Raw genomic sequence first — 144,179 nt, 5'->3', positions numbered from 1 at the left:
TTTTGCATTTGTCACCCCGAGTGGAAAGGGTATGCCCAGACGTGGGTCCCTTGCTCTCCATGCCACTGGAAATCAAGCAAGCCTGGCTGAAGACGGCTGAAATGCCAGAAACCGGTCCTAGGATGCTTGTTTCCAGTACAGGGAGGACCTGGCTTGGCAGTTCGGTCTGGACTGTTCCCATGAGGCACAGGGTCAAGACTGATTTGCATATGGCTGGGTTCAAACTGGAACGGCATGGTGAGCAAAAAAACGATGGATTTGGGCCCAGATCTCTGTACTGGGGTGAATGTATGACATTGTTCTGCATTCTGTCCATCAATTGTTGTTTTTGCATTTGTCACCCCGAGTGGAAAGGGTATGCCCAGACGTGGGTCCCTTGCTCTCCATGCCACTGGAAATCAAGCAAGCCTGGCTGAAGACGGCTGAAATGCCAGAAACCGGTCCTAGGATGCTTGTTTCCAGTCCAGGGAGGACCTGGCTTGGCAGTTCGGTCTGGACTGTTCCCATGAGGCACAGGGTCAAGACTGATTTGCATATGGCTGGGTTCAAACTGGAACGGCATGGTGAGCAAAAAAACGATGGATTTGGGCCCAGATCTCTGTACTGGGGTGAATGTATGACATTGTTCTGCATTCTTTCCATCAATTGTTGTTTTTGCATACATCATGAGGCGTAGCAGGGTGCCTGAAATGATGACGCAGCTGCGCAACGAACGAGCATGTGTTGTTGGTGGGTACACTCTGTCTGTCCTGTATTTTGCGTAGACTTCCAGCACGACCGCTTCTCCTGTCCTACTTATGTCCATGTGCTTTCCATGTAGGGGACGCTGGCTATCCAAACATGCCATGGCTGATCACACCTCTCCGCAACCCCATCACGCCAGCCCAGCTCCGCTACAACACCGCCCATGGCCGGACAAGGTGAGTGATAGAGAGGACATTTGGCCTCCTGAAGAGCCGATTCCGATGCCTCCACAAGACCGGCGGCGCCCTCCCATATGCCCCGGCGAAGGTCTGCAAAATCTTCATGGTCTGCTGCATGCTGCACAACATGGCAGTTGAGAAAGCTGTGCCACTCATCCTGGATCAAGATGATCAGGACCATCCACTCGTGGAGGACGAAGGGCTTGGCAATGGGGCTAGTGATGTGGAGGATGTGGAGCTGCAAGAGGACATCCGGACTCGGCTCATACGCGACTTCTTTGCTTAGTGGTGAGTACCAGTGTCTGAGTGTGCACGCATTGGTCCCCGTGTGGCATGTTTTGCGATGTGTGTGTCCATCTGCATGTATGGCACGTGAGTCAGAGGTGTGTGTGGATGTGTCACTGGAGTGATGGTGCCAGTGATGAGTGTATTTCCCCAGTCATAATTGTGACCTAGCATGTTGTCATCCATACATGTGTCGAGTACATGCACATGCAAGTGGCTGTGCTTTTTGTGGCTGACTTCTTGTGTGTCTCTCTTTCCCTGGTACTTGTGCATGCCGTCTGCTGGTTGCATTGTTGTGGCACTGCTATTCCTCATGGACACGTCATCGTGTGCTGACTCAGCGTTACACGCACGGACAAGTTTGGAAGTCTCCTTAGGGTAAGGGATGCATCAGGGGTGTATTGGGTGTGGCAGTTGTTCACGATGTATGCACACTGCCCCTGTCGATGTTTGGTTCCTCTGCAGACATGTCGCATCACCATGGTACACATGACATGCAGCTGGGTACACCTGAATAGATGGTCAGACTTGTTGACAGTCATCAGTGATGGGATTGTGGAATGTGATGATGGCATCAATGTGTGTTACACTGCCCTCGGACACATACGGCTTGCATTGGCTTGACATGGTGTGGGACTTCCACATCAGCGGTTCTATGGTGTATGGCAGGCTCTCCATGAGCAGCAGGGGGTGTTTAGCTGTTAGCCGACACTTGTGTGCCAGTTCCATGGATATCACGCATTTGTGGTGCAGAAGGGGGGTGCCAGTGTTGGACCCACATGTTACTCCACATGACCTGTTCATGTGTACTCCGAGTTGCCTCTGCAATCCCGAATACATGACTAATAAAGGTGTCCCTATGCCTCCAAGGTGCCTCTTCTCAGTCAATGCTGGTGTGTTGCCATGGGGCATCCGGCATGTCTGGCATGGTTTACCGTGATAGTGGCTATGTGTCTATGTGTAGAGTAGCAAGATGCAAGCTGTTTGTGTGTGATTAGACTGTGTATTGTGCATGATGTCCATGACTGTGTGGGTATTGTGACATGTGCCATCCCCATGCATCCAACGTTGGCCAGGCCACCATTCTCTGCATCCACCTGACTCAAGCTTGCAGGACATGGTTCTGCCACCTGTCCACACATACCTGGGTGCCCCCCAGGACACTCCACATGATCCCTGACCTCTGCGCATGGCTGTCGCTGTACTCAATATGTCTGTCGGCACGGTTGTGCGGCCACCCCCTCAGATGGTTGGGCCCATCACGGGTGTGTATGGTGCTCCATGTCTGTCTTGCCTAATACACTGTGACCCGTGTGTCCTGTGCCAGACTCAGGCCCCAGGGTGTGGATGGTTGAAGTCAAATGAGAACTCAGGCATGGTTAGACTTTACAAGACACATGTAAGGTAATAATGCAACCAGTAGGCATCTTCTCTTCATGGTGTGACTTTTTATTTTAGTGGGGGGGGGGGGGGGGTTTGACATGAGGGGCTTTCCGGGTGTGTGGAATCCAAAGTTCACTAGGGGAGTTGGTGTCCTTGCCATTTGAAATCCTCAGAGTCCATGCCACAGTCTTTGTCAACATTGGTCAGACAGTGACCAGCAAGGCCATGTGGCAGAGAATGTCTTTTGATGCTGTGCTGCTGTTGGTCCAGTGGGCCAGGTGCCAGGCCAGGTGTCCTGGGAGATGGTGCTGTAGCGCCGACCCTCACGGTCTTTTACGTGGACGACCCGCCCTCCTGCGGGGACCCTCAGAAGCAGGCCGTGACGATGTTTGGGATGCTCCATCGGATGTTTCCTCCTCCTCCTCCTGATCCCTCCCTGTGGGTGGTGATGTTCTACGCCTGCTGGCACAGGGAGGGTTGCCCATGTTGTCGGCCTTCCGACGGAGTGTTCTGTGAATTCCCGTGAACACCATCACGAGCTCAGCCTGTCTGTCCTCCATCCGCCGTTGGTGTTGCTGTAGACAGGCATGTTGCTCCGCATGTTGCTGGGCCTGCTGGGTCTTGATCTCCTTGAGGATGGACACAACCTGGGCCATGCCTGTGGTGTCCTGCCGGTATGTGTCCAGGATGTTTCGGACATGGGAATATACCGGTTCCCCAGCCAACTGGTCAGGCTGGTGCCTCCGCCGTCCTCCACTCCCACCACCCCTGCCCACTTGCACCTGGCATGCCCTTGTGGGCACATCGGGTCTCCGGGACCCCTGAGGGGTGGCATTGGCGTTGTCGCCTGCCTCATCCTGGGTGCCCGGGACACCGTGTCCCTCCTGGCCAGCCTGGCTGCTTTGTGGTGGTGGGGCAGGGATCCTGGGTGTCTCCTGGAATGTGGCAGGAGTGGCGGTGGTGGTTGGCCCGGTTGTACCTGACGCAGGTGCTGCAGGTCGTTGGACACCAGAGGGGCCAGGTTGGTCGGGGTCGGGTTCGTCCACAGAGTGGTGAGAGTCGTCGCTGCCGGTGGCTCCTTCATCCCGCTGAGCCGGGTCCTGTGAGTCTTCCCCCCCAGTGTTGGGGGGTGATCCACGACGTTGACCTGTGTGTGAGAGAGACAATGTTAATTTTGTTCCATGCAACATCCATGTTTCATTCGTTTCAAAGTTGGAACATTTCATCTGGGAATTTGGTTATGTCTTGCATTCCACTCACAGTGCACTTGTGCATGGGTATGTCCCTTGGGCACAGCTTTGGCGACTTTACCTATGTGTGGCACAGTCTTACTTGCTGCGTCAAGTGTGACTGCAGTCAGCAGTGGAGTGGGCAGGTGTGGCGAGCCATGCATTGGCGCCTTCCGTGTAGCACTGTACGTGGGCACATGGAGTTGTTCCACACACTTATATGATGCAGGTAGCTGTCGTTGTGCTCGTGCACAGGTTGTGACATGGCCTGTGTTTTGCCATGGAGAAGAGGGGGGGTTCTGGCACTGGCCACCCTTGTCTACATGCACGCAGTCCACCTGCTGATGAGCAGAAATTCCCACACACCACAAGGCTGATTTGCTCTCCCTGTGTGTCCCTTTCTCGCTCCCTCTCTGTCCCCCTCTCCCTCCCTCTGTGTGTCAGCCTCCTCCCTCTGTCCGTCTCCCTGTGTCTCCCTCCCTCTCTGTCCCCCTCTCCCTCCCACTGTGTGTCGGCCTCCTCCCTCTGTCCGTCTCCCTGTGTCTCCCTCCCTCTCTGTCCCCCTCTCCCTCCCTCTGTGTGTCAGCCTCCTCCCTCTGTCCGTCTCCCTGTGTCTCCCTCCCTCTCTGTCCCCCTCTCCCTCCCTCTGTGTGTCAGCCTCCTCCCTCTGTCCGTCTCCCTGTGTCTCCCTCCCTCTCTGTCCCCCTCTCCCTCCCTCTCTGTGTCAGCCTCCTCCCTCTGTCCGTCTCCCTGTGTCTCCCTGCCTCTCTGTCCCCCTCTCCCTCCCTCTGTGTGTCAGCCTCCTCCCTCCGTCTGTCTCCCTGTGTCTCCCTCCCTCTCTGTCCCCCTCTCCCTCCCTCTGTGTGTCAGCCTCCTCCCTCTGTCCGTCTCCCTGTGTCTCCCTCCCTCTCTGTCCCCCTCTCCCTCCCTCTGTGTGTCGGCCTACTCCCTCTGTCCGTCTCCCTGTGTCTCCCTCCCTCTCTGTCCCCCTCTCCCTCCCTCTGTGTGTCGGCCTACTCCCTCTGTCCGTCTCCCTGTGTCTCCCTCCCTCTCTGTCCCCCTCTCCCTCCCTCTGTGTGTCAGCCTCCTCCCTCTGTCCGTCTCCCTGTGTCTCCCTCCCTCTCTGTCCCCCTCTCCCTCCCTCTGTGTGTCGGCCTCCTCCCTCTGTCCGTCTCCTTGTGTCTCCCTCCCTCTCTGTCCCCCTCTCCCTCCCTCTGTGTGTCGGCCTCCTCCCTCTGTCCGTCTCCCTGTGTCTCCCTCCCTCTCTGTCCCCCTCTCCCTCCCTCTGTGTGTCGGCCTCCTCCCTCTGTCTGTCTCCCTGTGTCTCCCTCCCTCTCTGTCCCCCTCTCCCTCCCTCTGTGTGTCGGCCTCCTCCCTCTGTCCGTCTCCCTGTGTCTCCCTCCCTCTCTGTCCCCCTCTCCCTCCCTCTGTGTGTCAGCCTCCTCCCTCTGTCCGTCTCCCTGTGTCTCCCTCCCTCTCTGTCCCCCTCTCCCTCCCTCTGTGTGTCACCCTCTGTCACCTCAGCCCAGCTTACTGTGCACACACTGTTAGCAGATCTTTGAATGGACCTTGGATTGTTGATGTGAGTTTGTTTCTGATCTCCAGGCACCCATTGGGTGTAGTGTGTGTGTCTGCACTGCTGCTGTGGCGGTGTGTGCTGCCACTCTTTCACAATGTTGGCTGTTCATTAGCTGCTGTCATGTGCAAAACAGTGCCTTCACCCCCATGTGTTAATGCAAGGCGTCCGCCATTTGCTGGCGAGTCTTTCCTGTGTGGGGACACACTGTTTGTCTGGCTGTGACCTAGGCCATATGGGCAGAGGGCATTGTTGTCTGCTTCTGAGTTGCACTATGTGATTTTTTGGGCCCACCCTCCCGCCATCCGGCTTACCGTGTCATGTGTTGGTGTCTTCTGTGGCCTGTGACTTGACATTGTCCAGCTGGGTGCATGGGGCATGGTGGCGCCAGTGGCATGTACGTGTTCATGGAGTGTGGTTGAGTCATGCGATAGCTTGGGGTGGTTGCGTGCCTGTTTGTGGGTTTGGTTGTGGATGACGTTCCCCCCATGTGAGGTGAGTTGTTTGTGTACTCACCCGGCTCTCGGAGTCCATCTACTCCGTCCACTGCCACCACCGGCAGTATGGCCATCACCCTCTCCTCCCAGGGATGGTAGTGTACGGGTCTGCGGACCGGCCCTCCTCCAGTGACGTTGGCCTGGTTGTGTTCATCGGTCATCTTGGCTCGGACCCTCCTCCGCAGATCGTACCACCTGGCTTGGCATTCCTGCTTGTTCCTTCTGGTGTCCGCAACAGCATTCACAGCATCGACGATGGTCTGCCACATGGCTGTTTTTGCTGAAGTGCTGGTCTGTCTGACCAATGTTCCAAAGAGGTGTGGCTCGACTCTGAGGATTTCATCGGCAAGGACCTCCAACTCTCGGCTAGTGAACTTTGGATTATTGTTAGTGGGCATGGTGAGGGGTGTGGGTGTGGATGGTGGGGGGGGGTGTGGATGGTTGTGGGTGTGTGGGTGTGGTTGTGCAGGTGTGTGTGTGAATGTGATGAGGGGGTGTTTGTGAAGGTGTGTGTGTGAAGGTGTGCAAGTGTAAGGTGTGGTAAAGCTTCTAGTATGGTGCTGTAGGTTGTCTGTGGGGTCTGGCAGCAGTGAGTCTGTTGCAAAGGCTCATGGTTTGTGTGTGTGGGCCCTTTTTATTGGTCCATTGGTGGGTGTGGCTGTGTTTGAACTTTGGGTGGGTGTGTTATAAGGAGTGGTTGTGTTTTGGGCCTCTGTTTTGGTTTTTGGCAGTTGCAGGTCAGTGAATGTGTTGTTTTAGTGGTTGTTGGACATGTTTTGTGGCTTTGTGCCATTCGAATGGTGTATTCTTGTGTCGTTTTGGTTTGTCCTGGTTGTGTACGTGCGTTTTTTGCGTGTGTACGGTGTGTACATGGGCCATTTTGTTGTACAGTGCTGTCCTTGTGTGTGGCTTGGTACGACTCGTACATGCGCGATGTTGTGTGAAGGTGGTGATGTTGGGGCCTGGGGTGCGCTCCATACTTAGAATGTTGGGGTGGGGGTACGCTCCATGCATACGCGGGTGGGGGTACGACTCTAACGTACACGGGTGTACATACACGGGGGTACGACATGTACACGGGTGTACATACAGGGGGGTACGACTCTAACGTAAACGGGTGTACATACACGGGGGTACGACACGTACACGGGTGTACATACACGGGGGGGTACGACACGAACGTACACGGGTGTAAATACCGGGGGTACGACACGAACGTACACGGGGGTACGACACGTACACGGGTGTACATACAGGGGGGGTACGACACGTACATGGGTGTACATACACGGGGGGTACGACACGTACACGGGTGTACATACAGGGGGGGGTACGACACGTACACGGGTGTACATACAGGGGGTACGACACAAACGTACACGGGGGGTACGAAACGTACACGGGTGTACATACAGGGGGGGGTACGACACGTACACGGGTGTACATACACGGGGGGGTACGACACGAACGTACACGGGTGTAAATACCGGGGGTACGACATGAACGTACATGGGGGGGTACGACACGTACACGGGTGTGCATACAGGGGGGGTACGTCACGTACACGGGTGTACATACACGGGGGTACGACACGTACACGGGTGCACATACAGGGGGGGTACGACACGTACACGGGTGTACATACAGGGGGGGGGTACGACACGTACACGGGTGTACATACAGGGGGGTATGACACGAACGTACACGGGGGTACGAAACGTACACGGGTGTACATACAGGGGGGGGTACGACACGTACACGGGTGTACATACACGGGGGGGTACGACACGAACGTACACGGGTGTAAATACCGGGGGTACGACACGAACGTACACAGGGGGGTACGACACGTACACGGGTGTACATACACGGGGGGTACGACACGTACATGGGGGTACATACACGGGGGGTACGACACGTACACGGGTGTACATACACGGGTGGGTACTACTCTAACGTACACGGGTGTACATGCACGGGGGTACGACACGTACACGGCTGTACATACCAGGGGGTACGACACAAACGTACACGGGTGTAAATACGGGGGGGGTACGACACGAACGTACACGGGGGGGTACGACACGTACACGGGTGTACATACACGGGTGGGGGTGTACATACATGGGGGGGTACGACTCGAACGTACGGGGGCTGGGGGGAGTGTTGGGCGCGTATGCGGGCACATGTCTCCATGGTTGCTATGGGAGTTCGGTGCGGACAGTGTTTTTTCCATACGGTTGTAACATCGGACGCACGGGATGGATCGTGATTCCGCATTCGGACTTCACTTTTCACATTTGTACGGTGATTCGTCCGAGGACGTGTCGGACACATTTTCCGACACGAGGACGTGTGGGGATTAATTTCCAATTCGATTCGTATGGTCTTTTTCCCATGCGAATCGTAATTGGCAGTTTGTACGGCACTTGTACGATTCGTACGGTAAAAAGACCGGATACGAGTCGTACGGGGAAAATTTTTACCGGATCGTAATCGGCACCATTGTGTGTCAGTACCTCAATGGATGATTGGCAGTGTGTGAGTGTCTATATATGTGTATAAATGCATATGATAGTCTTGTACGGAGTGACTGTAAGTGTGAGTGACTGTACAGGTGAGTGAGTGGAAGTGCATGTAGACCTAAGAGTCAATGAGTGGGTATGTAGTTATTGGTATTGGAGTATCTATGGTTTTCAAAATGGCCGTCTGAAATTTTGAGTTTGTGTATCAAAAGTTATATTAGGGTTTGAGAAGGTGTACTAATTTATCACATAGATGATGTCATCAGTGATGTCATTTGAGATGTCATCAGTGATGTCATCAGTGATGTCACTGACCATGTCATGAGTGATGTAATATGTGACGTCATCAGCAGTGCATTGCAGAGGCGCGAGTTATAGTTAGCTGAACTAACTATAACAGGGGAATTTCTAGGGTTTTGTACGAGGGAAATGTCCAGCTAACTATAACGCCCCTGAAACCTATGGTTTTTTCAGTGAATTTCTAAGGTTTTTTAAATGCCAATTCCTAACTATAACATGCATGAAACCTATGTTTTTTTCAGTGAATTTCAAAGGTTTTTTAAATGCCAATTCCTAACTATAACGCCCCTGAAACCTTTGGCTTTTTGAGTGAATTTCAAAGGTTTTTTAAAAGTCAATTCCTAACTAAACCGTGCATAAAACCTATGGTTTTTTCAGTGAATTTTAAAGGTTTTTTAAATGTTAATTCCTATCTATAACTTATCTCTAAAGATATAATGTTTAATGATTTTCATTGGATTTCGATATTTTCAAATTCAGTGTCAATTTCATAATTTTTTTTTTTTTTAAATACTTTTTTATCACCATTTTTTAAACATATTTTTCCAATTAATTCTTTTAAAAATAAAAAAATATTATTTGAACTTAATGGGTTTTTCAAACATATTTTTTTATATTTTTCAAAATATTTTTTTAACTATATGCACAAAACTTTATTTTAGCTATTTTTTTTTTAATGTTTTTGGATCCGTGCACCCTAAGCGCACCGTTCACGATCCGTACGCGATAGCATCCGCACATGGTATGCGTTGGGTACGTGTTTAGTGTGCAATCGCTATGCGACCGGTACGCGACTCCCAGCCTATACACGACATGTTCGATGTACGTAACGTGATGTTTACGCGCTTCCGCGATGCGCCATCTGCGTCTATGACGCGGTAGGTGCGCGGATCCCGCGAAGTATTTAACACTTAAAAAAACAAATCTATGTATTGCATGTGAATAGTAATTGAAGACAAACTCTAAACTAGTCTTAAAACTAATATGTTTTTACATCTAATCCTATATTTCTTTTAAATTCAATTTCGCGGATGCGTGCTGGGTGCGTGCTGCGTAAGCGCACGGTGCGCGGATCCCATGTGACCTGCAAAAAAAGAGATTTGATTGGTTCATTACACTTCCTGTTCTAACTACTGAAAGACCCCACCCATTTCAATCATTCTTTTTTGAGCTTCTTTGGAGAACCATCTCTTTGGAGAGAAGAAGATTTTTTAAGACTAAGTATACACTTAGCGCTAACTTTTTGCAACCAAAAATGGCTTCAGGGCAGCAGGCATCACCTGCATCACCTCAAACCTCTGAGGATGAATTTTTGCCAGAGGAACCATACAAAAAACGTTTTGCTTCAGTGGTGTGGAAATTTGTTACTTTTCCCGAAGGACAGAATAAGACCAATGCCACCTTGGTCACATGTAAGATTTGCAAAAGAGTCTTATCGAGAGGGGATCCTAACAAAAAAAAAATACTCTTGTGGCACGGCAAGTATGATGAAGCACATGAGGAGTCTTCATCCAAACAATCTTGCACGTGAAGAGTGCCGACGGATGAGAGACACTCCTGCTCCTGTGCCATCCACCTCATCGCAGCTGAGCACGTCAAGAGTGCATCCATCAGACCAAACCTTGGACATCCGTCCTCAATTTCAATTTTTAAAAGTGCTCTGCACTAAGTTCAATAAGACTTTGTGCAATGGTGAGCAGTCGATCGATCTGATCTGCCGCCTGTTGAAAGTCTTATTTGCTAGTTTTTTATTTTTTATTTTTACTGTTCTCTAAAGTTCATTGTTTGGTTTCTCCTGATTTGTTGTTTGATTGTTTTTTCAGAAAAACCAAAAAAATCACAAAATTGTTCAGAAAACCCCCCAAAAATTATAAAAGAAGAAAGAAGAAAAAAAAAGTTCTTGTAAGAACTAACTTTCCTGGTTTAAAAAAAGAGCTAAATTTCTTTGTTAGTGTGTGAAAGTTTAGATGAATGTATGTGTAGTACGTAATTGGCTGAATGAATGCATTAGTAGCATATGGTGAATGTATAAGTGCAGTACTATAAGGAAGTGCTGCAGCATCACACAGTAACCTCTTTAATTGTAGTGTGCTGTAGTACTTCCGAAGCAGAGGGATGCAACATATGTACATAAATATGTTGCAAATCTATGCTTCTCTCTGCACGGCTGCTTAAACTGCAGCCATGTGGTGACACAGGCACCCTTGTACAATAGTGCAAGGATATCTGTGTCATGTGCTGTTTGTTTTTCTACAGGAAGACACACCTTCCTGTACAAAAACAATGAGAAAATGCATTTTTCTCCTTCAATGTATTCTGAACATTTCAGCATGCATTGAAGATATAAAAATGTGGAGAAATTAAAACAATTCTCTTTGTTGTGCTTTCCTACACCAATTGTAGAATGGTGCACCATTCACACACATATCGAGATTTACTATTTCTAATAAATCTAGACATGTGTCTTGTTCTATGAGTATTAAGTGCAATCATGCACAACAACACTTATAGAACACCCTTTCAACCGAAAGTTGTCTGCATGATGAGGTTATATTTTCATGGAGTATAAAAAGTGCACAAAGTGCCTTTTCCTCTCTTTGAAAATATGAAAGAGTATCTTACACAATAACTATGTTACAAAAAGTGACATATTTCCGTTTTTAAATTTCCTTGTGAATGACAGAAGGTAAGCACAGAATTTTGACTGCAAAGATGTTCAAAGAAGAATGATTGAAATGATTGCGGTCCTTCAACAGCTAAAAAGATGAAATATTATGAACCCCTCAAATCTCTTTTTTTTGCAGGTCACTTGATATCTGATTATGGTCAGATAAACAAAGTGTTTTAGACTCTTGCAGGCCTCTTCATTCTGCATATTGAGACTTAGTTAAACTTACCTTCACAGTAATGGGAATAAAAAATGTTATTCATTTTTGCGTATTTTTCATTCCAATCTAAATTCTTAAAAACTGCTCATTTTAAAATTTGGATCTGTGAAAGAAAATAAAATAAAAATGATAACATATAATAATACATTTTTTAAAACACAACATAATTTCCACAAAGTAATTTGTTTGCCTTTTTTGCTGTTCTCAGAATATACTGAATTTCACTCGAAATAGTGATTTTAATGGTACTCATCACTTAACAGCTGGCAAAAAAAAACCAATCAGAAAGATTGTTAAAAAAAACCAACATACTATTCTCAGTAAAATACCAGAAAATAAAAATCATACATATATGAAATGCTTACAGATTACAAAATTTCATAACTTTAACTTATAAAAACTGTAAATGTTGCCACATTAAAATAATCACCGAATAAATGACCACCAAAAAGTCCATAATTCAAAAATATACCTTTCCTGGAGGCCAAATGGTATTTTTGCACTTCTTCTTTATGTAAACTGTCCAATGGTAGTTCTATTAAATTATAATAATAAATTCCTCAGAGAGTGAATTAGCTTCCTAAAACTTTGGCTTCAAAAATATTAGGTAGGAATTTTGTAATTCCCTAGGCAAACGTTGTTTGAAAACCAACTGGGCATCATTACAAAGTGTCCAGCCTTTGTCACATTCTAGATAGGCAGTGTAATGTCCAGATGTGGTGGAAGGACCATCATGGAAAATTATTGCAATTGCTACAAAAGTCCTTCCTGATATTGATATTTGTGCTGCTACAAATTGTTTTATTAAAGTATCCAATTTTCTTCCATCAGCTGTACAACGTTGCATCATTAAAATTATGTACTTTCCATATTTTGTTAACACTAATGTGGATAACATTTCTGATTTACATTGGCTACACTCCATATTTTGAATTGCACCCTTCACTAATTTATTGAAAGCCACTGATTTACAGTCTGGTAATGTTAAATACAGAAATCGCTCAGTGTCTACATTGGTGCTACATGTATACATGCAATTTTCACAATAATGTTCCCATTTGTAAGAAAGGCCAAAAATATTTTCTATTTCTACACCTTCATTTTCAAAAATTGTAAGTATATACATTAAAAATTCCTGAGCATCTTGTTGGATATTTTGTGTAAATTGTGTAGAACCAGAACACACATCCAAAAGATTACGAACATCTGAAACAGATTGTATTTTACTTCTATCTGTTGTCAATTTTTCATAAACAGAATGCAACAGAGAACAAAATCTTTTTTTGCCGATTCTGCATAATTTGTGCTTGCAAACCTTCCAGATAAAAAACAACATTGACCACTACATTAGCACAGCAGTTGACACCAGAACTATTTTCAAAATGATACCCAACAATCTCTTCAACAGTGTCCAATTTCTTTTTACTTGCAATCTTGTTCTTTTCTTTTCTTGATACCTTCAGAACAGATATTCTCTAACCTTCTTTTTCGACCAACCACACGCTTCTCAAATACAGGATATTGACCTAAATTTGGAGCATACACCCTTCTTAACCTATTATACTCTTTTACACAGTTTGCATCTGCAGTAACCTTTGTCTCATCAAAATCAATCAAAAACAAACCAGATAATGTTCTGACTCGCGACAAAGCAACATATGCCATACCCTCTTTAAATACAGTAGATCCAATGTTCACCAATGCACTGTCTACACTTAATCCTTGAGATTTATGAATAGTCACTGCATATGCCAGAGAAAATGGAAATTGTTTCATACGGACATATAAATCTTTAACAAGCAAAAAACGAACTGAACAACGACCAATTTCTTTAACTTCATCAATCTGATCAAATTTAATTTTTAAAAGTTCAATTCCTTCTTTTTTCTGATAATTCACAAAATCCACCACTTTGCCCATTGCACCATTAACTAAACCTTTCTCTACATCCAAATTACGCCTTAAAATTACCCGACAGTTTACACACACATACAGTGTCTTTTCCAAACCAGCAGTTTTAGATATTTTTTTTTCTAAACAATCTAGTTTTGATCTCAACTTACCCATTAAAATAATAGTGATTCCTTCATGTAGTATTTTATCAATGGCTTCCATTTTGACAATTTCTTCATTTTCCAATTTTAATAATTCTTCATTGAATATTGAACACTCACGCAGTGTCGGCATTAAGCAAATCACAGACTTATTTTTAGCAATTTCCACGTACACTTTTGCAGCAACTGCATTTTCATTTGGAAAGACATTGCAAAGTAATCGACTCTCCAAAGCTTCTTTCCCTTTTTTTGAAAGAATTCCAATTCTTATATCTTGAAGAATACTTCCATATTCAGCATCATTTGCCTGTCGCATATTTGTTGTCAGTTCTTTGTATTCAGAATTAGTCCAAATGTTCACATTACCAACACTGCCAAGAGACTTTCTAGTATCTTCATGGGCAAGTGTTTTAAATACCGGTTGTCCTTTTACCGGTGTCAGTTGCAGTAGATCTCCAAAAACTATGACGTGTTTTCCTCCAAATAACACATCATACTCTGTTTTAAGAATTTGCTGCATTCTTAAATGCACAAAGGCAAGCATCAAGTTTGAAACCATGCTCACCTCATCAATAATGAGAAGTTTCATTTTCTTCAGCACTCCTGAAACTTCACAACAAGCTTCTCCCGATTGCTTGTGGTATTCCAATTTGTTCTCATGCTCTACTGGCAGCATTAGTAAACGATGTAAAGCAAGCAAGCAAGCAAATAGGCTTTATTTTGACAAAGAGCATGTCTTAAAAAGTAGTACATAAATACACACATTTTTTTTTTTTAAAGATAAAAGGAGCCAGTTCATAGCAAAAAATGCATACAATTCATAATATGAAGGCGCCAATAAATTACATAAAAAGATACATTGTAAAACCAAAATTAAACAAGATACAAAAGCCTATTTGATCAGCCATGCCCAGCTTAAAAACTTCGCCAAGCCACAGGCAAAAAGGGGCCGTGAATCTGTTTTCAAAATTCGCAAGGCCTCCCTATGGTGTCTGGTGCCTAACTCTCTACAAAGAGGTTTCAACCACCTACGACGTGGAGCTTCATAAGCAGGGCATTCGAATAGGAGGTGGGGAACTGACTCTATCCTTGTCATACAATGCGGACAAAAAGGAATTGTCTGGGCCGTGGCCTTCCACCTAGCAGTTAGTTCACCCACGGGAAGTGTTCCTACTCTAAATTCAAAATACAATGCCCTGTCTCTAGGTTTTGATATAATATCAAGATAGGGCTCGCAAAATGGGACCTCCTTCACTAAAAGAAATTCAGCAGTGGACCTACATTGTTTGGGATTAGTGTTTCGCCCGTCTGACACCCATCTCCAGTACAGTTTTTTCAAAACAGACTTAGGGGAGCAGTCCTTAACTGCCAAGCTTCTTCTAGACCCAATTCTACCAGAAGTCGCTTGACTTCCCTCAACCAGCTAATTTTGGGCCAACCAGGCATCGATAAGACCTCTTTCAAACCGTCTCCAAATGCGAGCCCAAAGAAGGAGAGGACGCAACCTTGCCTGATCACTAATGGGACAACTACCCATGTCAAGCAGTAGTGGTAAGGTTGGAGTACTGTATGGAAGCCCCATTAAGTCCTTGAGAAATTTATTTTCTGAGCAAGACAACTGGTCCACATTCTGCGCACCCCAAAGTTCCGCCCCATAAAGCGCCGCACTCACGCCTCTTGCCCTATAAATAACAAGTACCGGAGCAATTGGTTTAAGGGAGGAGGCCCGTTGTTCTTTAAGTAGTGCTCCCGCCACCCTCTTATGGCTCAACAGCATCTTATGGAGGTGGCAATTCCATCTCATAGTGTCACAGAGACGAATTCCTAGATAGTCAAATTCTTTGACCCTTTCTAGGGGGACTGATTTTAGTGTGGGTGGCCTACCAGTCTTCTTTGGGGGATTCAGGACCAAATACTTGGTCTTTCCAGTATTAATTTCAAATCCCCTCGAATCACAGAAAGACTGGAAGCTAGTTAAAAGGCTCTGTAGCCCTGCCGGGGTCTTGGAAATCAGGAGGGTATCGTCTGCAAACAGAAGGGTGGGTTCCCTCCTGCCTGCCAACGATGGGGCATCTGAAGGGATTTGTAAAAGGTGGTCCACCACTCCGTTAACATATAATGAAAACAGAGTGGGGGCTAAAACGCATCCCTGACGGACACCTCTGTTTACAGGTATTCGTGATGTCTTTTGACCCTGGTTTCCCCACCTGATCTGCGCAAAATTTTCAGCGTGCAACTTGATTAGCAGGGACAGTATCTATGGGGGCAAACCCAGCCCAGATAACACCCTCCAGAGATGGCTACGGGGTCCAGGTCAAAGGCAGTCTGCAAATCTATAAATGCAAGATACAGACTGCCTTTGCCCAGTATAAGCACTTTCCAGTAAAGCATCATCAACCGGAATGTTTGCTCAATGGTCCCAGTATCTGTTCTAAAAACTGCCTGGAAATCGGACAGGATACCCTTCTCCTCTGCCCACTGCAAGACCCTCCCCAGGACCACCTTTCCTGCCACCTTCTGTGTGGAGTCTAATAAACTTATAGGGCGATAATTTGCTGGGTCGTCCCGACACCCTTTCTTGAAAATCGGGACGACCTCAGCACCCCTCCAGGATTCTGGAAGAGCTGCGTCTGCAAAACAAGCATTTAATAATGAGGCAATAAGTTTCCCCCATTCTATCGGGTTGATGCGTAACAGGTCCCCTGGTAGGCCATCCGGCCCCGCAGCTTTGTTGGGGACAAGACACTTAATTGCGTCCACCACTTCCTTAATCGTAAACAAAGAGTCTGCACTCAACTCAAGGTGGTCTCATAAAAGGGCATCAATGGAAACTTCCCCATTATCCGTTGCCACATTATATAGATGGGAAAAGTGGTCGAACCACGAGGCCTCAGGGATATTGTTCCCAAAAGCCCTTCGAGTCCCTAGCGGAGCTTGCCAGCTTCAGATCACACCAAAACTGGTTCTCCCACGCTAACTTTGCCCTAGAGATGGCACCTCTATAACTTTTCCTAGCAATACTAATCAAACCACCGTCTTTAAGTTTAACTGCATTAATTAGGTCCCTTTTGGCGTTACGACAGGCAGGCGAATACCAACCAGGATTGCCCTTAAGGTGACATCTGTTGTTGGCCCTAGTGCTTGCATTGCGAACTGAAAAGAGATCGCCTAAGGCTTTAGTAGTTTGAACAAACAGCGTGGAGATCTCGTGGGCGCTAATTGTGGCAAGGTCCAAACTGGACAGGACATTTGCCATGGTTGATCTTACTTCCAGCATCTTGTCCTCATTGCCAACAATATTCCTCCATTTTAGCCGCCTCCCACAGTTTGAAGGACATACTTCGCGTGTTGACTTCCAATCGTGTGGAATTTGTTCATTAGTCCCTGCCGTCCACAAAGGGGACAGTGACAAGGACAGGGGATTGTGGTCACTATCAGTAGAAGGGAGAACCACCATATCCAGCAAGTGACCCCAAAGTTTATAGTTCAACAGGATATAATCAATTCTGGAGGAATGACCTACCCTGTTGAACGTATGTGCCCCGCAAGAATCTGACTTTGTCCTGCCATTTGCAGCCCTTACTCCATGTTCCAAGGAGCGGGCATTAAGATCAATGGCGCTTTGGGTCCATCTCTTAATTGGTGATACTGAGAGATGGGGGATGCCTCTCCTAGCGTCGTCCTCCTGAGTGTCCAGTACATCTTCCACTGCTAGGGGTTCAAAGGTACAATTAAAACCCCCAGCGAGCATGACAAACGAGTCAGCACCACAAGATCTAAGCTCGTCATCAACGCCCGTAAGGGACAATGTCGGCATACCACCCCTAGTACCTCTAACATAAATGTTAAAAATCCCCCCACGTGGTCCTCTAACTGTTAGTCTCTGCAAATCCAGGGACGTATCTATGCACCGAATGGAATAGCCCAAGGAGATGTTTACCCAGATTAGTAGGCCGCCAGAGGGGCGACCTCTCCCTCCGGGCGATGGGATAGCCGGTACAAAGTAACTAGTATAGCTCAATTTGTGTCGGGGCTTCAAGCACCAGGTTTCCTGGAACATACATATCGCGAATGATTCAATAAAAGAGTTCCATTCGGGTATGTTGATATTACGTGCCAAACCAGCTATGTTCCAGCTCACAACCTTCAAGGCCCTGTTGCCATCTACAGCCTGCCCCGGTGAGGACCCTTTTACAAAAGAGCTATCCCGAGTGCCAGAGTTAGATGTCACTCCTGTAACTAGGCCCTCCCCGCTAGGGACCACCAAGATGGGCAACGCAGGCACAGGATGTTCAGTACACTCCCAATCTGAAAGGCCAACATTAATAGGAGGAGGTGAAAGATGGTAAGTAGATGGCCTCACTACTTCCATTCTTGTAACTAGACTACCGCAATCGTCCTCCCCAAGCACTGCGATTGACTTCGCTGTTGATTGGCTGACAGCGTGTCAGTAGCCATGCCATGACCAATTGGGCAGTGGACATGGATTTTTATGAAACAGGCTAAATTGTGACAGATTTTGGTGGACTTGTCTACCGGTCCATCCCTCCCAAATGGGGGTTTTGGCTGGCCTAACGAAGGTTTTTCGGGGATTAAAGTAGCTGAGGTCATACATGCCAATACCTCAGCTATCTCCAATTAAACTGCCCTCTCTAGTGGAAAAACTACACACATAGCTGGCAACCCTAGGATCATCAAAGTTAATTATAATACAATCCCCCCTTATATCTTTCGGCCTAGTGCCAATCCAGCTGCCCCTCCTTACGTGGATGACCCGGCCACCCATCGAGCTAGGCAAGGGTCTATTTTCCTTTAGCCAGAAAACTGTTTTGTTCTTAAGTTCGGCATAAGTCTCATGTTTACCTGGCTTAAGGACTGGCACCCCGGTAAGAACTGCCACAAAAGGCTGGCAGTCAGGGGGTAAATTGACAGTAAGGGCCGGCCCTGCGTCAGAATCCGTTCCTGGCTGAAGGATAGGGACTGTCATCAGATTGTCTATACTAGCGTTATTCGTCTCAGGGCCATTACTATTTCCATAATTCTTTGAGTTGGCTGGACAACTGCTACCAGAGTCCTTAGGCCGTGCAGACCTTTTAGTAGGGACAGTACTAGCCTTAGGTGTCTTGGGTCGCACTATGCCATCTGTTTTGGCCAACCCTGATTTCCGGGCGGCCCCAGAGGATGCTACAGGATGTACAACAGGAGCATTTGCCACGACCACCCCGGGTACTGGTGCGGCTCCAGTGGTGGGGCCTTGTGGGGATGTAGGTGTCACCCGGGATACAGATTCCCCCCCTAGACCATCTTCCCTAATTCTTGAATGTAATTTAATAAGGGATTTTATGGAGAAAAAATTGTCCAGGGTTACCTGTTCAAACCTATCGAACCGCTCTGTGAGCCCCTTAACTCTCTCCAGAACCGGAATCAATAATGAATTCATCCTTTTCTCTAAGTTGGCAATGGAGAGAGATTCATGAGATGGAGCCTCAACGGGAACAGCCGTCAGGTCAACACAGGTATTCTCTACTATAACACCTTGGGGTTCCTCCCCCTTCTCCCCCTAGGGGCAACTAACACCCTGCCCTACTCTCTTAAGGGTCCCTCCCCCCCTAGCACTTGACCTCCTAGGCTTCTTGTAGGGTTTGGCATGACTTCCTTTACGTGGGCTAGCAGTTCTTTTTCTTTTACTAAGGGCTGGATTGTTTGCTGCCAGCGATGCCAATACTAGCTGAGGGAGGGAAATCCCATTGCTAGAAGGAATAACAAGAGGGAGCATTGGGACTAGAGTCTCACTAGGGGGTGGGTCTAATGCAGCATTATCATCGTTAAGCTGTACTATAGCTGTTAAATTCTCCAGCCTGTCCAAACTGGCCCTTAGGGCTGCAACCCGTAGGTGGTCTAAAGGGGGTAAAGCAGCCACCAAGGGATCAAGTGGACGTACTGGGGATGGCACTAGAGCCAGCGGACCCAGCGATGACCGTTTGTCAGCAAGGTGTTCCCGAGAAAGACGCCGCTCTGTCATGGCGATTTCCTTCGCGATGACTGTGACAACACGGGTGATAAACTGGTCCATGGTACCCGTTACAGAACCAGGGCCTCCCCCACCACCCCCTCTCAAACTCTTACCCGAGCGGGTAGACATTAGCTTGGCCACTCTAAGCAGTATGTATGGAAAGTACCTATAGTAAGGACCTCCTAGCTAGAAGACAACAAAGCAAATAAATCACTAACTGTACATACAACCGCAGGCGACTTATCAGGGGGGTGGCCCAGCCCAGCCTTGGCCAGCCCCGGACGGCCACAGATGGCCCGCCCTTTGCCCGGGCTTCGCCTGGCTCGTCCCGCGCGTGTCCCGCGACGCGGAGGAAGCCCTTCTTATTTGGCGCCTCCGGGCGCGGAAGTACGAGTGTGTGGGGGCGGTACAACCAGCGGGAATTCTGGGCAACGTGGTCCTTTCCCTCCACTCGGCAAGCGCTGCAAACACCAACTGCAGCGGCAGCGGGAGGGAAAGCGACTAGCAGCGGCAGGACTGTCCAGCCCAAGTCTCCCAGCAATGTACCCCAGGTAAGGTGTGCTCCACAATTCAAAACACAAGCAGAAAAGTCTCCCGCTCCACCGAGGGAGCCCTTCGTATTTGGCGCCTCCGGGCGCGGAAGTACGGGTGTGTGGGGGTGGTACAACCAGCGGGAATTCTGGGCAACGTGGTCCTTTCCCTCCGCTCGGCAAGCGCTGCAAACACCAACTGCAGCGGCAGCGGGAGGGAAAGCGACTAGCAGCGGCAGGACTGTCCAGCCCAAGTCTCCCAGCAATGTACCCCAGGTAAGGTGTGCTCCACAATTCAAAACACAAGCAGAAAAGTCTCCCGCTCCACCGAGGGAGCCCTTCGTATTTGGCGCCTCCGGGCACGGAAGTACGAGTGTGTGGGGGTGGTACAACCAGCTTGACCACTCACATACATTCAGATAGGTTGAAATGATGTACATGAGCACACTCTCTTTTCATGAAGTAATCCATGGTCAATCTGCTCTTTCACTTGCTGATATATTTGTTTCTGTTCAACATTTAGTTGCTCTTCCAAGTTTCCTAACTGTATTGCATCTTCTTGTGCTTGATACATTGCTGTTTCCACCTCATTCATGGCAATCGTTGCTTCATTTTCAACAATTGGTTGTCCTAGTGGATCTTGACTCAGTGCAGCAGAACTTTGACTGTCTTGAGAACTGTCTCTAGCAATCTCAGCTGCAATTGTAGCTTCTTGATCAATTTCGTCATTCAACATTTTCACATAATTTGCGAAAGCACTGCATTGTATGCTATCTTTACAAGCATTAAATGAATCTTCATAGCTGGGAAAATCTCCAAGTAATTCCAGTTCAGAACGCCATGGTTTGAACATTTGCAAAAGGGCTAAATAGTAAAATTCCCTTTTGTCAGCAGTGTCGCAACTCAGTTTTCTGTGATTAATTAAATTTCCTTTCCTTTGTTTCACCAGACATCCTTCAGAACCAATCACTCCATATTTTCCATCGTTGATGTTCTCTGTAATATTCCGTTTAAAAGTGTAGTTTTGCAACACTTCATAGAGACACATGTTCTCAAGATGATGACTTCTCTTTGGATAGTATGTGTCCAACATATTGGTTTTCAAAATATCTGTACTTTCAGGGTCATTTTCTGCTAAATATTCAATTTCTTGAACAGATTTCAGTACCTGATTTCGCATTCCCGCAAGACCTAGAATCACCCAAATGATTCTTCTACTTTTGGAATATAGACTTGCAGATGATAACCGATCTGAACATTCATATGCTCCAATTTCACGATGCGATAACATTTTCAAACTGAAACTGTATAATTTCTTACTTAGAGTCTTCTCGTGAGAAATCTCTTCCCACATTTCTTTCAATTCAGTCTTTTCTGATTTAGTAATGTAAGACGTTACATATCGAGCAACAGCAATAGAATTGTCTGCAACATACTGAATATCCATGTTAGGATTCCACATGGATAAAATAACTGGGTTGTAGTCATTTATGTATTTTGATTCTTCGCTTCTTCTTAAGTTGTAGGTGTTTTTCGGAGACTTTCTTGTGATGGTATGTCGTACAGCTGACATGAAACTGTTCACTCTTCCTTTCGCTAATACAGGACGTGGAAATCCAAAACGACATTTGGTATAGAACTTATCCTTTGACTTGTACTTTCGTCGACAGTATTTTCCACACGTATGGCTTTGAAATCGTAAGACTTGTTCTTTTAAGTTTTTGTCTTCTCTGCTATTTGGTACAGCACATGTAGCATAATCTTCAATGAAAGACAAAACACTTTCATCTGAATCTGTTCCAAATTTGGGGGCATCCTTGACCCATAACAACATATGTATGTGAGGAGCACCTCTTACTTGATACTCCTTTCTCCAAAAGAAATCCACAACTTCTCCAAGAGGAGGATTCTTTTTATTGCAGATGAAAGCATCATAGCTTCAAATCTATGATTGAAATATCTGCATACATTGACAGGATCCAAAGAGCACAATTCGCCAGGTGTCTTGTATTCAATATTATTTATATTAGAATTTGCCTCTCGAAGAAATTCAAGTAAATCATCCCAAGCATACTCAGCACTGCTTAGTGTAACAAACCATGTAGGAGTTCCCAAGTTCCGGAGCATGCATTTCAGTTCTCCATGTCGACGGTACCAATATTCATTAGTCCCACGCTGACATGTCATCAGATTAATCAACTGAGATTCTAAATGATCATCTCTCTGATGCACTTTATCCATAAAATCCTTTGCAGTTACATTTTGCAGATGCATTCCAGTTTTTAAAATGTGATTTACTGCATATGAAAGTCCAGACAAGTCACTTTCAAACAGAAGATGAAACATATAAGGGATACATTGTCGAAATCTTGGATCTTCTGCATATAATCTTGTTGTCCGATATTCAGATGCAGGAATCTGCACAGGACGGTCATCATATCATCCACCTTTTCCTGTTGGAAACAACTGTGGGAAACAACGAGCTTCCAAGCTCTCTTCCCACACACTCATGGGACTTCCTGTTGCTTTTTTCATTTGAAACAACTCAATTGTATTCCCCATCACCTCTTTGGAATGAAGTGGATGTACACTGTAATGTTCATAGATCTCTTCACATCTGGACATGTCCACTTGTCCAATTTGTCCACTTAATGTTTCACTATCTTCTGCTAAATATATTTCTTCTTCTCCAACAAACACATTTCTATAGTACTCATTATTTTTTATCAGATACAATGATGCCTTTTGCACTTTTCTAACATCCACTAACTCTTGCCAGATTTTCTTATTCTTAGTAGGAACACCATTAACTAGAATGTCTAGTGGCTCATTTTCTGCATGATCTACACCAATAGTTTCAACATTTTTCCTTAAATCTAATGGTAAATACACAACTCTTCCTTTCAATCCTCTTTGCAACTCTGATGGAGGTAATTTACTTGTTTTGGGCTCCATACGAACAATAGCCTGAAATGGGTGAACACATTGTATCAGAATAGACTTATACGTATTTAAATCTATCAGCTCTGGAGGAATAGCAACCAAACCTAGATTATTATGAACAGCTCTAGCAGGCATTTTATTCTCATCTAATTTATTATAACAATATTTGCAAATACGCTGCTCACATCCCAAATCAAAACAATCCTCTACCAACAAATAAGTTGCAAATTCCATCCACTTATCATTATCTTCTATTTCACTTTTTAAATACAGATTGACACCCCTAGTCTGATTTTTATAGTGACTTTGCCGACAACAAATACAAGAAACATTTGGGCTTTCACCTGAAATGACCTTAAACTTTGTGATTTCATCCTAAAATGTTTCTGTAATAACAGGTTCTACATTGTCTTCAACATTTTGTTCTACTAATGTGTCAGTTTCTTCACTCTCTTGCTGAGGCCCAAAGTAACAAAACTCAATATACTCACAGACCTGCTTCACATCTGAAACTGACCCACGCAAAAGAGCCCTGTTCAACTCACTTAACTTTAGTGCTGGACTTTTTGCATAATACAACCTTCTCACTAACTTCCGCATTTGAGTATGATGTACTGCCAGCATTCTGAAATGGTGAAAAACACTTTCACAAACTTTCCTAGAAAGACAAGCCAGAGAATGACCTTGCAAACCAGTATGTTTTCTCACTCTGCAAGGGTCTAGTCCTTGCAACAGCTTAATCTTTTGTTTTACACTTTTTTTAGTATAGACTCGTAAAAAACTACATAATTTTTCAATAGATTCCTGTCGTACACTACAAACACTACTGCAATACCAAGTGTACACAGGGTTTTTAGCACGTCTCCCTAAAACTTCATCAGCTATCACTTCTTCTGCATTTCTTTCAACGATTTTCTCTTTCTCCATTGGACAACCATCACTAACCTCATAACCTCTACCACTGGTGTCAACAGCATACAATAATTTTTCACTTAGTGAATAACTCTCTTCATTAAAAAAAGGCTCTGAACTAGAACTGTGTATCCATTCTCCCAAAAAAATCACAATTTTTTTTTTATTAATAACTCTTTTCTCCTACTTTTGGCCTTCATTTACATGGATTGATTTATCTAGTGATCGAATTCTGTTTAACACTAAAATAAACAGTTTCCTTTTTTAGGTCTCGCCTTGCTATCGCGTAAGCGATCGCAAAGCGAGACTATAGGGGCTTTTAAAAGTGCTCCCAAAAAGCGGATTGCATTGCTAGCACGCGCACAATCACGCGCTTGGTGCCACCATGCACTCCGCTTTTTGGGAGCACTTCAAAGGGTTCGCTCCCCCGCCCCCAAGCGCGCGCGCGCCACGCTCCGCCGGGCTTGTTTTAATTACTTCACACGTGGCGCCCATTTCCTAAGCGCCGTGCTTTCAACTTTAAAGCGCCATCTCCCCCTCCACCAAACACAGGCTGCCTATGGAATTCACCTTCAACTAGTATGGCGGCGCGCGGTAACTGTGCGCACAGCCGAGGAGTGCTCTGTCAGGCTTGGCGCCTGGCTCAGCTGTTGTTACAAAGTAACAAGTTACACGCGGGCACGGCACACTGAACGCTGCTCGGGATTTCGCATACAACTTTATTTAAGGCGGGTCGAATCGGGTCCTCTTTCCTGCTGCCCGAGGCGCAGTCAGCACAGTTCCCAAGAAAAGCTTTGGCGCACCGTTGTGGGAAATTTATTAATCACAGAGTTGAACCCACACTGGCAGCTGAGTGAGCTTGGTCGCTGGATTGGTTCCTCAGCTGCAGCCTCAGCCTGTACATAGCACACCGCAGCCCTTAGGTTTAAAGCATGCACTGAAGCTGTGTTGTCATGGGCGGGGCCGCACGGGAGAGTCCGAGTTGTGGGCACCAGCTACCAGAAGGCGTTTTACCGCTGAAAAGAAGTAAGTGCTGCTTGCAGTGCGTGTTCCTAATTTTTCAACTGAAACGCTGTGTGATTACTGACTTTTTTCCGAAACAAGTGTTAATTATCTTCGAGGCCGCTTGTGAATGTCTTCTCTGTCCCTATGTTTTGCTAGGTGTTTTTAGCAGAAACTGTTGTTGCACTGCTCTCTCTGAAGGGTTCTGTTTCTGTAAAACAGGATCATCAATCAAGTAAAGTTGCTGTGGGGGCGGGGAGCGAAGCCCGGAACGAATGGTCCAAACACCGTAGTATACAGTTCCCAGCAAACTCTATGGTTCTTGAGTTCAGCAGGTTGCTCAAATTACATTAATTTGGAAAGCGCCTGTGAGCCCTCCAGACTCCCTTATGCTGCAGTTGCACTTTGCCGGGCTGCCTTCTCCGCCCTCTCTCTCACACATGTCCCTGCCCTGGACTTTTCTTTTAATAATCAGCACTGTCGCTTTGTTCAGTTGGACCAGCCAATCCGGACCGGTCATTACTACATACAGCTCCTAGAATACATTACGTAGTTAATGAAAGTGAGTCGAGCAGGGTGCGTGTGTGTGTGTTAATTAGCAAATTCCTATCAGGCAGCTTGTGCTGGTTGTACGGTGTGTCAGATTATAACAAATAGTTACTTACTGTGCTATGGCCAGTCTCAGACCTACGTTGCCCCTGCAGGAAGAGTGTGTAAGTCAAGATCTACTGTTGCACTGACATGCTATGCTATGAAAATATTTTTGCTGGCGCAGTCACGTTGCTCAAATGGGTGTAATTTCAGATATTTGTTTCCTTCATCTTATCTGCTTGGCAGCTATGCTGTCCTCTTCACGCCACACCCAGCCCTGCTCACTACCAAGGTACAGGATTAGCAGAGTGGGCCAGGTCACTGGGATACTCGGTTTTCAGTACTGGCTTCTTTATGATACATCAGTCAATTCTGGCAACTGTACTTCTGGTTCCGTTTAATTAAACCAATTTGATGAACGAACGTGACACCGACTTGTAAAATAAAGATATAGGACTGTTTCGAGGCGTCATTGAGTGGTCTGGTAGTTCTACACACCGCCTACAACAAACTTTTCCCTGCACAGTGAGGCTGACAGTGTCACCTGTCAGGCTTGAAGCTAGTCGGGCTGGGGCAGAGTCAGTCTCATGTCAGGCAGCGGGGCCCTCTTAGAGATGCGATAACAGAAATAACTGCGGATTTCGGAAGAAATATTGAATCAGTCGAAATTGGAGGATTTGGTTAGCAACACCTCCAGTCAGTTTCTTACAGGTCGTTCTGGCTGGTTAAGGGTCAGCCTCATGCCACACGGGTGTGAAATGCCAGTCGGGCTTCGGAGGAGTCAGCCACACGGAGGCCGCCCCCTGCCGGCCTTTCACAGACTGCAGCCTCGCAAGGACCATCTCCCAGCTGCTGGCAGGAGAGACCAGTCCGTCTCGGCGCCCCAGGGCATCTCTCCAGAGGGCGCCTATTTATAATCTACAAGCAGAACATTTTTAGAATAAAACTACAGGGCACGAGCCAGGGTGGTTAAAAGCTATCCTTCCCTAACCACCCTGAGGTCTGTGGTGAGTGGGTCTGTGCCAAGGGCAGGCTCAACTGGCAGATCTGTACCGCAGACGGAAGGCGCTGCCTGGTGATACGGAGAAGGGGGGAGCACTTGATAACAAGCATTTGCAATGCAATAGGTCTCGCATTTTCGAAACTTTGACCTATTAGTATTGTAAATGACAATGCCTTCTATTATTGCACGTTTTTTAATCACATAAATAAAGGGCATTGTCATTTAAAATGCCAATAGCTCAAAATCTCGCAATTGCGAGACCTATTGCATTGCAAATGCTTGTACTTCAAAAGCCTTTTCCACAATGCTTTCAATATGCTTCTTCTTTTTATAAAATAAAGCTCTCTTTTTATATTTCTTCACATCTTTCAGCAAATTATGCACTACTCTCTTGTAAAATATTTTTTTGCGTAATTCTTTATACTGATTTTGTCTTCTTTTACCATACTTTATCTCCTTTGACTGAACATTTGCTTTTTTACTTTTCCTCTTATTTTGATTTTTTTCCTTACTGAAAAAATTATTTGAAGTTGCAGCATTCTCTACATTCTGTTTGCTCCTACAAACAGCTTTAATAAATTGCTTCGTGATCTTACCAGAAGATTTTTTCCTTTTAGCCACATTATCTTTTTCATTCAATACTTGTGGTTCATGTTTCTTCAAATAATCCTCCTGTCTCTGTTCTTTTAGTTTTCTTTTTTTTTCTGGCATACTTTCTCGATTTTAACGTTGAAAAACAGTATCTGCAAAAAAGAGTCACAAATAAATGTATATTAATAACTTTCAAATTTACAATATTTCATTACTGTTCAAACACATTTTATATAAAAACAGACTAAAAAACTATAGCCCTGAACCACAAGTGTGACGATGATTAAAAAACTACATACATAATGCATACTACTTTGAAGCAGTTCGTGCCCTAAAGCCTACCTCACTAAAAGACTACATGCTAACTAACTGAATGATTACAGTACTAAAAAGAGACACACTGGGTGAGTAACAGGGTGTTTGCTAGAAGTGTATGAATACTAACTGGGGAATTGAAGCTGTGAAAGACAACTGTGTAGCTGATTTGAGAATTGAATGCATAGTGGATAGGCATTTAAAGCAGTCCATGTGATAAGGCCCGGCTCACTGCATGAGTACTTGGGTACTGACTGAATGATTAGACTACAGCAAGGAGACTGCCTGGATGAATTTATAACTGGTAGACTTTTCGCACAGGGAATGAATTAGTACTTGGTACTAAAAAGGTCACTAAAAGACTGCAAAGGGAGTGGCAAGATGTTTGCTGGACTATATGGATATTGACTAGGGAATTGAAAGTATAAAAGACAAATCTCTAGGTGGTTAAAAGACTGCATGGATAGTGCATAGGGGTTTGAAGCAGTCCATGTGCTAAGTCCTGGCTCAGTGCATGAATACTTAGACAGTAACTGAATCATTAGAGTACTGAAAAGAGAGTGATTTGGTGAATTTATAAATGTTTGGGTTTTGGCACAGTGAATGAATTACTACATGGTGCTGAATAGGTCACTCGAAGACTAGAAAGAGAGTGACAGGGTGTCTCCTGGAAGTGTATGGATACTGTCTAGAGAATTGAAGGTGTGGAAAACAACTGTGTAGGTGGTTAGATAACTACATACATACTGCATAGACATTTCAAGCAGTCTATTTGGTAATGAATGATTCACAACATAAGTACTTAGAAACTGACTAAATCATCAGACTACTTCTAGGACAGTGCCTGGGTAAACATTTTAAATTTTCAGTTCTGGGGCAGTAAAGACAATACTGCATGGTACTGTACTTTAGTGTCAATGCCTGACAGTGGTTCCCAAATGCACACAGACTCACAGTGTGATTCTAGACAAGCAACACTATCCCTAGGAGTTTACCAAAACTCATTCACTACACTGGAAGTGATAAGGGAACTGCACACAATCTACATATTTCACAATTGCTCTTTAGTGTCAATGCCTGACTCATTTAATCAACACATAAGCAAAGACTGGCTTCTAATGCTACTAAAACTTGACAACATGACAGGTTTCAAAACAGTTTCCCGTCAGCAAATGCACGATGTTACCAAACGCTTCTCTGACAGTGGTTCCCAAATGCACACAGACTCACAGTGTGATTCTAGACAAGCACCACTATCCCTAGGAGTTTACCAAAACTCATTCACTACAGTGGAAGAGGTAAGGGAACTGCACACAATCTACATATTTCACGACTCCACTTTAGTATCAATGCCTGACTCATTTAATCAACACATAAGCAAAGACTGGCTTCTAATGCTACTAAAACTTGACAACATGACAGGTTTCTAAACAGTTTTCTGTCAGCAAATGCACGATGTTACCAAACGCTTCTCTGACAGTGGTTCCCAAATGCACACAGACTCACAGTGTGATTCTAGACAAGCACCACTATCCCTAGGAGTTTACCAAAACTCATTCACTACATTGGAACTGGTAAAGGAACTGCACACAATCTTCATATTTCACGACTACACTTTAATGTCAATGCCTGACTCATTTAATCAACACATAAGCAAAGACTGCCTTCTAATGCTACTAAAACTTGACAACATGACAGGTTTTAAAACAGTTATCTGTCAGCAAATACAAGATGTTACCAAACGCTTCTCTCACAGTGGTTCCCAAATGCACACAGACTCACAGTGTGATTCTAGACAAGCAACACTATCCCTAGGAGTTTACCAAAACTCATTCACTACACTGGAAGTGATAAGGGAACTGCACACAATCTACATATTTCACGACTGCTCTTTAGTTTCAATGCCTGACTCATTTAATCAACACATAAGCAAAGACTGGCTTCTAATGCTACTAAAACTTGACAACATGACAGGTTTAAAAACAGTTTTCTATCAGCAAATGCACGATGTTACCAAACGCTTCTCTGACAGTGGTTCCCAAATGCACACAGACTCACAGTGTGATTCTAGACAAGCACCACTATCCCTAGGAGTTTACCAAAACTCATTCACTACAGTGGAAGAGGTAAGGGAACTGCACACAATCTACATATTTCACGAATGCACTTTAATGTCAACGCCTGACTAATTTAATCAACACATAAGCAAACACTGGATTCTAAGGGTACTAAAACTTGACAACATGACAGGTTTTAAAACAGTTTTCTCTCAGCAAATACACGATGTTACCAAACGCTTCTCTCACAGTGGTTCCCAAATGCACACAGACTCACAGTGTGATTCTAGACAAGCACCAGTATTCCTAGGAGTTTACCAAAACTCATTCACTACACTGGAAGTGATAAGGGAACTGCACACAATATACATATTTCACGACTGCACTTTAGTGTCAATGCCTGACTCATTTAATCAACACATAAGCAAAGACTGGCTTCTAATGCTACTAAAACTTGACAACATGACATGTTTTAAAACAGTTATCTGCCAGCAAATGCACGATGTTACGAAACGCTTCTCTCACAGTGGTTCCCAAATGCACACAGACTCACAGTGTGATTCTAGACAAGCACCACTATCCCTAGGAGTTTACCAAAACTCATTCACTACAGTGGAAGAGGTAAGGGAACTGCACACAATCTACATATTTCACGAATGCACTTTAATGTCAACGCCTGACTAATTTAATCAACACATAAGCAAACACTGGATTCTAAGGGTACTAAAACTTGACAACATGACAGGTTTTAAAACAGTTTTCTCTCAGCAAATACACGATGTTACCAAACGCTTCTCTCACAGTGGTTCCCAAATGCACACAGACTCACAGTGTGATTCTAGACAAGCACCAGTATTCCTAGGAGTTTACCAAAACTCATTCACTACACTGGAAGTGATAAGGGAACTGCACACAATATACATATTTCACGACTGCACTTTAGTGTCAACGCCTGACTCATTTAATCAACACATAAGCAAAGACTGGCTTCTAATGCTACTAAAACTTGACAACATGACATGTTTTAAAACAGTTATCTGCCAGCAAATGCACGATGTTACGAAACGCTTCTCTCACAGTGGTTCCCAAATGTACACAGACTCACAGTGTGATTCTAGACAAGCACGAGTATTCCTCGGAGTTTACCAAAACTCATTCACTACACTGGAAGTGATAAGGGAACTGCACACAATCTAGATATTTCACGACTGCTCTTTAGTGTCAATGCCTGACTCATTTAATCAACACATAAGCAAAGACTGGCTTCTAATGCTACTAAAACTTGACAACATGACAGGTTTCAAAACAGTTTTCTGTCAGCAAATGCACGATGTTACCAAACGCTTCTCTGACAGTGGTTCCCAAATGCACACAGACTCACAGTGTGATTCTAGACAAGCACCACTATCCCTAGGAGTTTACCAAAACTCATTCACTACAGTGGAAGAGGTAATGGAACTGCACACAATCTACATATTTCACGACTGCACTTTAGTGTCAATGCCTGTCTCATTTAATGAAAGCATAAGCCATAACGGTCTTCTAATGCTACTAAAACTTGACAACATGACAGGTTTCAAAAAAGTTATCTGTCAGCAAATGCACGATGTTACCAAACGCTTCTCCACAGTGGTTCCCAAATGCACACAGGCTCTCTGTGTGATTCTAGACAAACAACACTATCCCAAAACACATTTCTTCATCTACAAGGAGTATTACATTTTACTACAGAAACATAACTCATTTCACAAATTCATAATCAATAAGTGGTTTCTAAATCTACCAAAATATAAGAACTGCATAATTATCTGTCTACAAACACATGAAAAAACACAAATCCTTATCACAAAATGGTTTCCACATGCACACACACTGTCAATAAGATTGTAGAGAAAAAAAATACTCCCTACACTTTAGCAGAAAAAATACATTAGTGTGATTAAAATAAAAATAGTCTACATACATCCCCTCACAATTAAATAACTCACCTTTCAAGATGGTTTGTAGATTAAGAAGTATATCAGTCACACACCAGATATCAGTCACACACCAGATTTTCTTATACAGAATCTCTGCACTGTGCACCTGTCAGCAGAACCAAAGAATGGCAAAGTTTCCCTCTCATTTTCCACACATATACATGTAAACATCAAATCACATTCCTTCCCACATAAATTCAAAAGCAAACACACATTTCTATTGGTTAAACATTTCAACCCTTTCCAAATGACATAAACTTCAATCTGCCTTCTGCCCGTTACCATAGAAACAGTTCATGGAACACTGTTCTGAGCACACAGGTCACAAGTTCAGCACACACAATGTTGCTAATCAAAACAGCAAGTGTGCTTGACTTCTCAACATATCAGCTTATCATATATAATGTTCCTTTCACGCACTTTTTGTTAACCAATAAGAATCATGCGTTTAAAAAACAGAAATATGCACCCTACCTTTCAGTGTAGAAGGTTGTCAAACAACCAATGATTTCTTGTCTTTTTTCAAAATTGCATCTTAGCCACCATTTTAGAAACATCTTACTTTCCATACTGCCATTTCATTTACAGAGACCATCTGAGTGCATCCAGACCTCCTTACAAGATGCTTACAGTGTGGATTGTGGGACACAGCTACATTTTCTGGAGCCAAAGGTATGCAGAAAACAAAGGCATTCACAAAGACCTAGGTTTGCCAAATGTAGACATTAAATAGATTGGACAGAGAGGGTTAAAGTGGCACCAATTGATGCCATTGGTGAAATCCTTCATGCAAATCCAACACCCTGACCTCCTAATAGTGCACTGTGATGGCAATGACCTAGGCACTTTGACCGGGGTAGGTCTGGAAATGCTTATGAAGGACACCTTTGCACAACTGATTTCACTTTTCCCTAAAACTTCCTTTGTGTATTCTAACATATGCCAAAGGCAGAAATGGAACTGGTCCGATCATTTTTGTCCACAGATTGAGAAAGCTAGGAAACATGTGAATAAATCTGTTTCTGCTTTTCTCCGAGACTACAGAAGGGTGTCCATTTACAATAACAATCTGCGCTTTCATATGCAAGAGATGTATAGGAGAGATGGAGTACACTTTACTGATGAAGGAAACAGAGTCTTCCTCAACAACTTTAGACTCTGTATAGGTACTTACTTATATGTACCAAAAACTCTCAATGAACACAACGGCTCTTTTTAGAGCCACTCAAGAACAAAACACTTAAGCTTAATCTTTATCTCCCAACAATTTCATTTTTTTTTTCCTTGGATCCGCGAACCCACCGCTAGAGAATCCGTGCATCCAACGCGATAGAATGCGCGCACCGTGCGCGCATTTCTTCGCTTTTTTTTTTTAATAAAAGGGGGGCCACAGGGAGTCCTTCTGGGACCACCTAAGCAGATCTAGAGGGTCAGAGTATTTCCACTCTGCCCCCTTTATATCTTTTACACACTTATACCCCTTCCATCTTCAGCCTCGCTTCTACCGAGGCAGAAAATGGCAGCCAACAGTTCCTGGTTTCGAATGTAGAGAGACGCTCGACAGCCAATTAGCATTCAGCGCGCGATCGGGAGGGTGCGCGCTCTGTTCGGGGAGGGTGCGCTTACGGTGCGGGTACGGTCCGCGGATCCTCCGCGGCCATAGATATCACTAACTTTTTTACCCTACTTTTCTCAGAAACTACTGAACAGATTCACACCAAATATGCAAAAGGCACGAGTCCGAACTGAGGACTACCTCTTTGCCAAATTTGGTGTCATTCCGTTCAGCGGTTCGGGCTGTAGCTGCGACAACAGATCCTATGGGAAATTGCATGGGGAAAACGCGTTTTCGGCCCTCGCTTCACGGATCACCGCAAAACTTTCAGGGTAGGAGCGGAGCGGAGCTGGCCAAAAGTTTGGAAAATATTCGTCAATCGGCGCCAAAGATATTCCCAATAGAATGTTGCGGATTTCCTATGGAAAATAGGTCCTAACTATAACTATCTACTGGCGACCGCCAGTAGATAATATATATATTAGTGTTTTCCCCACTTTAAGGCAAAAGAAGATTGTGAACCAGGGCTCATGTGCTTTTCTTGTATTATGTTGCTTATATCATAGTTATGTCCACTTTATAATGATCCTATGAATGTTCAGCCCTCTAATATTCCAATTTATTATTTTAACAATTCTTACAGAATGCATTGCATTAACTCCACATATCATGCTTCCAATTGCACAGGTGTTGTACCTAGTGTACCACTGCATGTAACATATTGATTATATTGCAAGCTTTCCTGGTGACAACTGAAAATGTACTCGGCTAGTGATTAAACTGTCTTTTCATACTGCCTACCATCCCTCCTCCCACAATTACCCCAATCAACAAGTGCCCAAACCCCGTAAACCCCATAAACATATTGTTAGAAATTGTGTTTCTGGTTGGCAGAGGTATGCACCCTGTCCAAACAGGATCACAATCCTAGTTAGGGTAAGTCAGATACACACCCTTGTGCTGTGCTCACCCTCTGGTAGCTTGCCACAGAACAGTCAGGCTTATTTTAAGAAGCAATGTGTAAAGTATTTGTTATTTGTGCAACAGGTCAAATAGTAAAACAGTGAACACACAACACAAAAAGATACCACACCTGATTAGTAAAGCAGAGCTTCATTTAATGAACAAAACAAGACCAAAACCCCCAAAATCTAATACGTAGATCCTGAGATATGCAATTTTACAAGTTGAGGTGAAAATAATGCATAAAAGCGCAAAGCACCAACTGTGGTTATCTGGTCGCATCAGATCGGGAAAAAGTCACAAGTTCAGGCTGACTGGGATGGAGCATTAGCTGGAAACAGGAACCCACCTGCACCTGCAGAACACACTACCTTAAATCTTGGTGCGTGGTCTGCGCAGAGTTGCTTTGCAAGACTTCGCTTCGTCGGTTCCGAGAAGGACCACAGAAGGCAGAGCACATTAGGCCAACTTCCAAGGGGTGACACCCTTTGGCAGGGTAGATTAACAGACGGCAGAGTCCAGGTGCTGTAGCATGTGATTTGGAAGTCTATTGTGTCCCGAGACTTCAGAAAACAGGAGACAAGCCAACAAGCCCATGGAGTCACTTAAGTTCTTGAGGCTGGAGAGATGACGGTCCAATCCCTCTCACTCCCAGGCAAGGAGGGCAGCAGGAACAGCAGGCACAGCAGAACAGGAGTCCAGCAGAGTGACAGTCCTTTTAGCAGCACAGCAGTCTTTCCTGGCAGAATGTCCTCAGAATGTCCTAGAAGTGTACTGAAGTGGTGGTGTCTGCGATCCATTATTTATACTGGTTCTGGCAGGTGGGAGACGCTTCTAGACAGTAGCTATGAAGTGCAGGGAATCCTCTTCCTCCCCTTCCCTGGCTCCAAGCTGGCTCGAATGACAATACAGGGTTGTTAGGCCTATTGTGTGGAGACAGGGCACGGCCTATTTAGGTGCATGTGGAGCTGTGCTTAGCTCTGCCCCTCATCAAGCCAGTTAATGGCCCATTAAGGCCAATCACATCACACCTAAGTTCCCATTGTGTGTGGCTGTCTAGAGGGAATGCACAAGGCCCAGCTGTCACCCGCATCAGACAGGCAGGAGGCACAGAATGGTTAAAATAAGCAAATGCCAATTTTCTAAAAGTGCCATTTTCAGACTTGTAAACTAAAAATCCAACTTTACCATAAATTGTGAATTTAAATTGTGAGTCCAGAGACACCGAACTTAAAAAGTCTATATTTTCCCAATTGAGAATTACACTTATAAATTGTAATAAGGTAATCCCAATGTTAACCTATGGGAGAGATAACACTTCATAAAGTTGCACAATTGTATGCTTTCCAGAGGTTTGCATGGCAAATCTGTTATGGTATGTGGATCTGTATGACGCAACTAATCACCTGTGAGGGTCTCCAGGTGCTGGAGTAGGCATGTAGGCATAAGACTAATAGTGTTTGGTGTTCGCCCCACAGAATTAGTCGATGAGCCAGGCCTTCAGCTTCTTGTGGAATTCAAGAAGTGAGGAGGAGCCCCTGATGTGTTAAGGGAGATCTTGTATGTGATATGGTAGAATGCTGGAGCTCCCATTCTGCTTTTGTGGATGTGGGGTGTGTGTGCGCAAGTGAGAGTCATCCTGAGCGTAGGCGTCTGGTGGGTTGGTGGAAATAAATGCAGTTGTTCAGGTATGTTGGTCCAGTAATGTAAAGTGCCTTTTATGCATGCATGAGGAGTTTGAATTGACTGCGTTTGTGGACGGGGAGCTAGTGGGGCCATCTGAGGTGTGGTGAAATGTGGGTGTGTCGTGGAGGTCAAGAATGAGTTTTGCTGCAGCGTTCTGGATGGCCTGGAATCAGTGGAGGAGATGGTTGGAGAGCCTCGCGTAGAGTGCATTGCTGTAGTCTAATCTGCTTGTGATGAGGGCTTGTGTAACAGTGTCTCTGGTTTTCATGGGTAGCCATTTGAAGATCTTGTGGAGCATGTTGAGAATATGGAACGCTGGAGGAGCTGACTGTGTTGACTTACGCTGTCATGTTGATCTTGTGCTACAGATAAATTCCCATGTTTCTGGCATGATACGTTGGTGAGGGTCTGACCTCTGATGGCCACCAGGTGGAGTCTCAAGGAGAGTTCTTGTTTCAGAAGTTCGGCACATCCGTCTTGTCGGAGTAGAGTTTCAGGCAGTTAGATGTCATCTAATGTACTATATTGATCATGCAGTTGGAGAAGTTGGTTCTGGTGGGCTTTTCATCAGAGAAAGGATGATTTGGGTGTCATTAGTGTAGGATATTATGGAAATGCCTTTTGATCTGATGATATTGGAGAGCAGTGTCATGTAGATGTTGAACAGGGTTGGGCTAAGCGATGAGCCCTCGGGGAGCAGATCGCCTTCTTGGATTCCGATTTGTAGGGTGGTAATCTGACTCACTATATTCTTCCAGTTAGGAAAGAGCTTATCCAGTTGAGGGCCGGTCATTTATGCCTCAGTTGTGCAGTTTTGTGATGAGGGTATGGTGGGAAACTGTATCAAAGGCAGCAGATAGGTTGATTTAAGATGAGGGCTGTGGCCTCTCCATTGCCCAGTATGGTGCAGATTTGGCCTATAGCCCCAATGAGTGGCATATCCATGCTGTGGTTGCTACAGAATCCTGAATTGGTGTGGTCCAGTAGGTGGTGGAGTTTGAGGTGGCTAGACGATTGTTTTTTGAGGTGGGCTTGACTGCTGAATGTTTCCAATCTTCTGGGAAGGTGGAGATTTGATGGAGGTGTTGATGATGTGGGTGAAGGTATTGATGATTGGAGGTCCTCCCATGCCGTAGATGTGATGGGTCATGGGTCCATTGGGGCATCTAAGAGTAACGTGTTTATGATCGCTGTGGTTTCTTCTTCGGTCACTCTTTTCCATTCAGTCAGGTGTTGGTGGTGGTCAGGTTGGCAATGAGATCTTTGGGGTCTGATTGTTGTTCAAAGTTGCTGTAGATCTATTCTATTTTGCTGCGGAAGAAGTTTGAAAAGTTGTTGCAGTGTTCCGGTGATGTTGTGATGGTGTGGGCTGTGGCCTGGGCTTTGGTGAATTCTTTGACAATCAAAAAGATCTCCTTGCAGCTGTTGGAGCTAGCCTTTATGCATTTGGTTAGTGTCCTTCTTTTGGTGTCTCTCAGGAGTTGGTAGTAGTGCCTTAGTGCAGCCTTGTAGGTGGTTCTGGTTTCGGCATTGTGCCTGGGCCGCAATTTTCTTTCTAGCTGCGTGCAGTGGCATTTGGATTCCCAGAGGTCGTTTGCATACCAGCTGGCTTGTTAGTTGGTTCTTCTTTGTCTGTTGTTTATGATGGAATCGAGGGAGTCTGCATAGGTTTTGATCCATTCATTGAAGTTGGTGATGTCCTTGTCGAGGGAGGTTGTTGATGGTATTGGGTTTGTCTGTTTTGAGGATGCTGAGCCAGTCAGCCTCTGTTACTTTGTGCCAGTTCCAGCTAGGTAGGTTGATGCTGGTGGGCACGTTGACTCATGGAGTGGTGATGTGGTAGTGTATGATGGAGTGGTCGGTCCATGTGAGTGCTGAGGCAGAGTCATATGTGATCTTGTCACTGATGGTGAAGATTTGAACTAGAGTATGTCCTGTGATGTGTTAGGGTCTGTGATGAGCTGGGTTAGTCCAATGTTGTTCAGGCTTTCGAGGAGGGCTGTGGAGCAGGGGTCCATTGGGGCTTCGAGGTGGAAATTGAGGTTGCCAAGTAGTATGAAGCCCTTGGAGTTGATGGTGAAGGGAGCGATGAAGTCTGTGATGAGGTTCCTTCACTTTGTTCGTGGTCCTGGTAGGGTGCCTTTCAGGGTGCATCTGCTGTCCATTTGCAGACTGAAGTGCATGTGTTCTATGAAGAGGGAATTGATGTCCATGAATGTGGTGCAATTGGTTGTTTCCTTGAGGATGATTGTGAGTTCTCTTCCTGGCTTGTGAGGGATGTCCTAACAATCATTCAATCTTGTAACCCATTGGGATAGCCACAGCAATGTCTGGTGCTGAGGCAGGGTTGAGCCAGGTTTCCGTGTGGAAGAGGAGATGCGGCGTGCTGTTGCTGAGGAGATCCCAGACGTCGGTGGTGTGTTTGCTTAGTGAGTAGGTGTTGAGAAACCTGCATACAAGTGGCTGTTGAGGTATTGGTTTAGTGTTTTGTGAGGCATTTGCTTGTGTTGGTGGTGAAGTTGTTGGTGCATGGGGATGTGTGTGGGTGTGCTGCTGCAGGCCTGGGCTGAGCAAGAGAAGGATAACAGTGGTGTAGTGGTGGGGGCTGATCAGACCTGGGTACGTGGTGCTGCGTGTGGTCCAGGTGTGGACGGGAGCAGATGGACCTGGCTTTGGCGCCGCACACCCGCTGCAAATGCTGCATGCAAGGTTGCATCACAGCTGCCATTAAGTAAGTCCTGGGAGGGGGGAAGAGTGCGGGGATGGTGAGTGGGACTAGAAGGCAGAGGAAAAAGAGGCGTGAAGGAGACAAGCAGGAGAGCCAGTAAGGAGTGGGGAAGGCTGGAAAAGTTGCAGGAGGAGGAGGCGAGTGCGAAGCAGAAATTGGCACGGCTGTGGGAGCGAGTTAGGAGGAGGCAGAAGAAAGAGTCTAAGAAAAATAGTTGAAAGAGGCACAAAAGGTGGCAAACTAGTACAAAAGGCTGAGAAGTGGGGGTAAGGGCACAGAAAACTGAAAGGGAGAGAAGTGTGAAAAGTTGCACAGAGAGGATGAAAACAGGGGAAACAGGGCCCAAGTATTGAGACTGTAGTAACCAATCAGGAACATCAAAGGTTAATTGGTTATTTATTTGGCTACAAAACACAGAGTCAACAGACTGACTCTGCCAACAGCTGTTCTCTCAAGCATATGAACAGTAGTCGCTAGGAGACTACCAAACATTCCAAATACAATTACATCATAGGTTCTACTTAAAGGAACATCAGGATAGATGAAGAGATACATTACAACATACCTTCTCTTCTCGCAAAAACAAAAGAAAAACCTAAAACAAAAAAAAAAACAAAAAAAAAAAAAAAAACCAAGTATAATCACACTCTGTATCTAGAGGGCTTAACGATAACCCTTGAACTCTTCCTGTAAGACATTTCAACAGGATTTTGGCAAGCTTTGTTTGAAGAAGATACTGCACTTTTTCCTTTTACCTTAACAACACGATTAAGATTCCACCAGTGGCCTCCCTCAACCAAAACAGCATTCCTGTATATTTTTAAGACTCTGACAGGCTCACTGAATTTACTGTTACCTTTCATGGAATGAATCCCGGATTTAACTTTGATGATATCTCCCACATTGAGAGGAACCTTTTTTACACCTTTCCATGTATCAAAATACTCCTTTTGTTTATTCTGAGTGATTAACATGTTTTCTCTGGCTAAGGACATCAGTTGACTCACATCAGACTGGGACTTTATCCACCTGCTCATCCATGCAGGCCTAAAACTAGTATTAGGCTTACGCCCGTGTAGTAACTCGAAAGGGAAACTCCAGTAGAAGAGTGTGGAGTGGTTCTGTAAAACCACAACATTGTGTTTATTGATTTGCAAATGTCATGGCCACCCGATCTTGCCCATTTGACACACTCACCCACCACACGATTCATCCGTTCAACTAACCCATTTGTTTGTGGATGATAAAGTGAGCTCTTGTAATGCTTGACTCCTGTCTCTATCAAAAAGTTTTCAAATTCTGTGCTAATGAACTGTTTACCATTGTCTGACACCAAGGTCTCAGGAAGCCCCTCTCTCATCCACACCTCTTTGAGAAATTCCACAATAACTTTTGAATTTGCCTCTATGACAATTTTCACTTCTGGCCATTTCGATCCATAATCCATCATGCCCACAATAAAACGGGAACCACCAGGGAGAATTTCGTAAGGTCCCATCACATCTATTCCCACCTTTAACCAAGGTCTATCAGGACACTCAATAGGATTTAACGGAGGAGTGGACACCCTCAAACTTTTATCTGCTGAACCACATATACAACAGTTTGCCACAGCATTGTCAATCCCAGTATCCATACTTGGCCACCAATATACATCTCTTATCTGCCGTTTTGTCATGGTAGACCCCAGATAACCCTCGTGAGCCTTATGAATAATAGTTTTGCGGAATAACTCAGGAGGTACCAACTTCTCCCCCCTTAACAACACACCATCCTCCACAGATAGTTCATCCGAAATCTTATAGAAAGGTTGAAGAGCAACTGGTAAAGTCTTCTCCCTAGGCCATCCCTTTCTGACCAGAGTAAGTACTTCGCGAATCACTGGATCAGAATCAAGAGCATGTATCCACCCAATTTCCGAATTAAGACCGAATTCAGGAAGATCAAGTGCTGCAACGAAACAATCATCACAGTCTTCCTCTGAAAAATCTTCCAAACATATCTCATCAACCTCACAAGGAATGGCTGGAAAACGGGATAGAAAATCTGCACGTATATTTTTCCCTCCTGAAATGTGTTTGACCCTGAACTGCTACTGTAACAGCTTAGTAACCCTCCGCATAATTCGAGGAGAACAACATTTGCTAACACTACCCCCCAAAATGTTCACAAGGGGTTTGTGATCGGTCAACAACAAAAAACACCTTCCCCAGACATAAGGTCAAAATTTCTCTATGGCCCACAGGCACGCCAACAACTCTTTTTCTATTACCGAATATTGCAATTCGGGAGTCCGCAAGACTCTTGAAGCAAAACACACTGTGTTCTCACAGTTCTTATCCCATTGGGTTAACATGGCACCAATCCCTGCCTGACTTGCATCCACTGTAACACAGCAAGGCAAATTTGGGTCAAACGGTTTCAAAATGGGACCATTCTCTAAAGCTAATTTTACCAACTTTAAAGCAACCACACACTCTTCATCCCATTCAAACTTCACGCCTTTCTTTAAAAGGTTACTTATTGGACGTGCAATTGAAGCAAAATTTGGGATGAATTGTGAGTAATACTCGCACAATCCCAAAAAGGATTTAACTCCTCCTTTGTCTAGTGGTTCTGGGGCATCCATGATTGCTTGAATCAGACCAGGACGAGGACTGACACCATCTTGATATATCACATGGCCTAGATATTCGATTTCTTTACAGAGAAATTTACATTTCTCTTCTTTTAAAACCACACCACGTTTCTTAAAAAGAGCTAAAACCTTGCCAAGAACATCATCATGTTTAGAAATGTCAGACCCAAAAATTAGTACATCATCTTGAAACACCACTGTACCCTCTACGTCCTTAAGTATATTGCTCATAATCTTTTGAAACACAGATGCCGCAGAAGCGAGCCCAAATGGCATCCGGCAGTAACGGAAAGTTCCCAAAGGTGAAACAAAAGCTGTAAGGTGACGTGATTCGGGGTCTAATTCAACCTGATGGTATGCACTCGCCAAATCCAGCTTCGTGAAAAACCGTGCTCCTTTTGTGAGTGCAAATAAATCACAGATTTTTGGTAAAGGGTATGAATCTACCCAGATCTCTTTATTGAGCGATCTCAAGTCCACACAGACTCGAAGATCCCCTCCCCTTTTTCTCGCTACGACTAAGGGAGATAACCACAACGAGGAATCGGTAGGCTCAATGATACCTCGTTCACATAACTCTTTCAATTCTTTTTCTAGATCAGCTCTGACGCTAAATGGTACTCCCCTTAACTTATGTTTAATGGGAGTGGCACCATTTTTAACAATGATCTTGTGTTTGAAACCATTTATCCTTCCTAGTTTCTTTTCAAAAACTTCTGGGAACCTGTTTTTCCAAACCAGGCTAACATCATCAGAATCTACCACCAAAACGTGTTCTTTAGCTCCTGGTCTCAATATCATTACAAAGAGTCCCTGATGGAACCACCCTAAAATATCAAGACCTTTAACTGCAACATAAACTTTTCCTTTTATCCTTCTTCCTTTGAATTTCATTTCTTCTTCAAAGAACCCCAGTAAATCTATTTTCCGCCCTTCATAAGATACAGGAGAACGATCAGGGGGAGAAAGAACACAAGCACCCTTCCATGTTATGTCAAAAAGTTATTGCGTAATCATCGTTACTTTAGCTCCTGAGTCCACCAATAACTTTACAGTATGATCACCAATCTTAATGTCAACGATAGGATCAACACTCGAGGAAGGATCCCCAACTACCACTTCGTGGTTTAAGGAACCAGAAGAGCAAACCTCCAGACTTCTAACCACTGAAATCACTTCAGAATCAGACTCACATTCGGATTCAACCACACAAACCGTAGGTTTCTTCACATTTCTACTCCTCTTAAGGCATACTTTTAAAAAATGTCCTATCTTTTTACAATAATTACATATCACATTACTTGCTGGACAACGAGAGCCTTTGTTGTGTGGAGGATTACCACACCTCATACATTTACTATTATTCATACTGGACAATGGATTCGTAGTGTCATACTTTGCTCTAACAGCTTGACTAACTGAAGACACAGGCTTACTACGTGGTTTAATCGAAGTGTTGGTATTGATCACATTTACATTTTCTGGGAACTTCTCCTCCAATTCTTTCAATGACACAATAGAAATCTCAATGCTCTTAGCTATTTTTATCACCTCGTCTAGAGCGGGATTACCCAAACTAAGTAGTTTTTGCCTTATACTCTTCTCTTTGCAATGACACGTGAATTGATCTCTTATGAGTTGTTCTGTAAAGTTGTCAAACTTGCAATCTGCAGCCAACCTTCGCAGGACAGATATATAAGCATCAACGTCTTCTGCGTCAGTTTGTTTTCTTTTAAAAAAATTGTGTCTCAGTACCATGAGACTGGGTTGCTTATCGAATCTAGTCCTCAATTTAATTATCGTCTCTTCATATTCATCAATACCTTGAAGATCCTCTTGTGACAGAGCAGGTAGATGTTTAAATATTGATCTTCCTTCAAACCCTAGTGAGTGTAGCAAGAGACATTTTTTTCTTTCTGCACTAAACCGCAATGCACCAATAGTACCTAAATACACTTGGAATGCATCGAACCAAACTTCCCACCTGACAGGCGTATCTCCTGGAGAGTCTAAGAACAATGGCGGTGGGCTGACAGATTGCATACTGCACATCTCAATCAATGAGGGAATCTGATAATGGTGAATGTTGTCAATTTTTAAAAATACACCCTACAAATGTACTCTGTGAATCAATATATAACTAATGTATATAATTTACAGTACGAAAATGATGCACTACAACATGGTAACCAGTGACGCTAAATGCAGTAGTACCTTGCAGAGTAATACCTAAAGAAGAGAGAAAAAAATATATATAATTGCAATATCTGTCAAGACTAAAGTCTTATTTTAACAATAAACTTGAAATATGGTGTGCGTGTCACCGTTGGGAATGGCACGCTGAAGTATATGGATGTGCATGATGTGCGTGTCATCGTCGTTAAATACCTTCAACAGTATTTCTCCAGGGTCGATATCCGTTAGCTGGTATTTATTTTCCTACTTGTTTTCATGGACGTCACAAGCTAAAACATTTCTTTAACAGTGCTTAATGTACGGGTATCTTTGCTCTGCTACGGTCACTCCACTTGTAATACTTTAAAGCAAAAAAAAAACAGCGTCTCTCTCCCGCATGCACACCAATACCTTCAGAGACAGAGTCTCTCTCTCATATGCACACGCACATAGATCGTTTTATAGATGATCCAAAAGAAATTGTGGACAGTACCTTATATATGAAAACGATCGTTGGCTCAGTTGATACTTTTCAGGATAGCTTGAGTGAGAGATTGTAGATCTTGTTTTCCAATAAGATCTATTCGTCAAAATTGTCCATTGTTGTTGCTGTGTGGGTTCTTCATTGTAGCCAAAATCGTCGCCATAAATATGTAGTAACCAATCAGAAACATCAAATGTTAATTGGTTATTTATTTGGCTACAAAACACAGACTGACTCTGCCAACAGCTGTTCTCTCAAGCATATGAACAGTAGTCGCTAGGAGACTACCAAACATTCCAAATACAATTACATCATAGGTTCTACTTAAAGGAACATCAGGATAGATGAAGAGATACATTACAACATAGACATAAGAGAATGAGCTGTTCAATTAGTTTAACCCCTTCAGCGCGGCGCGGATTTCCGCGCCACACTGAAGGTTCCGTGCGCGGGCGGGGCCGTGACGGAGCGGTTCCGTCATGCGCACAGCGCGACCGTCGCGCATGACGGAACCGCTCCGTCACAAGCACGGAAAGGGTTAAAACAAACAAGCATTTATAATGCAATAGATCTCGCAATGACATTATTTTGAGCTATTGACATTGTAAATGGCAATGCCTTTAAAAAAATTAAAAGGCATTGTTATTTACAATACCAAAAGTAACACCTATTTCATTGCATAGCGCGTTGTCCGTGAAGACGGCGCCGTGCTTATTAAAGTAAAAAAAAAAAAAGAGTGTGTTGGGGGGCAGAGAGCATTGGCACAGCCAATAGGTCTCACTTTTGGGACCTTATAAGTTTTTAGTTATGCAGCACAATATCCTTGGTGCAACAACATCAACTGTTGCATGGCTAAACAATTAGAGGGTCCCAAAGGCAAGACCTATTGGCTATGCCAATGCTTGTTTTACTTTCTTTTCACACCCACACGGGAGATCTTCTGCAGTCCTCCCCACACATCCTTCTGTGCCCCCACCTCCAACATTTGCCCCTCTCCCAAAATGCGTTTAATTAACTCCCAACTCTTATCCGCTCACTATCTGAGCTCAGAAAAACGTTTTTAAACACAAATGTTGTGGCTGACATCTGACAATTAATCAACCAGCCCCCCCCCCCTCCTGAAGACGAGAAAACTCTGAATTAGGAGCAGATAAAAAAGATGTTTAATGTGACAGAGGCGACATAAATTCCTCCAAAGTGGTATGAAAAGCTGCCAGTCAGAGGGCGTGCGCCCACCAGTCAGGGCTGCACTGAGAGCGCTGTCAGGGGGTAAGTAATTGCTGTTGGCGCACTGGAATGGCTGGACACGCACACGTATGGTTGGTTAGTGTGGGCCGGAAGTCCCGAGCGACCCCGGCCCGTTTAATTATACCCTCTGGCCACGCCTGGCCAGAAGGTGATACAACGTGTGTGTCTGGTTCTGGGTGGGGTCTCGGGGATGGTTAGCGGTGAACAACTAGACCGCTACATCCCATCCCAAATTGGTTCAAAATGGAACAACATAAAATAACGATTAACACACAAAATCAGCAAGACTTTGATTCGGCTTTGGGTTAGGCCTCAGGTCATACCGGTGTTGACGGGTGCCACCCCTCGGGCTGGCGATCCCTGCTGTGCTGGGCAACTCTCTTGGTCTGGTGTCACAAGGTGCCGCTGGCGCCGCTGGGTTCGGAGCCAGGTCATCAGCAGCACTCGGGATCATGTCTTCAATCAGGCCTTCCTCACTGCAGGCTGCCCCGGGGTGGGGACTCTCTTGAACCATGAGACGTTTCGAGTGATAACTTCTCAATTTTTTTCAGCGGTGACCGCAGTCCCTCTTACTGCCTTGACGAGCCATAGACTTGGTTTGTAAGGCGTTTGGAATTACCCACCGCTGCAACGGCTTCTCACCAGGACGACACAGCCTGGCTCCACTGGCCGGACCCGTGCTCTCCCTGCCGACTTGCCTTCTCGTTGGTCGCTGACCTCCGGGCTTGAGCACTAGCGGGGTCGTATAGTTCTGGCTCCCAGCTCTCGGCTACCAGGATGGTGTCCCGCCGGTGTCCGGAGAGCATCAGTGACCACGGGGATCTCTGGGTGGTGCAGTGAGGGGTGCTTCGGTACTCCCGCAGAAATTGCTGTAGTGCGAACTCGGGGTCTGACTGCTCGGCTACTGCTATACGTAAGATTTTGTTCAGGGTCTGCATGAATCTTTCAGCCTCACTGTTGGCTTGGGGCCATTGTGGAGTGATGCGGTGGTGCCTTATTCCCAGCCGGGATAGGAATTCCTTGAACTCGCTCCCCTGGAACGGTGGTCCATTGTCTGTCTTAATTACGTGTGGCAATCCAAATAGTGCAAATGTCCAGCATTGGAAGGAGATGGTCGAATGCGGTGGAGGGCAGTACTTCCACGACCGGGTATTTTGTGTAGCCATCGACTAGAACGGCAGTGACTCGTCCATCTGGAAAGCTCCTGAAGTCAAGGCTCACCCATGACCAGGGCGACGGGTTCAGGTCCTCCATTATTACAGGAGCTGGTGATTCCGGGCTGCCAGTGAGTTTACACGCTCGGCACCCACACACAAAGTCATCTACGGTTTCTTACAGACCAGGGAACCACACCTTTTCCCTCATCCTGGCTTTCATTCTTCTAGTGCCTTGGTGGCCTTCATGAGCCAATGCTGTTGCTCGTTCTTGAAGGCTCAGGGGTATGACGATGCGTGAGCCTCTCAACACTAAGCCGGTTGCTGTGGCGCTCAGCTCTTCATGGACTCTCCAGACTTTCCCTAGGCGGGACCGGTCGGATTCGTTCCATCCATTGATGTTGTGGAGAAACCCAGTCCACGAGCCCTTCTGTAGCGCTTCTAACACTTTTCCCAGAACTGTGTCTCTTTGTGTGTGTTCTTCGATTTCCGCGACAGTGAGGGCTTTTGGGCATGCCCACTGAGTGACCATATTGATGAAATCTTCAGTCTGCTTCTCTTGATCAGAGGCTTCTTCTGCGTGAGTGGCTGGATGGCGCGACAAAAACTCAGCTGGGTTTTTGGTGCCCGGCCGTTAGACCAGTTCTAGTTGGTAGTGTTGGAGTTGGATCGCCCATCTCTCGATTCTGGGTGGCGGATGAGGTGCAGTTCCTTTAAATAGAGGGAGGAGCAGTTGATGGTCAGTTACCACCCGGAACGGGTGCACACTGATATACAGATAGATTTCTTGAAAAATTGGCACTTCTCTTTGTGGAGGGTCACTCCGTGTTCAGTGAGGCATTGGAGAGTGGCGCGGAGCCAGCAGTGATGGTCCTCAAGTGTCGCTGAATGTATTACAATGTCATCGCTGACATTTAATACTCCTTGAAGTCCGGACAAACTCACTGCATTTTGGAATATCTCGGCAGCTGCTGATATTCCAAAGTTCAGCCTCTTCTAGCGTCTGAGTCCCAGGTGCGTTGAGAAAGTGGCGATATACCTGCTTTCTTCAGCTAACCTCAACTGGTGGTACCCCGCATTGAGGTCCAGCTTGGAGAACCACCTGGACCCATTAAGGTCCGCCAGGATGTCGTTCATTGTAGGTGTAAGGTACCTTTCTCTTCATATCGCCTGGTTGGGCACTCGCATGTCTATGCAGAGTCTGATCTGTCCGGGTTGTTTCGGCTTTTCTGCTATGACCATGGTGGACACCCATGGAGTCAGACCTGTTACTTTCTCTATTACTCCTTGTTGCTCTTGTTTTAGGAGCTCTTTTTCTACTAGCAGTCGCAAGTGAAATGGGATCCGCCGGTGTCGCAGAGCAACGGGCTTTACAGACGTGTCGATGTGTAGCTGTACAGGTGGTCGCTTCATGCTCCCCAAGCCTTTGAACAGTTGTGGGAATAATTCTAGAATGTCTTCAACGCGTTTGAGAACATCACCAGGCTTAGGTCCTCCACGGTGTGGCTTCCCACGAGGATATCTGCTTCCCTGTCAACTACGTGGAATGTTGTCGTGACTTCGTGGCTTTCTGATTTTACTTGAACAGTCCTCTTTCCTTTGAGGGGAAGTGGTGTTTGGCTGCCATATGTGAGGATTCTTACTTTGGATGGCGTGAGCGCTGGCTTAGGGTTTCGTTTTTTGTAGTGTTGACTTCCCATGACATTTACAGATGCTCTGGTGTCGATGAGGGCTGTGACGGGGGACCCGCGATTTCAATGGCTAAGGACGCCGTTTGAGGCCGCTTGCGAATGAAATAGGGAAGCATTCCTCTTCGTCCTTGGTGGAAGGGTCTTCGAGGTATGATCTATACTGGGAAGGTGTCTTCGGCATCCGAGCTGTGTCAGGCTCGTCTAGCGACAGGTGTCTTACAGATCTAGCTGGTGGCCTTCGTCCCGGGATTCCTCTGCTCTGCGTTCCTCCGCGGCATACGGTCGAAAAGTGATTGGGAACCCACACTTCGAGCAGGTCTTGCCTTTCGCTGGGCAGTCGTTTGGAGTGTGTTCCTCTCTGTCACAATATCTGCATTGTGGCTCTCGCGATCTTCTCGGCTGCCGTGAGCTGGTGTGCGGGCTGCGTCTACTCGTTCCGTCTTAGCTGTCACGGCTTGATCAGTGGTGGTGGTAAGTGCTGTTTCCATGGCTGTGGATCTGACTTCGGACAGGTCGTGTGATCGTGCTAGCACCAGCATGTCTTCTAAAGTGATCCGGGGTTGTCTGAGGAGGAGTGTCCTCAGGGTTTTGTTTCAACACCCCTGGATGAGTTGCGCCCGTACTTCTTTGGCTTGATCATCTTCAGTGCACGTGCTTGCTAGCTCTCTCAGGCATGCATGGAAGGCATCCATGGATTCGCCCTCCCTCTGACTGGCTTGACGCAGCTTAAAGCGCTCATAATCTGGGTTGAGTTGGGAGCCGAAGTGAGCGTTGAGCGCTCTGACTGCTGCGTCGTAGTCCGTGGGGGGTTCCGTATTAGGCAGGTGTGCGAACAGTTTTTAGATTTCATCTCCTGCGAAGTATAACAGCAGCGACCTCTTGACTGCTCCGTCTGTTTCACTGGTGGTGATAAAGTAGTTGTCTAGGCGGCCGACCCACACGGTCCACCTGGGGAATGTAGTGGCAGGATCGATTAGTTCACTGAATGGGGAAGTGCACTAACTTGAGAGTGCACATGTGCCATTGGACCTGCAGGGGCCAGTGGTTGTGGTGCTGCCGCTGCTTGGTCATTCATGGCGGAGTGTGTCACAACAGTCTTCCTGCTTTAGGGATGTCTGTGTCTTGCGCTCTCATGTGCTCCCCGCAGCGAACTTTGCCAGTGCTTGTTGGTGTGTGGCCCCTCTTTGCTGGGGATTACTCAAGCAGACCTTGCCAATGCTTGCTTATTCGATGTGTTGTATTTGTTGTATTTGCCAATGCTTGATGGGTTTGTTGCCAATGCTTGCTGTTTTACACGAGTCCTCAATTGTTGTATTTGCCAATGCTTGAAAGGTTCTTTGTACTGCTTGGGGCAGGGCTCTGCTGCGCATGCGCGCTCTCTGTTTCCAGCGCGGGCCTCCCTGCATGCAGGCTGACTATGTTGTGCCCTTTACTGTGCATGTGCGCACTCCGCTGACTCGCGCGGACGCTACAAGAGTTTCTGCCGGGAGCACCAGCGCGTTTCAGTTTGTGCTGGGGTGCTGTCTCTACTTTGGGCATGGGGGTGGCGGTACCTCAAGCCACTGACAGTGGCATTTGTCCTCTGCTCTGCCGCACCGATCCCTTCCAGGGCCTTCGCGCTGATGCACCAACGAGACAGGACTGTATTTACGCCGATCTCTTCAGCAGGCCAACGGGCCGGGCCGGGCAGCTGTTTGGTGGGCTCTCTGCATGCCACCCTCGTCGCCAGTGTCAGGGGGGAAGTAATTGCTGATGGCGCACTGGAATGATCGGACACGCACATGTATGGCTGGTTAGTGTGGGTCGGAAGTGCCGAGCGACACCGGCCCTTTTATTTATGCCCTCTGGCCACGCCTGGCCAGAAGGTGATACAAAGCGTGTGTCTGGTTCCGAGTGGGGTCTCGGGGATGGTTACCAGTGAACAACTAGACCGCTTCAAGTTCCTAGGGGGTGAGGGGGAGGGCGGCAGACACCCATATGCACCGCTCGGAGGACGCTTCAATGAGTTGCTAATTAATGCTCAATGAGGTGCCTGGGATCGGATGGTCACCATAAAACATTGTAAACATTTCCAAACTCCTCTTTGTGTTACCCCTCCCACGGATGTATGACATTACAACGCGTGTCATTACAACGCGTGCAGTTACATCGCATGCGTTACAACGCATGCGATGTTACAACGCTATGGCATTACAATGCAAGTCTTTACATCGACTTGCACTAGATGGCGTGCTAACATTAGAAAAGTGTAATTTACTAATCCAACTCCAGTCCACGTAACAGTAGGGAAGGTGTTGGGATAGTAAACTACACTATTTGTAATGTTAGCACGCCATCTAGCGCAAGTCGATGTAAAGACTTGCGTTGTAATGGCATTGCGTTGTAACATCGCATGCGTTGTAACGCATGCGATGTATAACGCATGCGATGTAAAAGCTGCGCGTGGTAAAAACCGCGTTGTAATGGCTGTTCCCCCCCTCCCACCCCTCAGATCTATGCTCCAATTTGTGGTGACTGTGGGGCTCTAGTTGGTTTGTGGGGAAATTACCAAAGGTGACTCCCAAACGTCACTGCATGGCCCTTGAACTATTGTGTTAAGAAATACTGTGTGCATATGTTCTTTAAATCGGGTAATTACACTTTGGAACAATTGAAATGCACACACACCCGAGGCACTGTGAAATACAGCGATTTGACCAAAACTACACAATCTCCATAAAGCCAGGATTTGAACCCTCTACTCTGCTTGATTCCTGATTACTTCTAGAGACAATTACATTTAAAGCAAAGTCACTGCCTCAATATATATAAATTATTCATAAAATAAACACGTTTCTGATCAAAAACCCGTTTTTATTGAATTTTAATCTGTCCATTCACAATCATGTGGTAAGGAAAACATTTAAAAGATAAATTTTTGAAGTAGAGCGCGGCCTTGAGAAAACCTAGGATTAAATGGTATGCGACGTTAGAGGAAATAATGTGAGAAATTGATTTTCTGGAAGTACTCGCTGGTGCTTTGGTTAGGAATTGAGAATGGTTCGAAGCGAGGTGTGTTTATGTGTTGTTTTCCTGTGTACAGCGTTGGTCCACTTTTCTGTCATTTGGAGGTTCTCCTCAGACTCTGGCCTAATGCGCTAGTTCACCTCAGGCTCAGGGGTTGGTGTGTTCAGCATGCAGGTGGGGGGGCAAGGGGGGACTGATCATTAACGCTCGCGTCATTCCCACTACTGCTCCACTTACCTTAGAACGCTTCAGTTTTATCCATCTGGAGTATATAGATTCCCCAATCACAAATCGGCGCTATACGCCGAGGTGCTACTCCGAATACAGCGGAGTAAGAATACGTCACACCCCAGACACTGAGGCTTATTTTTATCACAGCTCATTAACGCCTCTGATCACCTATCCATCACCCGACGAACCCCAGCGACACCCTGGCTCCGAGGCACCATCTGCGCTGTTTGAGGCTTGAAGGAATGCAGCTACTCTGGGCAAAATGCCACCATGATATGATGTAGGCGTACGTGGCCTGCCAGGCCCAGATCTGCAGTTCTATCACCCCCACAATTGCAATGCAGGCCCTTCATTTTCGAAGCACTATAACTACAACTCCCAGAATGCAACTGCTGTGTATTTGTACCTTCAGAACTACAACTTATCCTCAGCAGAATCAATCATTCATACTCTAACCCAGTGTTAGAGAAGGCACTGTACTGGCCTTTCCAAAGGCACACAACAGTAAAGTGAACAGCCTCTTGGCGCTCTGAATAACAAGTGTTCCAACTTCACAGCGATAGACCTAGGAAGAATGAACGCCTCAGCCAGGCCTGCTGGGATTCGAGCGTGTTACCAGTGTGTTAGAAACACAGGTTTCTGCATCATGTGTGCAGCCCGCTGAGCTATCTTAATGGTGTGTGCTCCCAGGAAACCCCTGTTTACTTTCAAGCAATTCTCCACCCCCAGCTACTCCATAGGCACCTTTTATTTATTTTGCAAGAGCGCAAAGCATGCAATTCCAGTGTCTGCATAAAAATTAGCCTCCATGCTGTAGGGAAGGCTAATATGTGTGTGTCTTCCTGCCCTGATTAAATACATGTAGCCGTCCCCAACATGCATAACAAGCGGTACCACGGTCTGCTCCACGAAGAGGGTTTTGATTTAAAGTAAGCACTGAACGAGTCAGTTTCGCTTCTCTTGCTCACAGAGCAGCTTCTACTCCTGACGTTCGCTGCGTGTTCACACAGTGTCTGCTGCAGACCCCCCTCCCTCCCTCCGCTGGGTGAGAGCCATGGAATCTGTTTCAGTGATGCTAACAGCCCAATGAAAGAGCTGACTGGTGCATGCTCCAGGCGTGAAGCCAGCATGGTTGCTGGACGCTTGGTGCACGCTCCTGCACGGCTCTCTCGTGAAGCCATTTCTTAAATAAACAAGCTTATAAGAAATGTCTTCACGACAGACGCAAACCAGGCGAGCCAGTCCGGCTCAGAGAGAAAGGGTGTGAACAGAAAACCCTCATTTCCAATGGCAGGCCACCGTTTACCATAAACGGTGACCCCGGCCAATGGAAATGAGGGGCGGGGCTTAAAGCCCTCTTGTGGAACTCCTCTCCTACAAAATCTCTCACGGAGGCGGAGCAGGGCTCCGCCCTGCAACGCACGCGAGACCTAAAAAGGCAAATGTGGAGAAAACTCTGACATGCATTTGTCCCTGTGCCAAACAAAAACAAAATTAAACAAGGTAAGCTTGCATGGAAAATGTCTGCAAACATTTTCCATCTCAACCGCATTTTATTAATGTATATTGTGGAAAGGGAATTTTAACTAAGCAGAAACTTTGCAAACTTTATGAATTGCAGCAATTGTGAATGTTGCACAATTTCAGTGGCATAAAAAAAAAATTGGCAGCCCTCCCATCACGCGTTGCCCTTGTTTTTGCCTTGCCCCGTGTTGAGAGCTCCACTAGCTTTTGGTGGAACATAAATCCCACATACATACATATAAAAATAAATTTCTCTACCACTTGAAACTGTGTGGCTCATTGAATTGTTTGATACACATTGATGCACCAATAAGAAATAAGTTAGTCTGGGGTGGCTAATCGCAAAATATAAAATGTGTTTTTCCTTCTGTGTCTCTCTCAGGCCTCTATTAAGAGTGAGGTGATAATTAAAATTTGGTCGCAAATTGTCAGTGTTTGCTATCGGGATTTGTGCGAGGTGAAACCTGCTGGAAATTATGGGATGGAATAGTATGAGCTTTTCAAATGACATTCTATGACATTCTACAATTCAAGTCACCTTTCTCGTAGCCATGCACAAATTACATACCACCTAATTTGTGCGCTCATTTGGAGCAGCCCTATCGAGATTGGGGCCTTAATCTTCCTTCTTCTCTTTGTGTCTCAGCTAATATAACTGAATGAGGGCTGGCATGTGTCACGGAGTAGCCATTTTTTCACTGTGGGTATGGGTAGGACCGGACCCAAATGCCTCACAGAGGATGGGCGAAGCCCAGAGACCCATGTTCCACAGCAAAGTTATGTTGCTCTCTACCCCTTATTTTCACTTCTGGAGATGCTTATCCTTTTTAAGAGAACTCAATAAGTGGGATAATAAGCCCTGCTCCTGCAGTCCTTCCCTGTTTTCGCTAGCCTTCTCTCTGGTTCATGTCACCTCAGCCCTATACACCCAACTTCTCTCAGTCTTGCCCACCTCTCCTAAAACTGACACGTTTCCCTCAACTCTCATGTCCTATTAACACCCATCCTTCTGCACCTAACCACCTTGGCCTCTTTGTGACCAAACAGCAAGCTGATTACATGATTCTGTGGATTTTTTAACTTTTTTTTAGAAGTTAAAGAAAACTCTTTTAAGTAAGTAAATCTTTAATGCATGATTAATAAAAACCATTGCAATATATTACATGATAAAACCTATACAAAGCACGTAAAATGACCAATTTCATTGCAGTAAAGTCAATAAAAATCAGTTTTAAAAGCATTTTATGAAACTTTAAAAAATAAAATATTAGATCTGTACTGGTGTGGGAATTAGTAAACAATAAAACATTACAGTACAAGATGTCAGTTCATAAAAAACATTTTTCTAAAAATGAAGGCAAATGTTAATTGCTGGGAAAAAAGCCGTAAGTAAACCAATAGAGGGGCCGTCAAGGGGGTCAGGTGGTGCAGTTCAAAGTTCAAGTGCCATTGTTACTTCCTTCGCGTACTCTGCTGTTGGTTTGAGCCTAGCTGTGGGCAATTGCAAGCTTTTGAGTGTTAATGCTCAAGTGGTGACTTCTCAAGTAGCTCCCGCATCTCTACCCACTGCTGACTCCTTCCTCGCAGCCCTCTTTTTCAATCTATCTCTGAAAGAATTTGACCATGGCACAGTTCAGGCTGATATCCGTAGGGTCAAAGCAGGACAGCACCCCTCCCTGCATGATCTTATGCCCGGTTTCTCCACTTCCTCCACTAAAGCTCACGGGGATCCCCCATATCGGTGCAGCACACACATAAGACGTGGGTGAAGTTCTTCATTTCTTGCAGGCATATCCAGCAAATGTCTTGCCCTGGGCTTCCTCTCAATGGGGGGAGTGCCTTAATATTGGTAATAAACCCAGCCTGTACTTCAGTGCACTTTAGCCCAACTGCCATAGGCTTTGTAAAGGTAGCCCTGTGATTTTAACCTGGAGTAGTTTTGAATGGTCATCCACCCATGACTAGGTTTAGACAGTTTATCTTTATCCTCAAACATTAACTGTGCACTGGATTTGGTTATTTTTTTTAGCTCCCAGTGGCCTAGAGATAAGTCTCAAGTGTTTTTTAAGCTGAGTAAATTCAAGGCCTGGTTTAGATAGACATGTGCGGGGAGCTCAGCCTGAGTTCCAGTTCCTACCAAAGGTGGCCACCCAGGGAGCCCTCTGGAGCCTTTCTAAACATGTGGCAACATGACACAAAGGCCGCCTTCTGAGCCATTGACTGTTTGAGGATACCAAGTTCCAGCCTTATTTGAACAGGCGATGTGTTCGAAGGTAGTTGGAAAAATCACCTGTATATTATGAGAAGCCTTCTGTCCAGAGTGGAACTGTCCCTTCCCCCTGAGAGCCGTGCTCCCAAATGTCTAGGTTGGAAGGATCTTAGCTTGTGCTACCTGTAAGATGGGGGTTAGCATGGGGCCTTTAAGCTTGTTGTAAAGAGACCTCAAACCGAAGGCCAATGCATTGACCTTCTTCCTGATTTCCTCCAGTTGGTCGCTATAGCTTCCGTTCCCATTGAAATAAACTCCAAGGTACTTGAAGCTTTTTATTGTTTCAATTCCTTCATCCCCAAGACGCCAGGTATGGTTCTGTGCGATTTTTCCTTAAACTGGTAATATTTTTGTTTTTGTTTCCTGTTAGTGGTATGTCCATTTTTTTCACAGTAGGCAAGGGTTTCATTCAACGTGCTGTAGGTTGACCCTGGTTCTGTTTGCAAGACTAAATCATATGCATACAGTAGGTTTGATAACTGGAAGTTCACTACATTTGGTGAGGGTGTGAGGTTTGTAAGGAACAGTTTAATCAATGTTGGTGCCACATCCCTGTTTCAACCCTTGCGTGGTTTCGATTTTCCATGATAAATGGGAGCCGTCCCCTATCTTGATCATGACCCAGGTGTCTGTGTGCAGTATCTCCAGGGTTTTAAAAAAAAACATTTGGCATGTTTAGGTTTGCCAATTTACTCCACAGCCTACCCTGATCCATCGCATCAAAAGCAGTTTTAAAATCAATAAAACCCAGGTGGACAGGGTTTGTATTCATTTTTGTAGAATCTATCAGCAACGAAAGCGCCATATTATTTGTTGTTGGCCCTCTTTATTTAGTAAAGCCGGTTTGATTTGCAGGCATTTTGGAGTATGCCTCAGCGCAATGTTGTAATTCCTCCAATAGAACTCCTGGGTAGTATTTTGCATTGTTATCAATTAAGGCAATTAAACAGGAATTTCTGGGGTCGCGCTTATCCCCACTCGTATATTGGATTAAGAATCGAACCCCTCCATGGGGAAGGAATACTATGGAGCTAAATGATGGCATTGAAGACTGGGGCAACTTGAGATGCCCAGAAAAGTGGGTCCGCCTTGTAGATGGCTGGTGGAAAGCCATTCGGACCCGGCGCCCATTCCCTACGTCCCCTTGCAATTTGTTTCTCCAAGGATGCAAGGGCTGATTGTGCACCTGGCTAATGCTGGGGCCCTCTCCCTTTGAAGGGTTTGAGATGTGCTTGCTGGGTCATCTAATTTGCACTTGTGTTGTTCCTTCAGTGCCACTTAATTATCGTAACGGCTCAAGAAATGATACAGGTGGTCTAAGAGATGTTGGATGCGGCCACTCTTGGGAGGGGACGGGTGATCCCATTTACTGTTGGACAAAAGAGGTGGAGTTGTTTTCCCTTATATCATGAAGCAGCTTTTTGAGGGATCGCCAGAGGCAGTTGACTTCTTTTTTGGCCATTCAGATCATGGTGTTACACTCCCTTCTCTCCAGGGAGTTCACGTTACTCTCTTGCCATTACCTGTTTATTGTGACTGACTTGACTGGTTTTGCGGTCTGAGTTGCGAGTTTTATAGTGAATCTTTCCCAGCTCATCAATGGGTTTTCACCAGTTGTTTTAGAATTTGAATTAATCACCAATAGTTTGGCAGTTTGTGCCAGTGCTGGTAGGGAGGCGACTGTGCATTTTGTGTGTTTGAGGTTGATCATGTAACCTGGAGTTCCCTGATCCTTTGCGGGTATGTGTGCTTCTAAGCCTAAGTCTAGAATTATATTTTGGGACTGGTGGTCGCTTTCCAATTTCTTGCCAAACCCTTAAGAACTAATAACCTGCAGTAGTGAGAGGCTTACAAATGTGTAGTCAATAAGTGGTGCACCAGATCTGGATAGGAACAAAGGCCCAGGTGGTTTGTCGGGGTTGTACTGACCGTTTAATGCTCTAAGGCCTAAATGTTCTAGGCTTCCTTGTAGGGTTTTGACCTCCCCTGTCTTATTTTTGCCACTAGGGGCCATCTGAGTTGATATGATCCAAAGGGTTTCTTTGGTCTCTGTGACCTCGTTTTTCAGCAGCTTGCTCATTAGCCACATGTTGAAGTATCCTGAAACTATCATTTCATAGTTTCGTTCTTTTAGCCTTAGAGCCAGGATTGTCTCAGTCAGCATGTCTGTTAGACTAGCCCTGGTTGCAGCATTGGGGTGAATGTAGACGTTTACCATTATAATTTTCTTGGGTTGTGTTAGAAATCGGCATCTCTAGTTGGCAGAGGAAGGTACCTGTGCCCACGTAGAGACCCTTGCTTCTAGTCAGGGTAAGGGGGATACACATTTTAGATAACCTCTGCTCACCCCTTTGGTAGCTTGGTACGAGCAGACAGTCTTATCCCAAAGGCAATGTGTAAAGTATTTGTACTCAAAACACACAGCAATACAGTGATAACACCACAAACGGACACCACACCAGTTTAGAAAAATAAGGCATCTTTATCTAAACCAACACAAGACCAAAACAACAAAAAAACAACATGCATTCAATAAGAATATGACTTTTAAAAGGTTTCAAGCAACTTGGTCCTTGGGAAATTATAAATGCGTGATTTTACACAAGGTACCTGTAGATGTGTCAAAAATTCACAAGGCTAAACAGTCTCAGAGAAGGAAAGCGACGAGAAACAAAGGAATGCGTCAATTCCTGAGTCCTTGGGGAGGCGATGCGACAGTTCTGCTGCATGCAGGAGAAGTGATGCGTCGAATCTGGACTGTAGGGGGAAGTGACATGCCGATTCCAAGACGGTATTGGCCTGCGGTTGATGCGTCGGTAAAACTTGCTGCGCAGGTGCGATGTGTGGAAATTCTGGATGCGATGGCGAAGCGATGGCGATCCGTGCGGAGGCGGCAAGCGGCGTTGCGTCATTTTCTTCAGCCGCGACCCCACGATGCTTCGACTCTTGCAACTTCGGCAGGTGCTGCTTCGTCTCGGCAGCGGTGCGTGGAGATTCTTCCTGCACGGCGGTGCTGCATCAGAAAAACAGCCGCATGAAGGGTAATGCATCGGTTTTCTTAGTTTCTTCACTTTCTTCCAGCTCTCAACAGCAGTAACAACCTCCAGAGACTCAAAACTGGAACAGGCAAGTCCTGGCAGGCCAGAACTCTCAGCAGTAGCATTCAGGGGAGCTGGGGGTGAAGTATTTGCGTCCCTGAGACTTCAGAACAGGAAGCCAGCACACACAAGCTCTTGGAGATTCTTCTTCAAGCAGTTTCTCAGCAAAGTTCCAGTCTTTGTCCTTTCCTTGCCAGAAACAGCAACTACAGGCCAACCCCACACAGCACACAGCAAAGGGGTGGTACTCCTTACATCTCTCCAGCACTTCTCCTTGGCAAAGATTCCTCTTGAGTACAGAAGTGATCTAAAGTTCTGGGGTTTAAGGTCACTACTTATACCCCATTTTGTCTTTGTTCTTCTTTGTGCAAGGGTCTCTGAGCACAGTCCAAACCAGTTCTGTCCCCACTGGTGCACTATAACCAAAGGGGGTGGAGACAGCATTGTGCAAGGGAGACAGGCCCTTTCAAGTGCAAGGAAAACTCCTCCCACTACTATAATTGCAGTCAAGGTCTCTTCAGCTCAGCTCTGAGTCAGCCAGAAAGGGCCAGGCACACCTCAACCCCCCAGAGTCTGTCTACAGTGAATGCACATCCCCAGTCCCTGTCACTCCAAAACCAGACTGTCAATCCACAAACAGAGGCATACAGAATGGTTAAACAAGAAAATACCTACTTTCTAAAAGTGGCTCTAGTTTGTTGCACTCAGCTCTCCCAGACGGTGATGTCTGCATATTTTCTTATGGCGTGAATGTCCCTTTCTGGTTGAGTATGCGGCCTGCGCAAGTTAAGGGTGCAAGTGATTACGTCTCCTTCTTCCTTTCAGGATCCAGCCCTAATATTTGAGGGGGACCCCATAGCAATGCTATCCTGGGTACTTGTTGGTTCATTGGCACAAGTGGCCTCTGTTGGTATGTCTTGTGGTTCAAGATGGTTTATCGCATCTGGGGCCATGGTGACCGGTGAGTCAATCTCCAGGTTCACTCCCGAACTGTTATGCTTTCCGTTCGCAGGGCTGGTCTGTTTAAAAGTGGTCATTAATGCTGTAACATCTTCCCTGTACAGAGTCGTCTGTTTCTCTTAGAGATCTGCGTTCCTGGAAGTGGAGTGGAGCCTGGGTCTTATACTGAAGACTGGGTAGGCTGCCAGCCTGCTAGGCCGTAGGAGCTTTTAGTTGTGACCCTTTCGCTTCCTTGCTCTCTTCTGTTTTGGTGGTCTGTCAATGTTTTATTGGGTCCTATCAGATTCTGGTGAGCTTGCCATTGGTGAAGGCTCCACTCCAGGGTCAGATCCAGCAGTCTCCAGGCCTTCATTGTTCCAGCCAGAAGGGTGGCCACACTTCAACCCCTGTCTGTCTCTGCTGTAAGTGGTGCCTCTGAGTGGCCTGCCTCAGTCTTCAGGGGTCCTATCCTCATTTGGGGCCTGTCTTTATTCATGTCCTTGAGGTCAACCAGTAGATTAGACATTATCGCCGGAAGTGTTGACAACTTGTTTAGGACAGGGGAATAGCTGCACCTCTGCCCTATTCCCTGTGTGTCCGCCTGTGCTCTCTTTATTAAGTTGTTGAGGTTTGCAATTTTCTTGTCAATGCCTAACACATACATTGCTAGATTATTCAGGAGGCTAATTTGTATGTCCATTATGTTTGCTTGAAAATTGAATGCCTCTTCAGAGCTCTGCAGAATTCTTAACATGGTTGTCCATAAGGCTCCTTGTGAGTGCTTGTTTCCTTTGGGTTAGGGCTGGAGTTTGTTTGTGCCTTGTTCTCTTATGGGGCAAGCATATTCTCCCATTTGTTCGAGTAGATACATAAGGTATCAGTCACAGCTGCTATTGAGTCCTCGTTGTCTGTACCAGCCAAATTGTTAGCTGTTTCCTGAGGGCTTAGCCCAGTGGGGGGGATAGTCGCAGCCACAGCGCAACCTGGCTGAGTTGAACAGTTGTTATGGGATCCCGGCCCTAGCCCTGGCAGGGAATCAGTCCTTAGCATTCGACATTTCCTTTCTTCTTCCTTCAAGTTGGCTTATTAACTCGAGCAGGTCATCCCCACTCCGCGCAGTTGACTGAGTGTTGGCTGCGAGAACTTTTCTGCAGTCGGTCGGATACTATTTTTCGTCACTGTTTACTCAGTCAGCTCAGAGTGTTCTACGAGCTTGAGGCTTTAAGGGCTGATTTTGGCTCTCAGGCTGACTCCCTATAACAGCACCATACCCTAGTTATCTGAATTGTACTGCTTAACAGGGGACCTATATGTTTCTTTAAGTATCGTGGTGCCATTTCTGGATGTGGAACCCACTGTCTGCTGGGGTGTAGCTGGTCCTCTTAAGATGGTTTTGTACTAGTACTGTCGGGCATAGGGGAACAGGAAGCCCTTTGATGTTAATGTTGCTTGAAAATAAGACTCCCCCTGCATCTTTCAAGAAGGTAAACTTAGACGTAATCTTTGGCTGTACCAGCCCTGTATTGGCCTCCCTAGGGAAGCAGGAGGAGTGCAGGAGTGAAATTGCTGAAGATTGCTGTGGAGATACCGCTATAGGTGTCAGTACCAGTGGCTGGCCTGGCTGCTTTGGCGTCTTCCTTTTCCTCTTTTTGGTCGCCACAGGACCCCCGGATGTCCCCGATCACATGCTGTTATCTTTTTCCCCAAGTTATTCCAATGGGTGTCTGCAGGCCCCACCTCCCATTGATTTATGTGGGGCCCAATCCCAGTCGTCTCACAGTAAAAGCCAGAGCCGATACAGCCTTCCTCCCATGGCTACAAATCGCCTTTTATCGTTCACTGCCCAGGTACCCAATATGAGTTGAGCCTTGTGTCTTTGTTAGATACCTTATGGTGTCTTAAAAGGATCAGATCTCACTACAATGGTTCTGAGTTGACTGTTTTGAGTACTTGTGGCCTATTCTTAGCCTGTGGTTGCCCAGTGGCAGCCCAGTTACGTTTCAACGAGGGATGCGCTGTGTGTCCCAGCAGGAATTTGCTCAAAACCGAGCTTACTGGCCAAGACCAAGAACAATGTTGTAAAAATGGTAAAGGCTTAGCTGGTATGTGGTTCTAAACAGGAAGGCACAAGCCGCACCGACCTAAAGCTGGCCACCTCAGCACATACCAGTTGTGTGCCACAGCTTTATGGCCTTACTTTAGCTCATACTCCACCCTCTGCTCCAGAGCTCAACAATCTCTGCCATCCTATTTTGCTTCTTCCTAAGAGCTTCTCTAGGACTCGGCTTGCGTCGCTCTGCACGAAGGATTAGCCACCTTCCTCACTCGCAGTCCAGATGTCATGCAGGCTCAGTATCCCTGATGTATACTCTGCCAACCGTCAAGGCAGACGCAGGCCTGCAATCTCTGCAAGAGGTCCTGGCACAAACCTCCCCTTCCTGGGAGCTGGTTGCAGCACGGTATGTGTCTTTGTCCGATACTGCACCCCAGTGCTGCAAGGCGTGACCGGCACCCCACCAGCTGGCACGGTGGGAACGTTCGGTGGGGGAACAGCCCCAGAATGCTAAGTGCTGTCGGGTTGAAGGGGTGCCTGTTTTCCAAGTATATTGATCACTGGCATTAGCAACCATCATGTACTGTGGGAACTCGTGTGCCTCCCCTGGTGATGTGGAAGTCAAGAGCTGTGAGGGACTGTTGTCAGCGGGGCCACAGTTTGGGGGCTGCTGCTCCAGAGGCCTGTGTAGACTGGGATCCCCCGGACCTCAAATGTCTCTTGAGATGCCACTTGCTGTTATGAACCCCAATGTACCTCAATATAGGCCTAAGTAGTTGCACGGCCTATTACCTACATTTGTCGTATCATTATTCAACATAACAGTTCTGGTGCTTACCTTTTACCGAGTTAGGTGCTACATAAATTTTGTGTGGTTTTCTTCGAAAACTAGCCTCATTTATTATGCATGAGGATTCTCAGTGTCACAGCAGAATTACCATCTTCTGCATAATACCTCTGTATAAGGGTCACCCCTATCGTTATCCTCGGCCGACATGCCCACAGTACCATAACACATCTAGGTACAAACCCTGAGGGTACCTTTTGAGTATATAAGCACCACATCTTTGCTGGGCAAACCAGAGGAGAAAGATACTTCCATGCTGACACGACACGCTGAAGTCCCTGCAAGCAGAAAAAAATGGGGTACTTCTGTCTCTCACATCAGGTAATGGGGTTGGCTCTTTCCTAGGGTATTCTTGGCTATACACCTACATGCATGCTAGGCACATCTAGTTAGGGTTGCATCATAGGAGCACGCATTACTACTGTCATGAATTTATATGCCTGCATATATTCCCTGCTTTAGCACCATGGTAGAATTCTACCTTTTATTTACTCTGTTGGTGCTAGTAATCGTATATATCTGTTTCGGTCTCATGGTTATTGCAGCACACGTATTATACACTAGAATGACGCTGGTTCAATAAATGCTTATTGAAAACATCCCCACCGTTTATTCTGTGGCCCTATCGGAGACAAAGTGAGCACAAGTGACTGAGTGCAAAAAACGGTACTGTTTCCACAACACCTGAGGGGTCAGGGTTGTCATGTTCGATAGTTGCCAGAAACTATTTTCTCCTTGGTCAGGGAAACTTATGGTAGCACTGTGAGCTAGCTGGTCTACAGACTAACATATCCTTCGTGGGTGTCTGGAATCAGTCTGGACCCCAGTCCCATAGTTTATGTCGTCTAAATGCGCAGATACTATATAGATTTGAAGGAACTACACGACATTGCTTCTCATGGCACCATTCTCCTTAGCCTCACCTCAGCTGCCGCAAACCTCACTAGCTTCGTGCCCAAACTCCAACCTCAAAGCTCCTGCCTCTGCTTCCACTTCCTACATCCTGCGTCAGATTCTGCACCGCTTACCATGAATTCTTGATTGTTTTGTAATGTCAATGGTGCAATATATATAATCTAGGCATATTTCAAATTCTGTCAGCATTCTTTTCTCTTCCATTCATCTTTACTTTCTGTTTATGAGATTATCTGTCCTTACTGTTCAGTCATCACATAGGAGAGAAAACCCCACAAAGAAAGAAAGGAGAAAGAGAAAAGCGGAAAAACAGTGACATAGGGACAAAACAGGGGGAAAAAAGCACCTGTAAGAGTGAGATAAAGAGGTGGGGAGTGAGGTGGAAGCGAGACAATGCAATATTGAATTTCACACACCAACATTTAATAATGCCAGCCGTGGGCATCTGAGCTAAATGTTTGGCCCTGGGACTTATTCTTTTACAAATTAAGCACTGCCTATCTCTCTTCCTTCCGGACATCTATTTACCATTTGTCTCCTTTCCTACCTGATTCTTTTTCTTTACCATCCTACTGTCAATGCATGTCTAACTTCTTTTCGCCATCTGAGTTCAACAGAAACCTAATTTCTCAAGTTTATCTATAATTTATAAATTGTGAGCTGCTCACATGTGCACAGTGGGTGATTTCCAGTGGTGCCTTACTACTGAAAATGATAAACATAACACAATCGTGCAATTAAGCATATACTAAGAATATGCTAAATTAATAGCAGGCATTCTCTTATCTGAGACACACAGGATCTTATTTAGGGTTTCTCAGATGTGAAACCTCCACAAACCGTGATGGATGTCCCCTCTGCCATATTACAAGTACCAAACATAGGCTATAATGCACTTGAGATGAATGAGAAATTCTCCACGTCTGTCATGCAATTGTAATTGCAATTGAATTTATATAGTGCTTACTACCCCGACGAGACATTGAAGCACTTTACAGCGAGTAGCACGCTACTCTGCAACCTAAGGTTTGTGGTTAGTCCAGTGATTATTGTTGATTATTGTGATTAGTAATGTGCTCTCAAGAGAAACTGCATCCATTTACTAAAAGTTACCTTTATATATATTAATACCAGGTAAATGTGATGATTAGTGGGGGCTATGTGGTTTCAGGTGAATGGTTGGTGGGATAGATAGGCTGGCAGATATTAGTTATTGTTAGGTAACAGGGATAGGGATTTAAAGAGAAGAGGTTGTGATCTATGAAATGAGGTATCAGCCAATTGCAGAATTACAATAAGAAGGATTGGGGCAGACAGGCAAGAGACAGAGGAGACTATTGTTTAATTAAACTACTATTCTCAGAAGAATAGAAGATATGCAGAGGATGGAAGCCAAAAAGAGGGTCACTCCAAAGAAAGAACAGAGAGGAATCAAGTGAGAGTAAATCAATGCCACTTTCTCATGCAGTGTTTAGGAGATTAGTGGGAGAGTCTTTCTGAGTTAGCAACTTGTCAGGGAATACAAGTTGTAGAGAGTAACATTCTACATAGTGTTCTATATCATGGGCAAACAGCTTAAACATGTGATTGCAAGCATAAATATAATTCAAACATTAAGAGTTCTAGATACTGCAAAAATGGTGTGATGCTCATTTAAAGTGCTCCAGTGCCCCTGAAACATGTTTGCGCTATATAAGACTGTAAAATAAAATCAGTCTGCCGTGTAGTGCCATCTTTTATTCATGGTTAAAGAGGCAGCAAAAGCTGCTGAATCCAGAGCCGGGGAACAAGGCTCGAGTCTCGGCATCGACCCAACATCCGGCGACTCTGGGCAAACCACTCCATCTTCTTGTGCTCACACAACCGGTGTGTCCCTGTGCTATGTAAATGGTGCCCATGCGAAGCACTCCAACACCATCTGGTCGAGCTTGCGCTACATAATATGAAGCACAAAGGGAGGCTGAACCCGTGCCTATGCATAGGTGGGACCGGAGACTTGCTGATTGAGAGGCCGACAGGGAGGCCATTAGTTGGGGGCTGCTGCAGGGGGGTGCCCTAGAGGGTGAGGGGGTGAGATGGTGCCTGAATTGATTAGCCCCTTCCTCCCTCCGGTCTGATCCTGGTTCAACCCCCCCTTCCCAGGTGTGGAGGAGGCCCTGAAACCCATGTTAAGAAGCAGGGAGCCAAGTGGTAACAGGAAGAGTGGGCGACACCCCCGTGAACGTAGCATTGCCTCTGGGGTCATGGTGCAGAAAGGAAAGGCAGACAAATTAATTGAGGGGGAAGAACGGGACACAGGGATGGAACTGAGGCAGAAAAGATCAAGAGATGCAGGAACTGGGTGCGAAGAGAAAGAGATGACAGAGACGAAAGCAAGTGGATGGAGGGGCAAGCAGAAGTGGGACCAGTGTGCAGCAAGGAAGCAAACAGATTGCATGATGGAAGAGAACAGGGAGGGTCATGCAATGAAGCGGATCTCCAAGATAAGTTTCACTGCGCAACCACACAAAACACGCTTCTGCCCAACCGACAAAGCATCTATAATCCACAACACATGTACACATGCACAGATCTCCATGTGAAACTGGAATACAGTCAGCAAGGCTGACATTACACTGTCCATCCACGGCTGACTCAAGGACACCTGCTTTGCACTTCACAATAGGATTGTACGCCACATAGACGTACAAAACAGAACTGCCCTGCAAAGCGGAGACTACACAAAACATGAGAGTTCACTGACATAAAAACCCCTGCATACATTTCAGCAAATGGTCACTACAACAATTTGTTGAAATTATAAAGTAGCATCAAAACACAGACCCCCCCTATAAAGTGATATAATGCAAGTTTCTTCCAGGAGATTTTGGAAAGGTTGAGCTGCTGCTGACTATTTGTCTCCTTTATTGTGTTATGAGGCTTAGTATTATACTTTCCATTACACAAAGGACAAAACGATTTATATTACGAGTGCTTGTTTTAAATCATGATGTGAGTGAGAATTTACTTTCGGTTCATAACCTTTTGACTTCTGTGGACCCCCACTGAATCATTACTGGAATACGGAGACCCCAACTGAGTCACTAATGAAAGATGAGGTCCTCCCAGCCTAAGCAATTTTTATGATTTGAACCTCAGAACAATGCACAAAAATACACAAACAAATATATACCAAAAAATGCACAAATATTGAAATATTTTGTTTAATTCACAATCAATAGAAACTTTTAACATTTTCAATGTGGCTTCTTTATTTGCATACACTTTATTATTTTTAATGTATTCATTTTAATATTATTTAATTTTGTTATACAGTCATGGACCCCCTGAGTTGCCCTCGCTGACCCCCAGGGTTCCTTGGAGCACAGGTTAAGAAACACTCATCTAGATCGGTTTAAATTGTTTTTTGAAACATAGCTGACAAGTGTCTTGAGTTCATGTATAAAAACGCCAGCCAATTCTGGCATTTTAGCCAGAAGCACTTTGACTGCTAGGATTATCAGCACTTAATGAAAGTGTAAAAAGCAAAAACTACAAGACCCGCAATGCTGTGGTCTTAAAAGTCAGGAATAGCTGATAGTATCATATGTCGTAGTGCTACTTGGCAGGCTTATGAAATGCAAAAAGGAAATTTGCGCCCTGACTGACTTTTTTCTTGTAGGCCATCTATAGCCAAGTAGGTGAGAGGACAGACATAGCCTTTCAACGGCAAATATAAGCTTCTCACTGCTAATGGGTTAACATTAACACTCGCTGGAAATTATCATGCTAACAAAGGATGCTATTTACCTGAACAGTGCAGCAGTAGCAGAAGCTGGACATGTCTGAGGACACATTTGGAAAGGAAAAACAATATGCTGGCTCCATTCTTCCTAAGGGTAATTTTGCATGTTTTAGAAGGGGCATCTGCATCTCCACTATGATTGATGCAATCTGCCATGAACAGGTGCAATACTTGCTGCAGGTGTGCCATGACGATCTCTTGCGCTAATGACACTAAAGAGTTATACACTCAGCAGGGGTTGCAGGTCACCATGGCCGAGGGTGAGGCTGGTGATCATTGGGATGCTACTGTTCTTCCTATCCAAGCACTGTCACTGTGCACAAGGAGGCCCAGCCCATGCAGCTTACCAGTTCAGCAGTAACATCATCACCAACTTAAAATTATTGATTTAGTTTTGTACTGCTCTGCTGTGCTGTCAATCATTAGGTGCTTGTATGCCAGCCTGCTTCCTATCCACTCAACACCGACAGACCTGGCATGGCATTCGCCAGGTCCTGCACAGTCATGCACTTGGGCTTAGCCTTGATTTGCTGAGTGAATGTTACAATTGATGGATGGTGGCACTTGTTAGGAATGATGACAAGTGTCAGTGACTGTAAGTCACTTGTGCCTTCTGGGATGGCCGAGGCAACACACATTGTTGTCACATGTTCAGCGGTGGCTCCTCCTTTTGGGTGGAGGGGCATCGCCCCACTGCTTTCTCGCAGTGCGAGAAGCAGAAACATAAAATGGTAAAACTACCATTTTATTTTTCTGCTTCTCGCACTGCGAGAAAGCAGAAGTGCCTGGTTGGGGGTGGGTGGTTCTGCTCGAGCGCAGCGGGGGAGTGGCTTGCCCACTGTTGTGGGCCCTGCCTGTTTGGTTGGCCCCCTGGGGCAAACCAATCCGGTCATGCGCACTCTCCCGTTTTCTCTATGTAGGCTGCATGCTGAGAAAATGGCCTCCCTACAGGCGTCCGCACCAATCACAACGCTGCTATTACAGCATTGTGATTGGCTTAGGGGAGGGAGGCTGCTTGTGGAAAACACAGACCTGGCCAAAAGCAGCAGGAGCTGAGGTGGCTGCGCGTGACCCGGGAGAATGTGAGGTTTTTTTAAATTTGAATTACCATCCCGCTCTACCCCCACCACCCCTCTCCCCCCCTGGCCCTTCATGAGAGCCGCAACTGGGTCTGTGTAAAATACAACCTGTCTGTAAAGTGCTGTGAGGTGCAGCACAGGTGCTGTATGATGTGGAACGCACCAAGAGGCCCGAGGATTTCAAGGGACTCTGCAGCGTGGAGCCTGCCTGTAAAGCACATTGAAGTACTGTGACAGTTGGGGTCAGAAGAGGGTGTTTAGCATTGAATGGGACTGTAAAGAGCCATGACATCTGAGGATAGAAGGAGCTGTCTATATGGTCCAGAGCCTGTCCATATAGCACTGTAAAGTCTGAGGATAGTAGTGGCTGTATAATGGGAACCGTTGGATAAAGCGCCATGATTCTGATGACAAAATGAGCGGTATAACATTGCATGCACCCGTAAAGCGCACTGCGATCTGGGGATAAAAGGAGCTCTATGATGCAGCGCCTGTCAATAAAGTGCTGTGAAGTCTGAGGACATAAGGTGCTATTTTATCACTGAATTTCTCTGTACAGAGCTGTAAGAGCTTAGGATTGAAGGAGCTGTCTAATGCAGAACCTGTCCATAAAGTGTTGTGAGGACAAGGGGTAAAAGGTGGTACTAGGGGTAATGCGGAAGGTGTCTGCAAAGCGCTGTGAGGACAAGCGGTGCTGTATAATGTGAAATGTGTAAAGGATGAGGCAGAGGGCTGAGGTAAGAATACACAACCATCCTACTGCCACCCAAAATCCCATCTCCAGAAACATTAATTATAATATTGTAAAGCATCCGAGACCATAGCTGCACCCACTGCCTCTGTAAGGATGAGAGAAGTACAGTTTTAAGTGCCTAGACTATGCCTCGCAGTAAAGAGCGCTGCACAAGTATACTTACCCAATTGGTTTGCCTCTGCTATTCTTGGAATAACATCTGTTCCTACCAAGTCACACTTAGTCACTGCCGGGGAGCTCAGTTGCCTAGGACAGAGGCCCAGGGACCCTCCAGGCACTATCTGGAGGCTGCGGTGGCCCCTTGTAAAGTAGTGCAGAGTTTCTCACAGTCTGGCTACTCCGTCGCTGTGGCATGAAGTGCCCGGGGCATGGGCATTTGCTTTGCTGTGAGGGTCACCCCATCTCTTTGCTGCAGTCGCTGAGGCGGTGACCGAATATGACCTGCGGTCCTCTAAGGTGAAATTCGATGTGGGTCACGTCAACAAGTTTTAAATCGTTCTCTTGTTTCTCTCCCATGGTGCGTTTTCTATTAAATTCCACGAGTAAGCATGACTCTTTACAAATGAAATGCATGCAGGGGTACACGCCCTTCTGTCAGAGGGACGTAAGTGTAAGTCAGGGCATCTTGTGATCTTAGACCCTGCTGCGGGGTAGGGGCAGTGTCTCTACGGCATTCTGGAGCTTTTGCTCTGCTATGGATTGAGGCTGGCATTTAAGGAACCCCGCTGTGCTCAGCTCGTGCTCTGCGATGGCAGCAGAGTTTACCATGTGTGACTGTTTATGTCCTGCTCTGTAACAGTGTTGGGGTGGGGTCAGAGGACACTCTGGGTTTATTATGGCTTCCTCTGGGGTATGGTTGAAGTCAGAGGGCATATTGTGAGGTAAGGTCCTACTCAAAGGGTGAGCTGGTTAGAGGGGACATCTCGTAAGCTCGGTCTTTCTCTAAGTGACTTTTGGGTGTGCAGGGTTGGATTGGGATCAAAAATTGGCACACATCTGAGGATTTCGTCTTTTTTTAAAGCACAGCTTCAGTGTTTTAAGTGTTTTAAAAAGGGGGGGGGGGGTCTATAAAAGAGCCATCTTTCTTAACTTCACTAAAATAAACAAAAATGCAAATGTTGCCAGTAATCTTTGTGCACGGATTAGCTCACAATGGTGAATCACACCTGAATATAAGTGCTCAAGCCCCCTGCTGAATCTGCATACATTAATGGGCTGGCAAGCAAGATACCGGGAATGACACCTCCACCCCGTTGGTACAAGGGCAGTAATAGAGGCCCATCTACCTCCAGAAAGGCTGCTTAGGCCCACACTGTGCCTGTGGCATCATCTGAACTGCACAGACACAGCCGAAATCGGACCCCGCTGGCCAAAAAAGCAGCCAACATCTGGTACACGGATGCCGGCCCATTGCCCCAGTGCCCACCTTTCCAATCCAACCCTGGGTGTCAGAAATCAAGCATTCTTTGGGCTGAGGTCGTGCTATGGCTTGGGTTGGATGTTCCATGACATAGGCCCAGCTCTGGGGTGTGTACTGTGTCTAAGGGTATCCTGTGGGTCTCGTGTCAGTGGGATATTTGGGGCTCAGGTGTTTCTCTTGCCGTTTCTCTTGAGGTCCAGATGGGGATCCTGCTTTAAGAACTGCTGGAGGCGCAGATGCGGGATAGTGGGGCTTCCCCTGGACTTTGACCCTTGGCACCGGAGGATAGTTGCCCAAATGCCACGCCACGCTTGTGGCTCCATTCCCACATATAGTGGTACATCATGTTCGTCACCCCTCACCCAATCTTCCACACCCCTCCTTTCCACGAGTGAAATGCATCCCCTTTGTTCCAGGGGTGCCAGTGGTTCGTTCAATTTTTCCGCCTTTTCTTCTCCGGGTTGCCTTGGTTTTGAATCCCAGACACACCTATGTAAACAGCTGCACACATATACATAAGCATATGCAAAGATTGTACTCTATAGGTCATAAAAAGTAATAATTCAATCGTATTGCTTTTTTAACCTTCCTGCTTCCTCAAATTTGCGTGAAAATGCACCATTTGTCCACTCTTTTCTCAAACTTTTCCTGGGGGTAGAACCCTGTCCAAAACCCCCGTAGGTTGTTCGGGCTCGCTCGCTACGCTCGCTCACCGCAGTGCAGTACAACATTAATTTTATGCCCTACCACTTTCGAATTTCACCAGCCACCACTGCACATGATATAGTGCTTGAGGAGAGTCAGCAGGAATACCTGTATTTTCCTTGTTCCCGCACTCGCCCCACCTATATAAGCCACACCAGCAGTCATCACATGACCACAATAAATGGATGACTGTGGGTAGCACACTTCGAACTCTATCCAACCAGGCTGGCAGCAAGGAATTGCGGTTGGACAAAGCAGGTTCCACATTTGTTGGCCGATCAAGCAAAGTAATGAATTACTGGGTCTGAGCCCCTCTGCAAGTATGACAAATAGGACATATATAGTTTAATTAAGGTATGGAAGCGGAACCAAAGTGCAGATGTGTTTATGCATTTAATAGATTTACAAAGCTCTTAGATGTTGCCCTATGACTACTTTAGAGCACTATGGAAGCAAAGAAGGTGAAAAGAATAGAATGATATGGCGATGAAAGGAATTGGACCACCGGGATATGGTAAACATTAGGAGATATTTCAATGGTCATCCTAGGAAGGGATCTCGGAGGACATTTTTGTCTGGTTTTTATATTTTCTATGTTTTAAATGGTGAACATTGAATGCATCTATGAAAATGAATGTTCTAAGGTGTTTTCTGAACTGAAGGCACTTTACCAGGTTTCTCATAAAAGGGTCCAGGTTGTTCCCAAAGTGAGGCCTCATGCATATCAAGCATCTTCCTAATTTGTCAGTCTTCTGGGCTTGTGATGAATACGCTGTGGAGCACTGTCCTATCTTGAGGTTCTCATACGTTGGTAAGGTGAGGCCAGAAGCTTGACTGTATGATATAGAGTGACTACTTTCATGTGAGAGTGGATGAGTGACTGCATGGATGAAAGCGCAGAGGTACTTTCAGTTGTAAGCCAGACTAATTGGCTTGGAAAATGCTTTCTCATAGTTCAGACACCACGATACAAGGTTTAGTAGTTCCAGATATTATTCTAGTTCATGATTTCTTTATTATACACAGGTTTCTTTTGCAGGTGGATTAGCCTACCAAACTGGATTGCAATCGGCATCACTACATTTGAAAATTTAGTTTCACACAAATCACCCAGCTCCTTGGCTCTGCACATGGGAACTCCAGGTTCACACCAGCTCCCACCATTCTGAAATATGAGAAAGCTTTGTGCAGCATGAAAGGGTTTTATCACTCTTATTCTGCTCGCATTTTGTGAATAGCTGGGCTTCACTGGCCAGGGGGCCTCTTCTGTGACCCACATGGGGAGTGGCACTAAAGGTGTGACAGGAGCAGGGATTTCCCATAGAAACTTAGGACAGAGAGTGAAAATCGGGACAAATTAGTTAGTCTTTGCTAGAAAACTCGAAAGGCCCTCATCACAAGTTCATAGCTAAATGTCAATCACTTCACAAGAAAAACTCTGGGGCATATGTACAAGCCCCTATCGTAACGGGAACTTCACTTTTTCGGACGTTCCTGTGGCGATAGGGGCTTTGCCTTACTTACAAGGCAGCATTAAGCCACTTAACATGGCTTAACGCTGCCATGTAAACAAGGCCCCCTTTCACGCTATGCTTAGCGTGAAAGGGGTGGGCAGTGGGTGTTGAGGTGGGCGTTGCACCGCAAAACACCAATTGATTTTGCCCCCTATTTACAAGGGTGGCCTAAATAGGAGGCAGCACAAGAATTAAGACCAGGGAAAACCTGGTCTTAACTTGGCGAAATGAGGAAAAATGCTTTATTTCTCCTGGATTTCGCTTTTTCCTTGTGTGCTGCCTTGTGCTGGATTGTTTATGTGCAGGAAGGGACACCTTCCTACACATAAACAATCTTCCCCTCCAGGCAGACACCCTTGCACTATGGTGCAAGGGTGCCTACATTGGCAGGCAGCTAAGTGTAGCGCCAGCGCAGGGGGAAACACAAGGCTGCACTATAGTGCAGCCTTGCATTTCTAAAATGGTGGAGTGAGGCATTAAGCCATGATGGCTAATGTCTCACTCCGCCACTTCTTTGTAAATATGCCCCCCTGTGAGCACAACACCTAGAGCCACTAACATACTTGAAAGGAAGCTCTCCTTTTCGACTCTTTTCATACAAATCATCTAACTCATTTACATTTGAGACATTTAATAAGCATCTCATTTGGTTTTGTGTGGAACAGCGAATCTTCAGGAGAGCAGGAACCTGCATGTCTCCATCCATTTTAAAACTCTAAATACGACCCATAGTCTTTAGACTGTTGTTGCTCTTATTTACCAGAACTGGGCAGTCCAGAATATAATTTGGTATCTTATATCTTAACTTTTAAAGATACATTACAGCAATCCAGTCTGTAGACGAGGCGCACACACAACCACACACGCACTCGCGTTGCATGCAAACATGCAGTGGAAGATAAGGGCACACACTCAAACACTCACACCAACAAAACAAAATCATGCAGGTGCCCAAACACACATACATCCACCTAATGCATGCCCTCACATATGCACCAACAAACATGCACACATGCAAATTCACAGAAACGTGCCATTTAAGACAAATGCACAGGCACAGACACTTGCAGAAACAAGCAAAGGCAGGTGCTTGAATTAAAAATATGTAGATATAAAACATGCATGCCCTCCACAGTACAAAATGAAAGTGGCGCAAAGGCATACATGCTTTTTCACAGACACATACAAATATATGCTCACAACACACATATAGCACACATAAACACAAATATAATTCCAATAACGCTTTTACAGTAGATATCTTTTTAATTGTGCTTCATAAAAGAACTCTCCATCCGGAGGCCTTTACTGGGGTGATAGGTTCCCGAAGATAATAGTTATATCTTAGGCAACGAATTAGTTATTTAAGTAGAAACGTAATTAGAATATGTTTAGCGAGCGGAAAGAGATTACCCAGCAACGAATTAGCTAATTTCCGCACGCACTCTTTCGTTAATTATTCTCTCTCCTGTCTCTGAGAGGTAAGGGATTCAATGCAGTGGTCGAAGTGGGTGAAAAAAAGTAGGGGAACTGTGGGCGGAGAATCAGAGGGCGGGAAAAACCCATGGATTGGATCACTGGGCCAAGCCAGAGGCGTGGCCAGAATGCGCAAACATCCCAATTTTTAGTATTTGTTTGGCATTTCACTGCCCAGTTAATTCAACCAATGGATACACATGATTATTTAAGGTTATAATGAGTTATTGACATTAAAATACATCCACAAAGTGGGATATGCTTCTAATCACCGAATGTCCCAAATAAGGTAAAATGTGGAAGCACAAGCCATTTGTCTCCGATTCATGGCGCTTCTGCCTTCAGCACTTCTCCCTTTTTCCACAACAGCAGTTCAAACATGTATGTCAAAGTATCCTAGTTTACAAATGTTGTCTATATAATTATGGTTCTGCCATATTTTCCTCATAATGCAAGTTCTGCTGCATGATCTGGCCATTTAAACGAATAAATTGTTTGTAGCTCAAAAGTTAATTAAAATAGTAACTTGTGTTGCCGCAAAGTGGAGGGCACCTTGCAAAGGTTGACTGATCACCTTTGTCACTGCTGCATGTGTATGTTACACTGCTACAAATAAGGCAAAATCTTTCCAGGGACTGTTAGCATGTGTACAAATGTCAAAATAATAAAATATAAGAAAATATACTGCATTACGCTGCAGCCTTTTTTCAAATGCATAACTTAGTCAACACTGCGGCATAATTTTGTCCTCCTTTGCTGCATAATTGATTCCAGTGGCCCCACAGCAAGCAGCACATGTTAAAAGTGCTTGTGAATGAAGTAGAGAGAGTGTGAAGTTTGCAAACTTAGTTTGGTGTGCGTTCAAATCCTGCATTGCCAATCCCTGGTGAGTTGCAGCTACTACTGCTCAAACAAGGCCAATGGAGGTACCTATGGGTGAGGCAGACTGGCCTCAAGGGCAGGGCCGGCCTTAGCACTGGTGGTGCCCTGTGCATTAATGTTCGTTAGTGCCCCCCAATGAAATGGATTCCCTCACTACCACCCTTTAACAGTGCCCCTCACGTCTCCATAACCACAGTCTCTCTCAGATGCATTTAATTTGGTTTACAGCACCACTTATACCATTGTAGGGAGTCAGAGCACTTTGCATCACACACATTACACAGAGACAATCAATATGTGTGCAAATCACTGTATAGAAAATGTTACATAATTCTAAGGACTACAATGTGTAGGAGTCACATGACAACCATACTAGTAGGCCGTATAGTTTAATAGTGATTGGTCTGGAGAAACACAAACTCAGAACTTAAAATGTAATACCATGGTTGGGGGGGGGTTCTCTTTAATAATCAGAATTGATTTCTGTCCAAAAGAACACTTTTTGCAACATTAGGATAATCAAAGACTGGGGGAAAAAACATAATGCTCTAATTTATACCTTGCAGTTTGTATGCAGCTCTTAGCTGACAGTTAATAGCTCACTGTTCTATGTTAGGATTTCAACGTATAAACTGCAAGTAACAAAAGGATCTCTCTGACAAATGCAGTAGCCCACTGACCTATTTACATTATGTGCACTTTGTGATCTGCATGGTACATGTTCTTTGCAGCAGGCACATTAACCCTCTGAGCTACCTTTCCATTAGTCAAAACTTCCACTAAACAAAATTCTAGGAAGAACATTAATCACCAGAGTCATCATGACATTTTTATTGTTGCGGCAGCAAGTGCTTTAAAAACCATAATATTCTAGCAAACATAATGCCTCCACCCAAAGTCAGCACCCGGTGCGGTCACACCAGTTGCACCGCCCTAGAGCTGGCCCTTCTCAAGGGTCCTGTGACCTCCGTGACAGAGTCACTGTTGCTCTAGAGTGTGTTGCTGCATAGGCCTGCCCACAAGACTGGAGGTGAACTTCAGTATGGATTGTGGTGGACAAGCTTTGAAGGTTAACCTACACTTGTCATGCTAGGGTCCACCTGCTGGTGCTAAGACACAAGGGCTTCTAAGCTCTTGCGAAGCCTTCTAAGGTCTAGCACGGGATTGTGCTCTCTCAGGAAAGTGGTCTGGTGGACTGGTTATTAAGGTTAAACCTAGTTCCCCAATTCCAAATTCAACAGCTCTGGCCATAGTGCCACGTCCTCTCCCCCACTTAACTCCATACTGCCCCACTGAGGAAAACTCACACTGTCTTGAATTACAACCCAATTGTTGCAGGTTATAAACACCTGGATGCGGCTCAATTTAAATTACGTACTACACAAGAGCAATATGCGGCCTACAAAAAAACAGTAACAACATCATGGAAAAAGCAAACACTCATAGGGAATGCAAAATTTAGCAAACCATGTGAAATGTAAGCAGTAACAACATGCTTACCTTAACGCTTTTACACTCACTTTTCAGAAATCAGTGAGTGCTTTTTCCTGAAAAGTTAAGGACATGACTAAAGGGCCCTGAATGGGCCCATTTCAATGTCCATTGCTTATATCCTTACAAAACGTAAGCAGCATGGTAAAAAGACCACATCCCTGGACGCAGAGCCGCAGAACACATTTTGTTTTCCAATCCACACATTGTAGTACCTCCAGGATTGTTGCACTAGTTGCAAGCCCAAGGAAAACAAAGTCAAGAAAACAAAAATAACGCTTCACTGGCAAACTCTGTAAAAGTGGCACTAATGTGTTTGGGTGTGAATAAAATCAATCAGGCCAGTTTGCTCCCACTCTATCTTACTTTATTTAGTTATTTTTCTTATTTTTAACATTTTATTCCTGATGCTGCACTTTGGAATTAAAATGTCAGAAAAATACATTTCCAGCAAAAGTGTTTTTCTTTTGTGGATCCATTTCACAGGGGAGCAAAAAAAAGAAAGGAGAGGAAAGAGAGTGAGAACCCCGTCTTGAAGTGACGGTTTTCAGTGAGAGAAGAACTGATAGAAAGAGAAGAAAGAAGGAAAGAGTGGGGGGCAGCTGAAGCGGCAGAGCAGAAGTGGACACTGTCTTTTTCTTCTCTGGGAAAGAAGGAAAAGACAGAGTCCCTATACTTATCTGCCGTCAGCCCATCACGAACGTCAGGAACGACGAGCTTTATTTATAGGCGGTGGCGAATTCTTGCGTCCTGGGACGCATTTTCAGAATAAACAAGCATTGGCATAGCCAATAGGTCTCACCTTTGGGACCTTATAAGTATTTAATTCTGCAGCACAATATCCTTGGTGCAACATCAACTGTTGCATGGCTAAACACTTATAATGTCCCAAATGCGAGACCTATTGGCTATGCCAATGCTTGTTTGTTTTATTGTTCATAAAGGGCAGCAATGCCTTACCTGCCAGATTGCAGACGCATTACAAATACAACCACAAATCGCAAGCTTAAAACGATGTGTGCCATGGTGTAATTCCAAAATATTAAAACAAAACCTTCACATAATTAGTAAAAAGAAAACTCTGCCCTTCCATAAATCCAAAGTTTGCAGTATTTAGGTGTGGGGTGAAACAGCGGGGCCGAAGAGAAAACGGTAGTACAAGTGCACAAATGTTCTATGAATATCAGTAGATTGTAGAGGAGGCCACTCTCCTCTGGTAGGGAACACAGACTAATGGGATTAGGGTGTGCAAAATTGCATGATCTTTTCACAAAACATCATAGAAATTTTGCGAAATTACACTTATTATATTTTTATTTGTTTATTGGCATTTTGACATAAGCAAGTACAGAGCAGAATGAGTGCCAAACAGTACAGTAGTGAAAGTATGTCCGTAATTAAATACATGAAATAAAACCGAAACAGAGGCATCATATTTGACAAGTACACATGTGAGAAACATTATCACAAGCTACGCACAAGGTATCATTCATCAAGGACATGTTGGAAGAATTGAGTTCATAAAGATGGTAATGTAAGAGTGGCACAATTTACTGGCATATAGTGACTCATGAGGTCAAGACGTGATCAGTGAGTGCCTTTTAATGGGATGCAGTGGAGACCTCGGAGACTTGTGTGATGTCTGTATTACGAGAGGGCAGCCAGGCTAAACAAGCAGGAAGTGGGATAAGGGAGGGGGTAGGGCACGTCGCGCCCTCGAAGGGGAGAGAGGCACGCAGGCTGGCAAATGGTGTGCACTTTCGCGGCCGCTTTGATGTTCTCAGTGGCCGCGCGGCTCACTGAGAACATCAAAGCAGCCGCGAAATGATCACGCAGGCTGCCAAATGATGCGCGCGCCCGGCGCACATGCACTGTATTTGGATGCCTGAAAAGCACTAGTTTGCACTTCCAAATCCCCCCGGCCGGGAGGCTTGCACTACCAACAAATGGAAACGTTGGGCTGCCCCACACAGATCGCTGTGTTTGAGTTGCAGATGAAAATAGGAGTCCCAGAAATCTGTAATCATAAATAGCCACACCAGAGGGCGTAACCTACTAAAGGTACAAAAGCTGTGACTCAATTCATTCTCGTTTTCTCTACCTATTGGACATCGCATTGTGCCCGTGAACAAGAAGCAGAAGCTTTGAAACGTGTAGGGCTGTTAACTTGATTAAGTGCTTTGATGTCCGGTTGTTTTGAAATAAAGGAGACTGCTAAAATGCGCAGGGCCCGCCTGGTTTTCTTAAGTGCAGTCTCGCTTGGGGATAACTTTGTTAATATATCTATCTATATATATATATATATCTACGGCATGTCAGAGTTTGTCCTGACTAGGAATTGATGGTTAGGGCGACAAACATATATCGAAAAATGGCCATCATTCCAGGGGAATATAATATAGCCTTATAGTCTGCCGTCGCGGGCCATACCGGCTATTTGGCTCGGGCCTTTATCAAGGGAGTGGGACTTTAATAGCCGGTATAGCCAAGCTACGAAGGGCTATAAGGCTATTAGAACATTCTGCCACTAGAGGGCAGAATGTTCTAACAAATAAAACCAAGGCCTCTTGGAGTCCAAGGGGGTTTAAATCCCCTCGGCCTCCGAGAGGCCTTTGTGAAAACAACATTGGAATGTTTACCGGCTCGTAGAAGCACGGAGCACTCCATTGTCTTCAACAGAGTGCACCACATTCCAATGGTCTAATATAAATTTTGTCCTGAAGAAAGCCCTGGACTCTTAGGCTTCTTACATAGGGCTGAAACATGTTGACAATTCATAATATTGTAATCACATCAGTAACACCATTAATAAAGGGATACTTGGATGTTCCGAGGTATCTGTAGCAGCCCCCAGGAGGAAACTATCCCAGGTGCTCCATGGAATATGGTCGATCCCATCCTGGTTTTTAGGGACCAGGATGAAATCTGATGATGAGGCATGATACCAATAGGGTGTGTGAGGCTCTTAAAAAAATCAAAGCTCATTGTGGATTCGTGGTAAGTAATTTCCGAAATTATTTCTTGTTTAGGCTATCGTGTTGTGTTTTGTATATTTAAGGATATACAGTCACTTCCCAAGACTATCCGATTATGAGGATACTGAATGCAAGTTACAAGAACAATTAGTCACTTCATAGACATTCAAAATGCCTGGCCTTAAACCTACAAAGGTTTTCAGTCCGAAAGGATAAAAAGTGTTGGCTGGCCAGAGTTTCCATACGGTCAGCTGTTCATATTACCAACTGTATATTTGTAATACTTCTTGAAGAATATTACACTTGTTTTGTGAAGTTTTACTTACTAATTTCTTGCCAATTGTCTACTGACTAATTTGTCATCGTTTGTGGAGTGTGCTCCAACCCCTTTCTGTCTTGGATTAGTGTGGATCCCAATTTGGGTGGAGATCATATCAAACACCTTAGGTAGCAGAGTGTTTTGGGTTGTTTGGAGTACCATGTTGCTAGTAGTGGCGGGAGTGCTGCAGGGCGGTGGGGCGGGGCGGGGGTGGAGTAGGGTGGGGGGTAGTAAACTATGGAATACTGCCCCTCGTTGCGCGCGCTGCATCACATTTGGCAATGCAGTGCGCGCAATGAAATTAGTTTTATTTATTCATTTGTTTACTTACCTCCGTTGGGCCATATTGCATAGTTTACTAATCCCCCACCCTGCTCCACCCCCGCCCCGCCCCGCAGCACTCCCACCACCGGCTGCTATTGCTATCTTAATTATTCATAGGTTTCTATCGCACCTATGATTTACTTGTCTACTGCTGTAACAGAAACAAGACTGATTTCCATAAGGTTGGTACTCTTCTCTAATAGCACAGACACTTCTGGTGCCAGTCTGTTATAAAGGCACAACAGTCCCACTTCCTACTGCAACTGTATGTGTGTTGCATGTTTGCATGCACATGAGTGTATTATGTACTGTTGGCTTAAGGTCACCACTGTACATGTTCTGGCCTAGTTGTGGTCGCTTTTCAGACAGCTGTAGACCATAATCTAGCTGTCTCGCTTTGGTTCACAGCTCCTTTCTTTCACATTCCCTGCACAAGCAGGGCTTAGGTTGTAAAAATTACTTAGTGGAACAAATAGGTACTCGTTGTGCTCATCCCCCCTGCGTTGAGAAAGGTTGGGCAGGCCTGCATGTGGCCTCAAGGATGCAACAACTGCATAAAAAAAGACATGGACAAGGCATGCTCACCACTCTCACCTGAACAACGGGATGTGCAGCATACCACAGCAGCAACCCTTGGTTTGCTGAATAACTGTCTGAAAGCATCATTATGCTATGTCTGCCAACACCACGGAGCCAGAGACATTTTGCAGAGCTAGAAATCATGGGACTGGTGTGCGTGTCTGAAACGGTGCACTTGTGTTTGGCTGGTTTCCTCCAAAATCTCTTTGTCTGAATGGCTCATTGGCCTGGCACCAACTACCACTAATTCGGAAGTGGAATTTACTCCACTATTTCGGGGTCTATGGGTCATGAAATCAGTTCACCCTTTAACTTCAGTTAAACTCTGTGCACAACACAGACGAAAAAACTGGTCTAGGGTCAGACTTTGTTTGGATTCCCTCCTGCAGGATTCAAGATCAGACTCTTAAAAAAATAAGGAAATGCCTTCTGCTGCTGCTTGAGCCTGAAGAGGAGAGGTGGATATTCCTGTGAAGGTTGAAGCTGCCTAAAAGCAGCTTAAAGTTTTGCTAAGGCTCCGCGGCAATCAGTGCTAACATGGAAACATGCTACCTGGAGACAAGGAGCCTGCCTGAGACTGGATCACTGCTTCTACTCTCTAGCATGACCCAAGAAGGATCACAGTTTGAATGGCATTGTCTTTTACTGTCTCTCCACACCTCTCTGTGTGAGAGGGCCTTGTTGTGTGGGCCACGCCTCCAAGGTAATAGGGAATAGCTTAGCCTCTTGGTAAAACTATGCCATCTGGTGGGTTGCCTGAGGTTCCTTCAAACCCACTGCAACCACTGCTCTTGGCCTGTGTTAATTGCTGCTCAGCCATATACTGCTAGCCTAACCATGAATGGCATGTCACCTCAAACCTCTTGTTCTGCAAAATGTACTTCATTTTTGTAAACCAATTTTCGCCCAGGACTCTGGGCTGTTCGTCTTTGTTCTTCAGGGGCTGGAATCCCCAGGGGTTCTGGTGACATTATAAACCAGGAGGCCAATGGCTGAGTGGTTTGTAAATGTCACCAGAACCCTGAAATGTAAATCTTGGCTCATATTGCATTGTTACACGTTATGTAACTTTTTATATGACTTGTTTATTTTGAGGCATTTCGATTAAAAAAGGCAGTTTTCTTCAATGTGCAGCTACCATTGAGCACTGACTGAAACTATTTAGGATTTGTTTACTTTTCATGAATTAATTGTTTATGAAACAAGAGACAATTGTGAGGACCAGTGGATTTATATGACTGTGTCTGCAGTGTTTAGTGCATTATTATGGATTAACTGATTTTCCCGCATAATTTGCATAATTTGTAGATTTCACAAAAATGCGGTTTCTAGCAGTAATGGAAGAGTAAACCCAGAGTGTGTGCAGCATAATTCGGGGTTTTCCCATATATCTTAGATAACCTTGAAACTTAATTTCTTTCTCTATGCTGCATAATCGCAGTAGCTCTGACAAAGGGAAAGCTCTGCAGAGTGGTTCGGCGGCTGTCATAATGTCATTATGAAGACAAAATCTATATTTCAGAGGAAACTATGGTATTGTTCCCATATTTCACAGCTCCCGCAGAAATATAGGCTCTATAGCATTGCAATTTGTGCTAGAATAGCAGCGCACACACAAAGGTGCATGTGCTCCAGCGCGGAGTGCAAAATCCCTCCTTACCGTCACGGACCAAAAGATCTCACATACACACACTATCCATACATTCGCTGGTAGGGACCGTAACACCAACATTCACTCCCCATCAGTCCGTGTGGGAGGCGATTATCCTTCCAAGCGCTGGAAATAAGAGAGGGGAAAAAATCTACCCTAATGAGCATCAAATCTACACATCCTTCTGATACTCATTAGGCCCTGAATTTCACCTTTGGTATTCCTCTCATAAATGGGAATGGATCAGTTAGTTGTAGGTTTAAGTGACTTTCTAATTCTCTAATAAACCTTTCCATTAACACATTTCAATGAATAAACCACCCAACTCATTTCTGTAGATATTCAAATTCAAATTTATATTAATATTGCAAGTTAAATCATTCATTTAATCAAGTTGCCATTCATATTTACCTATTCTGGCTAAATGTCGTCCTCTATGTCAAATCTGGCAGTCTCGCAAATCTATGCCCATCAATTTTAGTAGGTTCAGTTCATCAGGAGTTTGGGCATTAATTCAGTCCGTCAAAGTTTCAGGCTAACACCGTCCTCTCCGTCAGCATAACGTCAGGTAATCGAGAAAGGCCAGAAACGAACCCGTACCCACCTCTCTATTCTACCATAACTTATAGTAAAATCAATATCAAATGTATCAAAGTTTTAGACATCCGAGTTCGCTGATTGGACAATCAGGGATCATCCTTTTAAGTTCTCACGAAAGTGTCTTTTGGGTTATGACCCTTGTCAGTTCCGGTTCACACAACAGTCTTTGTTCTGAATATTTGGACGACGTCCCAGGCTGTCCTTGAAAGGTACATGTTCATCTGGGGTCAGGTCCAGGCCACTGTGTATCTGTTGTCAGCGCAGGCGCACTTCACCCAAGCCTTGTTCAGCGTTGGCAGTCGGGTTAGACACCAAAGGCAGCTATCTTTCGATAGGCCAAAATGGTCAACTTAAGCAAAGAAACACAAAAACGTAATTAATACATAAAAATGACTAATCAAATGTTATTCCCTCGCTAATACCCATATGCGTATGTATTTATCTAGCAAAAAGCAACACTCAGTGCGGTTTATACTTACTAAATAAAGCACAAATCACAATTACATCACAAAAGCGACATATATCATGCAATATTCTGATTGTCTATGATTAGTATGCGTACGAAATTTAATTAAGCCATGCAGATGCAAATCCCACATATAATTCATACATTAGTAAGGTTGGTAAATATTTTCCACATCACTCCAATCCATTAGTTCGATTATAATTAATTGATTAATTTAATTAATAAACAACATGCAAAATGGGGTGGGTATACAAATGTTTTGCATAACCCGCTCCAGCAATCCCCCCATTGGTGATTTTATCACCACATCACCCAAAATTTTGTTCTGTCTTACGGAATCTTTAAAATGTTTTCTTGCTCTTAATCATAATTCAGTTTCACCTACGTCTTCTCTTTTTACTGATTCGTACATACTCTCCTTCCACTCCTCCAATTCTATTTCCTCAATTTCTCTTTCTTGTTTCTTATCTTTTCTTTTTGAATTTTCACATTTTATTCTTTTCTTGTTTCTACAGCACATACAACATAATCTTATTAAAATTATGCAAATTACACATGTTAATGGAAACAATATTTTACCTATAAGGGTACTACCTATTTTTACTAAGAAATTCTTAATAGCAGGTATTTTCTTTCCAATTCTTTCCCAAACACCTTCAACCTCCAGTGGTGCAAGTTCATCATGCAATTCAGTAATATTCTTAATATAAGTTTTCAGATCTTTGCTTTCGTCAGGAATATAAGTACAACAATGTTGAACTTTCAACATTCCACAGACTCCACCCTCTTTTGCCAATAAAATATCAAGGGCAAGTCGATTTTGCATTACCATAGCACGCATGGCAACCATTTCAGTGTTAACCATTAAAAATCCTCCAGCGGTGCTTGTTGACAAGCGATCCACTACTGTTGACAATTTTCTAATTTCATTTGCATTCAGAGTTATTCCCACTGCTGGTATCAATGCCTGAAAAATGTCACGTACAATTTCTGCCCAAGAATCTCTCTTGGTCCTTGATAAATGATTACTTAAACTATGTACACCATCTTCTCCTCTATCCATATGAAAGATTTTCGGAAAGACCAGGCCTACGTAACATGTGCCATACCAATGGTCTGGCAAACGATAATATGCCCTGTTCCCACAAATAAAATATAATCCAGGAAAGACTGGATCTCTTCCACCTTTAAATCCCCATCCATCCATGATTCGATATGTATCATGGCACTCACTATTACCTAGAAAATAATTATCATGCACAGTTTGATTCCTTCGAATGCAGAATTTCCCTTTCTGAGGCCAATCTAAAGCTATAGTTGGACTAGCTTCTCCTTTTAAATGTTTTTCTTTCTCTATATCCCAGATTGTTTTCTCCACTTTTCCTTCGGCTGCTTTTCTTTGCATTTTCAATCTTCTTTCCTCAACCATGTCTAGGAATGTCTTTTCCTCCTTCTTCAAACTGCATGTTAGATTGTTTCTAAAAATATACTCTAATGTTAGTTCCTTAGTTTCTAAGAAGAATTCACCTAATACCTTAGCAGGTTTTACTTTGTTCAATTTATTATAAGAAGGCACTTGCGCAAAAATGTTATCTACATCTGAAAAATAATATTCTAATTTCCCTGTCTCATAAAATAAACTAGCTATTACACTACATGTTATTCCATATGTTGGCAGAAGGTGATGATAAGTCACTCCCTCAGAAACAGATGCAGGTAACTGCATACATACGTAGAAGTCCCGTACGTCCATTGTCTTTACATATTCATACAATTATTTTGAAAACACATTATTAGAAAAATCTGTTATTGACCTGTCTTTATGCAAATAATTTGTATCTATTCTAGTTGGAACTACCTTTGGAATTTTCCCTATATTAGTTTTGTTCTCACTATGTCCTTCTAATGTATCTATAGTGGCCTTAAAAGAAATGACAAGAGCAAGGATGCTCCATAAAAGCATTAATAATCCTGTACAACAACAACACATTTTACACCACCTTCTCATGAATGTACATCTACCTTTACTACTTTCTGTATTAGCCATCTTCTTAAAATGGACCGTGTCTTTTGACTTAGCCTCTTTCACTTCACAACTAGTTTTCCTAACCTAATGTTCTAACACCTAATTGGTTCTACCAGTCTCTATCTTTTGATTCAATATTTTGTATTCTTCATCAGTAGTTTTCTTAAAATATTCAGTTTGGCATCTCATCGTTCTTCACTCTCCCCTCGTCATCCAAATATGGATTTTCCTGAACTTCCGTTTCTTCTTCTCCAAGGTCGGATAAGAGAACTCTCAGGATTTCCGATTCTATTTCATCCTCAACCACTTTCAGTACAGTCTCCTCTGGATTTCCTTGACTATCTGCCTCTTCTCCCTTTTCAGGCAGAGCCACGTACGTCCATTCTGGTGACTTATACTTCTGGTTAGGTTTCCTTGTTCTTCTACTCTCTTTGTCTTCAGTTAATTAGTCTTCTTTTGATTTTTCTTAACTTGTCACTTCATTCACCTGTTCAGCTCTCGGTGAATTCACTCTTGTCAGTCGATATCTCAATTTCCTGATTTTATTGGGCCAAACATCATCTCTTGCAACTCTTTTTACTTTACATCCTTTGTCATTCTTTTCATTCCTCCAAGCTCTCTTTCTTAGAACTCGACCTTCAGGTATTTCATTTTCACTCTCTTCAGACTCTGTCTCAACTTGCTTTGTCTTTCCAGCGACTTCTTCTTCCACCACTTGTTTTGTTTTCCCTACTTCTGTCCCTCCTCGGATCTCCGTCACGCGATCTTCCTGCTGGCTACTTGTTCCTTCACCTAACTGGATGTTGCAGTTCCCTACACCTCCTCGGGGGTCTTCCGCAGAAATCTGTCCCTCTCTCTCTGCACCTGTCCCTTGTTCACTTAAATTTGTTACTTCAGGTGGAATTTCTCTCAGTCTCTCATCTGGTACTTCCTTTTCACGAATTTCTCTTATTGTGTCTTCAGTACTCTTTCCTCTTTTCATTCTGTGTTCTTTCTTAGAACCCTGCGCTTCTTGCTCGTTTCCAGAATCGCTGGATTCAGAAATCTGCAATCTTCTTCTCAGAGAGCTACTTCTGGGGACTAAAGCTGAACTTGGTTCTGTTTCCCCCCTTTCAGAGTTTCCTCTTGTCTTTGACCCTTCGTCATCTGACTCAGTACTTGATTCTGATTGATCGAAGTATTCTTTTCCTGTGCTGTCCACCGGATTTGGAATTCTCAATGTATGACTGGCATGGATCCAGTTCTTCAGTCCAGCACACTTCACAGCTGTGGTTGGGGTCAGAATGACTTGTCGTGGTTTTCCCCACCTTGGAACCAGACAATTTCTTCTTCTGTGGACCTTTATCCTTACCCAATCACCTGGGCTTAGATCATGGGCTGGCTTCTTTTCAATTGTGGTGGCATCTGGTCCAACCTGATGAAACACAGAATGAACTGCGTCAGCCAGGCCTTTACAGTATTCCAACACCATGTCATCAGTTATTGTCATCAGCTTGTTGACTGGTATAAACACATGTCTCATAGCACGGCCCATGATTATTTCATGAGGGCTCAATCCTGTAGTTCTGTCTGGAATTGACCTTATTGTCATGAGTACTAGAGGCAAGACATCAGGCCATTTCCTACCTGTGGCCAAACACATTTTCCCTATTCTATTTTTGATAGTACCATTCATCTGTTCAACCACACCAGAAGCCTCTGGTCGGTAGGCACAATGTAGTTTTTGTTGTACATTCAATGCTTCAAAAATTAATCCTACAATCTCATTATGGAAATGTCCTCCACGGTCTGACTCAATTGTCACTGGGAACCCAAACCTGGGGATGAATTCTCTCAGCAGTAGCTTAGCTACGGTCAACCCATCATTTCTTCTTGTTGGGAATGCTTCCACCCACCTGGAGAATAGGCAGACCACAACCAAAACATACCTCAGTCTGTTACAGGGAGGCATCTCAATGAAATCTACTTGCATTCTGGTGAAAGGCCCTCCTTCTCGACCTATTGTTCCCAGACTCACTACTGTCTTCCTTCCAGGATTGTACTGCTGACATGTTAAGCATCTCTGACAAAGACTTTCTGCTACAAGTCTGAATTTTGCATTATACCAGGTCTGCTGAAATGACCTGATCATGGCATCTATCTCAATATGTCCCTGGCCATGATACATCCGTGCCATGGTAGACATCATGCTATCAGGCATAACTGGTCTTCCATCTCGATAGACCCACACATGATCCTTTTCCCTTGGGGCACATCCTGCTTTTACCCACTGTCTCATTTCTTCATCTCCTGCCTCTTCTTGTAATTGTCTTACCTCTTCCCAAGTTCCCACAATGTTAGTGAACATCAATGAGCAAGAAGACATTTCTTTTTCCTTAGCCCGATTGACCGAATTCTGATTTCGTGCACAATACTGTGCCATGTCGTTGGCGCACCTGTTCCCGGTGGCAATATAATCACCACCCTGACTATGTGCAGCACATTTTACAACAGCCAATTGTTTAGGCAGCGGTATCGCCTCAAGCAACTTTCCAACCACTTCTGCATTCTTAATAGGAGTTCCACTCGAGGTCAGGAAACCTCTTTGTAGCCATAGTTGGCCGAAGTCATGGACCACTCCAAAGCCATACTGGCTGTCAGTTATCACAGTCACTCTCACACTTTTCCCAATCTTGCATGCTCTAGTCAAAGCCACAAGTTCTGCTACCTGGGCTGATTTCACTCCTTTCAAATATTATGCTTCTATTACTGCTGCGACTGTGCATACTGCATACGCTGCACTCAGCACTCCTTCATCTGTTCTCAAACATGACCCATCAACGAACATCACAAAATCACTTTCTGGCAAAGGTACATCCTTTATGCCGGGTCGTGGTTTTGTACAAAAATCAAGTACATCCAGACAATCATGATCAACTTCATCTCTTACCTCCACAATCTCAGCATCAGGCAACAAAGTTGCAGGATTCACATTCACACTTCTCGCAAGACTCACATTAGTTGCACCCAATATGACCTTTTCATACTTAGTCAGCCGACTGTGTGTCATATACTGAGTACGACTCCTTGTCAACAGAATTGCTACATCATGGGGTACAAACACTTTCAATGGATATCCCATCACAATTCCTTCACTCTGCTCCAAACTTCGACACGTTGCAGCCACCGCTTTCAAACATCCAGGTAAACCTACAGCTACTGGATCTAGCATTGACGAAAAATATGCAATTGGTCTTCTCATTTTTCCATGTTTCTGGACAACACAGAAAGTGCACATCCATTCCTCTCACTGCAATACAACTCAAATTCTTTTTCATAGTCAGGCATACCTAATGCAGGTGCTTCACACAAACCATCTCTCAATTGTCTAAATGCTGCTAATTCTTCTTTGTTTAATTCAAGGGGATTTTTTACATCACTTCTCATTAATCGCACCAAAGGCTTTGCGATCAAGGAAAAGTTACCTATCCACTGACGACAGTACCCAACCATTCCCAAAAACATTCTCACTTCTCTTTGAGTCATGGGAGCTCTCATTCCTTTTATTATTCTAATTCTGTCTATTGTTATTTTCCTTAGTCCTTTCTCAATGTTGTGTCCCAGATACTGTACTTCCTTCTTGCAAAACTGTAATTTTGCTGGTGACACTTTAAGTCCTCCATCTGCCAAATGATTCAGCAAGGCTATTTTATCTACCTCCCAGGCTTCACGTGTTTTTGACGCTATCAAAATGTCGTCAATATACTGGACCAATACAGAACTTTCGGGCATTTCTAGACTCTCCAAAGACTTCTTTAATAACTGATTGAATATTGAGGGGCTTTCTGTATACCTCTGTGGGATTCGGCACCATGCCAAAATACGCTCACCAAACCGAAATGCAAAAATTTGCAGACTGTCATGGTGCAATGGGATGGAAAAGAAAGCATGACATAGCTCAATTACTGTGTACCATTCTGCATCATGGGGAATCTGATATAAAATCACTGATGGATTTGGTACAATAGGACAACATGATACCACACTTTTATTCACCTTTCTCAGATCTTGCACTATCCTGAATTTCCCATTAGGCTTTTTCAGTCCCATTATCGGTGAATTACATGGACTACTCATTATTTTTCTCAAGATTCCTTGCCTGATCATTTTCTCTATCACAGGAGTTACACCTTCAATTATTTCAGGTGTCAATCTGTACTGTGGAACATTTGGATATGTTACTCCTTCTTTTACAGTTATTCTAACTGGATCTACATTTCTCATTAGTCCTACATCTTCTCCAGTGAAATCCCAAACCTCTGCCTTTACAGATTGTCTCAATTCTTTAGGTAATTCATCAGGGTTGAATACAGCATATGTTTCAGTAACTTCACTTTCTCTGTTAGCTAGGGTCATCTTATACAATACATCATCATCTGGTGTTTCAAAAGCTATTCCATCCGGAGTACAAAATATAGTGCAATTCATTTTGCACATCAGGTCCCTACCTAATAAATTCACTGGACTGGAGTCACACACCACAAAGCGGTGCATTTCTGAAAATTTCCCTATGCTGACTTTCACTGGTTCTGTAAGATATGTCTTAATTTGTCTGTTGGACACACCAACTACTTGGATCGTTTCATCCGAGAGAGGAAGATTCTTAACGTCAGCTGATCTAACAGTTGATCGAGTAGCACCAGTATCCACTAGGAAAGTAATATTTTCATCATTAACCCTCCCATCTACAAAAGGTCCTGTCTGGTCTACTTCTAGAGTTGCGCCAAGTACGCACTCTTCTTCCTCCCTTCGGCACCGTCAATAGCTCTCTTCTGCGTCACTCTCATTGCGTTGCAGCCAATACTGCGAGACAGCGCTAGCGCGTGGCAGCTTATTTACCTGTTCTTCATTGTAGAATCCTGATTCACTACTATACTTCTGTGTGTTTCTGCTCTGTGGAAAAGGCGGTTTTGGCACCTGATTCTGTGGGGGAACAACTTGCTGCTGTTGCTGCAGTTGACCACTCACCTCATGCTACATCTGTGGGTTCAATGATGGATTTCATTGTTAGTACTCGGGGGAAACTTACACTCAGATTTCCAATGCCCTATCCTTCCGCAATTATGACACGGAAATTTCTTTTTAGCTTCTTCAATATTTCATTTATACTTCCCAGTATTAAATTTCGGCTTTGACCCTGCTTGTTCCACCAATTGTGCTTCCTGTCTCTCCGCTACCTTTACCTGTGCCCACATTGCCTTCTCTTTTAACTTCCGCTGTTTTGCTTCAATTTCATCACTGAAGTATTTAGCATGTCTCAATACTTCATCTATTTTCTTGTTTTGCCAATCTACCTTATGCTGTTTAATCATCTCACCAATTTCTGGTCGTAAACCATATACAAATCTGTATACAAAATGGCTCAAATCCTTTTCACTCAGATTCCCATCTCCGCTAAACTGCTTAAAAGCTTGTATTAGCCTCTCGTAGTATGCATGCACTGACTCTTTACTTTCCTGGTGTGTTCGATCAATTTTTACCCAGTCTGTCTCTTTAGGGGGCACTTTGTTTTTCAGAAATACCATAACCTGCTCATATTTCTTCATTACCTCGGGGTCTGGTGCTCCTGTTTTAGGATCCCTAGGATATTCCTTGGGTGGCCAATTTATCATTAGCTTACACTCTGACCATAGATCTGCTGGTACAATTATGTCAAATAGACTATTCAAATCAATCCATAGTACTTTAGACAATTTCACAAATCTGTCTACCTGTCTGTACCACTCGACAGGCTTTTCACGGAGTCGAGGGAAGTCATTCGTAAAAGACAAAATATCCTGTCTCGTCCATGGGACATGTGCATATCCTCCTCCTGGAATCTCTCTCATAGGGCATTCTGTCACTACCTTCTCCTTTTCTCTTACCGGAAAGGCTGAAAATGTTACGATGCTGTCCACCCAGGACCGGAACTCCTCAGGATTCGAGTGATGCTATAGGGGGTCCACCTCTCGACGTCCCCAACTTCCTGCACGAAAGGCACGGAAGACTGGAGCAATCAAGCGAGGGAAGGGAAGGATGGGAACAGCGGGGAGTAGAACCTGTAAAGAAAGTTAATACAAAATACAACAATATACCATACACTTCAGAAAGGCTACACTCATGAATTCTCACTACGATCAACAGGGCACTGATGCTGGCGCTTCCAATCCTTTCATACACGAGCCCATTCTCAACTCCGGAATGTTTTTAAGTACACACACTCGCCTTTTGTGTTATTCTAGAAAGAATCTCTATATGACCATTTTCATCTCAGATACCTGTCTGAGATCTATATCTCTCAGACTGTTGGAGGAACCCAGACGGGATGCCTACTTCACAGACCTAAATAACATAGATCCACAAGGAGATATGCCTTGTAGTATATCGTGAGCAATGTCTGAAAAGCAACAGTTGTTTTGTGGATATTTAGGAGTAATGTTGGTCTTTACGGTTTCCTCACCGTATGTAACCAATCCACAATGGGGGCCCCCAGGCGGGCACCGCTTGAGCAACAATGTTTTATCAGAAACACTAAGATATAGTCACGTGTGAATCACCTCGATTAGCCCCAAAGAGATAATTGACATGCCCTCCATGTTCCCCTCTCTCCGAACAAAGAAGAAACAAAAGCAAAGTACTACGATACATAGCTACAGTCTACGCCCTATCGGGACTGAACGCGGTCCTGCGCTCTCCAGGGCAATCATGAACAAAGGTTAGTCACAATAGCAACGGCTGTGGATACTTGCGGGGTTACGTGGGAGATCGGGTTTTCCTCCACGGCGACTCGTATTCGTATTCCCTGAGCCGGCAGCTCCGCCGCTCACACCGGATCCGGGAATCCCAAAGATCAACTCTGCCACCTCGTCAGCGCAGGCTCGCGTCCTATGGTACGGAAACCCCTCGGTTCCACACCGTCGCTCGAAACCCAAACACGGCGTCCTCCTCTCCAATCTAAATGCCGTATAACTCGTGGTTCTTCTCTAAACCTCCAGGAACAGAATCTGGAACGCAGATTCGACAATTTCAGAATTACGCACAACGTCTGTTGTGCGTCAGCGTGTATTTATACACTCGGCTCCTCCCCTCTCTCGCCGTTGTTTCTGGGAGATGTAGGCGAGGCAGGCGCTTGACGCCCGATTCATGACAGAAAATGTCTTATCTGAGACATCATCTCGTTTTCTATACCACCTGCTTCTCCATTTATCCACGTCATTTTCTCAGCAAAATGATTATGTCCTTAATTTGACTTATTCGTCCTTGTTCATATTCTCAATGTCCTTTTCAGTGAATTCTACTTGATATGGCTTCTGTAAGGCTATAACCTTTTTAATATCAATACCCATTTCATTAGCTACTTCTTCTAACCTTTCCTGCAAATTTTTCGCTCTCCAGGTCACACTTTTGCACAAAAATAATAGTTCTTCATCCTGATAGGTTTTCAATTTTTCTGTCGGGATAGTCCCTATGATTAATTCTTCCAATACAATTCGTAACTTGACCACATCAATTTATTGGGATTCTTTGTCTTTCCTCTGCAAGTTTCTCAACCATTCACTTAACTCGTCTGTTGATGGTCCTACTGGTTTTTCTATACTTACGTCTCTATCATTATCATACGTCTCTCTGCACAATTCTGATCTACAAATGGATTATTTGTAAAATTTCGTTCCATCACACTCATAGTCTGCCTCCATGGATTCTCATTCTGACTCACTTTTGGTTGTTCTACGGGTTTATTACTTCTGTAAGGGACTGTCAAACAATGCTCACGGTCCTTCTGTTTGTCAAAAATATGCATTACTGGACCTATCGTTACTGGAACAGTTACTGCTTCTAGATTCTAAGTCAATTCTCTTATTTTCTCAGTTAATTCGCTGGTTGTTTTCGCTAATTCTGCAGAATTTTCTCCATCTGTTCTTCCTTCCGATCTCTTTTCTACTTCCCTGGTACCACTGTTTTTACTCAAACTTAGGGATTCTGGTTCCGATTTTAGAATTCGCATCATTTCCCTCATTGGGGCACTTGGAGTTAACATTTCTGGTTCTGGTCGATACGGTGGTGGATTTTTATAGAACATATCATCAAGAATATCATCCTCAGACTCATTCGCTCCATACCCTCTCGACTCCAAATTATGCCTCTTTTCTGCACACTTTCGACCTTCATTCTCTCCTACAGTTCTTACAGGGAACACACCCTCAGTCATACTTGCATCTCGCCATCTTTTCATTCGATCTCTATGCGTTTCGTGTCCATATGGTCTTCCAAACCAGTACCTATATCCTCTACCACTTCTTTGTCTTTCTAGTTCATGCATTTCGTCTTCCCATTCCGTCAAAGCCTCAAACTGTGTCGGTCTAGGTCTTGGTTCCAAATTCATCATCCTTTCCCTAAAATTTCTTAAAACAGCCAAATTAAATGAACCATGCTCTGGAAAAGCTAATACTCCGTCGTCCTTGGTGTATCTCACCCAGTTATCTAACCAAATACAAGTATGATACCCATATTTCGCAATCATAAAGGATGCAGGGGTTTTCGGTGGAGGAAGTAACTGTCCTTCCCTAGTCTTAACTGGTATGTCCTTCTTAAACCACTTCTTGATTCTCCCTAACCAGGTTTTCTTCTCCTTTTCTGGTGGATCGTAATGCATCTTCTTGTCTTTCGCGCAACGCTAGTCCCTCTGTACAACTGTACCGCTAATCTATCCAATCCCAGCGCGACCTCACACTAATGCACCAATTCAAAGCTTCCACGTCACTGTCACAGTCCTCAAATCCTAGCGCGACTCACACTAACGCACCAATAAGGAGCGTCTACGTCACCCTGTTTCCTCCAATCCTAGCGCGGCGTACACTAACGCACCAATCTGGGGCGTTTCACAGTTCTGACCGACTGTCCAATCCCAGCGCGGTCGTTTTGACGTCAGCAGCCGCTGTGGCAGCTCCTACTCCTGCTTCTGTCTACCCCTCCTTTACAAATCCGCTCAATAAGTTTTTGTTTCAATTTCTACCCTTCTGTTAGTAACAACATAGAAACCTCTCCATTGTCCGCTTCGCTAACCAAAGAACAGCAAAAAGACCTTTCTCATGAGAATTCCGTCTTTCCCGAGAGCAGCGCTTACCTCTGCCCTACTACAGAATCATTACTTCCGTTGATGAAGTTGCACATCCCTCCACTTCACCCTTCTAACAAGCATTAGCTAAATGTTTCTCTAGCATTGAAGACACATAGTTGGAGACCCAATGCTCCTGAGAAATAAACCTAGAGTTTCGCAATCAACCTAAATGCCTTTACATTTACACTCATTCACACAAGAAAATTTAATACATTCACACAGAATCCTGTCTTTCCCGAGAACAGCGAACAGTCTGTTCTACTACAGAATTATAACATACGTTAACAAAGCAGCGCTTACCTCTCCTTTGTCCTTCTAACAAGCTCAGAGAGTATCTATTACCTTTCCAGTGATAAGCGTTATCGGAATGCCAGTTGGATCCCTGGTACCTAAGACCAGAACTTCACAGGTAACCTTCGCTATCATACACACTTCTCTCACACAGAAAATGTCTCTAATGGCAACACACGACGATGTCACTGAATCGAACCCAGACAATGCGCTGTGCAACTTCAATTACAACAAACAAATGATGGACGGAATGCTGACAATGCAGACATTCTCCCCCAGTCAAGAGATGTGGGTTAAATCCATCGTTCTTTTGCCCACTACGCCACCCCAGTTCAGACATGGCCATATGCAAATCAGTCTTGACCCTGTGCCTCATGGGAACAGTCCAGCCCGAACTGCCAAGCCATGTCTTCCCTGGACCGGAATCAAGCATCCTAGGACCGGTTTCTGGCTATCAGCCGTCATCAGCCAGGATAGCTTGACTCCAGTGGCGTAGTGAGCACGGGTCCCACGTCTGGGAATACCCATCCCACTTAGGGCGAAAAGCGTTACAACAAACAAATGATGGACGGAATGCTGACAATGCAGACATTCTCCCCCGTCATTTGTTTGTTGTAACGCTTTTCGCCCTAAGTGGGATGGGTATTCCTAGACGTGGGACCCGTGCTCACTACGCCACTGGAGTCAAGCTATCCTGGCTGATGACGGCTGATAGCCAGAAACCGGTCCAAGGATGCTTGATTCTGGTCCAGGGAAGACATGGCTTGGCAGTTCGGGCTGGACTGTTTCCATGAGGCACAGGGTCAAGACTGATTTGCATATGGCCATGTCTGAACTGGGGTGGCGTAGTGGGCAAAAGAACGATGGATTTAACCCAGATCTCTTGACTGGGGAGAATGTCTGCATTGTCAGCATTCCGTCCATCATTTGTTTGTTGTAACGCTTTTCGCCCTAAGTGGGATGGGTATTCCCAGACGTGGGACCCGTGCTCACTACGCCACTGGAGTCAAGCTATCCTGGCTGATGACGGCTGATAGCCAGAAACCGGTCCTAGGATGCTTGATTCTGGTCCAGGGAAGACATGGCTTGGCAGTTCGGGCTGGACTGTTCCCATGAGGCACAGGGTCAAGACTGATTTGCATATGGCCATGTCTGAACTGGGGTGGCGTAGTGGGCAAAAGAATGATGGATTTAACCCAGATCTCTTGACTGGGGGAGAATGTCTGCATTGTCAGCATTCCGTCCATCATTTGTTTGTTGTAACGCTTTTCGCCCTAAGTGGGATGGGTATTCCCAGACGTGGGACCCGTGCTCACTACGCCACTGGAGTCAAGCTATCCTGGCTGATGACGGCTGATAGCCAGAAACCGGTCCTAAGATGCTTGATTCTGGTCCAGGGAAGACATGGCTTGGCAGTTCGGGCTGGACTGTTCCCATGAGGCACAGGGTCAAGACTGATTTGCATATGGCCATGTCTGAACTGGGGTGGCGTAGTGGGCAAAAGAACGATGGATTTAACCCAGATCTCTTGACTGGGGGAGAATGTCTGCATTGTCAGCATTCCGTCCATCATTTGTTTGTTGTAGTGCAACTTCAATTGTCACACGTTTCCCCTGTGTACCTACAGGGCAACAACAATTCCGTCATTCCCGAGAGCAGCGCTTACCTCTGCTCTACTACGGAACCGTTACAAACTTCCGACTTCCTACATCCCAGAAGCCGTGCAAACAACGTATAACTCAACGCAACTCAACATAGAGTGTTAGTACATAAATCAATACCAATCAATAACCAAAATCAATAAGCAATGTACAAGCAATAATCACTAAACCAAAACAATAACAACCATCATCTAGCTACCAGAAAACTGCTCCAGCGCGGAGTGCAAAATCCCTCCCTACCGTCACGGACCAAAAGATCTCACTTACACACACTATCCATACATTCGCTGGTGGGGCCCATAACACCAACATTCACTCCCCATCAGTCCGTGTGGGAGGCGATTATCCTTTCAAGCGCTGGAAATAAGAGAGGGGAAAAAATTACCATAATCTACACTAATGAGCATCAAATCTACACAACCTTCTGATACTCATTAGGCCCTGAATTTCACCTTTGGTATTCCTCTCATAAATGGGAATGGATCAGTTAGTTGTAGGTTTAAGTGACTTTCTAGTTCTCTAATAAACTTTTCCATTAACACATTTCAATGAATAAACCACCCAACTCATTTCTGTAGATATTCAAATTCAAATGTATATTAATATTGCAAGTTAAATCATTCATTTGATCAAGTTGCCATTCATATTTACCTATTCTGGCTAAATGTCGTCCTCTATGTCAAATATGGCAGTCTCGCAAATCTATGCCCATCAATTTGAGTAGGTTCAGTTCATCAGGAGTTTGGGCATTAATTCAGTCCGTCAAAGATTCAGGCTAACAGCTGTCCTGCAGTGTCACCGTCCTCTCCGTCAGCATAACGTCAGGAAATCGAGAAAGGCCAGAAACGAACCCGCACCCACCTCTCTATTCTACCATAATTTATAGTAAAATCAATATCAAATGTATCAAAGTTTTAGACATCCGAGTTTGCTGATTGGACAATCAGGGATCATCCTTTTAAGTTCTCACGAAAGTGTCTTTTGGGTTATGACCCTTGTCAGTTCCGGTTCACACAACAGTCTTTGTTCGGAATATTTGGACGACGTCCCAGGCTGTCCATGAAAGGTACATGTTCATCTGGGGTCAGGTCCAGGCCACTGTGTATCTGTTGTCAGCGCAGGCGCACTTCACCCAAGCCTTCTTCAGCGTTGGCAGTCGGGTTAGACACCAAAGGCTGCCATCTTTCGATAGGCCAAAATGGTCAACTTAAGCAAAGAAACACAAAAACGTAATTAATACATAAAAATGACTAATCAAATGTTATTCCCTCGCTAATACCCATATGTGTATGTATTTATCTAGCAAAAAGCAACACTCAGTGCAGTTTATACTTACTAAATAAAGCACAAATCACAATTACATCACAAAAGCGACATATATCATGCAATATTCTGATGTTCTATGATTAGTATGCGTACGAAATTTAGTTCACGTATTAATTAAGCCATACAGATGCAAATCCCACATATAATTCATACATTAGTAAGGTTGGTAAATATTTTCCACATCACTCCAATCCATTAGTTCGATTATAATTAATTAATTAATTTAATTAATAAACAACATGCAAAATGGGGTGGGTATACACATTTTTTGCATAACCCGCTCCAGCACATGCACACACACACACACACACTTACGCGCTTTTGGCTCTGCATCTTCATCTATTGATCTCTTCAAGTGACATTTTCATTTTGCTGATACCCACAAAAGAATTAAGAACGGCGCAATGGTTCATTCCACTTTAGTCATAGGCTTTTTTTACTGTAAGTCATGGCATTTTGCTTGCGAACATGTGCACATCTGCCTACAAGGTAGTCCCCTTCGGTGCCATGGTTAGTATGCCTTACTCTGCTTTCATGCTTTTTTAAATGTATCTTTTTTTGTGCTATTATTAATTTTATTTTTTTTGCAAACAGAATGCACACAACATTTAGATGCTATTTTTACTTTTTATTGCTTTTACAGTTGTTATGCCTCTTATACATGTTTGCAAAAAATAAATACATAAAAACACTATGGGCTTGCCAAAGTCAGTCCTATTTCCTGTGCCAATTCTTGTTACTCCTATTTTCTTGCAACATTGGTTACAGCTTTGTGATACGTTGCACCTCAACATTCTTGTGATACTTCTGCAGGGGATGTGCACACGCCAGACTAGGAACAGCAACCAGCCAATGCAATCTGCTTGACCGGCCTCGGTAGGGTGGAGTTGTGGGTACTAGTGAGAAGCATCGCTCCTGCTGCACCACTTCCGCTTTTGTTACAGGGGTCGATATTGCAGCACTGTTGTAAAACCGGCCCCCAGTAACAAAAACGCCCCCACGGGTCCAAAACCGACCCACCGGGAAAACTCCTGTGCCCGCTACGGCCAGTCCGGTTCTGAATGTGCATATCCTTTATCACAAATACTCATTCCGGTTATTAAGATACCAATCAGCTAGCAGCATAAATGTTATCTTAGAAACAAAAGAGAGTCTGCCATTAAGTACTAGACAACCCGTCACTCTCTTATTGATAATTTTATGCTGTGACGACAGAGACGTGCACAGTTTACAAGAGATTTCTAGGTACCTTGGTCTCTGCTGTCTAATATGTGTTCAAATTCACACTTGTTTTCCAAAATAAAAAAAACATTAGCAATAGGTCTAGCATTTGCCACCAACCTTTTATCTTTGTAAATGCTTGTTTCGTGTTATCATGTTTTTTGAAACTTTTATTTTTGGGGAAGATGTTAGGTCCTCAACAATCTAAAAGAAATGCACTAAACTCAAAAACATTTTCTCTCAAACAGCACACATTGGCGTATTAGTCCCTACACTTAAGGAAACTACTTTATGTGTGGACAAGCTGTCAAGATAGTTAAGAAAGCTACAACATTTAAAGCTTGCAACCATTGGAAATGTTACATCTGTGACATCTCACATATGACTTCACCACCCTGTGTCTCTTGCAAAGACTGTTAACTTATTCAGATAAGTACAAATTAGAGACTACTTTTTAAAATGACAGCTGTTGCAGCGTCCACACTCTCATGAATTATTAAAATATTTACTTAATCTTTCGCTTGAAGCTAGAATAAATACAATATACATACAGCTTTGTTATTTGAGAAGTGCTGATACTAGCCATCTAGCTGGTACATGGAGTCAGACACTTGGTACACCTATCGATACATCTGAGATAGTCACGGCTCTGGATACGTTAAATAATTCTACTCATTCTATTAATTTAAAGCTGCAACAATTTCGTACAAATTGTATGTTATATTACACTCCTGAGAGAATCAGTAAATGGCAACAACAACCGCTAGGATCTGGCTGTGTTGGGGTGGATAGAACATGCCTTCCCAAGTGTGGCCAAGGGCAGCAGATATCCTACATATGTTCTAGACTTGCTCAATGCTGTCTGACTATTGGGAGAAAGTCATAAAATATTCTGGTCAAAGCTTAGAACTTAATTTATTTTTTACAACTAAAGAGATCATGTTGGGGTTTAAAGCATGTGATAATTCTGGTACTAGGAGTTTTATATCTAATGTATTAGTAGCTGCCCGTCTCTGCATTGCGAGAGAATGGATCTCGCCTAACCCTCCTACTTTTTTTGAATGGTTGGCTCTTATGAAATATATTTATGAAAGGGAATGAGCATTAGCTAAGACTAGAACTATAAGGTCAATGCAAAGTTTTTTTCGTATATGGAAAGAGTGAATTAGGGGGCTCCTCGAACACAGATAGTGTATAGGTATATCTGTTTATTTATTTATTGAATACAAATATTCGCTAATAATGTATGTATTTCTTCATACTTTTTTTCTGTACCCTCTGTCACAAATAAAAAAAGTTTTTAAAAAAATGTATCAGATAAGAATGAATCCAGACCTCCAAGTCAAAAATGACGTAACAGTATGAATCTGCCAGTTCCCCTTAGATGTGCATCACCACTACCGCATGATGAGTGATATACAACCTGATATGAGCCAGCTAGACTCTCAGCTCCATGCTGGTAAGTTCAAGATGCATTCTTGGTGTTCAGAAGCAGCAGTCACATCATCAACATTCAACCTGCCTACTACACTTGTATAATGATAAAATCTTCTAAACACGTTAACCAGAAGCTATCTGCCCCAAAAGTGTTCAAGTGACTTGTCAGTGGCTCATCAGTGGTCTTGCAGTGGTCCAGAAACAACCCACAAACAGCCTTAAAACTTCACACACACCCAGTCCAGTGGCAGCACCTTAAAAGCATTACTTCACCCGAGGGAAGTGGGCTCTGGTGTCGAGTATTGCTATGAATGCTACATGACTCCAACATCTCTTTACCATTGGTGCCCATTTCTGAATAGTCGAACCATGACCACAAACTATCACAGACAATAGCAACATGGTTGAAATACTCCATTACCTCCTCGTTAGTCTTCCTCGCCACATGACTAACAAAGTGAGCTTCAGCTCCACACCAGAACCCTCCAAAGCAAAAAGTCAGCCTCCCATGCCTCCCATATCTTCCCAATATGGCCGACCCATTACACTCCATGACCACTATAAGAGGAGGGCCGCCCAACCCCAAAACCTGAAACTACCAAGCCCAAACATGAAGCCGATAGCCAGACAGGGAGGGAGGGATGGGAACTCATGTGGCGAGGAAGACAATTCTCGATTCTCGATTTCACGTATGCTTACCGCTCGGACATTTTAGAACGTGTTCAGTTCAGTTAGTTACTGGCGGGGGAAGTTTCCTGTGTCCGCTAGCCTGCCGGAGGACATTGCTTGACCTGGCTGCTGCACCGAGGGCTCCTGGCATTTGCCCCTACACCGCTTATCCCCCACACGCCGCCGCGTTCATCAGCTTTGCGGCCGCGTATTGAACGGGGACTACGTCTCCCAGTACCACCTGGGGTACCTGGGGCCGGAGATCACGCCCATCGACACCTGGAGGCGATATCAACGCGAGGACACTCTCGGCAGAGCGGGGGAAGTTTCCTGTGTCCGCTAGCCTGCCGGAGGACATTGCTTGACCTGGCTGCTGCACCGAGGGCTCCTGGCATTTGCCCCTACACCGCTTATCCCCCACACGCCGCCGCGTTCATCAGCTTTGCGGCCGCGTATTGAACGGGGACTACGTCTCCCAGTACCACCTGGGGTACCTGGGGCCGGAGATCACGCCCATCAACACCTGGAGGCGATATCAACGCGAGGACACTCCCGCGTCGCGGGACGCACGCGGGCGGCGCCGGGCTGAGCCCGGGCAGAGGGCGGGCCGTCTGTGGCCGTCCGGGGTCGACGAGGGTCGGGTCGGCCAGGTCTCTGACATCAAGTACTCGACACCCCAAGGTATTGCTATTCGGTCTATGTGCCCTTGTTTTAAGTCTAAGTCTAAGCCATGGGTAAGAGGAAAACTCCGGAGGGTGGGTCCGAGCCATCTAGATCTCTGACCACCAAATCTAAGTTGAGGAGGACTAAAACGAAGAAAACTCTTCAACATGCGGGGAGTAATTGTGTGATGGACCGCATAGATGTCATTATAGATGAATGTGAGGACCTACTTAATCCTACCCTTCAAACTGCCGTTGGTGGGAGGAGGGAGATTACCAGAGGTGTTATTACGGTTCCGGACATGTTTCTCCCGAGAAAGGGTGGGGAGGATATATCTAATTTGGAAGTGGATAAAGTAGTGGCTCCTATTGCCCCTACAGCACCATTGTCTGAGGGGCAAGCTCATTCCCCCAAGCCTCCTCTTGTCTCTAATGAACCATCTGTTATTGTTTGCAGCAATAGGTTTTCTGTATTGAGTGAAGTTGACATTGATACAAGTACCCTTGTTTCGCCTCCCATTGAACCCTTGGTCCCTAATCCGGGTGCCTCTGCATCTGGTGAAAGTTTTACCACAAATTTATCAGAGGTTCTTTTGGGGCCTGAGGCTAGCAACCAGGATGTGAAATCTCTAGTGGTGACAGTGAAAAAACTTTGCTCCTTGATTGAAACCATGCAAAACAAGATCGAGTTGTTAACGGTTGCTGTTAAAAAACTAGAAGATTCTAACTTGGGCTCAGGCAGCCATCATGATTTTGATTCCACCTCTGCTGAAAGGGTTCTGCCTACAGCCCCTCCTGAAGTAGTAGATGGTTTACATAAGTCATCTAACATATGTAGTAGGACTCTGCCTCATGTCTCTCGCCCCTCGAGCAACCAGTCCCGTTCTTTAGTTCAATCCAGGGCTGATATTCATCAAGCTGCTATTCCAGCTCTTGTTAGATGTCCTACTAGAGTCCCTCCTGGTATGTGTCAGAATACTTTGTATGCAGGAGGACTCTCACGTGATGATGTTAGATCTGGTATCATCCCTAGGAGTATCCCCCATCTTCAATCACAAAATTCTGGGTCACATACACATGTTCCGCATCCTCGGAAAATTTATATGGTGAATGTCCCGAGCCTGTCCTTTGGCTCTGATTATGAAACCAATGAATCCCTGATCAATAAGGTTATCCATTGGATTAGGCACGTAAGGGGCTGTTGTTCTGTAATTAGAGCCAATATAGTAAGAGTAACTAGGATCCCCCAGGTTGGTAGAGGGAGGGATTCTATTGAGGTTACTTTTACTGACCCTACTATAGCAGATAACCTAATCAACCTCGAGTTTAGAAGCTGTTCCCCGGATAACTCTGCCATTCAAATGAGGTCTACTCCTACTGGCTCTTTTCGTCTAGATGAAGCCTCTAGTTTGCCCATGGGCGAGTCGTGCCTAGAACAAAATGACTGACTGCATAAAGAGTGCAGCCTAATAGTTCATCCTGTTTGCTCACTGCTGACTGATAAAATCCCAAATGTTGAGCCAGGCACTCTGGCCTGTGGGGAAATAGAAGGCCTTTCCATAGATCCGGCAGGGGCAATCCAATTGAGCACTACTCCGGTGACCCAAATGGCGGGCAGTGCATCATATGCAGAGTTTGGGATGCTCTTGTCCTGGAATATTGCAGGGCTAAAATCTAAGTTGGAAGATCCAAATTGGGTAACATTTATTAATCTTTATGATATCTGCTTATTCCAGGAGACCTGGTCACTCGAGGCCCAGTTTATGTTGGGTTTCCTGAATTTTAACGTCTTTGCGATCAAGGGTAAAAAGGGTCGCCCTTCTGGTGGTCTCACTATCGGCACTCTCGGCAGAGCGGGGGAAGTTTCCTGTGTCCGCTAGCCTGCCGGAGGACATTGCTTGACCTGGCTGCTGCACCGAGGGCTCCTGGCATTTGCCCCTACACCGCTTATCCCCCACACGCCGCCGCGTTCATCAGCTTTGCGGCCGCGTATTGAACGGGGACTACGTCTCCCAGTACCACCTGGGGTACCTGGGGCCGGAGATCACGCCCATCAACACCTGGAGGCGATATCAACGCGAGGACACTCCCGCGTCGCGGGACGCACGCGGGCGGCGCCGGGCTGAGCCCGGGCAGAGGGCGGGCCGTCTGTGGCCGTCCGGGGTCGACGAGGGTCGGGTCGGCCAGGTCTCTGACATCAAGTACTCGACACCCCAAGGTATTGCTATTCGGTCTATGTGCCCTTGTTTTAAGTCTAAGTCTAAGCCATGGGTAAGAGGAAAACTCCGGAGGGTGGGTCCGAGCCATCTAGATCTCTGACCACCAAATCTAAGTTGAGGAGGACTAAAACGAAGAAAACTCTTCAACATGCGGGGAGTAATTGTGTGATGGACCGCATAGATGTCATTATAGATGAATGTGAGGACCTACTTAATCCTACCCTTCAAACTGCCGTTGGTGGGAGGAGGGAGATTACCAGAGGTGTTATTACGGTTCCGGACATGTTTCTCCCGAGAAAGGGTGGGGAGGATATATCTAATTTGGAAGTGGATAAAGTAGTGGCTCCTATTGCCCCTACAGCACCATTGTCTGAGGGGCAAGCTCATTCCCCCAAGCCTCCTCTTGTCTCTAATGAACCATCTGTTATTGTTTGCAGCAATAGGTTTTCTGTATTGAGTGAAGTTGACATTGATACAAGTACCCTTGTTTCGCCTCCCATTGAACCCTTGGTCCCTAATCCGGGTGCCTCTGCATCTGGTGAAAGTTTTACCACAAATTTATCAGAGGTTCTTTTGGGGCCTGAGGCTAGCAACCAGGATGTGAAATCTCTAGTGGTGACAGTGAAAAAACTTTGCTCCTTGATTGAAACCATGCAAAACAAGATCGAGTTGTTAACGGTTGCTGTTAAAAAACTAGAAGATTCTAACTTGGGCTCAGGCAGCCATCATGATTTTGATTCCACCTCTGCTGAAAGGGTTCTGCCTACAGCCCCTCCTGAAGTAGTAGATGGTTTACATAAGTCATCTAACATATGTAGTAGGACTCTGCCTCATGTCTCTCGCCCCTCGAGCAACCAGTCCCGTTCTTTAGTTCAATCCAGGGCTGATATTCATCAAGCTGCTATTCCAGCTCTTGTTAGATGTCCTACTAGAGTCCCTCCTGGTATGTGTCAGAATACTTTGTATGCAGGAGGACTCTCACGTGATGATGTTAGATCTGGTATCATCCCTAGGAGTATCCCCCATCTTCAATCACAAAATTCTGGGTCACATACACATGTTCCGCATCCTCGGAAAATTTATATGGTGAATGTCCCGAGCCTGTCCTTTGGCTCTGATTATGAAACCAATGAATCCCTGATCAATAAGGTTATCCATTGGATTAGGCACGTAAGGGGCTGTTGTTCTGTAATTAGAGCCAATATAGTAAGAGTAACTAGGATCCCCCAGGTTGGTAGAGGGAGGGATTCTATTGAGGTTACTTTTACTGACCCTACTATAGCAGATAACCTAATCAACCTCGAGTTTAGAAGCTGTTCCCCGGATAACTCTGCCATTCAAATGAGGTCTACTCCTACTGGCTCTTTTCGTCTAGATGAAGCCTCTAGTTTGCCCATGGGCGAGTCGTGCCTAGAACAAAATGACTGACTGCATAAAGAGTGCAGCCTAATAGTTCATCCTGTTTGCTCACTGCTGACTGATAAAATCCCAAATGTTGAGCCAGGCACTCTGGCCTGTGGGGAAATAGAAGGCCTTTCCATAGATCCGGCAGGGGCAATCCAATTGAGCACTACTCCGGTGACCCAAATGGCGGGCAGTGCATCATATGCAGAGTTTGGGATGCTCTTGTCCTGGAATATTGCAGGGCTAAAATCTAAGTTGGAAGATCCAAATTGGGTAACATTTATTAATCTTTATGATATCTGCTTATTCCAGGAGACCTGGTCACTCGAGGCCCAGTTTATGTTGGGTTTCCTGAATTTTAACGTCTTTGCGATCAAGGGTAAAAAGGGTCGCCCTTCTGGTGGTCTCACTATTTGGATCAGGCAGGATCTTGGTGTCATTGTTAAGGAGCTTCCTACCTCACACCCAGATATCCAGTTGCTTAACCTCAAGTTTAAAGATGGAAAGCTCCTGGATATCTATAATGTTTACATTAGAAGCACAGGTGGAAAGAAATCTGATACCATAGGCCGATTGGATGAACTTATGCTTTCTTATTCCCAACACTCCTATGTTATTTTAGCTGGTGATTTTAACACAACCTTTGAACCGCTTCTTGGTGTTGATCGGAGTATTTCAGTGGTAGAGGATGACCTATGGGGTGTCCCAAGTCTAGACCTTGAACCTGCTATTCGCTGGACTGAAATAGCAATCCAGATTAATGCCCTTTGTTTGAACATGGGGCTTCGTGCAACAAATGGCAGGGCTGTACATGATAAGTTTGGAACTGCTACTTTTAAGTGTGGTTGCCGTACTAGCAGGATTGATTATATCTTGTTATCACTAGAGCTTTGGGAGACCCTGAGGGACATGACGGTTATAGACAGATTGGAGAGTGACCATAATCCTCTCTCCCTGTCTATCTCGTATTGGGTGACCACCACCGCCCATAGTGGTTCTTCTCCACAGTATCAACAAGATGTAGTTATTACTAACGATTTGCGCCATGTCAAGTGGACTAAGATTGTCCAAAGTCAAGAATGCTTAACACGTATTTTAAATAGTTTAGAGCTTGCTACCCAAGATTTAGGTGTTGTATACAACCAGTGTCTTTTGGATCCACATTCCACACCCGAAATGTCGATTCACGATTCTTTCTTCCTTGAACTTAAAAATATTTTTGTAAGGCCCTCCAAATTACCTAAGCCCAAACAAGATCTCTCAACACGATGGTATTCTACTGAATGCAGAGATGCCCGTGTGAATCTGGGAATTGCATTGAAATCTGGCGACAGTCTGAAAGTTCGTATCGCCAGATATGACTACAAGCAAGCTATCTTTAAATCAAAGAGAGCGTGGGACTCTCAAAGATGGCAGGAACTTAGGGAAGCTGGTGCCCAGAAGGATATGAGACGTTTCTGGTCTGTTTTTAAATGGGGTACCGGGGGTAATCCTGAAAAACCCCAAAATTGGGTCTCGCAAGATGCTTGGGTCAAGCATTTTGAGGCTTTGTACGCTGCTGAAGAAAAGGGGCACGTATCTTCTAACTATCAAATTATCTTTTACAAGGAAGATGCGTTTTCTATAGGTGATGTTGCTATTGCCCTTAAGACACTGGTTCCTGGAAAAGCCCCAGGGATGGATGGAGTCCCTGCTGATATTTTTCTGAATAATTGTAAATCTTGGGGAAATTATATTTTAATTTTAGCCAACTTGATAGCCAGAGGTGCCCCGATTCCCACTTCTTGGAAAGGTGCTGAAATTATCCCGGTGTTCAAGAAAGGAGATAAGTCCCTCCCTGCCAACTATCATCCAATCAGTTTGATTGATACCACACAAAAGATCCTAGGCAGGTTGATCCTGAATAAAGTGCTGGACTGGGCTTTAGAGAATACAATCCTTTCCCATCTACAGGCTGGTTTTAGAGCTAGAATAAGCACCATTGACCAGGTGCTGCATTTTGCTATGCTCTATTGGAAAGTAGTCCACTTAGGGGGGGGCAGCTTATATGCTGCCTTTATAGATCTTAGGGCAGCCTTTGATCTTGTCCCCCGGGCATCCCTATGGACCACTCTAGACAAGATGGGGATGCCTGCTGTTTTAATCTCCCTAATTGCCAGACTTCATGTAGATAATTTCGCACAGATCCGATGGGGTGGTGTCGGTCAAGTGACTAAACAGTTTCCTATCCAGAAGGGGGTCAGACAGGGATGCGTACTTGCACCAACTTTATTCTCCCTGTATATAAACGATGTGGCTGCATTATTGATAGATGCATATGTAGATGCCCCCTCCTTGGCAGGTAAAAAAATTCCTATTTTAATGTTCGCTGACGATTGTCTTATAATTTCTAAAACGCCGAGTGGCCTTCAGAAGTCTCTAGGTATTTTTGAGGACTTTTGTTTAGCCCGCGGCCTCGAAATCAATGTTTTAAAATCTAAATTTATGTCTTTTAACCAGTCAAAATCTTTTAAAAGTAAAATATATATGAACAACATGATATTGGACCAGGTCCAAGATTTTACTTATCTAGGTATTTGCATCCAACATGATTTGGGATGGAAAAAGCAAGTAGATTTGGCATCCCTTAAACATTCCTAGCTCTCTGGCGCGTTAAGCAAAGAACACGCCAAATCCCTGACTAAACCGATTAACCCTGCTCTTCGGGTATATGATGGCAAAGTGGTTGGTGCTGCGCTCTACGGGGTAGAGTTGTGGGGTTTTGATAATGTACACAAACTATCTACCTCTGAAAATAGATTCTTAAGGAATCTCATTAAACTACCTCAGAGTACTCCCCTTTGTCCCTTGTCCTATGATCTAGGTATAAGGCCAATAGCACTAATTGCCCTGTTTCGCCCAGTTTTATATTGGAGACGCCTATGGGTGACTCCCGAACTCAGGCTTTTTGCTCTTGGCCTGATGGATATTATTAAATTGGATACTTTTCACAAGGTCAAGTGGCTCCGTAGAATGCGTGATTCGCTCCAAGACCTGGGCCTAAAAAACTTGTGGGAGGATCCACTAAATGCTAGCTTCCCGCCTAAACAAGTATTGAAGGCTTTATATTGGGAAAAGGTAGCAACCCGAGTTTTTTGTTCCACAGCCCCGCTTTCATTGTCTGGTATCTTTCTTGATTTTAAGGATACTATTTCTCTGGCACCTTTTTGGGATGACATTACAAATCTTTTGGACAGGAAGCTGTACTTTCAATTTAGGGTTGGCAGTCTCCCAGTTAGAGAGTTTACTGTTAGATGGGCCGTGTCTAATGTGCTTAACTGTCCTGGCTGTACCGCACCTATTGAATCGGTCAATCATTTTCTGTTCCAATGTCCATCCTATGTAATTCCCCGCAAGTTCTGGTTAAAATCAATGTGCCGACAGCTAGGTACCAGAAATGCAAAGGTGGCAGTGCGTATTATGCGTTCTGCTGAAATCCCATTTGTTTAGATATCTGTTGCCAAGTTTTTAGGCAGGGCATGGGTGATCAGGAATAAAATGCTGGCGGGATAACCATCCCGATATTCTGTAATGTCAATCTTTCTGCAAATGCCTTTATTTATTGTCTTAAATTATTTTTTAATATGTTATTTGTAAACTGTGTATATATATATAAATTTTGTATGCTTTTATGACAATCGTCGAATAAAGCTTTCTTGACTTGACTTGACAATACTCGGAGTAATGAAGATTCCCGCTAAGTAACCGGGGCATCAGTCATTGTCATGCTTTTAATACTGTTAAATATTCAAAGTTGTCAATATCTTGGGCATGCCCACCAGCAGCAAACTGGTTAAACCATGAACATGAGTCCCATTATCAAGTTGCAGCCAGCACTATTAATCACTGTCCACCTCTGTCCTGCTAATTGAAAGGTTTGCAGTGATCTCCATTGACTTTCTTTTTCACCTTTCAACTATATTGCCTTTCGTTTTTTTCCTGAGAGGAGGAGGAGTATAGTGTTTATTGAGACAAATTCCAGGAACAGTTCCTTCTCCTACTCAAATGTACACACTCTTCAAATCATGCTTTAGAACCAGAACGGTTTTCTGTTCTACAGTCAACAAGACTACCAGACCACATCTCCAACCTAAATACATGCTTTTGGTCTGTCCGCCATTCTTTTGTTGTAGTCGGTGCCCACCAGGTTCCATTTTATTAGATACAGCACGTTTATTTTCAGTGCAGGAAGGGACACCTTGCTGCACATAACCTTCTGAGGCATTTTCCTCTATCTATGTGTGTTGCAGAATGAGTTACTCCAGATTTACAATGCCACGCGAGGTGGCTCTGCGACGCACAGTATATTTTACCTAAGGGCTTGCACTGCCTTGAGTCTCCTTACGTGACGCCAGGGCAATGCAAGCCCTTGATAAGTCTCACCCCTGGTATTTACATTGCTTCAACGAAGCCTGAGTACAAAGGAAAAAGGAAAAAGCATTCATATAAATACAGCACGCAAAGCATGGTGCTATAACTATGTAGTTGATGCTTATAATTCCAATGCATTGTTTTTTCTTTATCTGCCCTCTGATAGTGCTGTTGTATTTTGAATGTATAGTTGCAGTTGCATATGACATCACCAGAGGCACAGTGGGAAACAAGCACAGCACGTGTGCACCTGTCAAACAGGAAACAGCTTTTCAGGAGGTCGCTCACAGCTTCACACCGGGTTGTTTGCAAAGGATATCAAGGAAGGATGAATGTGAAACAAGCACTCCGATGACACATTTAACGTGCCCATGTCATGCTAAAAATGTGAATAGAGAAAGCAATTTGTGGATACGCTATCGAATCACGTGGCCAGCTGACAATAACAGGGAGTTAAAAGGCACAGGTTCTACTGGAGCCCCGACAGACTCTGTCGCATGATAGTCAAATGTGTTTTTTTTCATTACTGTAACATATTTAAAGGGTAAATGGATGTGCAAAACCATGTGCAGCAGAATGTGAAGTGAGTGAGGAGAGTGAGAGAGACTGACTTCCCTCCTTCATATAAATGAGAGTAAAGGACGGAACAATGAGTCAGTGAGAAAGTGAGGTAGCGACTTATATGTTGCTATGTTATATTCTCTGGTTATTTTATAGTCTCGGAGGGAAAGTTGGGTCTGAGCACTGGACTCACTAGATGGGGACGACTGGCCTGTTGGTCGTGCAGAATCTGTAGCTGAGGTGGGAATGTTTGGATGGGGGCAGGGGGGGAGGGGCATACCTGTTAGTGGTCCAGTCCTCCCAGCTCCACCCCTGGGAGGACCTAAGGTGATGGAACTTCGAGGGAGTGGTCTGATGGACCGCGGAGTGCCCCTGGCATAAGGTGACCAGGCGTCCCGGATTTGCCAGGACGGTCCCAGTTTTTCACCAGCTGTCCTGGTAGATTTCAAGAAAATTAGCTCATGTCCCAGTTTTTTAGAGAGGGTCGACTGAAAACGGAGGGAGGTGTTTTTTTATGTTTTACAAAGCAGGAATAGTTAGTAGTTGTTTCAAGAAAGTAACTTAATCAACAGGCAAGCTACTGGGTTCAAAAATTGCATTTTATGTATCTTCTTACTGTCTGTTCTGTAATTCTCTGCTGAGGAGCGCTGTCATTCTTTGTGCTCCCTTGAAGTAAAATTGTAGTCCATCTTCTATTTTTGTGAAATGTCCCGGTTTTTAGGTCTCGCCTGAGCCAGCGCTTTAGCGCTGCCCTGGCGAGAGCTTTGGTAAACGGGGGATTTGGAAGTGCAAACTAGTGCTTTTCAGGCCTCCAAATGCAGTGCATGTGCGCCAGGCGCGCGCACCATTTGGCAGCCTGCCTGATCACTTTCGCGGACGCTTTGACGTTCCCACTGGGAACATCAAAGCGGCCGCAAAAGTAATCACCATTTGCCACCCCCTCCCTTATCCCAATTCCTGCTTGTTTGTTGTTGTTGTTGTTGTGAATCTCAATTCTCGAGCGGCGCAAACTGCCGTCAACACTTTGGCCATTTACTGCATTAACTTGTCGATAATATTGGTTAGACCATACCTTCTCGAATTAAGCATTGCCTCTAAGAATGCATTCGCAAGGGGACATATCTAAAATTATATTAAAAACAAAAGCGATCACACTTGAAAGCTTTTTTTCCAAACCCGAAATCATGCCATATCTTTTGTTCCTGTGAGAACGCGTGTGGCTGGTTTGTTATCTAAAATGTGTCAAACAATTCATCGACCGTTTCACATTTTCTGAATGTCAGGAATCTGGTTTATGTCGCGTTTTTCTCATAGAGTCGTCTTAAAATTCTTTCACTCGGAAAATGAAATCAATATTTCTGTTTATTTGAAAAGCGGCTGGGCTGAGGTAATTCAGTTTTAACTCCATTCTGTATTCTGTCGCCATTTTGTTGCCCTCACTCAGGCAGCTTTGTAAACCAAGTGTTTTTGCCCTTTGTACTGCCACGTGTCAAATAACCTTCCCTTCCTTGTTGTGAAGCCAATTCCAGGAACTAGCCAGACTGACTAAATCCCTGCCTATCCCAACTATTTGTTGGCCTTCAGTATTCTTTATCCGCATTATCCTATTTTGCAAGTTGTCCTTTGAAGCACACAAACATGTCCTGCCGTTACTGATTGACCTATAGGTGCTGTCATTGATTGACTTATGGGGTTGGGCAAAAACACGACTCAAGGGGGACGTTCTGGTTACATGATGCCTTGTTTTTAATGTTTTCCTATTGGCTAATATTTGGCAGATCATGTATGTCCATATTGGCATTTTGCATGCGTGCATGAGCCAGGACTGCCCCTTTCTTTTATGCTGAGTATGTAACCCTCACATATATAAGGCCCCAGTGTTCTACTCTCTTTGGTCTGCCTCATTCAGTTGCTGCGGCTTCTGGGTGACGTAGTCACACTCATTTTGAGTTTAATAAAGATGTTCTTTTATATTTCAGTTTCTGTGCCAACTTCTTTTTTTGTTAGTTTAACCCTGAGAAGGAGTTTTGAATTTCTTCAATTGGTGCCCTCTCTGAGGATCATCAGGAGTGGCTATCTGAGGGAGCGATCTTGTCAGGAGACTGAAATCTACTGAGGAGGACAGGACAGGACTCTACTAAGGAGGTACTCTGTGCACGGAGATTCTGGGGATTCTTTGTCTCTGCAGCCCAGTATATTTCTGATCTTCCTGATCTTGATCCTCCACATGATATCACTCCTGACAGAGAACTTTTTTTTTGGCGTGAGTATTCTAAAAAAAGACCGTTAGGTCATTCAGAACTTGGCAGTTAGAATTTGGACAACCTTTTTATTGGTAAGAGTCGTTATGAATTTGTGTTGGCCAACTTTGGATTTGCATTGGATTGATATACAAATTGCAATTTGTGTAGGCAGGTCATGAGGAGATTTTTCTCTACTTTGTATAAAATTTGAATGGTGCAACGTACGGAGAGTACCTTAAGCACTACTTTGATTATAAATACTTGCATATCCTGCAGTATTTTTTTGGGCATGCCTGTTTCAAGCTCACATCGAAGAATGTGTTGCTTTTTTGTTTCTTAGTGAGATGTGAATTAAATTAGCCGGCTCCCATGAGGGAATACCTAAATAGGTTTAGGTATAAAAACATATTTCTTCCTTGAGGATTCTGTATCCCCAGGGAATTAAAATATGGACATAATACATACAAGGATCCTTTGTTCTGCGCAATCTTATGAATGGAGTGTATTTTGGCTTCTTGGACATATAGCAGTCTGTTGGGCTGGTTTTTTTTTTTGCAGTCTTTTGGAACACTATTAAGAAGCGTTTCTTGTACATATGACTTGCAACTAGTATTTACAAATGGTTTGGTTTAAGTACAGTCTGTGGGCTGTCCTTTGTTTCTGTCCTAAGTGTTGATCTTTCAATTAAGGGTTTCCTCTCTTTAAGCATTTTTATAAGAATATTTTTGGTTCTAATGTTAAAATAATTGTTCTGTTAAAAAAAAAAAAAGTGGCGAAGAAAAAAAAATGTTGTCATGTTTTAAGTTAGGCTTCTGTGCTTAGGCCTATAAATGAATGCTTTGTTCTGCGCAATCTTATGAATGGAGTGTATTTTGGCTTCTTGGACATATAGCAGTCTGTTGGGCTGTTTTTTTTTTTGCAGTCTTTTGGAACACTATTAAGAAGCGTTTCTTGTAAATATGACTTGCAACTAGTATTTACAAATGGTTTGGTTTAAGTACAGTCTATGTCGCGTTTTTCTCATAGAGTCGTCTTAAAATTCTTTCACTCGGAAAATGAAATCAATATTTCTGTTTATTTGAAAAGCGGCTGGGCTGAGGTAATTCAGTTTTAACTCCATTCTGTATTCTGTCGCCATTTTGTTGCCCTCACTCAGGCAGCTTTGTAAACCAAGTGTTTTTGCCCTTTGTACTGCCACGTGTCAAATAACCTTCCCTTCCTTGTTGTGAAGCCAATTCCAGGAACTAGCCAGACTGACTAAATCCCTGCCTATCCCAACTATTTGTTGGCCTTCAGTATTCTTTATCCGCATTATCCTATTTTGCAAGTTGTCCTTTGAAGCACACAAACATGTCCTGCCGTTACTGATTGACCTATAGGTGCTGTCATTGATTGACTTATGGGGTTGGGCAAAAACACGACTCAAGGGGGACGTTCTGGTTACATGATGCCTTGTTTTTAATGTTTTCCTATTGGCTAATATTTGGCAGATCATGTATGTCCATATTGGCATTTTGCATGCGTGCATGAGCCAGGACTGCCCCTTTCTTTTATGCTGAGTATGTAACCCTCACATATATAAGGCCCCAGTGTTCTACTCTCTTTGGTCTGCCTCATTCAGTTGCTGCGGCTTCTGGGTGACGTAGTCACACTCATTTTGAGTTTAATAAAGATGTTCTTTTATATTTCAGTTTCTGTGCCAACTTCTTTTTTTGTTAGTTTAACCCTGAGAAGGAGTTTTGAATTTCTTCAATTGGTGCCCTCTCTGAGGATCATCAGGAGTGGCTATCTGAGGGAGCGATCTTGTCAGGAGACTGAAATCTACTGAGGAGGACAGGACAGGACTCTACTAAGGAGGTACTCTGTGCACGGAGATTCTGGGGATTCTTTGTCTCTGCAGCCCAGTATATTTCTGATCTTCCTGATCTTGATCCTCCACATGATATCACTCCTGACAGAGAACTTTTTTTTTGGCGTGAGTATTCTAAAAAAAGACCGTTAGGTCATTCAGAACTTGGCAGTTAGAATTTGGACAACCTTTTTATTGGTAAGAGTCGTTATGAATTTGTGTTGGCCAACTTTGGATTTGCATTGGATTGATATACAAATTGCAATTTGTGTAGGCAGGTCATGAGGAGATTTTTCTCTACTTTGTATAAAATTTGAATGGTGCAACGTACGGAGAGTACCTTAAGCACTACTTTGATTATAAATACTTGCATATTCTGCAGTATTTTTTTGGGCATGCCTGTTTCAAGCTCACATCGAAGAATGTGTTGCTTTTTTGTTTCTTAGTGAGATGTGAATTAAATTAGCCGGCTCCCATGAGGGAATACCTAAATAGGTTTAGGTATAAAAACATATTTCTTCCTTGAGGATTCTGTATCCCCAGGGAATTAAAATATGGACATAATACATACAAGGATCCTTTGTTCTGCGCAATCTTATGAATGGAGTGTATTTTGGCTTCTTGGACATATAGCAGTCTGTTGGGCTGGTTTTTTTTTTTGCAGTCTTTTGGAACACTATTAAGAAGCGTTTCTTGTACATATGACTTGCAACTAGTATTTACAAATGGTTTGGTTTAAGTACAGTCTGTGGGCTGTCCTTTGTTTCTGTCCTAAGTGTTGATCTTTCAATTAAGGGTTTCCTCTCTTTAAGCATTTTTATAAGAATATTTTTGGTTCTAATGTTAAAATAATTGTTCTGTTAAAAAAAAAAAAAGTGGCGAAGAAAAAAAAATGTTGTCATGTTTTAAGTTAGGCTTCTGTGCTTAGGCCTATAAATGAATGCTTTGTTCTGCGCAATCTTATGAATGGAGTGTATTTTGGCTTCTTGGACATATAGCAGTCTGTTGGGCTGTTTTTTTTTTTGCAGTCTTTTGGAACACTATTAAGAAGCGTTTCTTGTAAATATGACTTGCAACTAGTATTTACAAATGGTTTGGTTTAAGTACAGTCTGTGGGCTGTCCTTTGTTTCTGTCCTAAGTGTTGATCTGTGGGTTAAATGTGTGTTTCTGTGGGTTAAATATATGTGTCCTGAGTGTTTGACCCCTTTCTGTTTATGTCTGAAATGAGCTCAATGTGTGTTTGTGGTTTTTCTTGATTTTTTCAGTCTGTTAAGCAAAATGTCAGTTAATTAATATTAAGTAGAAATTAAATAAAAATCCAGAAATGAACCATGTGATATGCTAAATAGCTATATGTTGTTATCTAATTTATAGAGTAAGCAATTATGCACATGTACAAACTGTTAAATGCTTAAAAAAATAAAAATAAAATTTACATTCACTAGGAATACAATGGCCTCAAAAACGAAATTGTGTGTTTTGTAGAAAAATAAACTTATTGTATTTTTTACTTACATACATTGTATTAGATATTAACAGGCAAACACTTCAGCTGAAGTAAATTTTTGCTGAACTCAAACGCAACACGCATTGATATGTCTTAGTTTGAAAAAGACTGCCACCGTGCTCATGTTACAACACTGAGAGACAAGCTTTTATTGTCGCTAAGCAAGCAGCTCTAATGGACAGGAATGTTTACTCAGCCAGGACTTCGCCCTCAGTTGAACACGGGTGAAATTTTGCATTTCAAAATGTTGTTTTAAAAGGGTTCCAAAACTAAGGTTCATTATTTTGTATTACAGGAAGACATTTCAATTAAGGGTTTCCTCTCTTTAAGCATTTTTATAAGAATATTTTTGGTTCTAATGTTAAAATAATTGTTCTGTTAAAAAAAAAAAAAAGTGGCGAAGAAAAAAAATTGTTGTCATGTTTTAAGTTAGGCTTCTGTGCTTAGGCCTATAAATGAATGCATCTAAAATGATAGGCAAGGGATGCAGCTTGCTTTTATATGTGAAATTATCAAAAATGATTGGATTTATCAAAAATAATTCTTAATTATGAAAAATAATTATTAAAAATAAGTGCTTCTAAATTCATTTTTTTACTATTTATAAAGCTTAATACTCATACTGTGACCTCCTAGCATTATAATTTAATTTAAGTTGTGTTGTACTGCATAGTGAGGACATTTGTATATGGAATTTCACTTGGCGCAGGCTTAAAAAAACTCATTTTTCTAAAGGATTTGCAAGAGATATGTCTAATGTCCAATATCTGCAATCTGTAAAGAACATTCTGAGGATGATTAATATGTAGCACAATTATAGGATATTTATTTTTAAGTGCCCCAAATATCAAAGTCGAAATTGGGTAAAATAGACTACTTAACAGCATTCTTGCCCTTTACAATAGCTTTAAAGTACCTTAGGCTTCAGTAAATGCATATCTTTAGGTATAATACAAATTTGCAGGTTGTTCCCATTTGGGGTTGCTTTTAATGTCTCAGTGAGCCAATGTGCCCAGTGCAGAGGTTTGGGTTGAATATCAAGATTGTAGGTTCTAACTCTAGCTAGACCTACTGACACGTTCATCCTTTTAAGGTTGATGAAGTAAGTACCGTTGCAGAGGGTAGTAACAAACATTTGTTCTAAAGCTAGTATGTTATGTTATTATGTTCTGTGAGTTATTCACAGTAAATGTTTTAATAATTTAAGAATAGAAATAAATTGTTGCCCCTAAAAGAAGTAATATATATAACATGTGTTTTTAAAAAGGGTTAATTATTGCAGGTTAGGAAGAGTTAGGAAGGTTTTTTTTGTCTGTGACAAGCTTCAGGGTGAGGAGAGAGACAGGGCTGAGGAGCGCAGAATGCGAGGCAGATTTTGACCCCGAGGTCAGTAAGGTGGGAGTTAGAAGTGAGTGTAAACAGATGGAGAAACCATTGCTTGGAAAAGTTTCTCTGACAAGAAGACATTAATGCTCGCACACTATAGGAACCTTGAAAAGTGGCGGGGACCAGGAATGCTGGCAGAGGCTGGATAGCAGCCCAGAAAGTTCTGCTGAGGTGTTATTCTTAGCTCTTGGAGGACTATGCAAGGTCGAGAAGTGCATTCCTGCACGACCTCGCTCAAAGCAGGGCCTCAAAGGGGGTGATACATTCATATTTTTGCTTTTGAAAATACTGTCCATGTAATTGCCTTAATTTAAGATGGTTGGTTACAATTGATATTTTGTGTGTTATGTGAAGTATCAGCAGTAGGTTGAAACAAGATGATTTTTTTGTATGACTTCTTTGAAAACAAAACAAAATGTTTGTGTGTTTTCCATGTTTTTGCATTTTGTCCTTCTATGAATTGTTCCTGCTGGTCCTGTGTGTCAGAAGCTACACAGTAAGTTATATTTGACAGCCGGTCACCACTAACTGGTGACCAGCTGTCAAACGGAGGGTTAGGAAAGTAAAAAAGTGTAATTTTCATTTTAAGCCTGACAAATTAAGCAGGCCCGAATATTGGGTTTTGGGCTGCAGGTTCATAGTGCATAAAGTACATGACATGGTGTTGTGAGGAACTGGAACATTAGCTGAGATTACCGTATATGGTGTAGGGGCCAGCGGTAGAGTTAAAATTTGTGTACTATTTTGACTTTTGTGTATCACCCATACTCTTGGTATTGTGTCACAAACTTGACTATCACCTGAGTAATTTTTCGTTCTTCCTATAGATTTTTCTTTTGCCGCTTCTCCCCTGATTGATGTTGCATTGTGCCTAGTTATTGGGGATTTTAGCTATGTCCAAGTCCCATTTCTCTTTTTCGTATTCCTTTCACCAGTCAGCCCTTTTATTATTATTGGTGTATTGTTCAGGTTCACATTTCCAGACTGTAGTAATGTACCAGGGACCCCCATATTATGTATAATTACCTTTTTGTATGACCAGACTGGTTTTTAAGAATTTTCTTTAGGCCTACTTCAATGTTTTCCAGTCTGACTGTCAGGGTAGTGATGGACTGGTTAACTGACTCAATACTATAGTAAGACAAGTTTTCCACCTCAATAGGAGATACCTTACATTTTTTTTTTTTAACATGACAAATTTTCAATGACTATTTTAATTTGTTTTTTTACCCTTTTGTTCCTGCTTCTTTAATTTTCGGTGGGATCAGATGTGTTCTAAATCATGGAAATACCAGGACTCTCTAGTTCTTGTCTTTTGTTTCCACATTTGATTATTAGCCTGTGTATTGCATAGTGCACCTGATGCACAGTTATTAAAGGGAGGTATCTACATGTCCCTGACATTCTGTATCATGTGATTTCTCTTTTGAGGTGTTCTAGATAAGGAATTTAGGAACACCTAGACGTAATCATTGAAAAAAAAAAGAATAAAAAAAAATGTTTACACCATTAGGCAATGCCACCATGTGATAGAATTCCCATGTAATTATCTACCCTCAGATGGCAGAGGATAATGAAGGGTACCCAAATTGAAGAGACTAGAAGTACTGCCTTTGAGAATGACAGTGTATTCTAGACCAGAGTTGTCCTATGGCGTATGGTCACTCCCTTGCAGATTGTAGGCCACCTGCTTGCAGTCCCATTGTTAAATACAATTAACTGTTTTTATACTAAACTGAGGGAAACTAACAACTGTGTCACATTTCCTACGTCACTAGATTCTGCGGGAATTAAGTCATAATAACCTGCAGAACACTGATTTCAGCCTAATTCCCATCAGTGACAGCTACAGATGAAAGACGGATGTCTTGGCCCTACAGTCCCAGCAGCCAGAAAGTAGCAAGGCTGGACAGCAATCGCCAACGCGCCATCAATGGTATCTCCAAAGCATCGTACTTGCTCCATTAGACGGCGTTGGACATCACAAAACCAGAGTTTCAGTGTAAAAGAGCGAAAGAGAAGGATCCCTGTTATTGATGGCAGAGCTGGTTTGAGGCTTCAGTTTTCTACCTGTCATGTGCTGGTAGCCTCTGACAGTGTGCAGTCCCTTGAGCCCCTTGGCCTGAGTTTTGGCCACCCCACCCCTCTCTTCTCTTTGCTCCAACGGAAGGGCAGTGCACCGGAGGATCTAAGGCACTACATGATGAAAGGAAAATTAAATGAAAGAGCAGCCCAGACATCCTCTGACACTGAATAGCGAGTGTTGGAACCTGAAAGTGTTGCTGAGCGTGAAAGTCTGTTGCTCTTTCCGATTAATAGTACTTGGGTCTGCATGAGATTATCTGTGCCCATGACCAACGAAGAGCACAATATCTGTAGTGCCTGCCGCAGAGAAAATATATTGGTGCACTGCCTTGAGACATTGAGACTTTCGAGTAAGCTGTGAGTGTTTGCCAGGAGGGCACTCCAACGGATACTGAGAAGCACTATTTTCATGGAAGGCCTGAATGAAGAGGCCCAATGTGAAAGAAAACAACAGAAGCAGATTTGATGGACGATAGAAGCCTACCAGAGAAACTTAGAACGGACTTTGGCATAGTTATGGTTGCACAAGCGGTTTCTGTGCAATTGCATAGAATGGGTGTTAGGAGACTGATTCTTATTGTTTTGCTGGCATTGTTTTAGAGTAGTATTCTGTTTAGTAAAAGCAGAATGAGGTCTATCCTCTGTTGAAGAGTATCCCCATTTCACCTGAGAGCATTGATAAGGATCGCCACTGTTTCACCTGAGTATACAATAGTCACTGAAATGCATAAGAGCCCTGAAAAGGTTCACTAAATAATTTTAGGATTTGCTTTTGCCTAGGGTTGTGAAAAAATGATAATCCTGTTTGTAATGATGGTCATTACTTTCTTCTGCTCTCTGAATGTTAATTATGACCGATGCTTTGTTCTCTTTATATCCCTGTTGATAGCTTACATATACCTGCTTAAATTAAATGTGTAGAATGGAAAATGCTCACCTAGCAATGAATTAGGATTTGCCTGAGTAATGGCAAAAGGAGGGTCTGAGGTAATTTAGTTTTAACTCCATTCTGTATTCTGTCGCCATTTTGTAGCCCTCACTCAGGCAGCTTGGTAAACCGAGTGTTTTTGCCCTTTGTACTGCCACGTGTCAAATAACCTTCCCTTCCTTGTTGTGAAGCCAATTCCAGGAACTAGCCAGACTGACTAAATCCCTGCCTATCCCAACTATTTGTTGGCCTTCAGTATTCTTTCTCCGCATTATCCTATTTTGCAAGTTGTCCTTTGAAGCACACAAACATGTCCTGCCGTTACTGATTGACCTATAGGTGCTGTCATTGATTGACTTATGGGGTTGGGCAAAAACACGACTCAAGGGGGACGTTCTGGTTACATGATGCCTTGTTTTTAATGTTTTCCTATTGGCTAATATTTGGCAGATCTTGTATGTCCATATTGGCATTTTGCATGCTTGCATGAGCCAGGACTGCCCCTTTCTTTTATGCTGAGTATGTAACCCTCACATATATAAGGCCCCAGTGTTCTGCTTTCTTTGGTCTGCCTCATTCAGTTGCTGCGGCTTCTGGGTGACGTAGTCACACTCATTTTGAGTTTAATAAAGATGTTCTTTTATATTTCAGTTTCTGTGCCAACTTCTTTTTTTTGTTAGTTTAACCCTGAGAAGGAGTTTTGAATTTCTTCAGGGCGGTCGCAGTTTTAGACTGTTTAAAGGTGGAGAGTCGGAAGATGGTTGTGAAAGTGTGTCACCATTTTAGTAAAATTCCATATAACTGCGTGTGTCACACTTTTACTCCTCCCACAAGCACCCCCTCCCCAAAAAAATGAAGAAACTGTGCTAAGACATTATTTGTCACTTCACTTTGCTCAAGAAAGGAAGGAATATAGTGCACAGGGAAAAGTTTTGCACAACATTTTTAATATATTTTTGGGGAAAACTGATCTTTTTAGTGACGATGGCATGTATATTCCTTGGAGTGACAATCTGAATTGGGTAAGAATGCCTTTGCGTGTAAAATGCATGCATTTGTATGATTCTAATACATGGGGCAGTGGTGAGCGCGCTTGTGAAATTATATTAATAACATTAATTGGTATGAGCCCCTGCTTCCATTTATCAAAAACTTTGATGCACTTGCTTTTGTTATGATGTTTGTGTTAAGTGTACCAATAATATAAATAACATTATTGTGATTACTTCAATATTTATTACTGCAGTTTTTAATGACCTTTTGTTTTTCTTTAAGTTTGAGTTTATTGAAGAAATAAGAAGGGAAGGAGAAGGGAGGGGAAAGGGGGTATAATCATCATGGTATGCATATACAAACAATTAGCATTTCAATAAAAATTCTCAATTAAAGCAAAAATAACAAGCATGAGGTTTATATGAACAGAACCTACGTGTAGGAACGAAAAATACTGTATAATGTAGTAGAACGCAATATCATAGTAAAAAGGCATTAAGGAAACAAGAAAATCATGGCGGCTTGCGTACCTCAACTGTTTCAGGGTCTGGAGAGGCATGTGCTGGAGCAAAGGAGGAGAGATAAGATACCAAAGGGAGCCAAATCAGATCGCGCTTAATTGCTAGGGAAACGGGAGATACGTAATTGGTGTCTAGGCGGTGATGGAAGCAGACCGCATTCCACCAAGATTGATAGGAAACCTTTGCAGCCTGCTTCCAATTAGAAGTAATGGTATGGAAAGCCACAGCAACTAGGAGATCAAGTAGTAAATAATGGGAAGGAGATTGCGGAAGAAACGGTGATAGGGAACCTAGAAAAACTTGTAAAGGGGAGAAGGGAATTTGAAGATGGAATATTTTTTGTATTTGCGTCCAAATTAGGTGCCAGAACTTGGAAATAGGAGGGCATTCAAACAACATGTGTTTGAGATCAGCAACGGGACAGGAACAGGACCAACAAATAGATGTTGTGTCAGACGAAAAACGGGATAAAGCATGTGGAGTACATAAAGTTCTGTTATAAATAAAATATAAGGTTTGGGTAGTATTAGCAGCTCTAGAGGTTTTATGAAGTTTAGTCCATATTTTGTCCCAGAAAGGTATTGGCCAATCCTGAGAAAAATCCAATTCCCATGCAATCTCGATTTTAGACTTTAGTCTGTCAGTGGCGTATCGGAAAGAGTTATAAATAGCAGAGGCTGAGGGAGACGCATTCAATAATAAAGAAGTAGCTTTGCGGGCCAAAGGAATATTGGTAGAAGGTTCCAAGGAGCGAAGATATACGATCAGGACTGGGAGAAGGGTGTTGTATTGCAATCGAGCAGAAGAGGGTAGGGAGAAAGAGGATTGAAGTTCCTGGAATGAGAGAGGAATATCTTGGGAAATTAATTGAGAGATCCAACACAATCCTCTAGAATGCCAAGTCTTCCAGAATATGGTACGATTACGAATTTTAAAAAGAGAATTATGCCATATCGGTTGTTCGTGAATAGAAAGAAGGGAGGGATAAGATGATATTAGGTAAGGGAGAAGGAGAGTACGGGAATGAGAAATAACAGGTGTGCGAAAGCGAATTAAAGAAGACGTGAAGGATAAGAATTCGCGAAAAGTAAAGGGGGACAGGAAGGAAGATTCCATACTTAGCCAGACAGGCGGATAGAGCGGAAGATCGGAAGAGAACCAACGGGTCGATTGTTTCAAAGAGAAAGCTCGGTGGTATTCTCTAAAATCCGGAAAGCGTACACCAGACTGGGCCTTATCTTTGCGCAATGAAGCCAAAGCTATCCGAGAACGCTTGCCATTCCATAAGAATTTCAGCAACAAGGAATCAATCCGTTTAAAGAAGGAAACTGGAATGTGCACTGGAAGCATGGAAATGGTATAGAGAAGAAGAGGGGATAACATCATTTTTATAGAATTGAGCCGACCCCACCAGGACAGAAAGAGCGGGTGCCAACGTTGAATAGCTGTGTCCATTTTCTTGAAGACATAATCAAAATTAAATTTGAGCATATCAGACAAGAGAGGAGCAAACCAAACACCCAAATATTTGATCTTAGAAGGTTGCCATGAGAAACCGGTTTGGGAAAAAAGATGTTTTTGACAAATAGGGTTTAGAGGTAAAATCTCACATTTATCAGCATTTAGGCGATAACCAGAAACCGCGGAGAAGGAAGACACCTGCTGGAGAAAAGAGGGAATAGAGGAAACAGGATCAGAGCAGTAAAAAAGAATATCGTCAGCATAGACCGAGAGTTTAACCTGACGCGAACCAAATTTAAAACCAGAAATACTGTTGTCCAGACGAATTTTGGTAAGAAAGGGTTCCAAGGCTAAAACAAAAAGTAGGGGGGATAGAGGACAACCTTGTCGCACTCCTCTGTGCAGCGAGAAATAATCCGAGGTCAACCCATTGACAAAAATGGAAGCCTGCGGATTAGAATAAAGTAAAGAAATAATAGAGATGAATTTGGAAGAAAAGCCGATCCAGCGTAAGGTCTGAAACATAAAATCCCATCCAATCCTGTCAAAGGCTTTCTCCGCGTCTAAAGATATAGCCGCGAAGGGAAGTGACAGTGAGGGAGCCTTGCTAAGTATATTAAGAAAAACACGGGAGTTATCAGAAGAGAGACGGCCCTTAACAAAACCTGATTGTTCAGGGCCAATGAGGTCGGGTAAAAGGGGATCCATGCGCAATGCCAGAATTTTAGCCAAAATTTTGTAATCCGTATTGACCAGGGAAATTGGTCTGTAATTTTTGCACAACGAATGATCCTTATCTTCTTTGGGGATTAAACAGATTAGAGCCTGTTGGAAAGAGCCGCTGGAAGAACCCGCTGCAAGGAAGGATTGGAATAGTAGTAACAGTTTAGGGAGAAGTAGAGAGGCAAAGTGGCTATAGAATTCAATAGTGAACCCATCAGGGCCTGGAGACTTACCGTGCCGTAATTTAGAAATAGCATGGGAAATTTCAGAGAGCGAAATGTCCTGTTCTAGGGCAGCAAAATCAACGGAAGAGGCCGGGGGAGAGGGAAGCGAGTGAAAATATGAAAGAAGATCTGTAGACTCCGGGATGTGCTCGGGGGTGTAAAGATTATCATAAAATTTAACAAATTCAGAAAGAATGTCCTTATCTTTAAAGTAAGAGTGCCCAGTGGAAGTCTTAATGGACTCAATCTTTGTACGCTCCTTTCTTATCTTTAAGTAATTGGCCAAAAGTCTCCCCATTTTGTTTTTACCCCCATAATACCTGGAATTACATTTTAGCAAAAGGTTAGAAGCGGCATTAGTTGTAAACCTATTGAAGGAAATTTTCGCGTCAATAAGCTTTTTAAGAGAAATCTCAGAATTAAAGGCGTGAAAATCAAGCTCTAAATTCTTAATATTAGCTAAAATGCGTTCGGACTTGGCTTCTCGAAGTCTCTTTTGTCGGGCTACAAAATTAATAATAAAACCCCTAGAGGCTGCTTTAAAAGAATCCCAAACAGTAACAAAAGAGGAATCAGGGGTATGATTGAGAAGGAAAAATTCAGTGGCAAAGGTAGTAAAATCAGAACAGAAAGTAGGTTCCAAAAGCAAAGCATTATTGAAACGCCATCTGCCAGAGTGAGGGGAGAAAGGAATTAGGTCAAGGTCCACATGAATCGGAGCATGGTCCGAGATTAGGATGGAACCAATATCAGAGCGTATGGCGTGCTGGGATAGGGATTTACTAAGGAAAATATGATCAATGCGGGATTGTGATTGATGTGGAGGAGAGTAAAAACTGTACTCCCGAAGATCAGGATTACACAATCTCCAAATATCTACCAAGGCATTATTTTGAAAGGTGTTGACAAATTGAGAGTGCATTCTAGAGGGGATAAATTTAACCTTGGAATGACGATCGAGGAAGGGATCAACAATTTGGTTACAATCTCCCCCGAGAAGTATATAATCTCCAGAAAAGGAGGACAGCTTAGTGGAAATAGAGGGCCAAAATAACCTGTCAATCCCAGTTGGGGCATACACATTAAAAAGAGTGATAGGAATATTATCTATGAGCAGTGTAACAATAACCCATCGACCATCAACATCACATTCATGAGAAATTGAGGAAACTTTCAACTTTTTATGTAATAAAATCACAACACCATTTTTCTTAGAAACTGTGGGGGAGCAAAAAACATGACCCACCCAATAACGCTTGAGTTTCAGAGCCTCCGTTTCAGAGAGATGAGTCTCCTGAAGGAGGGCAACATCAGATTTAAGTCTCGCTAAATGTGATAAAACCCTTTGCCTTTTAATGGGGTTGATTAAACCCTTAACGTTCCATGATGTAACACGGAATGGAATAGCAAAGAAAAACAGCTAATAGCAACATGCTTATTATTACAGAGAAAATAACTAGAGAAAACTGAGAGAGTTGTAACAGATTGATGAAGGAGAGAGGGCAGAAGGAAAGAAAGCAAAGAGGAAGGAAAGGAAAGGAAAGAAGGAAAGAAGGAAGGAAGGAACCACTGAGAATATAATACTGAGTCAAAGGTAAGGAAAGAGCAAAAAAAGGGGAAATGGGAGGGGAAAGAGAATGAAAGGAGAGAGGAAAAAGCAAATGGTAAGAGATCAAATGTAGGAGAAAGGACAGAAACAAAAACCAACAAAAAGACAGTACATGTTCGAAACGAACGACTGAAAAACATACTTACGGAACGAAAAACTCAAGAACAAGAATGGGGTGATGGCGCCAGGAGACAGCGACGACGACATCCAGAACAAAACATCGAACCTCAAATACCATGAGACCAAGAACGCAGCATATAGAAAACAGCATAGCACATCGGGGTAGAAGGGAGGAAGAAGATATCTGTAAAAACAAAGAGAAATATACAAATAAAGGGGAAGACGCGTCACAGGGAAACAAGAAACAATAAACTACAATTGAACTACAAAGGAGACACATGAGAGTGATACGACTGCTGGAAGAAGAGACAATAGGGGATTCACAACATCAGCAATAATGAAAAGACAACAGAATCATAACACAACAAATTCCAAGAAAAAATAGTAGGACCGGTCAACCAGGTCTGGAAGTATCCATAACATCTGGGCGTTGCCGTTGGAGAAACGCCTGCAAAGCTGCTGGGTCTTCATATGTGGTTGTTCTGTCCTTATATGTGACCTTGAAGAGACAAGGATGTAGTAAACCATATCTAGCATTCAGGGCCCGTAGTTGAGGTCGCATGTCCAAGAACTTCTTCCTACGATCTGCAGTGGCCTTGGAGACATCTTGCGAAAGATAGAGGCGGTGACCTTCCCACACAATTTGCTTCTTGAGCTTGGCAGCTGAAAGGACCTGTAGTAGGTCAGTGAATTGTAGGAAAAGCATAATGACGCCTCTAGGCTTACTAGCGACCTTTGGACCAAGACGATGAGCCCTTTGGATGTTGACGGAAGTTAAGGCCGGAGCATCTAAAATCTTGGCAAGAAAGGATTGGAAGAAGACGGTGGGGTTTGGCCCTTCTGTAAGTTCTGGAAGACCATAAAGGCGTAGGTTGTTCCTACGATTTCTATTTTCCAAATCCTCTGTCTGACGTTTGAGCAGAAGAATCTCCGCCTCCATTGACGGTATGTGGGAACAAGAGGATTGCAAAGAGTCTGTAGAGGTTTCCAAAGTTTGAACACGTGACTCTAGAGTCGACCATTTTTCCTGCATAGCCTGCATGTTCTTTGTGGTTGCCTCCATAAAGGGTTTGAAAGCTCGAAGTTCTTCCAAAATGAGATCCATGGAAGCGGATGAGGAATTACTCCCCGGGGATGGTGGGTCTTTCTTCAGGCGCTTAGAGGAAGCTAGAGAGGACGGCAGTTTCCCTTTGTTGCGCGCTTTTGGGATGGCGCCTCGTATTAAATCTGACTTCGATGTCGCGGCGTCCACCATGTCCCGAGGAGGAGAATCTGAGTCCGAGTCCACAGGCAACTGAGAAGAAGCAGCCAGCTCTAAATTCCGAAGTTTTCCCATGAGGGGTCTGGGAGTCAATAAAAGGAAAGCAGTAGGTCAATGCTGAAAATGCAAGGGACCTGAATCCAAGGAAGGCAGGTGAACGTGAATGACAAAATAAAATCACCACAAGACGAAGCAGAGCTGAGTTGAGGCAAAAACAAGCATGGTCATGCAAAGGAAGAAAGAGATAACAGATGTATGAGAGGAAACACAGTTGTGTCCCTGTAAGACGTCTCCCCTCAACAGGTATCCCTCCAATCGAACATTATACAAAAAGAGATGCTTGAAGACATAAAAAATCGAAGATAAGATCCATAAGTTCATCCATGGGTGCAAATTTGAATGAGAAAACACACTCCACATGAAGGTGTTAACACCGTACAGAATCGGCGTTTTGCTGTCTTGAGAAGCGACAAATGGAGTTTCTTGAAGATGCACGATGTTTCAGTGGAGCATTTCTCTGGCTAGCCACATATCAAGCAGCCCGTGAGCGCAAGCTCGTCGCGCTGGTTCGGGGGGCAACATTCCAACGCCGCCATATTCATTGGGCGTTTAGCCATATCCCCCCAATAACTGGAAGATTAACAAAGCAAAAAGCAAGCCTTTGAAAAAGAAACAGTCTCAATTTAAAAGAAGAATTAAACTCTGACGCACAGAGGCACTTGGGCAGTAGATGGCAGCAAAGCCCTTGTGAGCAGGGAAAAGAAAGTCAATTATGAGCTTCCTGAAGACTGTAGAAACATTCTTAGCATCGATAAGAGCGAGCTGCATGAGGAAATGAATTTCACTATTACTGGTAAAGCGCAATTATTATGCAAGAAACCAGGCAGAGGGAAGTTGTGGGCTTCAATAAATTAATATTAAGTATTTGTCAGTCAGCTGGTGTGCAAGACATAGGCATAGTATGTAGAAGCCTCCCCATAAGCGATATGAAGTAAAATTCCTCACAGAATGTGGGTTAAAATGGCGGCCGCTCTTGTGACGAGATAGCTCAGAGGTGCTTGACAAGAAAAAACGCCCCTTACATGCTGCTGCCGCTTCCCTCAGTTATAGCAAGGTGTGCAGCTTCATTTCCGCCAGGAAAGCTCGAACTTTGAGGTCCGAGCGTCGCCCCGGAAACGCGCTATGTCGGCCGTTTCCTCCCGCGATTCGGGAGAGTTAGGGATAAACCGCCATCTTCTACTGGCGCTGGCCACGCCCCCCTTTAATGACCTTTTGTAATTTTTAACCTTCTTTTGCGTCCCTCCATGTATTTTTAATTGTTCTGGATTGAGCTTGGGTATCCTTTATGTTGTCTAACCCATCCAGTCTCCAATACCCGTCTATTGTTACAATTCCTAAGTATTTATTTACATATCCTGCTGGCAAGCCACGGCGAGGAACACACACGCCCAGGGAGGGGCGTAGTATATTCGGTCCTCAGGGGTGCCCGTAACAAAACTCCCACCCTTGCTCACAATCAGAGGGAACAAAGAGATGACGGCTCCTCACCTTCTAGGGATCAGGAACAAAGAGAGGACGGTTCCTCATCATCCAGGGATTTGGAAGAGGTTTCAACATGGTCATGGTTGGCTGGCACACTGAACACAACTCGTCTTCTACGATGACAGACCAACACGGATCACCGCCGTGTTTCGCCCCCTCTAAGAATTTGTTCATGGAACATCAATGGACTAACAAGCAAACTTGATGACAACGCTACAATTTCCTACTTTCAGGAATTTGACATACTACTACTACAAGAGACATGGCTTTACGAACCGCACCACATAGAAGGTTTCAAAACTCACCACATTTCAGCCCAAAAATTGAACCGGCTGGGAAGAGGAAGCGGCGGCCTTGCAATTTACATATCAATAAAAAATACAGTTGACTCTTGGGATCTTCTGGGTTCATCACATGGTCTCCAATGTGTGTGAATTTCTTATTGCCCTAGAAATGGACAACGCCAGATCTTGATCTTAATGAACGCTTACGTCCGTCCAACAACAGCATCAAGGCACTCCTTCATTGACGAAGTGACTGCGAAAATAGTTAGAGTGAAAACAGGACCCTCCGACCCAGAAATCTTATTAACAGGTGACTTTAACATGTGGCTAATGTCAGATTTAGAGAAAAACGAGGTCACCAAATCGCACGATAGCATTTGGGAGATACCATCGTTGGTCTACCCAGGAAGGCATAAGAATGATCCAAAGGGACGATCCCTCCAAGGCTATCTCGAAAACTTGGGCCTCAGAACACTTAATGGTCGCTTTCCCTCAGACAAGCCTCCTCGCTTCTCCTATATATCGAGAAAAGGCACCTCACTAATAGACTATACATTCGCTTCGCTCTCTCTTTTCCAACAAATAACAGACTTCAGTCTAGGGAGCAGAACCGAAAGTGACCACTGTCCCCAAGTGATATCAATGAGGACCAGGGTCATGCAACTTGAAGAAGGAAGGGCACTGTCATCTGAGAGTTTTACCATCAACTTAAAACGAATCAAATGTTCCTTCAATAACCTGCAACAAGTAGCAACAGACGCCAAAGGACTTATCGAGCACCATAATAGACGCCCGGATGACACAATCTCCAACTGGTCAACATTTGCAACTGACCTTTCTAAAAATCATGCTCAACCTGTGAAACCTGCGACCCAGAATGGGCTGAAGCAGACGCCCAACTCGAATCGCGAAATACAAGCCGCAACAAGATCCATGAACCAAATCTGGCGAGCGCTAAAAAGCGATCCAACTGATCCAACAAAACTAACAAAACTGAGAGCGGCCCGCAGCCACTTAAAGAAAGCTAAAAGAGAGCTACGCAGAAACCAATGGAACTCGTGCTGGGTGAAATTGCAGCATGACATCAAAACGAACAATTCTGCAAGGTTTTGGAGGACAATTAACAACGCTTCCGGGCGTGCACCTAATGTTGCTTCATCAGGCATCTTAGAATCCGAATGGGCAGCATTTCTCCACCTCCATTTTAACAACCAGGATGCCATCATCCTAAATCAGAGGCCGCAAATCAAACACAAAGCGGCAAATGAAGAAGCCGATTGGGCACACGCTTCGAACACAACCAACACGCAAATGAGAGTATGCCGGAATGACGAATCCAAAATGAAAACAACAACAGAGAGCAGCCCGCCCCAAAGCGGCATAGAAACTACAACAATCGAGAAGGCAGTGATTGAAAAACTGATAAAAAAGGGCCGGAAGGATGGGGCTCCAGGCCCAGGAGGCATCCCTCAAGCCCTGTTCAAGGACGACGTATCCTTCTGGGCTGGGAAGCTAAGTACTTTATTCAATGCAATTTGGCTGAATAACATCATACCGCCTTCCTGGCGGGGATCTATTCTTGTACCAATCTTTAAGGGTGGGGACAAACAATCACCGAGGAACTATCGCCTCATCGCCCTCAACGACAATGAAGCCAAGTACTTTGCGGGAGTTGTGCTCAATTCACTTAGGGACTGGGCGGATGACAATTTTGTTATCCCACCGAATCAGACTGGGTTTACAAAAAACACAGGTACATCTGTCAATCTTATGACCCTCTCCTGTCTGATTGACCAAACAAAGTCCAGCTCCTGCTCACTGTTTATGGGTTTCATTGACTTTCAAGCGGCATTTGACAACGTGAACAGATCAATGCTCTGGAAGAAGTTGTCCAGTCTCAACATTCCAGCCAACCTCCTAAGAGCCCTACAACTTTTACATCAGGACACATGGGTCAGGATTAAGGTCGGAGACGGCTCTAAACTATCCCGCCCAATTCCAACGGGAAAAGGATTAAAACAGGGCTGTGTCCTGGCCCCGACACTTTTCAATTTATTCTTATCCGATCTTCCAGAAGTCTTAAACAAGGTAAATTCCCACGCCCCTAAAGTAACCGGCCTCCTGTTGTCAAACCTTTTATATGCCGACGACGTGGTTCTGCTGAGCAAAACAAAGATCGGAATGCAAAGGCTCCTGGACGCCACTCTCGAATATTCAAAAAAGAACGATCTTGTGATCAACAACAAAAAGACCAAAATTCTGGTGGTTCGTCCAGGGAAAGCCAAGAACCAGTCCTGGACCCTGAACAGGGAAAGCATAGTCGAATCCAGCTGCCACAAGTACCTTGGAGTCACATTCAACAACAATGACAAATACAAATCTCAACTAGAAGAACAGAAAAAGAAGGGTGCTGCACTCGCCTTTGCAATTGGCTCAATTCAAAAGAAACTACGAGGTCCAACTCTTGCACCCACACTACAGGTCGCCCAGGCGAAAATCATTCCTACCCTAACCTATGGCAGCGAAGTCCTCAAAGGACTAGACTGCTGCCAACTGGAAAAAATAATCTCAAAGATCTACAGATTAGTGTTCACGTTACCTCCTCAAACATGTCCGGCACAAATCAGCCAAATAACGTGCATTAGCCAAATAACGTGATCAATTGGAAGTTCAGCATAGTGGGGGTATTTGTAAGCTTGGCCTCCCCCCGCCCCCCCATGCCCTAATTCATTTGTAACATCAGAGTTGTCGCAGGAGTCTAGCATGGGGAAAGTACAAACCTATTTATATGAAACTTGCTGATGCAATGTTCTTGTCCAGATTTGATTTCACTGTTCTGTCTATTCTGGATTAAATCAGACTGTGTGAGAGAGAGCATGAGCTGAGAGTGAGGAAAGGAGAAGGGAGCATGTTCTAGAGCAGAACGTCTTCTGCTGTTTCCTGGCAGTTAGAACGTTGTCTATCTTTCTGGAAGGTTGGGTGGATATTTTTCCAGGACTTGGCAACCTCCAAGAAGCAAATCCAGCTAGGAGCTGTAATCCTCTTAATGTAGGAACTCCCATAAGGAAGTTGTCACCTGGGCACATTTGCTAGCTCATGCTATGCAGTTTTTTTCATATGGGGGTGGTTATGATACACAACCTTACCCGTCAGGGTTCAAGCCTTGAAGATTGTGTGAGATTTTACTGGCAGAAGTGCTCAATTTGAGGAGGTGGTTGCAGGTGGGGTCCAACAGCACTTATTTTTTAGAGGAAAAACACTTATTTATCTAAATCACGCTTTGACTCAGAGCAAGAGAGAAAGATAAAAAAGAGAAATGAAGGAGGAAGGGAAAGACGGAAAAACAGTAACAAAGGGAGAAAGCAGGGTTGAAACACAATCTGCAAGAGTGTGATCAATGGTCAGGGAGTGTGCGGAAGAGGCAGGGGGTGGAATCAAGACAACAAAGAAGTGATATTCAGCACCCTGACATTTGTACCCTGGCACGTATTCTTTTACAAATTCAGCACTGGGAGGCAGTGCACGTTCTGGTACAGTCTTCTCTGTGCAAAGTTCACAAAAACTTTCTATGTAAAAATCGATCATTATTGCAGAGGCTGAATCTGTTCCTGTCACAGACGGCTAAGTATTGTTGCTTCTGAAGATGTACTTCACAAAATATGGCCACTTGTCTCCTCTGTAAAGGCGCTGTGAGCCTTCTGTAAAGCTTCTTCTGTATAAAGTGTGCCGTGGTCCCTTACCCACAAAGACACCATTTCCCTCATCCTCTAGTTTTATTTTGTGAGCATTTCCTTTATTTTTTTATTTTGTATATCCTGTCACCAACCTTATCTTCTGCCTTGTTGCTTCTCATTCTTAAATGCTCAGTGGGGGGTGGGGGGCTATAGTCTCAAGGGGTGGGCTGTCTATTGATATGGGAAGTGAATGCTCATCTTGTGTGCTAGAGGGTTCCTTCCCATGAAGTTGTAGGCAAACGTGAGAGTATGTAGAACGAACCCCAGAAGGCACTGACATCTAAAAAAACAAGCATATGCAATGCAATAGGTCTCGCATTTGCCAGAGATAGAGCTATTAGCATTGTAAATGACAATGTCTTTTATGTATGTGTTTTTGTTTGGAGTGGAGTGGATATATGCAGTTTGGAGTGGAATTATTTGGGTTGAATTGGAACTGTTAGTTGTGGAATTGTGTGGGTTTGAATTGTGTGGTGTGTAGTGCATTTGTGCAGTGGAATTATGTGGCATGGTGAATTGATAGGGATCGGAGCTGCACAGAATAGATAGAAACCAAGATAGTGAGTGATAGGTAATTTGTACACGAAGCGGTGAAAGAACTCCAGACAGAGGAGCAGAAAGAGTATGTGAGAAAGAGAGAAGGGGATGGCAGGTCACAGGTTCATAAAGAGGAAGCTCCTGTGGAAACAGAAGACACCCTAAGAAGAGGAGCACGTGGGTTTGCAGGATGGTAATCTTGAAATGGCATGGGAAAGAAACTGTGATCGAAGAGCTGTGAGAGAGGTGGGAAGAGTGTTTGAGAGAGTTAGAGAGAGCTGTGAGAGAGTACAAGAGAGAGAGGGATGAGTGTGGGGAACCCGGTGAGGTGGAAAAGTGCACAGCATGAGGAGGTATAGGAAGGTAGTATGTGTAAGCAGGCAGTATAGAGAGGAGACAGGGAGTGTGAGGGAGGGATGAGAGGGGCACAGTGGAATTGTGAGATAAGAGGGGGTAGTGGTAGTGTGAGGGAGAGAGGAGAGGGGCAGTGGATGTGTGGGATAGAGATGACACGGTTGGTGGAAGTGGGAGGTAGAGATGGGTTGTTCTTGAATTGAGGCAGAGTAAAGTGGTGTAGAGTGGCATTGAGTTGAGTGCAGTGGTGAGTGCAGTTGCGCAGTGGCACAGAGTTCATAGTAGAGTGGGGTAGAGTGTACTGGCAGAGTAGAGTGGTGCACAGTAGATTAGAGTGGCATATAGTAGAGTGGTGCGCAGATTATAGTGTTGTGCCAAGTATAGTGATGCAGAGTGCACTGGCGCAGAACGCAGTTGCGCTCAATGCATTGGCATGGAGTTCACTGACATAGAATGCAGTGGCATGGAGTGGTCCAGAGTAGAGTGCAATGGCACAGAGAAGAGGGGCGCAGAGCAAAGTGGCGCAGAGCAGAGTGGTGCCGAGTGGCGTAGAGTGCATTGTAGCAGAGTGCAGTGGTGTAGACTGGTGCAGAGGAAAGTGAGGTAAAATGCAATGGTGTAGAGTGGCGTAGAGTGCAGTAGAGCCCAGTGTTGCAGAGTAGCATATTGTTGGGTGCAGTGGTGCACAGTACATTGGTATGCAGTTTAGTGATGCAAAATGCAGTGGCGTAGATCGCAGTGGTGCAGAGTGGAATAGTGTGACATAGAGTAGACTGTATCGAGGTGCTGTGAAGTGGCATAGAGTGCTGTGGTGCATAGTAGAGTAGTGTGTAGTAGAGTGCAATGCTATATAGTACAGTGGTGTAGAGTAGAGAGGCGTCGAGTAAAGCGGCACAGAGTGAAGTAGTGCAGAGTAGAGTGCAGAAACTCAGTGTGGAGTGGAATGGCATAGTGTGGAATGGTACAGAGTATATTACAGTGACACCGTGTGGAGTGGCGTAGTGTGGAGTGGTGCAGAGTAGAGTGCAAAGTTGTGGAGCGGTGCAGAGTGGAGTTGAGTTGGGTAAGGCGGAGTAGGCATGGTGGGGTAGCACTGCTATTACAGACAACACATCTTCAATTGGAATGACCATTGCATCTGCACTGACGTACAGTTTTACTAATAAAAGTATACAGCACACAAATGATAATGTGTGGAAATGTCATCACCTAATGTAATGATTTGTTTTGATTGCATTAAAATATTTGTTTCCTCCACATTCTGAATTATCAAAAAACATGCTTCTTTCGTGCTTTCCATATTCCGAAATATCTGCACAGTTAATTTACCGACATTTGCATTTTGTTTTGTGCTAGAAAAAAAATTAACATATTACAGCATACCCAGTGTAGCCAGCATGATTGTCACATAAATCCTCTCACTTTGAAGTCAGAGAAAGAAACACCAAAATTCCTGGAAGGCTGAACCTGACATTGACCTCTGTCTTTGAATGCACAGCAAATGTGACAAGATAAGAACAATATTTAAAGGCATGGTTACTGAAATTGTGTAATGGTGGAAGAATACACTAAAAAGGGTTTGGGCAAGGAAAGGGAGGAACTCAAGTTGGACAGCCTAAAACAAATAAAGCCAGCAAACCGAGACCAAGGAATTGTGAGTTACAAACCACAAAGCCAATGGTAAGTAATGGGTGGAATGCATTTCCGGGGAACATTTCCAAATGTCCCCAAGATGTTTTAGCAAACCAGGCAGCTGTGCTGTCTGGTAGGCTGTGACCCCAAAACAGTCTCCCTTGCACCCACTGGAGGACTCAGTGAAACAGACAAGAGAAAAATGGTGAGATGATCAATGATGTGCCTGAAAATGTTCAATGCCAATGGCTGAAGGTTACGAAGCTAAAGAGGCTAATGGCTTCGCGAGTTACATCCAAAGTCCATTAAAGTAAGCTCAGGAGACTCTATTACAAAAACAAAAACAAAAAAAAGAGGCTAGGTAACCCGTTATCTGCCTACCCTCTTGATACCTTCATCCCACATGTAGTACTGACAATGTGAAAGAAGCAAGTCATTCTCCAAAATCTCCATTCTAATGACATATTATCTCAATCTGTTAATAGGTGCAGAGAGGTGGCGTGCCCTACACCTCACCAAGCTTACTCTGGTTGTTTTTGGAGCTTTCTTTGTGTCAAAGCACCCTCTCTTTGCATCTATCTTGTCACATTCTTTACCCCTCCACTGCTCCTCAATAGCAGATGCGCCCTTTTCTCACCAGCCATCTTCATCCATCTAGCACGTTCCAAAATGAAGAGCAGTAGGCCTTCGACTGAACTGAAATTTAGAACGACTTCCCATTGATGAACTCTGGCAAGAAGCACCAAATCAATAATAGGAACGTGCTGCTCTTGACCTAAAAAATGGATTCTCTGTATACAAGTCAGACGTCACTCAGAGGGATTAGCTCATGGATGTGAGGTAGGTGAGTGGTGGAATGGCGCCCTGAATGTCTCTGCTGTCGACAAGAGTTCAGGCAAATAGAAGAAGATCACCATCACCAACGACAAGGACGGGCTGAGCAAAGAGAAGATCGAGAGGATGGTGCAGGAGGCAGAGAGATACAAAGCAGATAAGAATCCTAGAGAGAGAGGGCTGCTGCCAAGAACTCAATTGAATCCTATGCCTTCAACATGAACAGCAATGTGGAGGATGACAAACTTAAAGACAAGATCAGCAAAGAAGAATATCTTGGACAAATATAACCAGACCATCTCCTGGCTAGAGAGAAACCCGCTGGCAGAAAAGGAGTACGAGCACCAGAAGAAAGAGCTGGAGAAGGTCTGTGTAGGAGAGTGGCATCGACTGCATAGTTGCCCCCAACTTTTTGCTGATGTTTTGACTGTTTTATGACTCTAGCCAGGCTGTGGCCCTGCTATCCAGGACCCCAGCCTATCTGCTTCCTCTCAAAACTGATGTGAGTACCTTATGTACAACCCAGTTGGATACTGAGGATACCCTGTCAGCCCTTGTAGATGGTACCCTAGGTACCCAGGGCATGGGTCCCTCAGAGGCCTACTAGGGTTGCAGCACTTATTGTGCCACCCTGGGACAGCCATATCAAATGACACCACCAGACCACTACTGTAGTCTGGGTAAGGTGGTGCTTGCACCCCCTTACAGGGATACAGGTACCCTGTATCCCACCTATGTACAACACATGTATTCTCATTGGTCACCCCTCCAGCAGGCCTTGCTAATCCTACAAGGCAGGGTGCTGAGATATGTGTGAGGGGGACCCCTACCTGAGTAGGGCCCCTCTGCAACCCTCGTAAAACCATTGCTGGGTTGTTTGTAGTGTAGCCATACCATATACTCTTAACCGCATTATAAGTATATCGCGATAGCGTGATAACTTGAGAATGGCTACACAGAACCATATCGTGTTTGGTGTCAAACATGAAGGAATCATACCCCCAGTCCAGTCATGGGCATGAGGGCATGATTCCCCCCTGCTAGAGGGGCAATATGGGAAAAGCGGCAGAATTTAGACACCAATTTAAAAGTGCACACGTATCACAAAATGGATGCTACTCGCCACCCACACGACTCTGGCTGCCTGTTGCTGGGGAAAACCCCAGCCTCTGCAGCTGGACAATAGGGATCCTGTTGCAGGGAGGTGCCAGCACCTTCCCAGACAGGCTATGTGGATTGGAACTGGGTGGGTGCACCATAGGATACCTTTCAGAGTTGCACGTAGGCTGCTACAGCGCCTACATTCTGCATACACCGCCTGGAACCGGTTCAGGGGCATCCTGCCCCTCGCCCAGGCGGGAAACACACAAAGGGGAGAGGGTGTAGCCACCCTTTCCTGCCTCAACTACCATTGGTGGACACTGATCTGGACACTCCCCTAATCTTGTGGATAAAGGTGAATAACGTGTCCCCGGAGAATCAGATTAATCTTGGACTTCACAGACTTGACCTTTGACGAGCTGCTGCCCAGGTGACTGAAGAAATCTCCCTTGGGGTAAAGGAGTTACCCCCTGCTTGGCAGGCACCTGAAACACTGCAAGTGACCCGGTTGGAACTTCGCTGCTCCTTCAGACATCGACGACTCCTCTCAACCTTGAGGTGGGTTTCCTAGCATCCCAGAGGCCAGTGAGCGTGCCCAGCAAGTCTGAGCACCGTGGACCGTGTGGGTGCCGAGATCCCCGATACCCTAGGACACCGGCCACCTCTTGCATAGCACATGACTCTGACCAGTGGGGAAGTTGTGCTTTGGCCCAATATTGAGCCAACCTCTCAGCAGCAACTGTGCCAAAGATCAGCGCCCTAGCTGACTCCGGTGGCCCCGGGCACCCTTTTACGCACTCCAAATTGCTGCCTTCCGCGGTCCCTTGTCTCTCAACTTGTGGGCCCTGGCGGAGGACAATCCTTACTTTTAAGAGTTCCCCTGGTTGCTCCAGGCCTGCTCTACAGTCTCCTTGAAGGAGACCTCTCACAGACCTCGTGGGTCTGCACCAGTAGCTGATTTGTTCATCTTGCGTGGGTAGAAGTTGCCAAGGCTTAGTGGATCCAATCCGGACACTAACACCGCAGCAACCCTCATCCTTTATGGGACAATCGCCCTCCAGAAGCTGGCCTTCCTTGAAGTCTCCTGGAGCCCGTGGCTGCAGATCCAAGCTACACCTTTTCCACTTGAAGCACCCGACATTGAAGGGCTCTTTTTCTTGAGCTCCCTGGTCACTGTGCCGTGACCCAGACTCTGTCCCCTCTGCTTTCAGGTTCTTCTCTACAAGATCTACAACTTCAATCTTCACGGCATCATCAACGCTTTTGGCTAGCAGCAGTTTTGTACATTTTCCCATTGAAAATCAGCCAGCGACCCGACATCGAAAACGTCCTATGCACCCGGCTTCCCTGGGGCAGGTAAAAGTGGTACCTCGGTACTCCCATGGTAGTGGGCTCCTCCAAAGCTTAACTCTAAGTTTTTAACTTTGAACTCCTGCTAGAAGTGTCTTTAATCTGTTTAAATCAAACCGCGACATTCTCCATAGGCTTCAATAGAGATCCCGATAGCAGCTATTTCCACTGAACGCGCCTCCCGTGGGTCCCCTTCCTCATAACCTGGGGTGGATTCTCAAGGGGCCAACGATCCTAAATGCCCTAGGCATTGTCTGTAGAATTGTCGTGGCTCTTATACCACTTTTTTAATATATGGTTTGGCCCCCCCCCCGGGCCCTGTGATTCCAGTTCTATTTATTGTATCTATAAATGCTTGTTTGAATTGTAACTTTACCTCTAGCCTCATAAAGAGACTTGTGGGATTCTGTTTAGAATAAATACATATATTTTATATATATACCTGTGTGGACTACTCTTTCATTTGGTCATTCAAGAGGTTATCTTTGGTAAAACAATAAGCTTAACACTCCTTCAAGACTTAGCCTGAAGGCTGCTCTCCACAGCTACCACTAGGATAGCTTTCTTTAAAGGTTGTCTTTTAAACCTATCACCTTAAGAGTCGAATTGGACTGGTGCAAGGTGGCCACTATAACTAGGGACCAGCATATGCCAGGCCAACTTCTCACATTGGTGTGCAGCGGTTGGATTCAAGCTTGCCATTGTTTTACCAGATAACAAATTGAATTTCTAAAGTGAAAGCCACTTGGTACTAAAGGTACATATAAATTCAAGCTTAGAATATAATGAGTTCTACTGAACTTAGGAGTTGTGTGTAGAGGGTTTAGCACACCTTGACTACAACTCAAGAAAGGGTTCAGTGGGCCACACCTAGTGTAGGTAGATACACCAGTACCACTACACTAGAAATGTCTTTAAGTTCAGGTGCCCATAAGGCTCTGAAGGACCCCATAGGGTCCCAGTCGACAAATATGATCATCTCTCCTTTGCTGAGCTTAGGGAGATGTGCACCACTAGGCAACTTAAGACAAACAAAGGTGCCAATACTCAACGTCTCAGGGAAATCCTGCTCATAACAGACAATTCCATCAGACTTTAATGTCTGATGGGGTAGACAGGTTGGGTAGGCATCCCCCAGAAGAGGACACCCCTGGGGTGGTCTCTGATGAGGACCAGGAAGAGGAAGAGGAACTTGACCTGGATGAACAAAACCATTCAAAACATGGAGGTGATGGCCCAAGAGGCACTCTCTCCATCCCTAAATGGAGAATGGTGGATCCAAACAGAAGGAACAGATCCCCCTCAGTGGGGTCCAACCATTCTGAGAGATCCAAAGGGACCTCTGCCTCTTCTCAGAGAAGAGAATCCTCCCAAGAGAGGAAATGCAGATTGGTCCAGTTTGAGCTGGCTAAGCTACAGCTCAGGAGAGAACAGTTAGCATTGGACAGGGAATCCCTGGAACTTCAGAAAGCTTCAAGAAAGTGGGGTCTAGAGACCCCTGGTGGCAGTAATACCCCTAGAGTTAGAGAGAAAGCTCCTGACAATAGGAACCGACATAAGATTGTGCCCCCCTATCAGTTAGGGGATGATATCCACAAATGGATCACTGCACTTGAGAGGACCTGTAAAGTTCAGAGGGTCCCAGTAGAGCAGTGGGCAGCAATCTTATGGCTATCCTTTGCAGACAAAGGTAGAGACAAGCTCCTCTCTGTCAGAGAAGAGGATGCAGATGATTATTATATCTTGAGAGATGCTTTGATAGATGGGTTTGGCTTAATCACTGATCAGTATAGACTAAAGTTCAGAGACACCCAGAAAACACAGAATCAAGATTGGGTAGACTTTGTGGATTGTGCTACCAAGGCACTGGAAGGTTGGTTAACTGTCAGTAGAGTAAATGATTACCAAGGATTGTATAATCTCATAATGAGGGAGCAGATCCTTAGTAATTGTCAGAATCAGCTCTTACATCAGCACCTGATGGACTCAGATCTGAGCTTTCCCCAAGAATTGGGAAAGAAGACAGACAAATGGGTCAGAACCAGGATTAAGCAGAAGATCCAGCCCTTGGGGGGTGCAACTAAAAAGGAAGATGCCAAGAACTCTGAGAAGGGTGGGGAAAAGGGAAAAGACCAGCAGTCTTCAACAGGCCCCCAAAAATCTGCATCTGATAATACCCAAGCTACTAAAGCTAAACAACCAAGGAAGCCATGGTGTAAAGTCTGTAAACAGAAAACCCATTGGACTTCAGATTGTAATAAGGCCAAAGACTCCACAAGTACCACACCTGCCCCGAAGGCACCTGTTCCCCCTAGTCCAGCTATAGGTGGTGGTACGCAGAACAAGGGCATAGTAGGGTTGACCCTGGGATCTGGAGAGGATTCTGGCCTAGTCAGAACTCCTACTCAGGCTGTCTCAGTTTGTGATGGGGACTTGTCCCTATTTGTGAGTCTCAGTGGTCTGGGAAAATACAAGCAACAGCCTAAAATAAATGGAAGGGAGTCATTAGCTTACAGGGACACAGGAGCCAGTGTCACCATGGTGACTAAGGACCTTGTGGACCCTAGCCCGATCATACTTGGGGAAACTTACCAAGTGACCAATTCAAGCAACGTTAGTACTAACCATGCTCTAGCAGTTGTAAAATTCTCCTGGGGAGAGGTAACTGGCCTGAAGAAGGTTGTGGTGAGCGCAGACCTACCAGTTGAATGTTTGCTAGGGAATGATTTGGAGTCCTCAGCATGGGCTGAGGTGGAGCTAAGTACCCATGCAGCAATGTTGGGTATACCAGCAGAAGTATTTGCCCTGACAAGGTCAAAAGCAAAGCTGACAGGAACTGAACAGGCCTTGGATCCTGGAAGAATGAACCAAGGACCTTCCAAGAGGAGGAGTAGCAGGGGTAGGGCAGAGCCTTCCCCCCAGGAACAGTCTGTAGAGACTCTTTTAGCAGAAGAGGATCTATCTCCTGAAGAAGGAACTGCCCCAGATGAACTGGAACCTGATCAGGTTGAGTTCTTGGGGGCAGGGGGACCTTCTAGGGCAGACTTGAGCCTGGAGCAACAGAGCTGCCCCACTCTTGAACCCCTCAGACAGCAAGCTGCTGCTGAGGCTGCAGGGAATGCCAGTGGGACCCATAAGATTTATTGGGATGATGGGCTCCTATACTCTGAGGGTCGAGACCCCCAAGCCTGGTGCAGCCAGGAGGTTGGTCATATCTCAGAAGTTTAGGGGTTTCCTACTCACACTGGCCCATGATATTCCCTTAGCAAGACACCTAGGCCAAAACAAGACTTGGGACAGAATTGTCCCTCACTTTCATTGGCCACAGATGAGTGGGGACTGCAGCTCTTGCATTACCTGTCAAGCCAGTGGCAAGGCAGGCAAGTCCACAAAGGCCCCCCTGATACCATTGCCTGTGGTGGGGGTGCCCTTTGAACGGGTGGGGATTGATATAGTTGGTCCCCTAGACCCACCCCCTAGACCCACCAACAGCATCTGGGCACAGGTTCCTTCTGGTGGTAGTGGATCATGCCACCAGATACCCAGAAGCTATTCCACTTAGGACCATCACAGCACCTGGGGTCCATGACTGGACTGGGGGTATGATTCCTACATGTTTGACACCAAACACAATATGGTTCTGTGTAGCCATTCTCAAGTTATCACGCTATCGCGATATACTTATAATGTGGTTAAGAGTATATGGTATGGCTACACTACAAACAACCCAGCAATGGTTTTACGAGGGTTGCAGAGGGGCCCTACTCAGGAAGGGGTCCCCCCTCACACATATCTCAGCACCCTACCTTGTAGGATTAGCAAGGCCTGCTTGAGGGGTGAACAATGAGAATACATGTGTTGTACATAGGTGGGATACAGGGTACCTGTATCCCTGTAAGGGGGTGCAAGCACCACCTTACCCAGACTACAGTAGTGGTCTGGTGGTGTCATTTGGTATGGCTGTCCCAGGGTGGCACAATAAGTGCTGCAGCCCTGGTAGGCCGCTGAGGGACCCATGCCCTGGGTACCTAGGGTACCATCTCCAAGGGCTGACAGGGTATCCTCAGTATCCAATTGGGTTGTACCTAGGGTACTCACATAAGTTTAGAGAAGAAGCAGATAGGCTGGGGTCCTGGATAGCAGGATCCCAGCCAGACTAATCCAAATAACTGGCAAAAAGTTGGGGGCAACCATATAGTCAGATTCCACCTTCCTACATAACCCCCCCCCCCACCCCCAAACAAAAGGAGATAAGGCTAACCTTGTCCAGATAAGCCCTTATTTCCTGAGTGGCCATATAAGGAAGAACCAGCAAAAGCATGGTTGCTCCCTGTCTCATGGTCCACTTGGGAAATCCTACCCCAAGGGGTCTTAGAGTTTCTCCAAAGTCTAGGGCAATTACCTGTATTGGGTTTTGGTACAGAAGCAGGCTGGTGGGGTGTCTGAGTCTTGAAGTGAGGCCCTATTTGGGGTGGTCTCAACCTCCTCAGGTCACTGGTCACCATGGAAGCCTTTCTGTCCATGACTGCGTCATATCTGGCCCTAAGGGTCAACCTCCGGCTGCCTACAGCTGGGGGTTGGGTCCCTCTGGTGGGAATAGTGGAGGGCACTGGAATGTTTGGGGCAACTATGCTCCAGGTTTCCCTGTGCCCAACAAAGTCCATCTGGGGGGTACCTGTACCTAGGGGTAAAGGGGATCCCTCAGTTTGTAGAGGAATGGTCACCTGGCTAGAACTACTCTGCTGGGTGTCCCTAATCTGCTGATGACGGGGTTCCTCTGGACAGGGGCCCATTAAGGGTCTACTGACCTCCCTGACCTCTGCAGCCCTGGGCTGACTGAGGCAGGGTAGAGAGGGGCAGGATACCTGCTCCAGACTGGGTACCACCTTGGAAGGATCCCCTGCCATCAGAGCTGTAGCCAGGACAGGTCTGACCACTTCTGGGGCAGTTACTTCACAAGTGGCAGGATCAGTTCCCTTAGGAAGCTAACCCTTACCTTTAGTCTGGTGGGGGGGGGACTGTTCCTCACCCCCTATGCTCTCTGTCTGGGTAGAGTGATCCATAGTTTCAGGCTTCACTCTCTTTAATTCTTCCTGGGGTGGAGGTGAGGCCCTCAGGGTCCCCTCCACTCTCTCAGGGATGCCTAACATTCTTAAATGGGCACTGTGGTCTACCTCAGCCCAGGCTGAGATTTCCAGGTCATTCTCCAGTAGACAATCTACAGGCAATGTTGGGGACACTGCCACCCTCTTTGAGCCAGTGACCCCTCCCCAGCTGAGATTTACCACTGCCATGGGATGATCTGTCCTTACTCCCTCAATATTGGTCACATGGTAGCTAAACCCAGGTAAAAGCTGTTCTAGGGGCACTAGTCTCTTGGTCACCATGGTGACACTAGCCCCTGTGTCCTTGTAGGCCATAGCCTTCTGACCATTGATCGTGGGCTCTTGTCTGTACCTGCCCAAGATATTGGGACTCATGGTAAAGTTGGCAAACCCCAGGCCACCATCACAGACTAGAGTTGCTTGTGTAGGGGACCTGGTTAGGCCAGAGTCCACCTGAGTTCCCCAAGAAAACCCAACTAAATTTTTGGGTGTACTCCCACCCCCTGGGGGATTACTACTAGTAGTAACAGGGGGTGTTGGAGCTGCAATAGGAGGAACATTTTTCTTATTGCCATTCTTTGGACAGCTGGAGTCAGTTTTCCAGTGGCCAGGTTGCTTACACACATGGCAATATGGTTTCTTATTGGTAGAGGAAGGATTTTGGGACCCACCCCCAGACCTGGATTTTTGGGGCCCTTCAGGGGATTTTTCTGTTTTATTATCCCCACCTTTCTCTTTGGGCTTTGTGGAATCTTTCTTCTGGTCACCACCTTGGTTCTTGGGCCTAATCCTGGTTCTGACCCATTTGTCTGCCTTCTTACCCAATTCTTGGGGAGAGGTCAGATCAGAGTCCAGTAGGTACTGGTGTAAGAGTTGGTTTTGACAATTATTAAGAATCTGCTCCCTCATGATGAGATTGTACAATCCTTGATAATCATTTACTTTACTGCCAT

Source organism: Triturus cristatus, chromosome 1_1 (genome assembly GCF_964204655.1).
Source record: "Triturus cristatus chromosome 1_1, aTriCri1.1, whole genome shotgun sequence".
NCBI lineage: Eukaryota > Metazoa > Chordata > Amphibia > Caudata > Salamandridae > Triturus > Triturus cristatus.
Note: the sequence above shows the minus strand (reverse complement) of the source record.